The sequence below is a fragment of the Papaver somniferum genome, chromosome 2, assembly GCF_003573695.1.
Source record: "Papaver somniferum cultivar HN1 chromosome 2, ASM357369v1, whole genome shotgun sequence".
In the NCBI taxonomy this organism is placed as follows: Eukaryota; Viridiplantae; Streptophyta; class Magnoliopsida; order Ranunculales; family Papaveraceae; genus Papaver; species Papaver somniferum.
Window position 1 is genome coordinate 165119908 of NC_039359.1, and position 129843 is coordinate 165249750.

The 129843-nt window shown below is 36.3% G+C and overlaps 6 protein-coding genes across 7 annotated transcripts; 4 read left to right on the plus strand and 2 right to left on the minus strand.

Annotated features, from left to right (window-relative positions):
- Window positions 1–29110: 29110 nt before the first annotated feature.
- LOC113354234 (probable xyloglucan endotransglucosylase/hydrolase protein) lies at window positions 29111–30579 on the minus strand. The gene is made up of 4 exons (XM_026597635.1): window positions 30320–30579; window positions 30129–30229; window positions 29843–30036; window positions 29111–29759 (listed from the first exon to the last, which is right to left on the minus strand). The coding sequence occupies exons 1-4, from the start codon at window positions 30504–30506 to the stop codon at window positions 29354–29356; spliced, it is 888 nt and encodes a 295-aa protein (XP_026453420.1). The 5' UTR covers window positions 30507–30579; the 3' UTR covers window positions 29111–29353.
- Window positions 30580–30962: 383 nt separating this feature from the next.
- LOC113354235 (probable small nuclear ribonucleoprotein F) lies at window positions 30963–32430 on the plus strand. The gene is made up of 5 exons (XM_026597636.1): window positions 30963–31080; window positions 31314–31401; window positions 31521–31558; window positions 31674–31738; window positions 32149–32430. Exons 1-5 carry the CDS (start codon window positions 31075–31077, stop codon window positions 32216–32218), a joined length of 267 nt encoding a protein of 88 aa, XP_026453421.1. The 5' UTR covers window positions 30963–31074; the 3' UTR covers window positions 32219–32430.
- Window positions 32431–37820: 5390 nt separating this feature from the next.
- LOC113352384 lies at window positions 37821–55601 on the plus strand. The gene is made up of 4 exons (XM_026596208.1): window positions 37821–38279; window positions 38892–38945; window positions 49946–50001; window positions 55575–55601. The coding sequence occupies exons 1-4, from the start codon at window positions 37970–37972 to the stop codon at window positions 55599–55601; spliced, it is 447 nt and encodes a 148-aa protein (XP_026451993.1). The 5' UTR covers window positions 37821–37969.
- A 3247-nt stretch (window positions 55602–58848) lies between these two features.
- Window positions 58849–65237, plus strand: LOC113349657 (leucine--tRNA ligase, cytoplasmic-like). 2 transcript variants are annotated; one of them, XR_003360305.1, is made up of 4 exons: window positions 58849–59007; window positions 60394–63679; window positions 63807–63854; window positions 64933–65237. XR_003360305.1 is itself a non-coding variant. In XM_026593666.1 (4 exons), coding segments are annotated over exons 2-3 (3273 nt in total). In that variant the 5' UTR covers window positions 58850–59007; window positions 60394–60403; the 3' UTR covers window positions 63808–63854; window positions 64933–65231. The 2 variants fall into 2 exon arrangements, 1 of the variants encoding a protein (XP_026449451.1); XM_026593666.1 differs by having other exon boundaries at window positions 58850–59007; window positions 60394–63675; window positions 64933–65231.
- Window positions 65238–91610: 26373 nt separating this feature from the next.
- LOC113349658 (isoleucine--tRNA ligase, chloroplastic/mitochondrial-like) lies at window positions 91611–100545 on the minus strand. The gene is made up of 22 exons (XM_026593667.1): window positions 100298–100545; window positions 99650–99848; window positions 99351–99505; window positions 99172–99273; window positions 99021–99090; window positions 98388–98500; window positions 98072–98140; window positions 97422–97529; window positions 96782–96917; window positions 96373–96607; window positions 95867–96153; window positions 95634–95770; window positions 95103–95250; window positions 94585–94716; window positions 94249–94377; window positions 93931–94058; window positions 93689–93853; window positions 93471–93596; window positions 93300–93373; window positions 92755–93004; window positions 92383–92562; window positions 91611–92133 (listed from the first exon to the last, which is right to left on the minus strand). The coding sequence occupies exons 1-22, from the start codon at window positions 100322–100324 to the stop codon at window positions 91885–91887; spliced, it is 3219 nt and encodes a 1072-aa protein (XP_026449452.1). The 5' UTR covers window positions 100325–100545; the 3' UTR covers window positions 91611–91884.
- An 8160-nt stretch (window positions 100546–108705) lies between these two features.
- On the plus strand, window positions 108706–119031 carry LOC113349659. The gene is made up of 27 exons (XM_026593668.1): window positions 108706–109100; window positions 109216–109417; window positions 109532–109656; window positions 110411–110527; window positions 110677–110823; window positions 110968–111635; window positions 112292–112413; window positions 112548–112639; window positions 112846–113065; window positions 113209–113275; window positions 113617–113765; window positions 113895–113965; window positions 114057–114230; window positions 114411–114482; window positions 115213–115314; window positions 115408–115497; window positions 115580–115655; window positions 115758–115854; window positions 115961–116030; window positions 116155–116334; window positions 116454–116576; window positions 116659–116742; window positions 116893–117077; window positions 117166–117304; window positions 117405–117464; window positions 117626–117730; window positions 118549–119031. Exons 1-27 carry the CDS (start codon window positions 108993–108995, stop codon window positions 118660–118662), a joined length of 3759 nt encoding a protein of 1252 aa, XP_026449453.1. The 5' UTR covers window positions 108706–108992; the 3' UTR covers window positions 118663–119031.
- Window positions 119032–129843: the final 10812 nt, after the last annotated feature.

Consider the following 129843-nt stretch of genomic DNA (forward strand, 5'->3'; position numbering starts at 1 on the left):
AGTTCGGCCGAGCAATGCTCTAACAAATTGTTTAACTTCATTACTCAAATACCTAAGAACTTCAATAAGTGGTGATATGCAGGATTTGAAATTTCCTTGACTCTAGTCAATTTGATACGACCTTTTTTTCCTTACAATTACTCTTTTCAATATTTCCAGTTCATTCTGTTTAATTCTAACTTCAGATTTTAGCAACTAATAGTTACTTTTTCACGCATGTATAGGAAAGTAGCGAAAAAACTAATGGAGAAAAATGGAAAAAGGAGAAGACATGTTTGGCATACAGGTTGTATTTATCCTTTTCCGTTTAGTAAAACTGAAAAGTGAAATATGGGTTGTTTAACCCAAACGCGAGTTGTATTTAGTCACTGCCTTTTAAAACTTACATTAGAAATCGAAAAAATCAACATGGTGGTTTTAGAAACCAGTTTTGCACCCTGAATTTTCGGGGTACACAAATAAATCTTATGGTACTTACACTGACATATGCTTTTTGTTTGAGTGATTGTAAATTCTTGGGAATTCTATTTGAGTGGTCCATGCAGATCTTAGGTTGTTAATCTAACCGTGCTTCGGGTGAAAATCTATTTAGCTGGAAAAAATGCTTTTGGTAATCCAATAAATAAAATTGATTTACTTTTATTAGTTATAGAAAGATTGCACGGGAGGAAGATTTCTAGTAATACTTTGAATTATAAGTTGCATGAGATCAAATTGTGTAATACTCAGGAAGAAATTACAAAATAACAGTCGAATGATAATATGATTATTTTTTGAGAGAAATATACAAGATATATAATTTTATAAGATAAACTTTCTTGTCTAATCTTAATAAAGCACGTTTATTTTTTATCCCAATAAATAAGTTTCTTAAGGACCCAAGTGACATTATACCAACTGGTATTTGTAATAAGACTTACAAGACCATAGATGATAATCGCAAATATAATGAAAAGTTTGTGGGATAAGGTGATCTCTCATCTCCAGTTAGCTTTTTAGCCTTTAAGGCAAATCTCAGACAACAATGTTGGGCTCATAAAGTTGTAAACTTAATGAAGAAAAAAAGGGTAAATATGGTTTCTTGCGTATCAAAGTTCACATGTTGAAAGCTTTCGACGGAGTCAAATGGGATTCTTTTTTAATTAAAACTCTACAACAATTTGGTTGTATCCCAAACTCTTATCTACCGATGTATTTCAACAACCTCTAAGAGTTGAATGGAAAATTGTTAGAGCACTGCTCGGTTTAACCCAACCAAATGTTGGCATGTCAAGTTTGGTCGTCAAGTTAGTAGCTTGAATTATTTACTAAAGTCTACTTCGTTAGGTTAGACTTAGGACATATAAATATTGAGGCAGTTACTAGTGACTTATCGAAGAGCCGAAGGTGTATTACAACATCATTCAGATTGAGGTCAGTAGCTATTTGTTAGAGCACTACTTGGTCGAACTCGCAAGTTTTGCTATCTCAAGCTTGTTGTCAATGTTAGATGCACAAAACTCTATTTTGATTTCTAGTCTACTAAAGTTAGGTCTCGGACGAGGAATACAGTATGGTATTTTAATATCAGACATCACTTAATAACCCTCGAAGATTGAAGACTGAAGAACAAACAAAGACCTTTAGAGAACTCCATCAAAAAGAGGTATATGAAGACTGAATCGTCATATTTACTCACGACATTTATCATTCTATCTTATGAGACTATGTCGTATGATTTTAGTAGATTTAATATTACAAAAAAGAAATTTCTAGTCAAGCTTGTCTTGATAAATCTCTCAAAATATGATTTAAGCAGTGGATGTTCATAGATCCATGGTTAAGAACAATTTATTGTTCATTAACTATTTTTGTTTCAAGTTAATCATTTGGAAATTGCCCAAGTAATGATATTCAATATTTATGTCGATTGGGAATGTTCCGAATTGCTTAAAGAGAGTTTTCAAAACATACTGAATTATGGCCACAAGGTACGTACGCGTACGCGTACCCTAGTTGTGTAAATTCTTAAAGTAGAATAGATACGTATACCCAGTACGCGTACTTCGTGGTTCTGATTTCGTGAATAAGATGGAAATACACATACCAATACGCGTACCCCTGGGATATAAGTCCATGAATGGCTAAGGGTACGTATACCTGGTACGCGTACCCCAACAGTCTGAGTTCACAGACTGGTCCATAGGTATGTGCACCCCTACACATACCTACTCAGTAAAAAAACTAAGTAGGTGATCATAAACTAATAAACTATTTTCACAAATATGATTGGCATTGATACAACTCTTATAAACACTTCTAAGACAACTTTTTTTCATTATATCACTTTGTGTTTATGAATCATGGTTTAAGTCTTGAATGTTAATGAACACGACTTATGCTTGAAAGTTCAAAAGGCGTATTCGCTGAGTAAATACAAATTATTACTGTACGCAGTCCAGATTCCTGAAATATAATGTATATTCTTTTGTGTAATTTCAAAGTGTACTTCATTTATATTGAGAAAGTGTTAGCTTGGATCTCAAGTTATCTTAGCTTGAATTCAGATAGAGAGACTCATGCAACAAGGTTTCTCAATCCAAAGCACTTCTATGTCCTAGTTGCTTGTTGGAGTCGTCCTCTAAAAACCTAGGTTTCTTCTGAGAAACACAATTAGGTTACAACTTAAAGACTTCAATTAGTGATTCTTGAAGCCTGGTCTGACTATGTTTTTACTTGATAGTTCGTGTATCCAGATCTTGTTCTTATTGATCTTTGAGGTTCTTGTTCTCATATCAGGAACGAGATTGATATAATTCACAAATTTCTCTTCGTCTCGGACTTTGCGATTCCTCAACATAGATATCCAAACTCATATATTATTTTTTTAAATTGTTCTTGAGGGGTGGTTACTAAAGCTTCTCAGGTAACTGAGCGTAAGTGTTCCATATTCGTGAGGTTTGCTGGACTTTGTTTATTGTAAACAATTTTCAAAACCTAGATCAAAAGGGAAATCAAATATGCTTATCTGTTAGAGGTAGATTGGTACTGAAAGTTTTCACTTAGGTTGAAGCAACTCTTAAGCTGTAAATGACGTCAGCTAAGGGAATCATTGTGCAGAGCCTTGCAAGGTTCAAGGGAAATAAGAGCACGACTACAACAAAATTGTTTGGAGGGTTAATTCGGACTCAAATACATTCCAGTCCGAAGTCTGATATTAGGCTACTGTATATAGCGGCTTAATATAGTTTGGTGTTCGAAGTTGTACGAGGTTCCGTGGTTTTTTTGTAAGTGTAGTTTTCATCGTTAAAAAAAATTCTTGTGTCTTGTGTTTTTCCTATTCCTTTTTCGCATTATATGTTTTTATCTTTATAATAGGAATAGCACAAGTAACAACTGATCAATCTAGGTAGTTTAAGTCCTTATTAATTGAGACCAAAATCAAGATTTGCTCTTGTTGAATTTTATCTTGAAAGATAGATCAGAAGTTTCATACTTGTTAGAATTCGGTTCCTCTTGATTTGGATACGACTAGTTTGATCTTGGCTATTGATTTTTGATATCGTCCAAGAACTATTTTACACAATCAGGTTCACGGACTTTGTGTCTACACACACTGATTGTGGAAGAGAAAGAGAAAAAATCTATTTATCTATATATATATATATATATAATATATTCAAGGATCTTTAATTTAAATCTAGTTTCAATTGTATCATGTTTTTTCCATGCAGGTTGTCGAGCGAAAAAGTTGGTGGTGTACTTCTTAGACTCTCATTTTTCACTACTTTATTTAAGTTGTATTCAGTGAAAAATTTACATGTGAAGCGTGTTTACGTAGCTTTAGTAGTTTAGATGACTTTGTAGAGACCCATAAGCTCGTCAACGCCATTTGACTGGTCAAGAGACGATTTAGCCGCTAATGACTTGATTAATTAAATATAAATACTAATTAATAAAAAGTTATCAAACAATAATCTGGTGATGGAACTAGTACCATTGGATTGATGTTGAAAAATTACTCAGAATGAACTACTAGAACGTGTTATTGGGTTACCAGACAAAGAAGAAATCATCTAAATTGTGTGAAGGGTAAAATTGTCATTTTATGGGAAAAGCCAATTAAGGAAACCAAGATGAAAAAGCGGGGGTCTAAAAACCACACCCAATATTTCGCTTAACAATCTGTGTGGAAAAACTCCAATATACTTTATACATAATCAACTAAACAGTCAGACTCAATCTAGATAATAGTACATCAAAGAGTAATATCTCTCTTTCTCGATTCAATTCATACTCAAGCAAATAGAATTATGCGAATCTAATTGAATACAAGATAAAACACGTTAACGGTACCAAAGACCAATGTTCAAGTATCAATCAATTTCAATCAACAACCAAAGGTCGGATTCCCAATTGACTGATTCAAACGCATAACCTGTGATATTTCTATTATATAACAAAATATAATGCGGAAAGGAAATAACACAGACACCATAATTTTGTTAACGAGGAAACCGTAAATGCAGAAAAACCTCGGGACCTAGTCCAAATTGAACACACATTGTTAGAGCATTGCTCGGTTGAACCCACCAAGCGTTGGTATGTCAAGTTTGGTTGTCATATTTTAGTGAATCAAAACTCATGTTAAGAGTCGCTTGATTATGTACTAGAGTCAACTTCGTATAGGTTAGCTTGAAAGTATTAGGATATGATACATTACAAGTATTGCGAAGTATTGAATATGTGAAGAAGCAAGGAGCTACAACGACAACAATCATCCTTCCACTTGAGGTTAGTGATATTTGACTTGACTGTTTCATTCCCTAACGTATCTTTCAAGTCGTGCATATTGAAAACATAACTGCGAAGCATATTTGAACTATAGATCGACATAGTATTAAGGAATACAATACGAGGTTTATTGCTTAACCATTAAACTTTGTAGATAAGACATCGCCATAATCATTTGAATGCTATTGTGATTATGTATGGGTATGAGGTGAGGATTTCATCCTAGGGAACAATGTTTACATGTGTTCTAAGGAAGTAAGTTCATAAACTTGTTTGTGGACCGAAAAGAAAATTGCTAGGTGTTATTGGTTTTTTTATTCATTGCATATCTTATGAACAACCAATATGTGTGATAGAGTATAACCGCTCACAACTTGTGCGTTCTTGGTAGAACTATTCACAAAGGCTTGGCTTATGTATTGGTATAACTTTTATTAGTAAAACCAATATCTTAAGTAATTACCTGTGTTATGATCGGATTTTGTATGTCTGACCATTTAAAAGGAAAGGAGAACTGATCCTTGTAACGGGTGCAGTACATCAAAGGGAACCGATCCTTGTATGGGGTGCAACAAGGTTTATAGGAGAAAGGGGAAAAGATCCTATGGACATGTGCAACACGTTTTTAGGCAAAGGGGAACTGATCCTATGGACATGTACAACACATATAATTTAGATACCATATATATGTGGGGAACCGATCCTAGTACCTAATCAACCGAATTTTCGGAAAGCTAGTGTGACTATGCACAGTACTCACATGGAGGTAGAACCGAAACTTGTTTTCGTAGAACCGTATCCCCATGATTGTGATTGAATGTTTGCTTGATCAATCATATAGTTCTTGAAAGTCAGATGAACCAATTCTAAACTTGTTTGGAAGTGTGGCAAATCGGTTTCAAGGTTGTAAGTGTGAAATAGAACTTACAAAGTTAAGATGTCGACAAACTTTGAACACGTGCTATGAATGTTTATTTCTTTAATTGTTCAAAGATATTCCTTAGCGGCTAAGGGAAGAGAATCCCAGGATCGAAACATAAGTAAGTTAAGAATATTTTAATTAAGGTTATTAATTTAATTTCGTAGGGAAACTACAGAATTAGTAATGTGCATTTACTAATTAGATTTTCCGAGAGATTTTGATCATTATTTTTGGACAGAGCATTTCCAGGAATTATGGAAAGCGAATTTTTTCTTTAATGAGTATCTTGAGAATATTTTCGGTTTTTGAAATTCCTTGGTGTCCAAACTTCCTTGTCTATAAATACTCGAAGTTTGCCTTTCTAGCAAACTAATCCTTTGTAACAACAGATTTACTCTTTTGTTGTTGTTACTGGTGTAGCCGCCTATTCAGAGAGGAGAGTAACCTAATTAGGAGAAATCTCTTACGGCCGCTCAGTTTAAAGTCTTCTTTGGGATTTAGAAGCTCTAGCGCGACCCGTTGGTGGGAAACTAGATAATTGCGGTTTATCTTTTGTTTTCGATTGATTTGATTGACTAACGGTGGTTGCAATCTGATTGCGCCTAGTTTGTTTATTCTTGAGAATCTTCTCTTCTGATATAAGATTCACTGAAACTAGTTCACAGTTTCGACAGGGATCTGTAGATTGTTGTTAGTTCTAAAGACGATCTTGTAATAATCCATTATTAACAGACTCCGTTCTGTGCGTGATTAATCACAAGAGATTCAAGTGATTGTGTGCAGGTTTTTATTGAAGATTTAAGAAGATTTGAAGACAAAGAAGATATTGAAGATCTGACTTGGGTTTTATAATCTTTGGCGTGCACAATACTTGTTTCGGTAAAAGAGGATCCAATTAATAATCCGTTTATCCTTGTGGTAGATTGGATTGATTAATTGAGTAGATTGGCATCAACACGATTCTTCGGATTAAAGGTGTTGTTGGCTTAATCTTAATCGATTACCTTTGGGTGATTTAATATAAGATAGATCTAAGGACCTGACGAAGGAGTTTATATTGAGATAAACGGAAGAGCCTTTGTCCGACTCATATCACTTGGTTGAATATAGTTGATACCAAACAGATTTATTGTTCCTTTACTGTTTGGAATACGAACCAATGGAATTGTTCCAAGTACGTGACTTATTTATAAGTTGGAGGCGTGGGAATACAGAAGGAACGAGGTGAACTATAAGGTTAGTTACTTGGTCTCAACTATATACGAAGTTAGTGTAATTTTGTGTAGCGGCTTAATCATGAGAGTATTCAATTCTGGACTAGAACCCGGGGTTTTTCTGCATTTGCGGTTTCCTCGTTAAAAAAATCTTGTTGTGTCATTTACTTTTAATTTCCGCATTATAATTGTTTTATTATAATTAAAGTAAATTACACAAACGTTAATTCCTATTTACTTGATAAGCAATCCTATTGTGTTTGGTTATGTCCGAGCCTTTGTATAAAGTAAACATACTTCGTTGTTGTGTTGTCTCGATCTCGTATCCATAGACGATCACACGAAGTGTGAACCGATTAGTTGTATTGTCTCGACTCAGTACATAGACAATCACTTTCGGAGAAAGGACTTATATCTAGGAAAAGTTTTAGCTTGAGGTATATTTGGGTACCCTCGCCTTTTCAATTGGTGTCAGAGCAAGAAAACACGAAATGATCTAACAATCTGTGTTTGGTGTGATCCAACCTATAAGAATTAAATCTAATATTCAATTCAGTTAACGTTATGCAAGATTTTGAATGCCCAAAAGTTGAAGATGTTAATACTTCGTTGACTCATGATCTAGGAGTTACGAAAACATTTATGTCCTTTTCTGAAAAAGAAGATGCTGATAAAGAGTTGGTAAAACTCCTAAAGCCTATACAATCTCTTTCTTCTAAAGTGTTTATTTTAAAGACAGAGTCAAATATTCTTAAGCAGGAGATCATAGAAAAAGACATTAAACTGAACTGTCTAGCCAAAGAGAAAATGGATCTCGCTGTCAAACTAGAAGCTCTTGATAAATCTCTTACAGATAAAGAGACACATCTTATGATTCTGACTAATGATGTTATTGTGATTTTTTCTGATGAGGAAACTAAAAGTCCCGGCTCGACTTTTACAGATTGTGATAAAACCGGTTTAATCACATCTGAAACAGATCAAGATGATGGTCGTTTTCCTAACTACATCAAGTTAGAAGAGGATGAGAAACCAGCTTCTAGATCTACTGATGATCAACGAAATCTTGTCCAGAGGAAACTTTGAACCGATTCCGTGGTGATTCTAAGGAATACAATTTTCAGTCACTTGACAGGAAACTTATTCTTCTTCAACATACGGTGGTAAAATTTTTGAAGGAAGTTTCTTGTCTTAAAAAACTGAAAGATCATTCCTTAGTAGAAAGACAGATTATACTACATCCCGATAAGATCAGCTCAAAGTAGTTAGAGGAAAGAGTTGATAATCGCTTCTGGAAAAGGGTTCCTCCGCACCCATATGGAAACATATCTGGTTTTGATAAGGAACGACTTCAGAATGAAGGGAAAGAGGGAATCTCTGCCAAAAGAAACAATCAGGATTTTCCGATAGTTTTTTCAAATGATCACACTAATGTGAATAATAAGGAAGTCCTTAGAATGAGAAAATCTTATGAAAATATCATTGAAAGAATTAAGAGAGATCTAGTTGTCTCCGAGAATTCTCACATTAGTACATTTTCTCCACATGATCATATCTCTAGAGTTAGAAAAGATCATCGTCTTGGGAAAACATATTTTGGGTAGAAGTTCCCTAAAAGAAACATGAACTATGTTTCTGATATTCACTGTAAGATGGAAAAAGATTACTCCGATGCAACTTAGTTGTATCATATGTTGTGCTTTCTCATCCTTTCATGCTCATAATCTTGGATGGGAAAGGCACAATAAAACAGGAGCACAATTGTTTGTGTAGTTGTATATCAAAAATGTTCATGTTAAATTTTCCAAAATTAGGTGTTATTTGGAATTTTTGGATTTTTAACAATCCCTCCAACTTGAGTATTTCGGACTAAGGAAACAAAATATATTCCTTATATTTTCGGTTTTTCCAGAGGTCTTTTGGTCCGAAAGTTGTCTCTTTTAAAGGGAGAAACTTTCTCTTGTCTGTATTCAAAACCCTGAGGAATCCTTTTATATATTTATAACCGAGCATGCCTCCAGTAACTCGCAGTGTCTCAAAGGCCAATAAGGAGGAAGCTCAAAAGGTTGAGGATTGTCAAGGAATCAATACAGAGTGTTAGAGCATTTCTCGGTTGAACCCACCAAGCGTTGGTATGTCAAGTTTGGTTGTCATATTTAATAAATCAAAACTCATGTTAACAGTCACTTGATTATGTACTAGAGTTAAACTTCGTATAGGTTAGCTTGAAAGCATTAGGATATGAGACATTACAAGTATTGCGAAGTCTTGAAGATGTGAAGAAGCAAGGAGCTACAAAGACAACAATCATCCTTCCACTTGAGGTTAGTGATATTTGACTTGAACTGTTTCATTCCCTAATGTATCTTTCAAGTCGTGCATATTGAAAACATAACTGCGAAGCATATATGAACTCTAGATAGACATAGTATTAAGGAATACAACACGAGGTTTATTGCTTAACCATTAAAATTTGTAGATAAGACATCGCCATAATCATTTGAATGCTATTGTGATTATGTATGGGTATGAGGTGAGGATTTCATCCTAGGGAACAATGTTTATATGTGTTCTAAGGAAGTAAATTCATAAACTTGTTTGTGAACCGAAAAGAAAATTTCCAGGAGTTATTGGTTTTGTTATTCATTGCATATCTACAATGAACAACCAATATGTGTTATAGAGTATAACCGCTCATAACTTGTTGTGTTCTTGGTATAACTATCCACAAAGTCCTGACTTTTGTATTGGTATAACTTTTATCAATAAAACCAATCTTAAGTAATCACCTGTGGTATGATCGTATTATGTCTGCCTTGGGGAAAGGGAACCGGTCCTAGTAAGGGAAAGGGAACCGATCCTTGTAAGGGAAATGGAATCGATCCTAGTAAGGGAAAGGGAACCGATCCTTGTAAGGGGTGCAGTACTTCAAGGGGAACCGATCCTTGTATGGGGTGCAGCAAGGTTTATAGCAGAAAGGGGAACCAATCCTATGGACATGTGCAACACATATAAGTTCGATACCATATATATGTGGGGAACCGATCCTAATACCTAGTCAAACGAATCTTTGGGAAGCTAGTGTAACTATGCGTAGTACTCACATGGAGGTAGAACCGAAACTTGTTTTGGTAGAACCGTTAAACCCATGATTGTGATTGAATGTTGGTTTGATCAATCACATAGTTCTTGAAAGTCGGATGAACCAATTCTAAACTTTTTTGGAAGTGTGGCAAATCGGTTTCAAGGTTGTAAGTGTGAAAGAGAACTTACAAAGTAAAGATGTCGACATTATTTGAACACATGTTGTGAGTGTTTATTTCTATAATTGTTCAAAGATATTCCTTAACGGCTAAGGTAAGAGAATCCCAGGATCGAAATATAAGAAAGTTAAAAATCTTTTAATTAAGGTTATTAATTTCAATTTGTAGGGAAATTACAGAATTAGTAATGCGCATTTACTAATTAGATTTTCCGAGAGATTTCGATCGTTATTTTTAGACAGAGCATTTTCAGGAATTATGAAAACTGCATCTGTGCTTTTATGAATATCTTGAGAATATTTTCGGTTTTGGAAATTCCTTGGTGTCTAAAATTCCTTGTCTATAAATACACGAAGTTTGACTTCCTAGCAAACTAATCCTTCGTAACAACATACTTCCTCTTTTGTCTTTGTTACTGGTGTAGCCGCCTATCGGAGAGGAGAGTAATCTAATTAGGTGAAATCTCTTACGACCGCTCGTTTTAAAGTCTTCTTTGGGATTGAGAAGCTCCAGCACGACCCCCTGGTGGGAAACTAGATAATTGCGGTTTATCTTTGTTTTCGATTGATTTTATTAACTAATGGTGGTTGAAATATGATTGCACCTAGTTTGTTTATTCTTGAGAATCTTCTCTTCTGATATAAGATTCACTCAAACTAGTTCAGAGTTTCGACAGGGATCTTTAGACTGTTGTTAGTTCTAAAGACGATCTTGCGATAATCCATTGTTAACAGACTCCGTTCTGTGCGTGATTGATCACAAGAGATTCAACTGATTGTGTGCAGGTTTTTATTGAAGATTTAAGAATATTTGAAGACAAAGAAGATATTGAAGATCTGACTTGGATTTTATAATCTTTGGTGTGCACAGTACTTGTTTGGGTAAAAGAGGATCCAATTAATAATCGGTTTATCCTTGTGGTAGATTGGATTGATTAATTGAGTAGATCGGCATCAACACGGTTCTTCGGATTAAAGGTGTTGTTGGCTTAATCTTAATTGATTACCTTCGGGTGATTAAACATAAGATATATCTAGACCCGACGAAGGAGTTTATGTTGAGATAAACGGAAGAGCCTTTGTCTGACTCATATCACTTGGTTGAATAGAGTTGATACCAAACAGATTTCTTGTTCCTTTACTGTTTGGAATAGGAACCAAAGGGATTGTTCCAAGTACGTGACTTATTCATAAGTTGGAGGCGTGGGAATACAGACGGAACTAGGTGAACTATAGGGTTAGTTACTTGGTCTCAACTATACGAAGTTAGTGTAATTTTGTGTAGCGGCTTAATCATGAGACTATTCAATTATGGACTAGGTCCAGGGGTTTTTCTGCACTTGCAAGTTTCCTCGTTAACAAAATCTTGTTGTGTCATTTACTTTTATTTTCCGCATTATAATTATTTTATTATAACTAAAGTAAATTACAAAAACGTTAATTCATATTTACTTGATTAGCAATCTTATTGTGTTTGTTTAATTCCGAACCTTTATATCAAGTAAACATACTTCGTTGTTGTATTGTCTCGATCTCGTATCCATAGACGATCACACGAAGTGTGAACCGATTAGTTGTATTGTCTCGACTCAGTCCATATACAATCACTTTCGGAGAAATGACTTATAGGTAGGAAAAGTTTTAGCTTGAGGTATATTTGGGTACCCTCGCCTTTTCAATTGGTATCAGAGCAGGCAAACACGAAAAGATCTAACAATCTGTATTTGGTGCGATCCAACCTATAATAATGAATCCAAATGATGATACAGTTAACGTAAGTCAAGATAATGAGTATAAGATCTCAAGGAAAACCAATGGAAATTGGTCTTGAAAGTCTTTTCGAAAATCAAAGAAAAAGTCTATGACTAATAATTTGATTACGAGTCAGATTCCTGATCAAAAAGGGGTGAGTTCGAAACTCAAGAAACATGGTTTGGACTTATCTCCAATTCATGGTGAAAGGTCTTCTGAAAAGGGATTCGATTCACTCGTTAGATCGAGTTCTGAATTTGCTAAAATGATTAAAAGAATTTTCAAACATATTAAAAAAAAATCAGAAAAGGGAAAATCCATTGATAGTCTAGATGATGTCCTGGAACTTATTGTTCAATTGAATGTAAGAATATGTGAAGGAAAACGAGAAAAACTTAGTATTCAAAATAATCTGATAGATTATGAGGAACAAAAATTGGCTTTATGCAATGAAATTCATCAACATACTATAGAGTGTGAAAATCTTACTCATTCGCTGGAACACTCACAGATAAGGAATAAGGCCCTTATTGAGAATCTTCTTACAGTAACATGCCAAGAGGTATATATTAACAAATGTTTAGAAAAACATTTCCAACAAGGAATGAAAACCTTAAGAGGACATATAGAACGTCTTGAACAAGAGACGTTAGCAAACTGTCGACTGGAAGATCTAGATGAAACGGGTTCAAGTTCAAGGAACATACCATCATGGGCGCAAAATGTAATTAAGGCTATTGTATCTCACAGTTCCCTTAACAAAAAGGATGGGTTCAGAACCCACGAAGAAGAACATGATTATGTTCAAAAGGTAGAAATATCTCCTCCTTAAGTGTATGATGAGGATTATCCTCATCCTAGTGCTTAACCGCATTGGAGTGTGCATCCTTACCTTGCCCAATCCTCGAATGTAAGGAAGCACTCATACTTGGGCAGCTGGTATCCAACTAATATCTCTTATTCAACATAGACAGATTACACAATCTACCTTAAAGATATTAATCATCTGTTTGGTAGAAAGGTTGTATTACAACAACTTGTGTAAAAAGGATAAGCTAGTATTTATTGATACCGATTTTTGGAGATAATCTCTTTAAAAAAAAAAGGGGGTATATTGTGTTGATGTAACACATTAGATGCGAAAATCTTTTTCAAATCTTGTCATAATTATTTATTTAAGGCTGATATCTAAGTTAGGAATGTGTTAAAGGTATTCCTTGCATTAGTCCTCAAAGTGTCAGAGAACTTATACAAAAGAATGAACTCTCAAACCAGATCTCAAGCACAACTTCTGAAAGCCTTGAGTGGAATAACTTCTAAGGAAAATTTACATCTTGATAATACCTTCAAGAAATCTGGTTGTGAAAACATCGATAATGAAAAGGATGATGTGTCTCATCTCCTTGTCCAAAACAGTTTGGATGCTAAGGTTGATATTATCAATCTTCGACAAGTCCTCCTCAGTACCATCGAAACTCATCGCAGACAGGAAGCATTACTAAGAACTGTTATCCGTAACCAAAGGAAACTGATTAAACTTGGAATCGGTAATGAGAGTATGCAAGAAATATTAATCGGAAGGTTAATGCTTTAGCCTGTGAACATAACCAAGGTACTGTGTGCAGAATCCGAGATATCAGTCAAGATGCTATTGATGAAGATCCTGAAAAATTTGAGGAAATTGAGGATGACCTTTGAAAAACTCCTGTCAGAAGGTCATTAGAGATTAAGTTATTTTGTTGTATTACTTAATCTAGGATAATAGATATCAATTTTTGATTTCTTTCACTGATTGTATTGGTCTATTATGAATAAAATTATTTGATTAGTAATTTTTCTTTTGATAGTTTTTGGTTTACATAGCCTGTGCTTAATTGCATTTATCTTATTGTTATGTATGTTTATGGGATATTTGATTTCGGTTTTACTACCTTAATATTCGATCTCATATATGGTGAACCCTCATGGTTTGGGTGACTTTTTGATTTAGCGAGATTAAGTTCTAGCCATAGTAGGTAACCTTTATCAAAGGATTATGAGGGGTTCTAACAGAAACAGTATGTGAAAAAGTCATAATATGTTGAATCGATTTTGGTTTAGCATAAAAGCATATGTATTTCGACGATTTTCAACTTTTGCCTGCAATTGTTAAAACCGGTTTTCAACCTTTCTCTGGTAAAGGTTGAGGTGTGTTTTTATTCTTTTGTTTACGCATAAGGATGACAACGTGGTGATATTTCGATATCAATTCTCCCTGGACGAAGATGCTATTATATTGGAGAAGTGGATGCGAAATTTGAGGTAACAATCTTGTTAGTTAATTGTTTTCCTGTTTAAGAAAAGTATGAGTTTATATTATATATATTTATTGCTTTTGCTTAACAAAATTTAGGTTCAATTGATATTTATTCCATGATGTGTGTGTGGATGTGTGTTTCAATTGGTTCCTGTTAAGAAAAACTATTGTTATCTTGTTTCACTGTGTGGTATCAATCGTTTAAGCTTATAAAATTTCGGTACAATTGATGTGTGTGTGATTCAATTGGTTCCGATTAAGAAAAACTATTGTTATCTTACTTTTGTATAGTATCAATGGTTTAGGCTTACAAAATTACGGTGCAATTGCGGTGCTTTTAATGCCTATGATTGTTTCAATTGCTTCTGGTTGAGGTGAATAATTATGCAAGTAGATTTATTTTGGTTTGTAGGAATTATTTATGGCTTAACGAAATAATATGTTTACGGGATAAGTTGTTTAGTCCAATTCGATTCTGGATAAGAAACTAAGTTAATTCTGATCTTAGTTTGTTTTATCAAAGTGAGGTTTCGGTTATTCAAGTATAATCGGATGCCTAAACAAGGATTGCTAATTAACTAACCTAGTACTTGTCTTGTTTAAATTGAAAGGTCTAAGTTAATGGATAATTAGAACATGAGAAAAATGGAGTTTATCTTTATTTTGGTCTTAGTGAATTAAGCGGTTGTTTTTGAACAATCGGTTTAGCAAAGGGACTAATGTGCTTAGTTGTTTTTAGTTTTCTAAACTAGATTGGAAAAATTGTTTCGGACAATTGTTTCATTGGTAACATATCAAAATAAGACTACTTGTAGTTTCGGTTTTGATATTGGTTATCAGAACGTGATGTGTGGAACCCTCTTGCCTAACTCTACAGGTTTGCAAGTCTATTCTGAGATTTGTAAGATTCTTTTCGTGTTGTCCTTTATTTTTTCGTTTCTTTGTCATTTTTGTGACAAAAAGGGGGAGAAATATATGGAGTAAACAGGTGATGCTGGCATTATTTTATATTGATTGGCATCGTTAGGGTAAAGAACATTGGTACTTGAATGTTTTATCTAACGAAAGAGTGAAAGCACAGACTAAGGGGGAGTAACATGTCATATAAATTAGTATAACAAAAACGTGTGGTTTAACAAAGCTAACTCTTTTTTTTTATTATAATGTCAACAACGGTATTTTCAACGATTAAATGTAAGCAGTTTTACTGTGATGTTGAATCGGGAATCAAGCGGATTGTAATGAATTCTTGTAATTTGTTTATCCATATGATGTAAGAGTTTTGTCACTAAAATTGACAAAGAGGGAGATTGTTAGAGCATTTCTCGGTTGAACCCACCAAGTGTTGGCATGTCAAGTTTGGTTGTCATATTTTAGTGAATCAAAACTCATGTTAAGAGTCGCTTGATTATGTACTAGAGTCAACTTCGTATAGGTTAGCTTGAAAGCATTAAAAGGAAAGGGGAATCGATCCTTATAAGGGGTGCAATACATCAAAGGGAACCGATCCTTGTATGGGGTGCAGTAAGGGGAACCGATCCTATGGACATATGCAACACGTTTTTAGGCAAAGGGGAACCGATCCTATGGACATATGCAACATATATAAGTTAGATACCAATAATATATGGGGAACTGATCCTAGTACCTAGTCAACCGAATTTTTGGAAAGCTAGTGTGACTTTGCACAATACTCACATGGAGGTAGAACCGAAACTAGTTTTGATAGAACCGTAAACCCATGATTGTGATTGAATGTTGGTTTGATCAATCACATAGTTCTTGAAAGTCAGATGAACCAATTCTAAACTTGTTTGGAAGTGTGGCAAATCGGTTTCAAGGTTGTAAGTGTGAAAGAGAACTTACAAAGTTAAGATGTCGACAAACTTTGAACACGTGCTGTGAATGTTTATTTCTTTAATTGTTCAAAGATATTCCTTAACGGCAAGGTAAGAGAATCCTAGAATCGAAACATAAGTAAGTTAAGAATCTTTTAATTAAGGTTATTAATTTCATTTTGTAGGGAAATTACAGAATTAGTAATGTGCATTTACTAATTAGATTTTCCGAGAGATTTCGATTATTATTTTTGGACAGAGCATTTACAGGAATTACGGAAACCGAATTTGTGTTTTAATGAGTATCTTGAGAATATTTTCGGTTTTGGAAATTCCTGGGTGTCCAAACTTCCTTGTCTATAAATACTCGAAGTTTGCCTTTCAAGTAAACTAATCCTTAGTAACAACAAATTTACTCTTTTGTTGTTGTTATTTGTGTAGCCACCTATTCGGAGAGGAGAGTAACCTAATTAGGAGAAATATCTTACGGCCGCTCAGTTTAAAGTCTTCTTTGGGATTGAGAAGCTCAAGCGCGACCCATTGGTGGGAAACTAGATAATTGCGGTTTACCTTTTGTTTTCGATTGATTTGATTGACTAACGGTGGTTGAAATCTGATTGCACCTAGTTTATTATTCTTGAGAATCTTCTCTTCTGATATAAGATTCACTCAAACTAGTTCAGAGTTTCGACATGGATCTTTAGACTGTTGTTAGTTCTAAAGACGATCTTGTGATAATCCATTGTTAACAGACTTCGTTCTGTGCGTGATTAATCACAAGAGATTCAAGTGATTGTGTGCGGATTTAAGAAGATTTGAAGACAAAGAAGATATTGAAGATCTGACTTGGGTTTTATAATCTTTGGTGTGCACAATACTTGTTTGGGTAAAAGAGGATCCAATTAATAATCGTTTTATCCTTTTGGTAGATTGGATTGATTAATTGAGTAGATCGGCATCAACACGATTCTTCGGATTAAAGGTGTTGTTGGCTTAATCTTAATCGATTACCTTTGGGTGATTGAATATAAGATAGATCTAAGGACCTGACGAAGGAGTTTATGTTGAGATAAACGGAATAGCCTTTGTCCGACTCATATCACTTAGTTGAATAGAGTTGATACCAAACATATTTCTTGTTCCTTTACTGTTTGGAATACGAACCAAAGGAATTGTTCCAAGTACGTGACTTGTTTATAAGTTGCAGGCGTGGGAATACAGAAGGAACTAGGTGAACTATAGGGTTAGTTACTTGGTCTCAACTATACGAAGTTAGTGTAATTTTGTGTAGCGTCTTAATCATGAGAGTATTCAATTCTGGACTAGGTCCCGGGGTTTTTCGGCATTTGCGGTTTCCTCGTTAACAAAATCTTGCTGTGTCGTTTACTTTTAATTTCCGCATTATAGTTGTTTTATTATAATTAAAGTAAATTACACAAAAGTTAATTCCTATTTACTTGATAAGCAATCCTATTGTGTTTGGTTAAGTCTGAACCTTTGTACCAAGTAAACATACTTCGTTGTTGTATTGTCTCGATCTCGTATCCATAGACGATCACACGAAGTGTGAAACGATTAGTTGTATTGTCTCGACTCAGTCCATAGACAATCACTTTCGGAGAAAGGACTTATAGGTAGGAAAAGTTTTAGCTTGAGGTATATTTAGGTACCCTCGCCTTTTCACACACTGTATTAATCCACTACATACACTAGCCTACTTCAAAATAACTTCGGTCTGGACTTTAGTTGAACCCCAATCAATCTCACACTGATCCAGGGTACAGTTGCGCTCCTTACGTCTCTGATCCCATCAGGATACTACGCACTTGATTCCCTTAGCTGATCTCACCCACAACTAAGAGTTTCTACGACCCAAAGTCGAAGACTTTAATAAACAAATTTGTATCACATAGAAAAGTCTATAGTAATAGATAAATCTGTCTCCCACAGAAATATGTACGAGTTTTGTTCCATCTTTTGATAAATCAAGGTGAACATGAACCAATGGATAAATCAGACTTATATTCCCGAAAAACAGCTTAGTATTATCAATCACCTCACAATAATCTTAATCGACGCGACGAAAGAAGATATTGTGGATCACAAACGATGAGACAAAGATGTTTGTGATTACTTTTATATCTTGCCTATCGGAGATATTAATCTCAATCCAATCTTTGTGATTGTACTCGTACGATAGAATATGCAAGATCAGATCAGACAACTACGATAAAAGTAGTATCGGTCTGGCTTCACAATCCCAATGAAGTCTTTAAGTCGTTAACCTGGTTTAGAAGAAGAAACCAAAGGTTAAATGAGAATCGACTCTAGCTATGCAACTAGTATCACACAGGAGGTGTGGGGATTAGGTTTCCCAGTTGCTAGAGTTCTCCCTTGTATAGTCTTTCAAATCAGGGTTTGCAATCAATGTTAGCTTGGTAACAAAGCATTCAATATTCACTGTTAGATGAAAACCTGATTTAAATTCAAGCTAATATCTTTCAACCGTTAGATCGAAAAACCTAGGTTGTTACACACAAATGAAATGTACGATTTTAGGTTTGTGTAACCGTACCCAAACATGTAAATTTGTTGGTTCAACAGTAGTTAACCAAATGGTTAGCCATATGAGCACTTTCATATCAATCAATCTCTTCTTCACTATAACTAGTTCAAATGACTCAAATGAACTAGTTAGAGAGTTTTTCAATTGCAAGGAAATCTTATGTAACTACACAAGACACAATTGAAGCAAAAACGATTTGATTCACTCAAATCGGTTTATGAACTGTATAGCCACGATTTGCAAACTTGTATTCCTTAGTTTATATAAACATGAGTTCACAAACAATCGTATTTAGATATAACCTAACTCAAGTTCGCGGAATGGGTTCACGGACTTAAGTTCCCGGAAGGAGTTCTCAAACTCTAGCAGATTTTCTCGGCTCGATAACTTCCGCCAGTTCACGGACTGAGTTGACGGTTCCTGTTCCGGTTCTCTTGATCAACAAAGTTCGCAAACTTCGGTTCAAGAAATAAGGACTTATACATATATGTGTTTACACAACAATGCTTATATCCAAAAATGGTTATATAATCTAAACTCTCATTTCAAACATTGAAACATTCTTCTATAAAGTTAAAATAGTCGTTGAACATAAAGAATCGACTATCGTTATCAAAGCCATTTTCAAAGTAATTGAAATATAACACGACTTCCGTCACTAGGTAAAGATAAGTTTGGCCCAAGTGAAAGCTTAGCAACACATATTTCGAGAAATAGATAGGCGAGATAAACTCGGCTCGAAATAGCAAATGTGTATAATCAAATTCTATATAACACAACGAATTTTGTCTCAAGATAGGAGATATAGTAGATAGACTTTTGAGTGATAGATAAGTTCAAGTCTCCACATACCTTTTATTCGATGAAGATACACCAGTTCCTTGAGCAGTCCTTCGTCTTATATGATGATCGACATGGAGTTCTTGAGCTCAACTACACTTTCTATCCTAGTCCGAGACATTAGCTATAGTAGACTAGAAATCAAGACTTATAGTTTTGATCACTAACATTGACAAATATTCTTGAGATAGCAACGCATGCGAGGTTGACCGAGCAATGCTCTAACGATCTCCCCCTTTGTCAATCTTAGTGACAAAACTATTAATACATATGGAATACAAAAATAAATATATAAATTTTTGTAGCTCCTATTCCACATGCCTAATCTTCAACATTACTCGAAATCTTCGTCACTTCCAAGTACTCCAATGATCCCAAAGGTTGTAAATTCAGCATCATCGTTGTTGAAAATCCGTATCTATAACAATGAGAAAACAAAGTTCTTGATCATTGTTATACAGTGTCTTAGTATCATTACATAGTATCAAAGTTCAATTATATCACAACTTTGACAATAATACTATGGTGATATTATCACCCCCCTTATTCAATACTCCTTCTCACATGGAAACCACTCCCCCTTACATAATGATCCGAAAACCATATGTATTTGTAGTGTGAACTACATATTAATTCTCCCCCTTTTTGTCAATAAAATTGGCAAAGGTACAAGAACGGGATCCTAATGAAATTTCCGAAAGAGACATTTCATGACCAAAGGAAACACATATCAACTTGTTTAGATGCAATCATAAAGCCGAAGCTAAATGCTTTCATCAAGGAGTTTATAAAGATACAAGATAACCCCTATAATATTCCATAGTCGCACTCCCCACAAAGATTTGGCAATTAAGAACAAGTTCAAAAGAACTCTCCCCCATTTGATGTCATTCTCGAAAGAAAAACAAGAGAAACCTTAATTTTTTAAGAAAAGAAGGATTTCTTTGGACATAACAAATCACTTACGAATATGAATTTGAATCCAAAAATACTCAATTAAATTAACCAAAAGAGAACCTATGATTAATTTAATCGGAAGTGCTCAACATAAGTGAACTTATGGAGACTCTAAAATGCTCAATTAGATTAATCAAGAGAACTCATAATTAATCTAATCGGAATACACAACCAAATTAACCACAAAAAGTGATGATTTTGATTGGTTATGCTCGACATAAGAGAACTTACGGAGCAACTACTAAATTGACCACACAAGTATGATCAATTCAATTGGTCATGCTCAATCTTTAAGGATTCTCACGGAGCAACAACTAATTTAATCATAAAAATATAATCAACTCAATCGATAGTGCTCAACATAAGAAAACTTATGGAGCCTCACAGTAATACATAAAAGATTATGGATCGGGGAAGACCAATACTGCGGAATACACAAGAATTCATTCTATTTTCCATCACTATTTGCACAATGACATACAATAGACATAATCCTTGTAAACAAAAGATTTTAACCTATCTTCCATCAATAATTGACATAATAGGCTTAACTTTTGTTATTTGTCAAAAGTCCATTCATTCGTTATCAATACGAATATCGACTTACGAAAGACTTTACTTATGACAAAGTATGGGACAATCAAAGTTCACGGACGCAAACACACATATCCCATAACACATTGCAATATATAAAACCATAAAGATTAATACTGCAAAAATCATCTTCCAAACAATTTTTTAGAATTTAAACAAATAAACCTAAAAACATGAAGATGAAAACATCAGACATAGTTATGTGTAGTCACAATAATGGCTATTCCAAACTCTAGTTATTCTTCTTAATAAAAACAAGAAAAGAAAAGTTCTCATCGAAGACCTACTAGTCGTTATAGATCTTTCTCAGAGCATCTACAAAGAATTCTTTCTCATTATTGAAAAACCCGTTGATTATGGGATCGTTCAATTCCTCCAAATCTTCAGAAATATTTGTAACTCACTAAGTTCTCTTTTTAGTTTACACACGGTGTTTGTTGTTTGAGACAACACTTGTTCATAGTGAATTAACTTTTATAAAGACGAAACAATTTGAGATTTTAAATCGTTTCTTTTGTTGATGAATTCTGTCACCAAGTCCCTGAAGTTGTCATCAAGATGATAAAAATCCAAGAACAAATTAGAGGAAGAACCTTCTCCATTATTTGTAGCCTTTAATTTCTTCACCTTTGAGGAAGAAATTCCTTTACACAGATACACGTTAGCTGCTTCGACTGCATCCCTGCTTGTGGTGCCTCTAGTTATAGGAGCCATGAAACTGCATCTTTTTAGGGAAGGAGGAAGTCTACAAACAATTTTATAAAATAGACTTATGAACGTCTAAACCCTAGAAGAACAAGTCTTCTATAGTTTAATGATCCATTATCTATATTGTTAAGAGAATATTTTCTTAACAAAAATAAATACAATACTTGAGCCACAAAGACGCAAAACCCCATTTTCTCAAGTTAAATATGAGGCTGCGAACGTCTCTGGTATTATACAGAGACGTTGTGATCCAAACTCTCCCCTTGTTTACCACATAGTGGTTTACCAGGGTTTGATGTATAAACAGATTTCTTACCTCTTCTGATTCTGGAAGCACTGTTTTTATGGGACCCATGTTGATTATCCAGATTCATCTTTTGCATGTTATTTTTCAGTTTGGTGATTTTCTTATTGCTCATTCTGAATCTCCAGCATGTGCTTTGAACATGATTTGTATTTCCACAGAACGAACAAATGAAGGATCCTTTGTCTTGTTGAAATACCTTCTGTTTATCACAACCATCAACCTTTATTCCATGATCAATAGAAACAACAAGGTTGACAATGCCAGTAGTTTTTCCTTTAAATCCTAAACCATTTGTGTTTCCAAAAGACTTCTGACCAAATAGCATTGGTGAAATTTTGTCAGAGCTTCCAAATAATCTTTTTAAATCATCCTTAAGAGTGTTAATCTCTTTTTCCTTTAGAGCAATGGTTCTGGTGAGTTCATCATTGAGACAATCTATCTCAAGAGTTTTCACCAGGATTAATGATTCTAGTTTCTTCAATGAAGCTTTTAATTGAAGATTTTCCTGAAGAACCTCTCTTTTCAAGAATTCGAAAATTTATATGTCAGACTCGAATTCTGAATCAGAACTTGAGTATGTGGATGTTTCTGCTGCAAGAGCTGAGGGTTCACCACATCCATCAGACATATTCAAACCGTTGACACTTAAAGATTTTTATTTCACAGAATCATCAACAACTTCTGACAAGAGACATTTATCACATCTAATGCTTCTTTTTACAAATTCTTTGATCCTTTCTATTATCAATGGTTTATCAAACCCATCACCATTTGAACAACATTCATCAACCCAAGACAAGTTAGAGGTTTCACTTGCGTCGGAAACATCATTGAATGCAAAAGTTTGAACAGAATTTCGATCAAGATTTGTTACCTTTCCAAAAAGAGTATTTTTGGAGAGAGTGTTGAGGTTGTTTCCTCCATCGATGGTATGCTTCTTAGAAACGTATCTATTATCTTCAAATATAGTTTCTAAGATATCCCAGGTATCTTTAGACTTAGTGCAAATAGACACATAGTGCTGAAGGTCTGGGGTAATGGCCTATCTGATAGCATCTTAGCCGTCAGAATTTTGCTTTGCAGTAAGGATTTCTTCTGGACTATATCTACCAACATCCTTAGGTACAGATACATCGCCTTCTGTATTAACCGGAGGATCACAACCATTAATGACACGTACCCATGTTCGAAAATCACGAGTTTGAAGAAAAGCACGCATAAAAACTTTCCTCCATGGGTAGTTTGAACCATCAAAAGACTGGTGGTACGTTAATAGAGATAACACTTCTTTCCAAAGAGTCAGATCGCTACAAACACAAACTTGTAAGGTCTTAAACGTATTTGCCTGCTATGGTACCAATTGAAAAGGCGGGGGTCTAACAACCACACCCAATATTTCGCTTAGCAATCTGTATGGACAAACTCCAATATACTTTCTAGAGAATCAACTATACTGTCAGACTCAATCTAGATAAAAGTACATCAAAGAGTTATATCTCTCTTTCTTGATTCAATTCTTACTCAATCAAATATAAATATGCGAGTCTAATTGAACACAATAAAAAACACTTGAACGGTACCAAAGACCAATGTTCAAGTATCAATTAATTTCAATCAACAACCAAAGGTCGGATTTCCAATTGACTGATTCAAACGCACAACCTGTGATATTTCTATTATATAACAAAATATAATGCGGAAAGGAAATAACACAAATACCAGAATTTTGTTAACGAGGAAACCTCAAATGCAGAAAAACCCCGGGACCTAGTCCAGATTGAACACACACTGTATTAAACCGCTACTGACACTAGTCTACTTCAAACTAACTTCGGTCTGGACTGTAGTTGAACCCCAATCAATATCACACTGATCCAGGGTACAGTTTTGCTCCTTACATCTCTGATCCCAGCAGGATACTACGCACTTGATTCCTTAGATGATCTCACCCATGACTAAGAGTTGCTACGACCCAAAGTCGAAGATTTTAATAGACAAATTTGTATCACACAGAAAAGTCTATAGTAATAGATAAATCTGTCTCCCACAGAAATACCTACGAGTTTTGTTCCGTCTTTTGATAAATCAAGGTGAACAAGAACCAATTGATAAACCAGACTTATATTCCCGAAAAGCATCTTAGTATTATCAATCACCTCACAATAATCTTAATCGACGCGGCGAAAGAAGATATTGTGGAATCAGAAACGATGAGACGAAGACGTTTGTGATTACTTTTATATCTTGCCTATCGGAGATATTAATCTCAAGCCAATCTTTGCGATTTTAATCGTACGATAGAATATGAAAGATCATATCACACAACTACGAGAAAGTAGTATCGGTCTGGCTTCACAATCCCAATGAAGTATTTAAGTCGTTAACCTGGTTTAGAAGAAGAAACCAAAGGTTAAAGGAGAATCAACTCTACCTATGCAACTAGTATCACACCGAAGGTGTGGGGATTAGGTTTCCCAGTTGATAGAGTTCTCCCTTATATAGTCTTTCAAATCAGGGTTTGTAATTAATGTTAGCTTGGTAATATTCACCGTTAGATGAAAACCTGATTTAGATTCAAGGTAATATCTTTCAACCGTTAGATTGAAAAACCTAGCTTGTTACACACAAATGAAATGTACAATTTCAGGTTTGTGTAACCGTGCCCATACATGTACGTTTGTTGGTTCAACAGTAGTTAACCAAATGGTTATCCATATGAGCACTTTCATATCAACCAATCTCTTCTTCACCATAACTAGTTCAAATGACTCAAATGAACTAGTTAGAGAGTTGTTCAATTGCAAGGAAATCTTATGTAACTACACATGACACAGTTGAAGCAAAAACGATTTGATTCACTCGAATCGGTATATGAACTTTATAGCCATGGTTTGCAAACTTGCATTCCGTAGTTTATATAAACATGAGTTCACAAACAATCGTCTTTAGATATAACCTAAGTCAAGTTCGCAGACTGGGTTCGTGGACTTAAGTTCCTGGAAGGAGTCCTCAAATTCCAGCAGATTTTTTCGGGTCGAGAACTGCCGCCGGTTCGCGGACTGAGTTCACGGCTCTTGTTCCGGTTCTCTTGATCAACAAAGTTCGCAAACTTAGGTTCAAGGAATAAGGACTTATACATATGTGTTTCCACAACAATGCTTATATCCAACAATGGTTATATAATATAAACTCTCATTTCAATCATTGAATCATTCTTCTATAATGTTATAATAGTCGTTAGACATAAAGAATCGACTATCGTCGTTAAAGCCATTTTCAAAATGATTGAAACATAACATGACTTTCGTCACTAGGTAAAGATAAGTTTGGCCAAAGAGAAATCTTACCAACACATATTTCGAGAAATAGATAGGCGAGATAAACTCGACTCGAAATAGCAAATGTGTATAACCAAAGTCTATATAGCACAACGACTTTTGTCTCAAGATAGGAGATAGAGTAGATAGACTTTTGAGTGATAGATAATTTCAAGTCTCCACATACCTTTTAGTCGATGAAGATCCACCAGTTCCTTGAGCAGTCCTTCGTCTTATATGATGATCAGCATGGAGTTCTTGAGCTCAACTACACTTTTTATTCTAGTCCGAGACATTAGCTATAGTAGACTAGAAATCAAGACTTATAGTTTTGATCACTGACATTAACAAACATGCTTGAGATTGCAATGCATGCGAGGTTGAACGAGCAATGCTCTAACACAAGATATATACCTGGGAAACCCTTATCTACTTCTTCTGGCTTCTCATATCTTATTGGTCGGGTGCCACAATAAAGTTGGCTAATAAAAAACCAAAATCGGAAAAGAATCTATTTCATTTTCTTTCTTCTTCTTTTCTTCTTCTTTGCTCTTGACCTGTTAGTGATTTGAGAGGCGAGAAGGGGGTATTGTGATCAAGAGGAGCAGGTAAAGATCGAGAAATAGCTGATGGTGGGGGTCTTGATTCCAGTGGTGAATTCAAGCTCAATAGAAAAGGTAATCAGAGCATTTAATTATGATTTCTTTAAATTAATAAATGATTTATTAAAAATTGATTTAAAAATTGTACAGTTTAAGTGGGTTTGGAGAACATAACATGACCAAGAAGGTTGATGGGTTAACTTGAGGATTTGATTGTGTGATCCGAGAAATTGGAAAAATAAAGGTTTCTGTGATGAAACAAAAGATATTAGGATTCAAGAAAGTAAATAAAGAACTATATAGAGTGATGAATCTGTGATTATTTTGAATAGGTAAAGGGGTATGTGTATTTAATTTTTACAACTAGGGTTCACTGATAATTTGAAATACAAAAAGAAAATTTAGACTGTATTGGCAGTTTAGGTTGTAATCCTAGTAGTTAACCAGGTGATCTAATTGGGGCATCACAGACTTGATAATTCTTATGATCTAAGTGTCAAAGAAAATATATATATTAGTTATTTCTACAAACTTATTATAGAGTTGTGTATTATAGTTTACTATATTTTGTAGTTCCGAACTAATATGACTTGTCATGGATTGGTGCTGAACTTTTGGGGAACTAGATAATTTATCTACTAGTGAATCCGGACTTTGATCTCATGTTAAAAAAGCTTTTACTTTGGCATGAGTTTAAGTTTGTTTGAACAACAAGTAACTTTGAAACGTATGATAGGTTTCAAGATCGACTCCAAACTTGTATGTTCAAAATCTCCAACTTAAACGTATATCTTTAGGATTTCGAAAGACATGGAAGTCTGAATGGGAAAGTTCTGTCTGGAAATATTGAACACGTATTTATAACTCTAATATCTTCATTTTATACTCAAGGCTAAAATCCCACTTATGCCGTGAGAAACATTTTTGAATCTATATTTGGGATCGAAATCGATATGCGTATTTTCCAGAGGATCGCGTATAACTAGTTGTGCTAGATAATATAAGTTGTCATACTAGTAGGATTTATCGTATATGAGTTGGAAATATATTCTAAGATTTCATGACAACATTGTTTGCTTATAATATCTAAAGAATATAAGAATATTATATTTTAATATCCTCTTAATTTTTTAAAATTGGTATTGGAAAGAATATCTTTTGAGTATTTAGAAATTAGGGTTATTGTTTTACAAAATAAGCCTTGATCACTACACTATAAGTATTGGAACTTGTATTCTTGCAAACTCAATCCTAGCCTCATACTCTGTGTGATATTTTTTATTCGATAAATATAGTTGTGAGTAAGTTCGATTGGGTACCAGACGAAAGTCGAGTGCATATTAAGTTTTCTTATTGGAATCAAAGAAGCACTAGAGGTATATACCGTTGCTGGGAAACTAGTTTCGTGATATAGACTCCAGTTGATGTTAATTGTTATTGAACTAACTCGTATAATTATCTTCTAAATAAGTTCTTGTTTATTCTATGGTCCTTCTCTTCTGATATAAGGCCACTCAAGTCTGAAGGATTTTATATTGTAGATTTAAGTGACACTAGACCTGTAGCGATAGAACTATTGAATTTCCAACGTTAACATATCCCGTTCGGTGATACAAATCAGTAGTGGAATCAAGTGCAGGTTATTATCAAGCAGTCACTCCTCTCCTATTTGCACTTAGTGCACTTACCGATCGTAGGCATTCGTATTTGCATAAACATAGAATTTACAAATCCATAAGTACATATCCATTCTTGAATTAAAGAGGATTCATAGATTTCTGCAAGGGAGAACTATGAATCAGTTAAGTGATTAATCAGAGACAACTAATATATGATTGGCAACGAACTTCTAGTATTAAAGATTTATGGCTAGTATGAGTACAATTAATGGTTCAATATTGCTCAGGCAAAAGTCTAGGCATTAATATATAGATGGAGCAAGTTCAAGAAATTTAGCCGTGGAAGTTCTGCCACCTGAGACAAGTCCAATGTTCCTTTATACTAGTGAATATCCATCTAGGAGCACAATATCTATTCAAGAATAAGAGTATGTCCGAATTGTATATTTTGTATAGTCAGAAAACATCTGGGAGAAATTGCAACAAGCACCAGTAGCATTCTGAGGACAACGCTGCTATATATTAGTGGTCAATTAATTCATTTAGGAGATGTCCAATCAACGTAGATTCGAAAAAGAGGTAGGTACTGAGGTATATAGTACATATATTATATGTATACATGGAATATTTAAAGTTTAACCGGGTGACCTCTAATACGTAGGTGGATGTATATATCTAGAGAAAGGCTATAAGATCAGTATAAAGCGCCAACAACTATTAGTAGAATATGTATTCTCAATTTTCTTGCAGAATGTGAGATTGAAATATAAAAACTCTATAATTATGACACATAAATATATATATTATATTTTTACTGCAAGGCAGAGGTGATTTTATGATTTTTGCTTCTGAAATATTAGAACAATCTACAATATTATCTTGCAATAATGGTTTTACAACTATCATCTGATTAAAGTTTGGTTTCGCATTAAAAAAAAAGATTTAGTCGTAATTTTCACAATGAATATGAAAAGTGTGTGGTAGTGAGCTAATTTTGTCCAACACGATCAAAATTATAAGTTAGTTCTAGTCGGTGAGTCGACTTCCAACCTTCAACTCACTGCATCAATTACCCCTCTCTCATAAAAACTGGGTCTTATGGAGTTCCCAACCTCTTCCCAATTCTAAAAATCGTGGCCTGAACCTCTCTTTGCCGTGCACGTTCTCCATTCTGTGGAAATCACTGCGGGAAGAGCTAGCCAACGAACAATGGTTGTCCGTTTTGAAACAGTGAAAAACAGATAATGATTATCTTAATGGAGCCCATAAAGTAAAAAGTGGAATTTTGCTTAAAAATCATATAAATTTTTAGAAAACGGATAATCATTTTCCGTTTTGACTTAAAATCTCTATAAATGGTTTTTCCCAAATCCGGACAACCATTATCCGTTCGCAATATTAATACATAACCACCGTTGAAATTAGGGAACCATTATTCATTCACAATATTAATGCAAAACCACCATTGAAGCTAGGCTCTTCCCTAGCTGACATGAAAAGTGACTTTGGAACAATTTGGGAACAACCACAAGACCTAGTTTCTAACGAAAGTCATACTCTAATTCCGTTTTCAAGAATTGAAGAATAACACTGATGCTAATGGTCAAAGAACAAGGAAGAAAAACCCCCAATAATTTTGGTTATTTTATTGATTTAGCAAGAAAATCACGCATCAAATCTTGCCATAAGAGCACCAACAACTATCTAAGTTTGATTTTGTGGACACTGTCTAGATATCTCTCACATTGCTTCCACATTTCCTTCAAGCTTCCCACTACTATCTAACTTAGATATCTTTGTCTCGTCCACACTCTGGCGGAGGATTGGGAAACCTGGATTTATCAACACAGTAATCGTAGATAGTAAACTTCTTCCTTACCCATTGAAGTTTCCTATACTGTATACCATCGAGATCTTGGAAAGCCTTCTGGTCCCACCACATCCTTCCGCGTGTTGAGCATACTTGTGCTGATTGAGGTGATGCTGCATCACAACCGTCAACGTGGAATTGAGTATACGATGCTATAAAAGGTGCTTTTGACCAATCGGTCTTCTCCAAGCCACCCCTTGTTGCCCAATCATCAGCGTTCCAAAGACTTGAATATATCTTCATGGGTTGATTGAATGGAAATCTTACTCCTAGGTCTTTACTATTCTTGAATATCCTTATTGGTACGTCGTCAACAAAGAACCTGAAAAGGTTTTATCATTAGCTCGGTTATATATATCGAAGAGTAACAACCTGTACCATACTCCAACATTGAATTGAACTTACGCGATTTGATGCATGTTCCAAAGGACGGAGTAGGTGTGGAAATCCTTTGAAGGATCAAACCATAGGTAGATCCTTTGTTCTCTGTCGCCTTTTCCTCCCGTGAAAACGTTGGTCTGTAAAATGTATGGTTGGCCTGTTCTGTTCCCCAAAAACTCAAAATCTATCTCATCATGCTCGGAGTTTTGTGATGAAAGCTGACGAAACAAATAAGCATAAGTTAAAACATTTTAACTACATCAATGTTTTCTCAATGATGAAAGTAGCTTGGGATTGTTTTTTTTCTTACGTAGAAGGCAGTTACAACTCCAGCTGAATCACCTCCAACCATTTTAATTCTCATACTAAAATGCCCGAACAAATAAGAATCCCTTGATTGAAAGCCAGTTCCTACACCCATTTCAGACATAAACATTAGCAAAAGCAAGATATATATGCATATAGTGAACGAAAACGTATTCAGCTTAAAAATGAATATACCTGAGTTCTTATCGAGCACGAGATCTACATTGGCGCCACCATTAAAGTACCTAATATGATGGCTTGACCATGACGGAACGTAGCTCTTGTGAAATGGAACATTAACGGGTCTTCTAGGTAATCCACCAACAACACATTCACATAAAACGCATAAAGCAATAGTAAACACAAATGTTTTAGTCTTCATTTCTTGAATATCCAATAATAATACTCAAAAAAAACAAAGACTAAAACCGAAAACGATGATAGCTAATTTGTAGTATGAGATGTTCTCAACTATTGAGCTATGAAGAAGAAGTGAGAGTTAAGAAGTGGTTTATATAGGAAATGCAGTGTGGTGGTTAGGTAAAACGTGGTGAGAAAAGCTGATTCTAGATTTTGTTTGTTGGTGAGGAATCATGGAACGTTGCACATGATTGCACTGAAAATAAATCTAACAAAAAAAAGTGAGCGAATGTTCGTCCTCCTTCAAGGAGTTTATCATCCTTCATCTTTAGCCGTTGGATAAACATGTATGCTTCTTTCTAGATTCGGTGGACTTGTTGGTCAACGTCAAAGGTCAAGGGATGAATTACTAAATTATTTGTTTCTGCAACCAATCCTTTCCAAATATTATTATATATTATGAAGTGGAACTCTTGGTTTCCTTTCTTTTCTTCTCCTCTCGTTTTCTCTCGGACTTAAACCCTAAAAAATCCCCAAATTTTCTTCAAGAAGGATTCTCAGGAAATCAGTTTGTGCTCATCTCCGAATCAATGGCGGTAAGCCTCTCTCTATCTCTCTCTTTCTGTATTGTGATTTGTAACAATGTGTTGAATACGTATAAATTTAGAGATTAGGGGTTTAAAGGAAATCTCCTAGTTACAATTACCGTATGGTTTTATGCAGATTACCCCCTTTGATGTAGTCTTTACCAAATTTCTAGTGTTTTTTGGAGGAAAAAGTTATATAGTGATGTGATGCTTACTATGTTACGTGTGTTGAGATTTTTCAGAGCGTACCTGTGAATCCGAAACCTTTTTTAAACAATCTTACTGGGAAGACGGTCATGGTCAAGCTCAAATGGGGAATGGAGTACAAGGGTACTTTTTCTTAAGTTTATGTAGTTGGAAGCTTTTCTAACAATGATGTATATCATTTGTTTATCTCTTCGAGGCAATAGTAATTAACACTTGGTTAAAAATTGTGACTGATTTTGCAGGTTTTCTTGTTTCAGTAGATTCATACATGAACTTACAGGTATCACTTTTCATGATCTGTTAATTTGTTGGCATTCGTTGTTTTTCTTTTTTCTTTTTCTAGTTGTTTGGGTTCACATACTAACTATTATCACATCTGCATAACTCAATTGCAGCTTGCCAATACTGAAGAATACATTGATGGACAGTTTACTGGAAATCTTGGAGAGATCCTCATAAGGTAAAAGTCTACACACCCATTGGAAGCAAAATTAGTTCTGTGTAAATACTTGTGTGTGTGTTTAAGTTAGATATTCTCTCTGTGTAAGTTAATAGGCAACCACAACGTTAATCTATTTGGCATATTAGGAGGCTCTTAAATGTTGAACACTGGTAATTTTTGCTTGATAATCATAAACCAGCTAGCTAAAGTAGTAGACGAGGTTCCTAAGTGTGTGTCGTATGCCTGTACAGTGATCTCGTCAGTATCTTGACTCCAGAGTTTTGTTTGATAATTTTGTCACAGTCACACTAACTCTAGCCAGACTGGTGGGCATGAACATCTTTCTTATTACTCATTCTTAGTGGACTTGTTTGATGTTTTTGGCTTGATCTTTATTTCGTTTCATTGTTATGAATGCCAATTTGCAGGTGCAATAATGTTTTGTATCTCCGTGGTGTGTTGGAGGATGAGGAAATTGAAGATGCTGATAAAGATTGAATGGGAATGATGAAGGTGGCTTCTATGTAGCCGCACAACCAGTAGCGGGGGAAGCATCAGCCCATTCTTCTTCTTTTTATCATTGATGACTAAGAAAATTGAACTCCTTAATCTTAAGATACTTGAAAATCTAGACTAGTGTAAGAAGATGAAATATCTATTGACTGGAACATATAAGAGCAATCTAAAATGTTAGTTCTTTTTCATTCCTAGCTCATTCTACCTAAGTTTTGATTCCCGGTTCAGTTTACTATCTAATCCAAATGGTATAAAGAAGCGATGACCCATCTTTACTTTCCCCATATACAAAAATTGTGCAAAGCTCATGTACAGGGGAAACAACTTTTTTTTTTTTTCTTTTCTTAACATGGTTTCGCATCATCCACAACCCTTATTGTACTTGAAGATTGGTTGTGTAAATAATATAATAGGCAATCTCATGAGCACTTGTTGCAAATGAATGCTGAAGACTTTGGCCAGTGTCTTTGGCCATGCTCTCCCGTCGGATCAAATGTGAGTATAGTATAGATAACTTCTAGATTTTTTTGTGTTCCGACAACGATCTAACAACTGAATTTTGACAGATAAATCTGAATTCTCACGAATTGAGCCCTCTGGTTCAATTGAACAAGCCTAAAGAACAAATTCTTGTATGGATTGGTAGTAATTTGCGTAGATGAATAAATACCCGACTCTTACATATTTAAGGCAACGAAACCCCATCCCAAGATAGCCCCTTTTCCCTGCCGGCCTTACATATTTAAGGCAACGAAACCCCATCCTAAGATAACCCCTTTCTCTGCCTGACACTTGGCTACATCCTGCTGACTCACTTGAATTCACTAACTACCATACATAATTACTAATGGCTACCCTGTAGCTTATTCAATGATAAAGGCACCCAGGTACATTACATTACCATAGACATTGGTAGTTTCTGCCATGTTACATTTTCGGATCTTGCATTAGTCCATTGAATAGAAGTTGATCCACTTGCATGTTATATGCCTGATGATGTTCCTAGTGTAAAGAATAGCATCAGGATAGAGAACAAATTGACATGCATTGTCCATCACTGGCAGGTGGGGAGAGGTCATGTGAGCTTGACCAATCTTCTTCTTTAATTGGGAGACATGAAAAACTTGAAGAATTCTGGAGCTAAGAGGTAGCTGAAGCAGCTTGTAAGCCACCGAGCCCACCTTCTGGACCTGAAAAGGTTTTAAATTCTTCCTGAGAGCAATGAAAGGCTTTCTGTGGGGTTAGAGTTTCAGGTACACTGCATCACCCACCTCAAAAGTTCTATCAACTCTCTTCTGATCAACATAAAGTTTCATTGTCTCTTGGGCCTTATGGAGAGTTTCTTTTAAAATATCAAGAGTTGCATCCCTTTGCTTAAAGATCCTTTAACAGGTGCAACAGAAGTAGTGGCGGTGGAGGGAAAAGCGAGGGGAGGAGGTTCATGTCCTTAAATGGACTCATCTTAAGACTATTGTGGAAATCGGTGTTGTACTACCATTCTGCCAAGGGTAACCATTTGAACCAGTTCCTAGACCTGTGACCAGTCATGCATCTGAGTTAGTTTTCCAAAAAAGCATTGACTTTTTAGTTTGCCATTTTTTTGGAGATGATAGGTTGTATTGACATTCAAGCTGGTACTTAGTGCTTTGAAGAGATCTTGCCAAAACAAACTTGTGAAGACTTTGCCTCTGTCAGAGCAATGGAAGTAGAAAGGCCATGGAGTGGAATACCTGGTTAATGAACTCTCTGGATATACTGATGCCAGTGTATGGATGAACAAGAGCAATGCAATGTGCATATGTCAACCACCACCAAAATCACAGTTTTTCTTTCACTTGCAGGTAATCCTTCAATAAAATTCATGGATATGTGATGCCAAGCCTTCTCTGGGATTGGAAGAGGTTGTAGCAAACCGGCAAGATATGTATGTTCCCCCTTGTTCCTTTAGAAAACATCACAAATGGAGACAGAAAGTATAATACATATATATTTTTTCACGTCGGGGCAGAAAGAATAAGTTTTAGCTCTAATATAAGTACCTTAAATGCCAGAATGTCCTGCAACAGCTGATAAATGCACGAAAGATATTATTGTTTGTCTTGTATTAATTAGCACCACTACCCACATATAACCTACTCTTATATCTCAGGATGTCATCAGAATAAGTTCGGTTCTCTATAGTTGTTGGGTTGATCAGCAGTTGATGAAGAAGTAGTTGTACTTTAGGCTCAGCCTCATAACTATAAACAATGTCCTTGGCCCAGAGTGGTGTGGAGGTAGTTAAAAAATTACATTCACCTTGCAGATGTGGTCTTCTAGACAATACATCTGCAACTTTGTCTTATGTGTCCTTTTGATACTTGATGTCATAGTCAAAACCAATCAACTTGAGCACCCAGTTTTGTTGAAAAAATGTAGAAATCTTCCGCTCCAATATATAATTTGTTACTTTGATGATTTGTTTGAATGAAAAAATGATGAAATGATGTCTCTGTAATTAGTGTATCCATCTGGTAAATGCTTGTGTGATAGCAAACATCTCCTTCTCATAAGTTGGTAATGCACTAGCACTTGGTCCCGAGAGCTTACTAAAGAAAGCAATTGGTCTACCTTCTTGCATTAAGACAACACCAACACCATTATCACAAGAATCAACTTATAGGATAAACACCTTAGAAAAATCAGGTAGAGCTAAACTGGTGTGCTAGACATAGCCAATTTGATCCAGCAAAATGCATTTTTCTTGAGTAGATCTGTTAGTGGTCTGCTGATGAGGCCACAATCCTTGACAAATTTCTATTACACCCAATCAATATAATAACTGAGTTTGATGGATAAATCTCAGTTCTCACGAATTGATCCCTCGAGTTCAATTGGACATGGCCTAAAGAACAAATTATTGGATTGATAATAATTTGGAAGGATGAATAACCTGAGTCTTACATATTTAAGGCAACAAAACCATATCCCTATTGCCCTCTCTCTTCTCGACACTTGGATACATCCTACTTGCATTCACTAACTACCTCACATCAATTGCTAACAGCTACCCTATAGCTTATTAAATGATAAAAGCGTCCAAACTGATAAAGGTACCCAGGTACATGACAGGTTTATCCTCTAGTTAGTCGCAAGAGGACATACAAGAAATAAATTGACGATGAATAACCAGGCATAAATCATAACTGACTCGGATATTTATGAATTAAAATTAAGAGCTTGTTCAACGGTGAATGTGGACTTTCATACGTGGCGTCGCTTTTAAGGATGTCTTATAGGTATAAAATCTTACATATTAGGAAAATACTAATATTATCTCCAACCATTAAATTTTCTATTCTTCTTATTGTAGTTATATAACTGGTTAAAATTATTTCCATTTTTGTTTTTAATGATTTTTATAAGTAAAAGCGTGACTAGGATGGGAAGACATCCTTTAGGTGAATGTCTAAAACTAGAGCTTCACCAAGAGGATGTCTAACTTTTTATTGCCTCATCATCCTCACATCAATGGCTTGAAGATAATTATATATAAATATGGTCATGCGCCCTATGTGGATAAAGAAATTTTTCTTTACACGCAGTTCATTGTATACCTCTAAGCACACTGAGAAACCGAGTCCCATGTCAAGCTCAATGTCAAATTGATCCCAAAGAATCAAGCTAGCTCCCAGATAGTGAAACTACCGTCATGCCCCATTTTGCAGTTTTTCTCATGTCAAAACCCACGGCTACATAACTTCAGACGTGTACCCTTTTTTGGTCCATGTTCTCAAAATTTATGATTTATTTTTTTTCTTAATTCCAAAACTAACCTTGTACTATTGTTCTTCGTTTATGTCATATTTATTTTGAGAGGTGATTTTTTCTGAACTCGATGCAAACGAACTTATATATACGATCCAATCGAACAATTTAAGGTAACAACTTGATTTAGGGTTCTATATATTGCATGTTACCCAAGGAAAACTCAAGATCTTACATATATATAGTGTGTTTGTGGTCTCATTTTTCGACTATTCTGGATCGCCGAAGACGTTGGCGTTCTTTTTTCTACCCCATGATAATTAAGTCATATTTGATATTATTTAAATGAGATCGTGCCTTAAAATGACTACCTTTATGATTTATATCATAATGAACATTTTTTTAATCAGATCGTGAAAACTTGATAAGAGTTATTGATAATCGCAGGATTCTAGATCTAATAAAATTGATAATTTTTTTCTTGACGAAATCTTGAAAACGTAAGTATATTTCTATGTTAATGATAATGTGTTACTTATTACATGATCATCAGATATGATTTCTATTTGAATCTGCTAGTTAACGTAACTTAATTACATACTAATCATACATGTCTAGCTTTTCCGATTATGTGATATAGATTTGTATTTCTTCAAATATATAAAACTAATATTTTATTAGGTGTTCACCAAAAAATCATTTATCTGAAGTTTCTACAGATAAAATTCTTTTGTTATTGCATGCTTAATGTTCATTTAAAACTGATAAACGCTTAGATCTTTTAGATCTCGGATGAGCTCATTTAAATTAGATCTAACAGTTGACAACATGTTTTTCGTGATGAATCATTAATTTATAATGTTATAATCGATGCATAAACATTAAGCAAGATTTAATTTCTTTAATAAATATGTTACATCAAATATTTTAGCGGTAACCGCTATAAAATGTAACGTGGTATTTACGCACCATAATTGATCAATGATTTTAATCATGACTTTTTTATTGACATTATTCATAATTATTTACATGTCATTTATGATATTGTGAAGCTTAAATATGCAACAAAGAAGGCTACCACATCGTCCAGGTGTAAATTCTTTACTGACGTAGCCTGTAACACCGATAACACCGAGTTGTCGACCGCCAACAACGTGTTATTACCCAAAGGTACCTATACTAGATATGCCAACATCAACTATGCCAACTTCAGTTAGAGCATCTACTTCAGGACTTGAGCTTGATGAAAGATATGACAAAGATATACCACCCACTATCACTTCTTCATCTGTGATGGCGAATAGTGCACCCTAAGCAATTCTAATCAGGTCAGCCACCATATATGAACAAGTTAGAAGGCTACCAAGACCTCCAACTCTGAGCACCACACTTATGGTACATATATCTGGCAACACGTTTCAAGACTTACTAAGATATACTATCTCTTTAGTTGAGAAGGTCAATCAGCTAACACCATATATACCAGAGTATCATTCAATACCCGCAGTACAACTACATGTAAATCAATCACCTCATCATACACTACCTGAGCAGTCAATCCTTCAACTCAATATTTTCCGAAATCAGTTATCTCTATCAAATCAAGCGCCAAGCCAACCTGAAAAAAATCTGAAGCAAGAGTTCAAAAAATTCATTAGCTAATTAATAATGCAAACACCAAGACGTATAATTTCTGAATCAATACCGGTTATAACAGTTCATCTAGTCCAAGATTCAATATACTCGAGAATAGAGAAGCTCCTCAAGGCGTATGAAAAAAATTCAAGTTCTTGGTCAATAAGACAAAAAATGACCCAACTTACAAGTTTAAGGAGAGTCCACCCTTGAGAGAAGCGAGAGAGTGTCGTCCCTTGAGAAGTTTCACTCACCAACCTAATTTAAAGGCTTCAAAGGTGATTCTGATCCAAATGGGCATATATTTCACTATGAGCATATGATATCACCCTACCTCGAAGTACGTTCATAATGATAAGGTTCTTTACCTCTAGTTTGGAAAAAGATATGCTCACTTGCTTCAGATGCCTCCTGCCAAACTCAGTTTATACATTCGATGATCTAAAAACACTATTCATTCAGAACTATTCTTGTAGCATCATACAAGATGATGTAACTGAAGTCATCTACAAGATAACTCCATGTGAAGAGGAAAGCTTCACTAAACTTCTGAGAAGTTTCAAAGAAGCAGCTGCCTCAGTCGATAAGATACATGAGAAAATATTATGTGTGTTATTTAACAAATGGCTTGATAAAGGGAGAAATCAGAAATTCCTTACTGGTAATGTTCTTTCTTCATTAGATGAAGTCTACAATAAAGATGGAAAGTTCATAAAAACGGAGCAGTACAACCTAGGTTTTCTCTTTGATCACAAATTTTACTCTGCTGGTCAAATATCTGGTGAAAACAAAGCTCATTCCCCAAAATCACCAAGTCAATCTTTCAAAAAGAGAAATTTCAAAGAAGAAATAGAGCTTAAATGAAGAGAAAAGTCCAGAAACATTAGATTTTAGGTATAACAAATGCTGGAAATAAACAATAGATTTCCATTATCCTCTATATACAAATTAAGAAAGAAATCACAGATTTGGTCTCTATTTCAGTTGGTTGATAGGTAAACTTCTTGTTTGTGTTTTATCGGGAGGGCAAAAAGATAAAGAAGAGGTTAGACAAAGTGGTGTAGATGATTAAGAAAGATATAAGAAGGAGGATATAACAGGTTTAGTTGTTATCGATATTAACAATTAATGTATCCATATCTCCGTATAACACTATAACCATTGGTCGCATAGTGGGTCGTATAATGAAGGATAAAAGATAAATAATATTAGTTAATCCGAGACAGTTTTTTTACAATATTCTAATATGTTTTTCGTTTTGTTATTAAATCAGCGACGGTTCTTAACGTTCTGGAGTTAACTACAGTCAATGTGGTCGTTTATATGGGTAATAAAATTTTTATTTTAAGTGATTTTTTTCTTTTTAGAATAAAACCTCATTTTACGTTAATGGTTGTTAGTGAATAGCAATAGTTTTAGGTTAATAATAAGAAGACATGAGTAATGTAGTAATACCAAAACTTAGGCATTTGCTATGCATTAGGACACCCCATATCTCAAAACCTAGACAATATAATCATAGAGGAGGCGAAGCCCTTAAAAGGTTTCCTAAGGCCGGTTTCTATGGGCAAGAAAAACAAACTAGTTTGCGGATTTTGCACCCAGTATGGGTATGAAAAAGTGGTACACATAACTAGCCAGTCGAGGTGTATTTTGAAAATGCGGGGGTACCAAAATACACCACCATTTTTTTCTTAGGCAACCTGTATGGACTAAACTCAAATACAATTTCGAGAGTTAAAACTTAATGAATCTCAATCAGGAATTATATGAATAGTTTATATCTCTTTCTCTTACAATCAATATGTAAACGAAGACAAATACGTGAATCTGATTATACTGTGAGAGTACTTGGACGATTCCAAAAACCAATATCCTAGATCAATCAAGTCATATCCAATAATTACGAAGGACATATCTACTTTAATTGATTTACGTACAACCTATGATATTTCAATTATAAAGATAAACAATATAATGCGGAAAAATGAATGACACATACACCATAAATTTTGTTAACGAGGCAACCGCAAATGCAAAAAAAACTCGGGAACTTGTCCAGATTTGAACACCAAACCGTATTAAGCCGCTACATACTCTAACCTACTATCAAAACTTATGATTGTAATGTAGTTGAGACCGAATTTACTGTCACATAGATTCAATGACAGTCGTGCTTCGTACGCCTCTTGAACCTCGCAAGACTCTGCGCACTTGATTCCCTTAGATGACGTGCTTTACAGCCTAAGAGTTGCTTAAACTTAATTGAAGACTTTAAACCAATCTTCCTCCCACATATAAGCATATATGTGATTTTCGTTTTGATCAAAAGATCAAGGTGAGATAAGAAATCATTTGCAAGAGACAAAGTCTAGCAAACCTCAAAGTTCGGTACTTACGACTCCCGAAGAGAAGCCTAGATTATTGTTCACCTCACACGTAATTCCTACTCCAATTTCAACAAAGAATCGTTATAGAGGAAAATATATGTAGAATCACAAAGTCTGAGACGAAGAAATTTTATGATTTCTATCTATCTCGCATGTTGCATCTAAAGGCTCAATAATCAGTAGTAAGATCAGGATACACGAACTATCAAGATAAAGATAGTTGGACCTGGTTTCAAGAATCCCTAAACGAAGTCTTTTTAGTCGCTAAACCTAAAAAGGTTTAAAGGAGAAGACGATTCTAGTTTACAACTAGGACACGCAAGAATAGTGTTAGGGATTCGAAGATCCCAGTTGCTTGAGGTTCTCTTTGTATAAACTTTCAAGATCAAGGTTGCTTAGATTTGAGCTAAGGTAGCTTTGGAATCAAGCAATCAATATCCACCATCAAATGAATAACTTGACTTGAGATTAACATAACATGATATACAATCTGGTTAGGATGAACCGTAACGGAAGCGTGTACAAAGACTTGTTCATGAAAGGTTAATTGAAACTTCCCAGACGAACTATAAGCTTAACCATTTTCATATAACACTTTAAGGCTTTAACCTTAAGCCACAACCATAGGTTACAATGTGATCAAATATGTCTTAGATGTGTTTTTAGAGAGTTGTTCAAATGTCGGTTATCTCATAGAAATAATTCTGATGCATCTTTAAATATTCGACAAGGTAAGTACGTGTACCTGATTAAATATTTTTCTGGGGTTGTAGTAATGAGGTTCAAACTCTCGGACTTGTGAAGATTAAATTTAAAGGTTTAATAAAATTATATACAAAATCATTAACAATGGGTGCGAGAGGTAACCAAGACACTAGATTCCACTATTATGCAAAATTGAATGATATATATTTCAAAACTCTATTCAATTCTTAAGTCCTCTTTTATATTTAATTCACTATCAATCATACAGATTCTCAAACATTATTTGTAAACCTTAAGCATAGATTATCAAGAGATTAAACCAAGCATAACCTATCAAACTGAATAACAAATAATTAAGACAATCATTCAAATAATTTAAAACTCTGCAAAAGCAGCGATTAGGTGAATTATATAATTAAATGAAATAGTTACCCATTTATGTTGCGTGAATAGCTTCCTCCATTGCATTGGTTACGAGGGAATTAGCTCATCATAGTAAAAATGTTCTTAAAATAATTTATTATGGCTCAAAAATGGTTTACAAATGATGAGAAGAAGAGAAAATGGTGTAAACAGCTAATGTGCGACCCACAGGAAGCGTCACACAAGAACGATACATATGAATTGCTGTAATAAATTACGACCCACACTCCGCTGTCGCTGTCACTGTTGAAGAACGACTGCTCTGGCAGGTCCGTTCTTTGTGTTCTTCATCATCATCATCAGCAACAGCAGAGTTTTGTTAAACTCTGATTTCGTCTTCTCTAGCTCTCCCTAGCTCCCAAAACTCTCGACAACCTTTTCTCTGACCTCCATGGACTCTATTTAAACCCGAAGCATGCATCGAATCTCCTCCATAACTCCACAAATCCACGGCAGTGAAAGAAAATATTTTCGGATATTTTCTTTCTTGTTTTATCTTTTCACGCGTTTTCTCTGGTCCAGCACGCTCCAATTAGATTACACATGCTCCAACAGGTTGCTCGATGCATGAAACACGAGCAGAACACACACAAAATCTTCCAGAAGCCGTAGAGAAACTCTTCTGCATGTGTTTTACCTGTTTTGAGACCGTGAATTGGATAGCCAATTCTGACCAAATTTGAGCTAAGAGAACACTCACAACAGCTTTTCCATGTTAAATCACAACTTCTCACCAATTTTCAGCGATTGAATCGCACTAGAACACCTTCATTTTGTTGATTGAAAATCTGTCAGGAGTGAAAATGGTTTTCCCGCCAAAACACGAATTTGAATGTTGAAGATGATATGCCCCCTATCCTGAACTGGGGTGCGAATAGCATATGCCTTGGGGGTGACTTGGGGGTGCCCCTTAGTAATTAGGTTACCCCTTATCCAAAAGCGAGAGTCCGAATAACACTTGTCCTCCGGGTGCCAAAATCAACTTTTCGAGCCGAAGTTTCCAAAAATGTTTATTTCTTAAAAATACATAAAAACACAATATTAGTACAAAAATAGAGTTCCAACAATACAGACATTGAGGACAAAGTAGACACAAAAATGTGTCTATCAAATACCCCCAAACCTATTATTTGCTAGTCCTCGAGCAAATCTAATCTAAAAAATAAAATGACTACACTTAGCACGTGCAGTAAGCCGTTAAACCACTAGGTGGCCCTAGTGGCGGAGTGTTGTCTCCGGAGGGTTTACCAGAGGTGTACCCACAAAACCTTCATACTCCAAACCCTAGCTATCTATGCCGAACCTTGGAAGGCACTAAAGAATCTCCTTGGTTGGCTTACAATCATTGACTACAGGAGGAAGTACCCTGATACGAAATTCCAATTGTTGTACACGAGTTTGCACTCAAGCATACTAAAATTCATATAAAGTGACAGAGCTCTACTAAGATAGTTGCACTATGGACATCATATTCGGAGTCAAACTAATCATATGGATAGAAAAAGGAGATGGAAATAGAAAAATGTAGATGGTTTTGATGTTAACCAAATGATCGATGTTTCACATATCTGTCTGAAGGCCACTGCCAGAATGAACCTATCCTAATGGACTGAGATACCGGTCTGACAAATATCAACACAACTGGCATATACAAGGGAACCAGTGGTTAATAACTTAAATCTAGATCAACAAACTGGCAACTACAAGGCAACCAACAGTTGACTACACAGAACAATAACCATTTTTTTTTAACTTAACGGCATGAATAGATCTTTTTGATCCAAGCGCATGCTTCTTGTCAGCAGATTACACGATAGTTCCCACGGGTCCTGCATTCCACGCTTGCTTAGGCGACGGAAACATGGAGAACACACGCATATTGCTATCCAAGTGTTAATACTTATTCCGATTGGTCTAACTGGTCTGGTCTTTTTTTTTTTTTTTTTAGTAACTTAGTCACTCTAATTCACCCTAGCAGTGGTAACAACTTGAATCGTGTGCCCCACCTAATCACTTAGAGAAACATAGTTTAAAATGACAAAATAAAATGAAAAAAATAAATGAAAAGGACTCAACGAGATATGGTGCAACTATCATGTTATTTCTAACATCTGAGCTCTGTGCTTTTATGAATAGACTTTATAGATGTTTCCATCTAATCAGATTGGTTCCTCAACTCCTACAACCATGATGTTCCCATCCACTTAGATTGGTTAGTGCAAACCTTAATAGGCATAAATTTCTAGGCTCTGGAGTTTACTAATTGCAACTAAAAAGTTTCTCCCATACCCCCAAACTTAAATCTAACATTGTCCTCAATGTTCTAAAGATAAAACTAAAAGCATGAATAAGGAGAAACTGTTACCATTTGAAGCGAAAGAGTTAAGGAAAGATATTACCGTGTTGCATGAGCATGGGATACCTCCCAAGAAGTGCTAAGTTTAAAGTCTTCAGCCAGACTTAGGAAAGGATTAGTCAACTCGAACCATAAAGTAACAGTCGAAATAACTGTGGGTATTCAAAACTAAATAGAGCTGACCAAAGGAAACTGCAATGAACCAAGAAAGTGGACAAGAATAGCATGCCCTTAGCTAGTTTCCTGAAAACTATCGCTAATTGCGGTTCAGGTTCAGGTTCTATGAAAGGGTCTAAATAGAATATTTTCATTGGATGCGTTTCTTCATAGATGGGATCCGAATCACTAGGTCTTAGAGTCTGTAAAAACTCAAATACGAACTTAGATACACGAAGTAATAACCTAAATAATTGCGGATCCTCTAAGTCAATCAGATATGACTTACATAGTTGACCACAGTGAGAGTAGTGGTCATTCTTAGGAAAATGTGTCGATTCTATTAACCTAAAGTACTTAGGCTTAGTCTCAGAACTTAATATTCGACTCATTTTAAACGTTCCCACAGTTGGAAGAAAACTATTTGGTGGGAAAACAAAGTCAATCTGGGTATCATAGCCTGGGCAAACCACATCAAACAGAGGATGGGTTTCTAATAACTGAACTCCTTCATGGACATCATTAGGCTCGGGAAAACGAGTATGAAGGTAATCTTGTAAAATGGTCGAGGCACAAATATCAAGTCCTAAGCGTGGGGACTTTCTGAGAGTTAAAGGTAAGGCACTAGGGAAGTGATAATCACCCCCAAACTTAGAGTTTTCAGTATCTCTAGATAGACCTCTAATTATTTCTTGAATTTCCGTATATTCAGAGTCCTTAAAATATTCAAGAGATTCTTCTAAGTTATTATCAGGTAGTGCATCTTTACTCATCTCTACGGGTCTATCTTCTTCTTCCAAGACTATTGTTTTTAAGTCGCTAGACTCTAAAACAGTATTTTCGAAATGAACCCGTTCCTCTAAACCACTATCGGCTTCGTAATCAAAAGGAAAATCTACATCGTCTAAAACGGTGGTATCCCTAATCAAATCCTCGTCCTTTTGAATAGGTGAATAATCATAAAAATTATTTAGATTTGAACTAGAAATAATATAATCACTATACAACTCAATTGGATTACTAGACTCCTGATCACTATGCCTACATATTTCAGATTATTCATTACTGCTATCCTGCTCATCATAGTACGAAGATGATTGAACCTTATCTAAATAAGTAGTGTCTTTTATTCTAACCTCGTCCTCTAAATTAGGCAAATATTCACTATTTACATCAAGGGTAAAATTGGAAACACTATTTTGGAATGTAAGATTATTTCGAGCAAGTCTTTCGTTCGTCTCAGCCATCAGGTTGAGGGATTCCTCTATAGAAAGTTCACTCATTATTGTAGTTCTTTCGTCCAAAATTACACTATTCATCTCAGCTAACTTACGCGTCGACTCAGCTAACTCCCTGAGGGACTCTTCTAAAGGAGGAATAGGAACAGAGGGATCATAAAAAGGACTACTTTTCAATAGTTTGATTGTATCTTCTAGAGACGAAGAACTAGTATTATAATCTTCTTGCTCGTAAGACTGATGCATGTGTGGATAGTAATTGGGCTCACCAGGGTATGACCCATATCCTTCCAAATGATGGTGTTCCCAACCACTATTCCCAACATGGTCATAGAAAGGATGATGTCCATATTCAAATTCAGGTCGATATTCATTGTATTGGATTCTATCATACCAGCTCGACATTCTTAAATGCAAGGGAATTCTACACAACCACAAACAAGGCCGACTCGACTCCACCAAAGCAAACCTAAAGATTTCTAGCAAACAAAAACCATGATGGCTCCACTTAGATTGTTTTCTAGGCCAGCTTCTATTCCTTCGAAAAGGAATTCGTTACAATTTGAGCCCACCCCTCTGGAATCAATCCGAGCTAATGTAAGTTGAATCGAGGCGAGGGAAGCTTAGTAGAGCTTTGATACCCAAGGCCTCACCGCATTAGAAGGCGGCGCAATCACGCATTCAACTCACAGAAATCATCATGAACTTTGAAGTGTGCTTAAAGAGGAACCAATATTTTTCGAACGAGTTTCCTATTAAGCTCGTTACCCTATCGGTCTCGTTCTATTCGAAATTTTAAAGATTGGGTTCGCGTTAGGTTTCGTTTTCCTAAGGCGGGCAAGAAGGGAGCGGTGATGAAATCCGAACCCTTATCTTGTATTGGCCAGGCCTTGCCCTTTACTAGGAATTTAAAAACAGTCCAAATTCGTCCTCAATCAATGAATCATCTTAAGGAATACAGTAACTCGCTTACAGGAGATTCACGAGTGTTTCGATGGACTTACCTCCCGTACCAGACGGGGGATGAACCGTTGAAGTCGACTCGGGCCACGACTCTTATGTCATGTACGAACCCGAGGGGCCGAGACGATATAGTAATCGTCGTCCTTCCCTGCACACAGTTTATATAATATTTTTTTTTAATAATACCCTTCCGTAGGGTTAAAAAAAGAATAAAGTCCAATTGTCCAGAATAAAGTCCAAATAAAAAGTCCAAAAATTACAAAAATTATGAAAAATAAAGCCTATTTACAAATCCTAAAAAAAAAAATTATGTCTTTTTTTCTTCTCTTTTAGCTTTTAGCTTTAAGCTTTTTGTTCCCAAGTCCTCAGTATTCCACTTCGAACCTGTAAATCAAAGACACAAAAAGAAACGTAAAAAGGAACAAATAATAGTAAAAAAAAAAAAAAAACCTAAAAATTCTACCTAAGCAAAAATCCCCGGCAGCGACGCCAAAATGATTAAAGATTTTTCTGGGGTTGTAGTAATGAGGTTCAAACTCTCGGACTTGTGAAGATTAAATTTAAAGGTTTAATAAAATTATATACAAAATTATTAACAATTGGTGCGAGAGGTAACCAAGACACTAGATTCCACTATTATGCAAAATTGAATGATAAACATTTCAAAACTCTATTCAATTCTTAAGTCCTCTTTTATATTTAATTCACTATCAATCATACAGATTCTCAGACATTATTTGTAAACCTTAAGCATAGATTATCAAGAGATTAAACCAAGCATAACCTATCAAACTGAATAACAAATAATTAAGACAATCATTCAAATAATTTAAAACTCTGCAAAAGCAGCGATTAGGTGAATTATATAATTAAATGAAATAGTTACCCATTTATGTTGCGTGAATAGATTCCTCCATTGCATTGGTTACGAGGGAATTAGCTCAGCATAGTAAAAATGCTCTCAAAATAATTTATAATGGCTCAAAAATGGTTTACAAATGATGAGAAGAAGAGAAAATGGTGTAAACAGCTAATGTGCGACCCACAGGAAGCGTCACACAAGAACGATACATATGAATTGCTGTAATAAATTACGACCCACACTCCGTTGTCGCTGTCACTGTTGAAGAACGACTGCTCTGGCAGGTCCGTTCTTCGTGTTCTTCATCATCATCATCAGCAGAAGCAGAGTTTTGTTAAACTCTGATTTTGTCTTCTCTAGCTCTCCCTAGATCCCAAAACTCTCGACAACCTTTTCTCTGACCTCCATGGACTCTATTTAAACCCGAAGCATGCATCGAATCTCCTCCATAACTCCACAAATCCTCGGCAGCGAAAGAAAATATTTTCGGATATTTTCTTTCCTGTTTTAGCTTTTCACGCGTTTTCTCTGGTCCAGCACGCTCCAATTCGATTACACATGCTCCAACAGGTTTCTCGATGCATGAAACACGAGCAGAACACACAAAATCTTCCAGAAGCCGTAGAGAAACTCTTATGCATGTGTTTTACCTGTTTTGAGACCGTGAATTGGATAGCCAATTCTATCCAAATTTGAGCTAAGAGAACACTCACAACAGCTTTTCCATGTTAAATCACAACTTCTCACCAGTTTTCAGCAATTGAATCGCACTAGAACACCTTCATTTTGCTGATTGAAAATCTGTCAGGAGTGAAAATGGTTTTCCCGCCAAAACACGAATTTGAATGTTGAAGATGATATGCCCCCTGTCCTGAACTGGGGTGCGAATAGCAGATGCCTTGGGGGTGACCTGGAGGTGCCCCTTAGTAATTAGGTTACCCCTTATCCAAAAGCGAGAGTCCGAATAACACTTGTCCTCCGGGTGCCAAAATCAACTTTTCGAGCCAAATTTTCCAAAAATGTTTATTTCCTAAAAATACATAAAAACACAATATTAGTACAAAAATAGAGTTCCAACAATACAGACATTGAGGACAAAGTAGACACAAAAATGTGTCTATCAGTACCTACATCCAGTTCGTGAGTTATTTTGTCATGGTACGTGTACCGGGTTTATATACCCTTAAGAGAAAACGAGTTCAAGAGTCCATGTAACTTTTTATGTATGCATACTAGGTGTGTGTACCAACATGAGTTCAAGAGCAACAGAACTTTTAGGGTTTGTACACTCGGTATGTGTACCAAAAATCGTTTCCGAACTATAGCTACCCGGTACATGTACTGCGGCTCCAGACCTATAACAGTTTGCGCCAGTATGTAAGCTGGTACGTGTATTGTCATGTATCCAGATTTATAATAGTTTTATATCTATTTAATAATAAATTTGAAACATTCTCGAATAACATCAATGACACAAATCACTGTTCCAGGCTATTTTCAAATAATAATCTTGAATCATGATTTAGGTCATAAATAATAAATTATTCTTAACCAAATTCATCAAGTATCAAAAAATATTCTTAAGTTTAGTCAACATATCTCGAGAATAATTAACAAGATAAACTTGACTCGAAATTTTTCTTATGCAGGTAAAATCCAATTTAGTCATGCGACAGTATCTCATAGATAGAAAGGTGAAAACTTGAGTAATAGGTGGTTCAGTCTTCACTTACCATTTGTCGATGAAGTTCTCCAAAAGCTTTGATCGGTTAATCTTCGCCTTCAAACGGTAGAACACAGTGATGTTTGGTACTCAACTACACACTTCTATCCTAATCCGAGACTTGACTAAATGTAGACTAGAAATCAGGATATAGTTTTGATCAACTAAATTTGAAAACAAACTTGAGATAGAAACACTTATGAGTTTTACCAAGCAATGCTCTAACAGAGTGTTTATCGAGCGGTAAAGTATTGACCGCTCGATGTAGTGCACGTCTCCCAGTGATACTTGATCTTGTTAAAGTAATGCTTGATTGAACCCACAAATTTTGCTTTCTCAAGCTTGTTTTCCAGAGCTTCGGGGCATCAAGGCCATGAGGGAATCAAATTGTGAAATTTATAAGGGGCATTACGTTTAAAGAAATAACAACTGGTCTAAAATGTAACTAAAAATAAAATTTAAGACTACATTCGTAAGAAAATAAAGAGGAAAAATATAAATAAAAAGTTGCTTAGTGGTTCTAGTATAAATATATAATAGAAATTTTTAAAAATTAGAACAAAGTTTAGCTTCAAATCCTCTAGTCTCTAGTTCTAAAACCCTCTTTCTCCCTCTTTTATAATGCCGTAGATTAATTGAGTGGAGAGGTAGTCTATTCCTAACTATTCATTACATAGAAACAAGAATCATAATATGAATTCAATTTATTTTTTTTGAGTTTTCCAAGACAAAATCTCCGATTAATATTTTATGGCAGAAATTTCAAATCTTCAATTTAATGAAACTTAAGTTTTCCATCGTCTTTTGTTTACTGGTTTTGTATTTGTTGAAAAACTACTTCAAGTCTTCAATTTATACAAAATCTTCAGTGTCTAGGAAGGCATATAAATTGTTTGCTCGAATGTCTGCTAAGTGGGGAGGATTATTTTTTCTTTTGCAAACGGAGTGTAGTTTTCTTAATAAGATTGCAGTTCGTCAGCTTGAATCCTTGGGTGTTTTTCATCCTGGTTTGCAGCATTCAAAATTTATCTTCGAGTTTCTGCCGGTTGATACTTCAATTAAGATTCATCATGGGTTTTTTGATTGGAAACATTGGGTTCTTGGCGATCATGTAATTTTGGTTTCTGTGAATCATGTGATTTTGGTTTCTGCCGATCATGGTGTAGATACTCTATTTTTATCCCATTTTAGTATACATCTGCTAGAAAGGTACCTAAACCTTCACAAGTGATTGACCTTCAAGGGAAGGTTGTAAGGATTATTTTGCAGTCTATAAAGAGTAGTTTGCACTTGTTTTACTGTGCTCGATTTCGTCCTTATTGCACCCAAACTGATGGGTTTCTAAAAGTTGGATTTCATCTGATATCCTAATTTGTGTTAGATTTATAAGTGTGGTTTGGCATATCTAATATATAAAGATTATTGTTGTCTCGGTTGTGTACGTGAAATGGATATAGGCATAGATCTTACCGCTGTTCAAGCTAACCTCTCAATCACATTATAATTGGCAGTTTTATTGAAGTGGAAATTTACAGCAAATTATGTCGCTCAGCTCAAGTGTGTACGGGTAGGAATTTCTTCTTTGTTGTTGTCACTGTTAGATGATCAATACTATATCTTGATTTCTAGTATACTAAGTCAAGTCTCAGACTAGGTTGGATTTTTGTAGTTGAGTATCAGACATCACCTTTGAAGACTGAAGATCGATGAAGACTTTTGGAGAACTTCAGTATTATGTATGTGAAGACTGAACCATTTTATTTTACCCACTCTCTTACTGTTCTATCTTTTTGAGATGATGTCGTATGACTTATATTATATATATATTTATAAAAAAGAAGTTTCGAGTCAAGCTTGTCTTGTTAAAAATCTTGAAATATGATTCTAAGACAAGATGTTCAACGATCCTTAAAAATATTAGTCCTAAACAATTTATTGTGTGAATTGATTTGTGGATCAATTGAAAATTGCTTATGCAAATGATTTTATCATGCGGGAATGTTTCATATATCATAAGAAAGAAATATTAAACCTTTTGATATTTCTACTCAGGGTAGGTTGGCGAACCAGTTTGCAAACCATAGATATATGAGTTTCAAAAATACAATAGGGTTGGCGAACTGGTTCGCCAACCGCAAGTTCAGTTGGGGGTTGTTCACGAACCGCTGTGAACTGAAATTTGGAAGTCGGTATTAAAGGCTAGTAATTGACGAACCCGATTCACGAACCGTGGTCAACTGAGTTCGGTAGTCTTGCAGAATTTGACATGGAAAATAGAGTTAGGTTGCCCCCCTTGCGCCATTATCAACACCGCTATTCACTTCGGCTCCATTGGTTGATTCCTCATAAGGCTCGCTAGTAGGCTAGCACGACAACATGTCCAACTAATATGGTACTACATTGTTGGAGCTTAACTTGTTAGGCTTTCAACTAGTTTCTTGTAATAATACTTAAAAAAAGAAAAACAATAACACAAGGGCATTTGAATTTTTGGATACGAGCTTTCCATATTTACTTGGATATATTAATAATATGTCCCTAGTTTTAACACCCTACAAATATATCCTTATACAATAATAAATATATCCCTACCTTTTAATAACCTATCCATATAAAATTAGATTACCTTAATACCCTCACTCGTATAATATTTTTCTTTATTTCAAAATGGAACAAATTTCTTCCCCTACCATTTCACCACCACCACTAGCACAACCACCACCAGCATTTAACTACTATTCCACCACCACCGTTCAACGACCACCACCTACCAACCGCCACCACCACCAATATTCCACCACCACTCTGTCACCACCACCATTATACCACCACCAGTCATCGTCGCCGTCAACGCCGCCGCTGGTTCAGATATTTTTTATCAACAACAGTAGTTGATCCAAATAAAAATAGAATCAATAGTAGAAGTTGATCCAATTTAGGGGATCAACAACAGTAGTTGATCCAAAAAAAATGATCTACAATAGAAGCTTATCCAATTTAGGGGATCAACAACAGTTGTTAATCCCCTAAATTGGATCAACAATGAAAGATGGAGTGAACTTGGCGTGAGTCGAACATGCATCATACGACATGGAGTCAGTTATGCTACCATTGCACCACAAGTTCAACATTTTAAGAAATTTACATGATTTAAACTACAAGCATGATTATACTAATCCAAGAAAATGTTGTCAACAATAGGAGTTGATCATATCAACAACAGTAGTTGATCCCATAAAAAATTGGGTCAACAACAAGAGTTGATATTCATGAAACTGAACATAAAGAGTAATGTAACAAAAGTAATAGTTACCTCAGACTTTTCTCTAAAACCAAACACTGATCTTCTTGTATTTATCATTCCAGCCTCACCACCACCAACAATCACACAAAATATCCACCACCAACAACAATCACACAAAAATTCACCACCACCACCACAAATACCAGTACCACCACTATCTCCATCAACAATTTCAACATTCTAACCTCACCAAATAACCTCAATCATTATCAGTAAACACTTAAAACACAAATCATACATAAACTATCGAAGACTGGAAACTGATATTTCAAAATTGATTGAATCAAAATCCATATTATAAATCATAAGATATATAAACTCGTTTAATTTCAATTGATTGCTTACCTATTTAATCTTCATGGAGATTGTTCAAGACCATAATCACTAATCAACACGATCTTTAACAAAAGTAATCGGAAACCATCATAAGAAGAACCCTAAAACTGTTAGAAGATGACCCTCAAAATTGAAACTCTCAATCTCCCTAAATATAATATGATACCGAAAGAAACAAAAGGAAGAAGAAAATGAACGAGGATCTGTTTCTGAAGTGGTGGCTTTGCTGGAATAGTGGTGACGATGATGAAGATGGTGGTGGTGGCTGTTGTTCGGGGGAGGAGGAGGAAAGCGATAAGATTAAAAAGAAGAAGATTAATTTTTGTTTGATCGAGAACAATTTTAGATCTGTTACACAAGGAGGGTAAAATAGGTGTTAATGATTAATTAGATTCCCTTTATAAAAGGAAAGGACATATTTATTGATGGATGGGGATATTTGTGAAGTCCATGAAAAGTAAGGACAGTAATTCAATTTTCACTATTTACTTCGTAATGACCTAGTAAGAAGTTGAGGAACTGTCCCCTCAAATATTGGATAGTATCAAAAAAAAAAAGTTCTTGAGAAAAAATATAAACAACCTCAAAAAAAAAAGAAAAAAATATATCTTGGTTTGTTTCTTTTGTCTCATGTTTCAAAAAGAAAGGAAAAAAAAACATAAACCAACTCAGCTATATATTAGTCCGAATATGCTTCTCTTTTTTTTTCCCAGAAAAAAGTTGACCTCAGTAGATATAATGAAAAAGCCGAATTAGGAAATCGGAAACCTTATAGAAGTTGTGCAACATCATAAAACAGTTACACAAATTGTAGTATCTCCACCAATTCTTGCCTATCAAATATATCCCTTCAGATCTAAAACAATTTCATAAAACCTTCTCTCTCCAAATGAGATGACCAAACATTTAGGGTCAAACTGATTTTCAAAAGAAAGTCAGTATGGATCAAATCCATCCCAATGTTCATCAGAACATGTTGATAACATGAACTTGAGTTTTTTAATTTTAGATAACCTAATGCAATCAAGGTAACGATGACTCATTTAGTAGTACCAGTATCCAAGAAGTAACCAAAGTGTCTCAAGTAACAGTGGTAATCTGAATCGGTCTTTAGGTGTCTGTAATGGATTGAATCGGCGGGATGACTCGGCGTTGGAGATGTTGTAGCGGTTGTTGTAGTATATGAACTTGAAGATGATCTTGAACGAATTACAGCTGTCTTTGTTTTCATTGGTAAGCCAATAAAAATAATTAGAAAATTAGAAAAAGACTCAAACTAAAAAAACGAACGCTAAAACGTAAACAGATAAGGGTTACCAGAAATAGAAATTGCAACATTAGAACATGAACTACAAGCCCAGTACATGTTTTGCAAGTTTTCTGAAGACTATATCCTTCCCAGGAAGGATCACCGGAATCATTGCCGGCCACAACAGAAGTTACAAAACAACGTATTTCCATGGTTAAAAGAGAATGGCCTTAAGTTTCTTCAACGTCTTGAACCTTCCAGAAAATGTTGTAGTGAAGATTTAGGTAGCTGCACCCCTTTAATAGGTTAACAAAACTTACCCCATACTCTAACCAAGTAGAGAAAGATACATGCAATAAAAGATTAACTGAAAGTGCACTAAAGAATACTGAGAAGACTACACGAATTACGATCAAAAACACAAAATAGAACATTAAATCTAATACAAGGAAAGTTAACAAAAACAAAAACTAAACCGCAAAACAAAGCCAATCTACTTTTGGTTGCCGAAGAAGAAAATTGGTGTTCCGAGAGATTGGCGGAGCTCAATACTGAAAGGAGGTATGTATAAATCTCTTGTATTGATCAGTCCGAGAAATCATACTCGATCTTCTACCAACAAACTTTGAAAATCAGACGCAAAACTCGTCGGAAAACCAAAATAAAGACAATATCTAATTGAAAATCATAGAGATGATAGAGGAGAGGAGATTAAGTTGTGGGTGGTGATTGATCTGCTCAGTTTTGCTCCGATGGAGCCGATATGAGCAGAGAGACGCACACTGCAGTAGAGTTTTCGTCGTACCTATTTAAAGTGAGCATTTAGGGAAGATATGTACGAATATTCTTTACACCTCCTAAAATTTTGCCCCCAAATATTTCTCGCGCGACGTGTCACCACATTTGTGGCCCAATCCAATGCTAATGGACCCCGTGTTTGCTCCAGAGCAAGGGAGGTGATAACACCTAACAGATGGAAAATGGTAGGGGTGTGAGTGGGGGTGAGTAGCAGTGTCGATATTAGTCCAATGAGTAAGGACGGTTCCTACGGGTGGTGCCATGCCAACTGGCCTGGCAAACTGGCCGCACCACTATGGGAGAAAAGATAAGTGGTCGAGTCTCCACCAAACGGTTGAGACTACACCGCTAGCGGTCTAGTTCGATGGATTTGAAACCTCCAACAGCTTTTTCTCCACCTCTATAAAAAGGGCAAAAACCACACAAAAATTACACCAAATTTTTTACACAACAAATTTCTATCTTTATCTATCTTATCTTTCAAAATAGCAAAGTATGAATCCCAACTTGACTTGGCTACCCAACTTGGTTTTTCTAGAGTGGTGCTTGAATCCGCCCTTAATAAGATATGTGAAGGTTATAAAGAAATAGGTAAAAGCAAAAGAAGTCTACAAGTTTTGGATGTTAACCAAATCAAACCTCCAACTAAGAAAAGACAAAGAAAAGTTCAAGGGAAGGAAAATTTGAAGGCAAAGAAGAAGATAAACAAAGGAAACTCCGTTCATAGGCGCGTTGATTTAAAGTTTGGTGAAATGAAGAAGATAAACAAGATGAAGAAAATTGTCCCAAATTTTTACTTTTAAAGTCTTTATTGTAAGTTATGTCATTATCTAGATGAATGAAAGAGGCACTAATGTAAATTAAAATTCTAAACTTTTAATGAAAGATGTTGTAGTTTTATATTAATAATATAAAACTAAAATTTGATACAAATGATAGTTGCATCATACAAATGAAAGATGCATCATATTTGGGCAGTTACTCTAAACTGATCATATTTGGGCAACACCCTCAAGATAAGATAACAACCCTCAAATTGAAATTTTTTTCCAACTTTGTTGCGCCATTCGAGCCGGCACATTTTCTCCACATCAAATGCGTTTTGGCCATTTTGTCGGTTTCGATAGCCTTCAGCAAGTGCAGCATCCCACAACTTCAGTTGCTGATTATTCCGAAGCGATGACACAATCTATCTGCATTTCGATTATTGAGGTTCAATGTTTCTTCTTGAAATCTCTGAAATATGCGACTCCATACAACCTCTTGGTGTTGATGTTGTCCAACATCGGCCACATCTTGCATAACAAAAACATAATGCCTGCAAATGGATTCATCTTCAAATATGCTAAATTTTCGAGGTCGAACTCGAATTGACATATGGATTTATGGAGTGAAAAAATGGAGATTGAAGAAATGGTGTGAGTTGAAATGAAATTTGATATTGTATTTACAGGCTGATGAAATGATGACCGTTGGATGAGATGATACGAGCGGTCTAATTTAGACTGCTGGCGGTTGACACTACACCTACCGGTGTAAAATCGACCGCTCGGTAAAAGCTTGACCTCGCCTGGCAAAGTGGCAAATTTTCACTTAGCTAGGCCTGTTTGACAGTTTGCCAGCTCCATAATGGGTGCATAAGGCCAGTTCCTTTGGGTGTGGCAAACCAAAGAGTTTGCCATTTTTGCACCCACTATGGAGCTGGCAAAGTGGCAAATTTGCCACTTAGCCAAGCCAGGTCAAGGTTCCACCGAGCGGTCGAGTCTAAATCGCGAGGTCTTTACTTCACCGCTAGCGGCTCTTATAAGACCGATTGGTCTAGTTTACACCGCTGAGTAGAATCTGATCCAACGGCCATAAATCTTCCCCCTATAAATACACATTCCTCTACCATTTTAACTCACACCTTCTTCTTATCTTAGATTTTCCAATGGCTCAAAACATGTCTATGGCTCAATTCATAGAAAATCAACATGCGGCCGAAAATCAAAGAGTTGAATTTCGAGCTAGTGTGCAAAATGAATTAAGAAGAGAAAATAGTTGGAGAGTTGCACAGCAGCACAATTTTAGCACGTTAGAAGATGAATGCATCTGCAGGAATTATGTTTTCTACACTAATCATCTAATCATTGATGTCGCATTACGGCTTATTTCGTTTTGGGAACGCGTTTTAATGAAATTTGAAGAAGAAACAACGAACCTCAACAACCGCAATTCGATGATGTTGGGTGCTCGGTTCTCCATAATTACCAAGAATGTTAACAAGTATATTGGTATGATAAGGGAATATGCTCGAAACATGAGAAGTGGTGAAACCTTGCTGGAGATTGATCAAAGATGTCGTGCAGAGTGGCTGCATGACAACGGGGAGAAGTTCCGATATGCAAGTTGTTATGAAATCTTAAAAGTGTTCCCCCAATTTAATCTAGCTTATGAATTCTAAGTTCTTAATTTTGACTTATGTAGAAAACTTTAAATGAAGATTATTATTTATCAAACAAAAGTGCAATTACATTAACGATTTAAACAAACCACGAAATAACAAATAACAAAAACAACTAACAAAACTCTCAAACTAACGGTTACTACCAAATACATAATCCCCTAAGCCTGTTGGATCTTGTGAAAACTCATTATTTGGATTATGAGATGGTGGTTGAGTAGCATCAGGTGAGTCATAACCTTGAAATGGTACCGGAGCCATTAGAGGTGCTTGAAATCGGTGAAATGCTAAACTTGTTGGGGTATAAATTACGGATTGCCTAAATGCATCCAAATTGACGTGTCCACCAGCAGGAGTAAGTACAGGACCTTGGGGAATGAAACCAAGAGGAGACTGGAAATCCGTCTCCAAGTTTGCTGCTGTTGGTGGTATCTGAGTCTCCTCCACCATACTCTCTTCCATCATAGCTGGAGTGCGTTGACGACTTCTACGACCTCCACGACTTCCACTTCCACGACTTCTACCGGGCATTTGAGATCTTGATGCTAACGGAGTCTCGATCAATTCATAACTCATACTCTCCCTCAAAGCTTGCATCTGGTTCAAGTGAAAATTCTGGAATTGATTGATAACAAGATCATAATTGCTACACCGATCCTGAAACTCTTCTGGTGATGCCACCACACCATAGTATGGATATCTTTGCTGCAAACCTTCACTAGTAAGTGGAACTGTAACAACATCTCCACCGGGTGATAAAGTCCTGACTTCCTAAGGTATTGGAGGCATATTTGACGACCCCATTTGCGTACTAGGGTACGTATATGGTTCGCCCGTCGGTGGTGGGGGTTGGGATGGAAGATCTGTAAGTGGCAAATTTTCTATTGCTGGAAAGTCAACACTACCTAAGTTTTGTGGTTGAGTAGCAATATTTAGCTTACATACCTTCTGAAACCAACTGAAATAGTCGTACTCATTTTCTGGTTGTTGGATCAAATCATCAGCTTCTTCCCAAGGTTGTCCATTATTTATCAACTTTATCCAATCATCATGTGAAATTAGTGAAGTTGGAAACGGGTTAATTGCTTTTACCTTTCTTCCTTGTAGCTGAAACATATGTCTTTCTCCGTAATACCAAATACCCTGACCAATAACTGGATTGTAAAATACAAGTCGCTTAAGGCTCAACTGTAGCATGTTTTGTGCCGTTGGTTCATGGAACTCATTAATTACTGAATACGGCATTGGCGTAATGTTGACACTAGTTCTGCACAGTTGTTGTATCCTTTGCATAGCAGCGACATTTTGACCATCATTTTGCGTACAATGGGAGTAATTGTTTCCATCTTCCTTGTGATGTCCACTTTAATTGGTTAAATTGTACTGTGTCACCCTCACTTTTAATTCCAGTCAACATATACAAATCTAAAATGGTCATAAAATTAAAGTTTGTATGTGGTACTAAAATTTGTATAAACCTAAAAAATTGAATCTCTAAAAATTAAAATGAGTGCTTCTGAACTAAAAATTAAACTATTTAATGGAAAAATAAAACTTACCACACTCGAAATCCTTGAAAAAAACGTATTTGAAGTGTTCCACCAACGTTCACAAAGAACTCGCACAATTTGAGTCTGGTGGTTTTTGCCTTTCATGAAATATAAACACTGCCAAGGATATCTTCTCAAGAATTCTTGAACAGGTTGGGGGAGTAACTCAAAAACTTCGGTTAGCTCATACCACCCACCTCTTACTTTGGGTAAAAGAACTCGTTCGGGATGGTTACATAAATACGTAGATGCTACACCAGCTCCAACCAGTTGCCTAACATTAGCGAACTCTTGCTTTTTATCTTGAACCCATACAACATCACTATCTGCAACAAATTTTCCTTTTAATTTCCTGTTTCTTTTCCTTTGTCTATTTGTTTTGGTACTACTCATTTTTAAGAAATCACCCTGGTCTGCTCTCTAGGGAAGAAATAAGAAAAAAAATTGTGAATAAAAAACTGAATGAAATTGTGGTACTTATAACCGGTGGAGCACCGACCGTAAATGGTGGAGACTATACCGCTAACGGTGTAAACAACACCGAGCGGTCGAGACTCGATCGTTTAAGTGGCTCGACCAGTTTGCCAGACCAGCTGGCATGGCAAATAGAGGGTTTAGCCATCCCATAGGAACCGGCCTAAGCAAAGCCCAAACACCAAAGAGCCTCACGAGTCACGAACCCCGTTACATCAGCCAACTTTCCCTGTCAGAAAGTTGCTAGACTTGAAGCTAACACTAAACCCTAAAGTTTGTTTTCTTCTTCTTCTCTTTCATTTTCTTTTTCCACGACTACTTCTACTGGCTTCTGTTATCTACATCTGGTTTAGAAGACTACCTAATCCACATCTCAAGGTTTCAATCAACGCCCTACACAGACTAGTGTCAAATCACAGGTAAATCTTCTACCATTATACCGTCGTTTGATTGAATCTATGCCATTGTTGTTCGTTTGATGTGTGTTTGAGCCGTTTCATGTCAAAATACCAAATTAGGTTTCTAGTGAGAATCGCTCTCTAGAGCGACTTAGGGTGGTACTAATATGGTAGTTTCTGGGGATTTCTAATCTTGGAAGGATCTTTTCTAGTCTATAAGTAAAATTGTGCCACTTGGTATATAGAGGAGAATTCACACCTAGGGTAAACTCATCCTGAAAGGTAAAGTTGTAAAACTCTTTTTCTAATCAAATGGACAACTTCTTATTGAGCATTCTCTACTTCTGTTTCTACTCATCGTTTGTTCTTATACTACTGCTGAGATGACTTTTTTTTATTCCCCCTTGAGTTAATTACTTTATGTAAAATCTGTTAGCCTAGCAGAATAGTAAAAAAATCAAACAAATTCAGATCGTTGTAGATCCTGTCGGATTTGAATAATATTGCCCTGTTAGTACTATGCATATTGAATTCATGTTGCTGTTAAAATTATAAGCCATGAAAAGCTATCTGGCTTCGTATCGTTTCACCAGGTCCATCCCATGGTACTTATGAGACCTTTAGGCTTCTTTATAAGTGAAGATAGTGCCAAATGAAGCTCTATTTGTTCTATTGCGTAGGAGTTGATTAAGATTTGTTTGTTTTGTTATATTTTGTTTTGATTTTCTGCAATTTATAACTTCAGAACACTTCACGTTCATACACTTGTGGGAGCAGGTTCTTAGCCTGCTTTCTTTGCATTGCCTTCCAGTTAAGCTGATTCGTTGCTTATCCTAGAATGCTTTGGATATCGACAAAATGACAGTGGACAAGATTGTTATCTGTTTTATTCATTATATATCCATCTCATACTGCTACAGTGCTACTGTCATATATGAGATTTTCTTTGTTTGGTTTACAGCTTGACCTAGTTGTTTCAAACTTTCTATTCAAGTGCATCAAATTATATACCAATGAACTTGAGTATCAATCATGCAGAAATTATCTATTAGCAATGGTCAGAAAAATCCTAGAGCCTCATATCATTTGATTCAAATTTGATCCAAAATGACACTCACTATTTTGGTTTTTTACTTGATGCCATGTGAAACTCAACCCCTCTGGATGCTGACTTGTTAAGTATTTTAAAGGTCTTGATGTCATCTACTGTAGCAACTGTTATCAAATGAATGATGCTTCCTTGAGGAAGCTGGTACATGCATCTATCTATTTATTTGTGTAAACTGTTCATTATCTCTTGGTTATGTTTTTTGTGGTTATTTTAGCATTGTTCATTTCAACCTATTATTTGTTGATCCTTTTCTTGTTGTTTAGGTGCTGACTATAATCAGTTGTTATTGTGTACAGTTTTTGTCAAATGGCGAATAAAGAGATGGATGGTGCAAAGAGTTATGCTAGAAGAGACAAGTTATTGGGAATTGAGAGAGATGTTCAAACCTGGTGGGATGAGAGTGATGTGTTTCTGGCAGAATCTTGTAAAAATCCTCCAAAACTAGGTGAAAAATTCTTTGGAAATTTCCCTTATCCCTACATGAATGGATTACTTCACCTTGGTCATGCATTTTCATTGTCAAAGCTCGAATTCGCTGCTGCTTATCAAAGATTGAGAGGTGCCAATGTACTTTTGCCTTTTGGTTTCCACTGTACTGGAATGCCCATTAAGGCCTCTGCTGATAAATTGGCCCGGGAGATTGAAAGATTTGGAAATCCACCTGTATTCCCGTCGAAAGAGGACCAGATCATTAACAAAGTACCAGAACCAGAAGTTGATACAAGTGGAAAAACTGAACCTGATAAATTCAAAAGCAAAAAATCCAAGGCTGCGTCAAAATCGGGTGGTGAAAAGTACCAATGGGAGATTATGAAAGAGTATGGACTCGCAGATGCTGAAATCTCTAAGTTCCAAGATCCATCTCACTGGCTCATCTATTTTCCTCCTGTTGCTAAAGAAGACCTTAAAGCATTTGGCTTGGGTTGTGATTGGCGGAGATCCTTCATCACAACAGATATGAATCCTTATTATGATTCATTTGTCAGGTGGCAGATCGGGAAATTGAAGGAGATGGGGAAGATTGTGAAGGATTTGAGGTATGCCATCTACTCTCCGTTAGATGGACAGCCATGTGCTGATCATGATAGGGCATCAGGTGAAGGTGTGCTGCCGCAAGATTATACCTTGATTAAAATGGAAGTGGTTCCACCTTTCCCTGCTAAAATGGGATCTTTGGAAGGAAAGAGAGTGTTCTTGGCTGCTGCCACATTGAGACCCGAGACCATGTATGGGCAAACGAATGCCTGGATTTTGGCTGAAGGCAAATACGGAGCCTATGAAATCAACGACACCGATGTGTTTGTCGTCACTGAGAGGGCTGCCCTTAACCTTGCCTATCAGAACCTTTGTAAGGTTCCAGAGAAGCCGACTTGCTTGGTTGAGCTGATTGGTCAAGATTTGATTGGTTTGCCCCTACAGTCCCCTCTATCTTTTAATGAGATCATATACACACTTCCAATGATGAACGTCCTAACTGATAAGGGTACTGGGATCGTCACTAGTGTTCCAAGTGATTCCCCTGATGATTATATGACTATGCATGATTTGAAAACAAAACCAGCTCTGAGAGCAAAATTCGGTGTGAAGGACGAGTGGATATTGCCCTTTGAGGTTGTACCCATAATCAACATCCCTGAGTTTGGGGACAAATCAGCTGAAAAGGTATGCATGGATTTGAAGATCAAGAGCCAGAATGAGAAGGAGAAGCTTGCTGAAGCAAAGAGGTTGACTTATTTAAAAGGGTTCACAGAAGGAACTATGCTTGTTGGAGAATTCGCAGGTATGAGGGTCCAGGATGCGAAGCCATTGATTAGGACCAAGCTTCTAGAAAATAGCCAGGCGGTTAGTTACAGTGAACCAGAGAAGAAAGTTATGTCCAGATCAGGTGATGAGTGTGTTGTGGCCCTTACAGATCAATGGTACATCACATATGGTGAAGAAGGATGGAGGAAAATGGCTGAGGAATGTTTGTCCAACATGAAACTCTACCATGATGAGACACGCAATGGGTTTGACCACACCTTGAGCTGGTTGAATAAGTGGGGTTGCTCACGCTCTTTTGGCTTGGGGACTCGTATACCTTTTGACGAGCAGTTCCTCGTCGAGTCCTTGTCGGATTCCACACTTTACATGGCATATTACACCATTGCCCATATGTTACAAAATGGGGAAATGTATGGAAGAGATACATCTCTGGTGAAACCGGAGCAGATGACAGACGAGGTTTGGAATTATGTTTTCTGTGAGGGTCCGTACCCTAAATCATCAACCATCTCTCAATCTGTTCTCAACAAGATGAAGCAGGAGTTTTCTTACTGGTACCCATTTGATCTTAGAGTCTCTGGGAAGGATTTGATACAGAACCATCTGACATTTACTATCTACAACCACACAGCGCTTTTACCACAACATCATTGGCCTCGTGGTTTTCGATGCAATGGCCATATTATGCTCAACTCTGAGAAGATGTCCAAGTCGACTGGAAATTTCAAGACACTTCGCCAGGCAATTGAGGATTTTTCTGCGGACGCCACAAGGTTTGCTTTAGCTGATGCTGGTGATGGTATGGATGATGCAAATTTCGTCTTTGACACCTCGACATCTGCGATTATGCGACTCACTAAAGAAATCTCATGGATGGAGGAAATTCTGGAATCTGAGTCTTCACTCAGATCAGGCCCCCCCTCTACTTATGCAGATAAGGTTTTTTCTAATGAGATAAATATTGCTGTCACTGAGACTGAGAAGAACTTCAATGAATATATGTTCCGGGATGCTCTAAAGACAGGGTTTTATGACTTACAAGCTGCTAGGGATGAATATAGATTTTCATGTGGAATCAGTGGGATGAACCGTGACCTATTATGGCGATTTATGGATGTTCAAACACGGTTAGTTACTCCAATTTGTCCCCACTATGCGGAATACGTTTGGAGAAAGCTCTTGAAGAAGGATACCTTTGCTATAAAAGCAGGTTGGCCCGTGGCTGACAAACCTGATCTCACTCTGAGGAGAGCCAACATGTATTTGCAAGAGACAATAGCCACTATGAGAAAGTTGCTCGAGAAACAAATATCAGGGTCGAAAAAACCTAATAAGAAGGCGTCAGCAGCTACTCTTCCAAGTACAGAGAACAAACCCACAATAGGGCTGATATATGTCAACGAGCATTACGATGGATGGAAAGCTGAATGCTTAAATATTCTCCGAGCCAATTTTGACACCGAAGCGCGCCAATTCGCACCTGATTCAGAGATTCAATCAGCTTTGAAGCAGAGTAGTGTTGGGCAACAAGCAAATTTCAAGCAAGTACAGAAGCTTTGCATGCCGTTTATGAAGTTCAAGAAGGATGAGGCACTTTCGGTTGGGATTCAAGCCTTGGATTTGATGCTACCATTTGGTGAGATAGAGGTCCTCAGGGAGAATCTGGAGCTAATCAAAAGACACTTGGGTCTTGAGCAAGTACAAGTGTTGAATGCATTGAATGATGATGATATCAACATAGCTGGACAGCATGCAAACTTGTTACGCCAAACTCCACCTTCACCAGGAAGTCCAACTGCCATTTTTTTGAGCTAGTAGGTACTGTAGATATATATATATATATATATATATATATATATGTGTATATATATTTTTTTTTTCCAGTTCTTACTTTATGATATAGTTATTTAACTCCGAGGCCTTATAGTTTTATATTACTAATCAGGTTGGATTGCACCTTGAGGCTCCCCAAGAACTAATAAATGACATCCAGGTTAGTCTGTCATAACTTATTTTCTAGTTCATCCAATTTCAATTTTATGTTCACTTCTCCTTTATTAATAAGCTAAGAAGTTCTACTTAAAAAGATAAGAAAAACAAAAGAAGCTGTTGTGGGGTCACTCTGCTGATGAGCAGTTGCTCAAGTTAGATAGAATTAATTTTATTTGGTCGGTCTAGTCAACTATGATTGAGGTCAATTAGAATAAACGCATTCATATGATGTTGATGATAAAGGGGTGTATGATCTGCTTTAAGTTTTTCTGAATCTGATGATGTATCAGCCTTGGGTGTATGTGTGGTCATTGTTATGACTTGTGAACATCTAATGTCTGTTGATGTATGTAATAGTTTGAGTTTTTTCATTCACGAATTATTAGGAGTATTTTGTAATTAGTGGTAGATTGTTGAACCAAAACATTAGTGATGTGCTTGTTGATCGTTCCAATCTAGGACGAGAATGCTACTTCTGGTCACCTCAGAGTTCTTAGCTCGATCACCTACTATGTCTACGTGTACGAATTAGTACGGCGCATGTATGTTTTTTCATTCACGAATTATTAGGAGTATTTTGTAATTAGTGGTAGATTGTTGAACCAAAACATTAGTGATGTGTTTGTTGATCGTTCCAATCTAGGACGAGAATGCTACTTCTGGTCACCTCAGAGTTCTTAGCTCGATCACCGACTATGTCTACGTGTACGAATTAGTACGGCGCATGTATGTTTTACATAATAGAACTCTGCCAGGCAGTGTGCGGAAATATAGAACTATTTTTGCATCTCCGTAGGTGGGATATAATTCTCGATTTGTTTCCTTGAAACGTGGCATCAATCACCATATTTCAGAAAATAAATTGGTTTCTCCAGGGTGCTTCATTTTCAGATTATAAATTGGTTTCTCCAGGGTGCTTCATTATTTCAGATTATAAATTGGTTTCTCCGGGGTGCTTCATTTTCCGAAGTCTTCCTTGTTTGTTTTATTTTCTGAGTTGAATTTTCTTTGTTTTATTTTCTAAGTGATCTTTTTAAAAATCAATGATGTCATGATTCTAAATCCTTTTCTTTTGGCAGATGAACTCGACGAGGAAGATTACAAGTGTGCTGGGAAGTTTTGTATTGGACGTTTTGCTTTGCTATTAACTTGTTAATACTATAATTAGATTTTACAAACTCTTTTTCTCATCTTTAAGTTTCCTTCTATTTATTTAGTACTTCGCATCGGATTTCAAGGGATTTTAAAAATATCAGAAATGTCTCCCTGGCTCTTCATCGGTGCAAACTGGAACACCATTTCTCATCTTGGAGAATTGCAGTTTCGGTGTACCATCCTGTTAGTGGAGCAGCTCCATTTAACTTAAACCTCTTTCTGAGAAGACCAAGGTTTCTCCGGCAGTAAGATTCAAGGCGGGGATATTAATTATTCCCGCTACAAAAGAAGTTTTTTTTTCTTTTTACTTGATTGAATCATTGAAAAAGTATTTCGACTCGTCAAAAAGTAATTAACCATGCCCATGTTAGGAAACCACTAGGGATGGCCATTTGCCCCACCCAAACCCATCCCCGTGGGTACCCGTCGTGTCTGGGTAGGGTTTTACCTGAACAAATGGGGATGAGGTTGGGTATGTGTAATACCCGAAATCTAAGCTACGGGGATGGGATGGGGATGGGGTGGGGACGGGATTCAAGGTCCCTGCCCCGTACCTTTCATGATTTAAAGGTTTAGATTTTTATGCAACAATGTGTATAATAGTTATATTTCCACCACTTAGTGGAGCTTTCTTTCATTTATCATATTCTTGATCGTTTTTGTACATTCATAATTTTCGTTTTTTTGTTGCGATTGGACACATTCTCTGAAAGTTAAAATAGAGATAGTGAAGCAGATAATGAAATGGTTAACGTGGACGAAGATAAAATGAGAAAAGAAAAAACAGAAAAATTAATAAGTCATTAACAGAATCTTTTGGTCACTTTAAGATAAATTACTGAATTTAAGATTTTAGAATTCATTGTTCTTACGTTATTATTTTTGTTTGGATCATATTTAAGTATTGATTATAATCACATTTATGTATTTACTCAGTGTTACGGGTAATCCATGAAAACCCCGCCTCATATGGGTATTCTCCATACCCGTCCCGCCCCAATTCATATGGGTAACGGGGAGGGGATGAGTATTTTTTTAACGAACGACGCAGTGACTGGTGGTAAGACTTAAATGAAGCCTACGACTATGTCACTGCAAGTGCACAACATCTGTTGTAGACTAAGCAAATGCAGGTCGATCCCACAGAGATTAGGGCGACGCTGAGTTGAGTCTAAAGTCTTCCTATACTGATTCAGTGAGAAGTGACCAAAAGGGGTTTTGTTTGTATCGATGCGATGCGATGCGATGAGATGTTGGTGAAGATTACAACATGAAGTAAATAGAAGTAAAAGATGCAAATAACACAGGGTGTAAACACTGAGAATGAAGATACTAGGATTGTCAAATCTACCACAAGCCTACACTAGATATTCAACTATTAGTACTACTCTTGTCCTTCTGCAGATAAGGGTGAAGATTCAAATCTGCCACTTACCTAAGGTGTTTCACCAATGGATAATTCAATCACAGCTAAAGTATCAATCCGGAGGAGCGCTAACTGTCTAATTAAGCACTACTAGTCAAGGATTAACAATAGTCTCTAAAGCATGAGCTACAACACAATCGACACAGTTTTATTTTAACTACAATGGATGCCTGACATACACTGTGAGAGCAAAGTATTGAAGCACTAAGATTAAATCTATCCTAAGACAATTTAAGCATTCAAGAGCAATACATATAGCATGAATAACATAGCATGAATAACATAGCATGAAGCTAGGGTTTCATCTAAACCCTAGTAGATGAAATTAGAACATGATGAAGATGATTAAAACACAAATTATATTCTGAAAACTAGCAATTGATCCAACTAAATTCAGATGCTTATACAAATTACAAAGAACCCTATTTACATCCAATTTTCTTCTCAAACATTTAGAATTTGATAATTTAGAGAACCACTCACTCAAAACGTGTTTTCCCGACAAACCCCCTCTGCAATTCAGACCTGCACTCTTGATTTGATGTTTGCTTTTACCATTGAAGATAACCGTAACTATATCTCTCTCAGTCATAGCTTCTAGGGTTACTGTTTTGGAGAAGAAGCTATGATAGAGATAGATAAAGACTAGGGGGAGGGGGTGATTGATTGCATAGGGTGGCTGATAGGTTGGCGTGTTCATAGTTGGTCGGAAATGGAGGGATGATGAACTGATAGTTTTGCAGAGGGTGGAGAAGAAGAAATTACGAAGAGAATGAGTGTTTGGTTCTGCTCGATTTGGGGAAGAAAAGAGAGTGCTCGGTTGTGGGGCGGAAGTAGCGAGATCTGATGTACCGTGTGGAGATGCTCTGGATGATCAACAGCTATGTCAAATCCGATGGCTCAGGATGGAAACAGGTTTGGGCCTTGCGGTCTAGGGTTTTATCACTTGGAAAAATCTTCTTCTAGGCTCAAACCTTTTTCAAAGCTAGTATCTCAAGCCCACTTCTAATTTTGAGACGTGAAAGCAACATTCTTCACTTGCGGATGAGGTGCAAACAATATTCTTCACTGCCTTCTAGCGGGAGCTTTGTTGTCTCTCTTTCATTGCCACAAATTCTCTGCTCTTTTGGCTTCTCTATTCATCCAAGCTTTATTTAGTACCTAAAAATACAAAATTAATTAGTACAAGTTTTTATTCTTGAAAACAATGAAAATACATAATTTGGGATAATATATGATTTTAAAGCACAAAAAATGAGATAATTTCCAATAAAAAGGTGTAGAAATATGCACTATTTGGCACTCATCAACTGGGATTGGCATACTTGCCACATACCCTCCCCATGACCATCCCTAGAAACCAGTTGGACCGCCGTAAGAGTTAGAGGGTCTAGACAAATCTGCCCCTCCTAGTAGTTTGAATATGTGGAGTTAGGGTTAGATTAGAGAGATGGTTTAACTGCACAGTACGATACCCAGATAAAAATGGATGTAAGATGTGTTGTAATTCCACAAAGAAAATTGGCGTTCGATAGTTCCTCAATCAATTCTTAATATCCTTCAGCGTCTCTTCGAGAAAGGTTAGATCTTTTTCTCATTTTTATTTTTTGCATTATGAATCAGGTCTAAAAGGTATATATCATTGTATCGGTTTGTTTCAAATTTTGCAGAAAATTTAGCTTCAAGTTTCTTGTACTACAAAGACTACTTCAAGTGATGATGATAACATAACATATAATTTCCACTCTTCTTCATGTTCTTGAAAATAGGTTATTCTCAAAATTTTAAAAGTGGTTGTGGATTTTTTTGGTTTCGGAGAGTTGAAGCTAAAGACAGTCTTGTGTTTTTGCAATATTGGAGTCTCAAGTTTCTACAGTACAAGCATTGGGCATACATGAAAATTTCAGGGCATACAAATTAGTTTTCCCATCCTAGGTGACCTTGTAAGGGGTATCTGTTGGGTACTTCATTACCTATATACCATTAATTTTTTTAAATTACTAATATACCCTTACCCTTAATACAAAAATCTAAATCAGTTTAATAAAAATATAAGATAGTTTCTATCTAATCTATTCATCTTCCTCCTCTAGCGCCAAACGTGCTCTCCCGAAGAATTTTTTTTTATCGTTGTGATATATCGTCGATTAGTAAAAATTTGATCGTCGATTAAACTCAACTAAACAATGACTCGTACAAAAAAATAACAGGGAATCGTCTTCTACAAACTGAAATGGAAGAAGAAGAACCAATTAAAGATGAAGGTGTAGAAACTGAAATTGAACCACAAATCGAACCAGAAATTTAATCAAGTGAAGAACCAGTTCTTGAAATGAGGATAAGAAAGTAAGTTCTACAAACCCATCTCTTTATTTGTGTTTTTTTTATCGATTAAATAGATTTAACTCCTGAAAAACTAGGGTTTTTGACGGTTATAGTGTCGGGTTCGGCTCAGAATTGAGTTGCGTTTTGAGCTGAACTGTTCTTCATAGTTTCAGTCTAAAAGTGTATATAAACAGTTCGGCTTAAAATTTTAACTGAATTTTACGCCGAACCTAGTCACAAATAGAGGTGCATAAGGGGTTTGGCGTTGTCGATAATACTAATTTTAAGCCGAACATATATAGTTTACATTTTCACAAATGGTATAAGTATAGAAGTTCGGCTTGAAATAATTTTTGAATTATAATCCGAACAACTCACTGTGTTTACGAATCAACTGATTATTGTCGAGTTCGCCTGATATTTGTTTTTCCGGGCTAGGGAACCCCTTGATTTACTTTTAAAATAGTTCTTTGGTAGTTATAGAATTAGGACAATATTTTTATATATTGACATATAATATCTTTGTTTAGTGTTTTGCACTTTCTTTATATTTGACGGTACATAAAATTCCAAAATCACACGAAAAACATTAAGAAAATGCACGACACTAAACAAACACTATTACATTTCAACCGATATCTCTTACAACCCTAGACTAGAGTTAATTCACCATTTTTCTATTTTCTTCAATGTATGAAATTATATTTTCTTCAACGTGTTAATCAAATTTTATACCTGTTTAAGGAATAATGAAGTTAAAAATAGGAAGACAATGAAGGTTACGCCTTATAATTCCAAGACTCTCGATCCTCGAGGAGGAGGTCACAAAAAATTGGGAGCAGGAGGTAGAGGAACTGAGAAAGATGTCGTGTTGGAAATTGATGAACCACTACCAGAGATACAAAGAGAATAATAAGGTAGAGATGTTGATGGTGGTGATGAATAGAAAGCTGATAATAACAAAGAACCTCAACATCAACCAAAACCCGCAAAGAGGAGAAGCTTGCTGAACCACGGGTAACAGGTTTACACATTCATAAGGATAACGTAATCCCAGCTCGAGGTGATGGTTTTCCCCATGGTCTTCCGGAAGATGGAGGAAAGGTGTTGATATGTTACGCTGAATCTTGGGCAAAGAGAATATATGAGACTCCTGATCAGGTTCGGCTGGTTTTGTAATTTTCAGTATGAACCGAACCTTCTAATTTAAAAAATGAAATTTCCTTAATATCTAGTTTTTTTTTAAAGTGATCACTTGGGGAATTTCTATATATAAGATTGGCCCCCTCTAACAAATTTATTACAAAACTTACTGTTGTTACTCCAAACCAAACTTACTGGTACGGTACCATCCTTATACCGAAGTATGTCGTGGCGGTATGGAAGTCACATAGATGTCTTCAATTTAAAAACACACTCTTCCTGCAAGTTAGCGGATTGAAAAGACGAGGGTACCCAATATACCTCAATCTGAAAGTTTTCCACCTATAAGTCCTTTCTCCGAAAGTGATTGTCTATGGATTGAGTCGATACAATACAACTAATCGGTTCACACTTCGTGTGATCGTCTATGGATACGAGATCGAGACAATGCGACAACAAGATAACTTGTGTGATTGACTATGGATTCAAGATCGAGAAAATACAACAACGAAGTATGATTACTTGATAATAGGTTCAAACTTAACCAAACAAAATAGGATTGGTATCAAGTAATTAGGAATTGACGTTTGTGTATTTTACTTCTAATTATAATAAAAAAAACTATAATTGCGGAAATAGAAAAGTAAAAGACACAACAAGATTTTGTTAATGAGGAACCGAAAATGCAGAAAAACCCCGGGACCTTGTCAAGAATTGAATACTCTCAGGATTAAGCCGATATACAAAATCTAAACCAACTTCGTATAGTTGAGACCAAGCAACTAAATCTATAGTTCACCTAGTTCCGTCTGTATCCATGCGCCTCCGACTTGCAATAATTCACGCACTTGGAACAATTCCTTTGGTTCGTATTCCAAACAGTAAAGGAACAACAAATTTGTTCGGTAACAACTCTTTTCAATCAAGTGATATGAGTTTGACAAAAGGCTCTTCCGTTTATCCCAATAAACTCCTTTGTCGAGTTCTTAGATCAATCTTTTAACAACTACCAAAGTAATTGTTTTAGACTATGCAATCAATATTATGAATCACAAAGAAATATACTGATGCTGATCTACTCAACTAATCAATCCAATCTATCAAAAGATAAACCAATTATAGTTGGATCCCCAGCCGATCAAGTTTTGTGCACACCAAAAGTTATGAACTCAAATAAGAAATCTTCTTTGTCTTCAAATCTTCTTAGAGCTTCAATAAACACATGCACACAATTAACTTGAATCTCTTCTGATCAATCACACATAGAATAGAGTCTGTTAACAATGGATTATCACAAGACGTCTTTAGATCTACAAACAGTTCTAAAGATCCCCGTCAAAACTTCGATCTAGTTTGAGTGAATCTCAATCATAAACAAACTAGGTGCAATCAAAGTTCAACAACCGTTAGTCAATCAAATCAATCAAAAACTAATAATAAACTTCAATTATCTAGTTTCCCACCAACGGTACTCGTATAGCTTCCCAATCCCAAAGAAGTCTTTAAAACGAGCGGTCGTAAGAGATTTCGCCTAATTAGGGTACTTTCCTCTCCGAATAGACGACTCCACCAGTAACATCACAACAAGGTAGTTTTGCTGGCTCTAAGGATTGGTTTGCTTGAAATGCAAACTTCAATATTTATAGACCAAGGAAGTTTGGACACCAAGGAATTTCCAAAATGGAATATTCTCAAAGATATGCAATAAAACACCAAATCGGTTTTCATAATTCCTGGAAATGCTTTGTTCAAATATTGACCGAAATCTCAGTAGAAAATATCCAATTAGTAAATGCACATTACCAATTATAATTTTCTAAAGATATGCATTTAATTGCTGGAAATTAAAAGCATATAAAACTAAAAACCTTAATTAAAAGATTCTCAATATATTTTGATATGGGATTCTTCCTTTAGTTATTAAGGAATATATTTGGAAAATAATAGATAAGAATTACTGCACGTGTTCAAAGTATGTCGACATCTTAACTTTGTATATCATCTTTCAGATTTACAATCTTGGAACCGATTTGCCACACTTCCAAACGAGTTTAGAATTGGTTCATCTGTATTCCAAGAACTATGTGATTGATCAAAAACATTCAATCACCAAACATGGGTTTCACGGTTCTACCAAAACAAGTTTCGGTTCTACCTCCAAGTGGAAACTAGGATTGGTCACACTAGTTTCCATAACATGGATAACTAAGTACCAGGATCGGTTACCACTTATTTATGGTACTTACTTGTGATCGGTTGCACAAGTTATAGGATCAGTTACACTAATTACTAAAACTTTTTAACCCACTACAAGGATCGATTACCATCTTGTGATTAGTCCCAACCAAGTTCTAGGATCGGTTACCCAATGACTAGAAATGGTCACACCAATTACAAATATCGATCATACCATCTCATGTGATTACTTAAGAATGGTTTCACTAATAAAAGTTATACCGATACATAAGTCAGGCCTTGTGAATAGTTTTACCAAGAACATAAACAAGTCATGAGCGATTACGCTAAACACACATATTGGTAATCCAAAGATTTGCAATGAATAACAATACCAATAAGCCTAGCGATTTCCTTTTCGATTCACAAAACAAGTTTATGAATGTACTTCCTTTAAACGAATGTAAAACATTATTTCCTAGTATGAAATCTTCACCCATACCCATACACATAATCACAATAACATTCATACGATTATTTTGATGTCTTATATACAAAGTTCAAAATATAAGCATTATACTTCGTATTGTATTCCTCAATAGTACGTCTAACTAGAGTATAATCATTCACATCTTCGCAGTTATGTTTTCAATATAGCACGACTTCAAAGATACGTTAGGAATGAAACAGTTCAAGTCAAAATATTACTAACCTCAATAGGAAGGATGATGTCGTCGTTGTATCTCTTTACTTCTTCACATTCTTTAAGTCTTCGAGTAATACTTGTATGTATGATATCCTAATAACTTTCTAGCTAACCTATACGAAATTGACTCTAGTAAATAATCAAGCGACTCTTTGAATGAGTTTTGGTTTACTAAAATATGACAACCAAACTTGACATACCAACGCTTGGTGGGTTCAATCGAGCTATGCTCTAACGCAGATAATTTCTCAATTAACTCCACTTCTTAATCAATAATTCAAAATATAGATAAGAGACTCTATAAGTTAATCCCCGTAGCCATTTACTATCATAATCTTTGTATTTGAACATAAGGTTATGTTCGAATGCCGCTTTAATTCTCACAACATCACTTTTAAAATATTCATCCATTGCATCAAATACCGTGACAAACATGTCAACGCAACCAAAAAGATTCTTCTTCAACCGATTGACTCTACCATACTTGTAACACAATGTTTCTCCTGCAATGAACGAGCCATATGCTTGTAATGTGGAAACTTGAGACTATAATATTTAAAAAAATACAAGATTTTCTCTAGCTTCAACACCCCGAATGATACATGTGTATCTTTCTCTCTCCGGGAACTAGTGATTCTCAAAACAGAATGAGAATATAATTGTATTTAGGAGAGATTACTGATTTAGGGCAGTATTCCTAAACAAGGAAAATAGATTCCTAAGAGGTTTGGGAAACCAAACCAAAGTAAGAAAGTATACCTAGATAAGAAAATAATTCCTAGAACAATGTAATATTCCTAGAAAGGGAAATATACCTAGAAAAGGTATTATTCCTAGAAGGTTTGGGGAACCGTTAAAGCTATAAATAGAGTTGTTTAGAATATAGTTAAGAAAATCTAGAAAGTGTGGTTTGACACCTAGAAAAAGAGGTTTAACACACATACATAGAGAGAATCTTGTGAGACAATTAATTATTGTAAAAGAAAGCTTAGCAAATAGTTTAAGGTTATTTACCTATAGAGATTGTGAGCGTAACAAAGAGAGAATTGTAATAGTTTTCTTGTTCATAATCTAGAGAAGATATATTTCTTCGGATATGATTTCTAGTGTGTTCTGTTTTCTAGTTTCCGTCTATTATTATTCCAAATTCTGCCTCTATAATAATAGTCACCAAGGTACAGAGATCAATACGTATCAAGTTGGCTGTGCGGAGATGGCGTTGCTGACCTCGGAATGGCGCTGCTCGAAATGGTGGATGGCGCGGCTACCTTGGAATGGTGGATGGAGCTGCTTTGAACGGCCAAGATGGCGCTTCTTTGGCTGGTGGAGATGGCGCTGCTTTGAACAGCTAAGATGGCGCCGTTTGGGCTGTCTAGGTCAGTGGCGCTGCTGGCTATCGAAAGGTGAATGGCGCTGCTTTGGCTGGTGGAGATGGCGTTACTTTGAACGGCCAAGATGGCGTCGCTTGGCTGGCTAGGGCATGATCGATGGCGCCGCTGGTTAGGGCATGGACTTTTGGCGCTGGGAGTAGCCTGTTGGCGCTAGCTAGGATGCGGGTTGTTAGTGCTAGCTTGGCCGCGACCTGTTGGTGCCATGGAGCTTTGACAGCGGGGGTCCGGTTGCATCTTTCCGTGTATAACCCAAAACAAAAAACTTTCCTCCATTTGAACTCTAAAAAGTGTTATGCCTAAAAAGGCGCCACATATCCTCTTTACCTCGTACCATTGGATTTGTTTCCACATCTTGGTGCTAGCGGCAGAGTGGTAGAAATAAAGCAGGCGAGCACATTCCAGGTATGTATCTCCGTGTTTCTTCTTTTGTTTGCTCTTCTGTTGTTGGTGTAAACCCTAGCCGTAGGCATATCTTCCATAAACTCGTATAAATACTTCCATATGAATGATTCTTCTATGGTAGCATTATTGTTGTAATATTAGCCGTTAGTAAGGAAGCCAATTATTATGCAAAGTAGGCGTGCACGGACGGGTGGATGCCATTAATTCTTTTCCACTAGCTCTACGGTTCCTTTTCCTTTTGTGTCCGTGCACACAATTTCCGTGGTGGGACACACTCTTCCTTTGGCCGAGAGCATACTCCCTGCTGCGAGACACGGTTTTGACTAGGGGCACGTTTTCCGCGGCAAAACATGACTTGTTGAAGCGAGTACCAGTCCCCACTCATTTTTCTATGCGTACTCCCTTTGTCTATGCGTGCTATGACTTGCGGCCGAACAAACTTTCCCATAGAAAAATTGTCGTGGATTTTTTTTATCATCGTACTTGATTCTGACAAAACCTTTATGCACGGTTTTCTCCAAAGTAGTAACTTTTCCGTTTTGCTTCGTTGTAGTTAATTCAAAAGCATAAGGAATTTTGTTAAGATGTCACCTGAAAGCAGTTCCGCCGCCGCGTCGAGAAGTGCCAACAACTCCAAGTCGAACACAGATGATGAGTTTTTTATGAAGTATGCTACGATTACAAGGACTCATCCCAAATTCGTGGCAACTCTTCTGACTGATTCAGAGAATGATGGAAAAGTCCAATCAGTTTATACATGGCGTATAATGAGATTTTGCCTTCAAAAGAAAGAGTATCCAGCTTCTCCCATAGACTTCAAAATCTTTCATAGTCCATTGCGCTCTTATGACAAATGGATGAAGTTCATGATGAGCCGAGAACATGTAAGATCTAATATGACTGGGGCGTAAATCGTGAATGCTGTCATGGCTTCTGCAACACTTCAAATCAGAAAAGACATTGCAGGCTTGATTACTTTCATCTCCAGATGGTGTCCGGAAACTCAAACGGCTATATGTAGATGGGGTGATATGACTATTTCTTTAGAAAGCATAGATGTTCTATTGAGTCTTCCAATAATTGGGAAACTTGACGTTGTCTTGTCTGAGGAAGAAGAAGAAATACATGCCGCTTTGGTCACGAAAGCAACATGATATGTTCGAAATAATCATGAGGAAAAGTGCTTCTATAACTGGTGGGTATCTGAGTGGTTCCCTGATGAGCCGGAGTCGGATCAATTGCTGGATGATACACTCCATGTTGCTGCATTTTTAGTTATGTGGCTATCCAAAGACATTTATGATGATGGCTCCGGTAAGAAGGAGATAAGGCAGAAGCTCATCAAATTTGATAACAAACTAGCGAAAGGCGTTGCTCTTCCCATTGGCAGTTTGTTTCTTGGTTATTTGTACACCCATATGGATCACTTAGTAGCGGACATGTACGTCTCTAATGGGTACATGAAAGTAGACTCGTACATCCATGTCACCTTTCTCCAAGCATGGTTGTGGGAGAATTTCAAAAATTACGCTCCCAATCCGAAAACATCATTCCCTGATGCATATGGCGGCTCTAGGATTCTCCGTTGGTTGGAGAGGCTTCCAATACCTAGATCAAAGCTCATTGAGTTTCTTGACAAAGCGCATGTAGTTAAATTTCATCCTTGGTATCCGGTCCATACATCTATAGTTCAACCAGACACTTTTGCTTTTGTACCAAACGTGATATTGCATTCTGCTGGCGGGCATATGAGCATTGGGGAAATTGTGTTCTTGCGAAGCTGCATACATCTTTTTTCAGAGGATCTTGTGGCATAGTCCCTGACAACACTGACATGGCTTCTCGACATATGGGTTTTGATCAGGGAGTCCCATTTCGTCGCCCAGCAACGACTCCATATGTAGGACACATATAGACCAAGTCACCCCCGTTTGAACATGAAGTCAAACCTTATTCTATTTCTAGTATTACTTCTTAAATTATGATTTCCCTATTCTAGAACTTCTAGAACTTATTAAGTTTCCTAGTTTGGTAGGATTTCTTTTTCTAAGTTTTATTACTTTTAGGAAATAGTGAAGCCTATATAAGAAGGCCTAACCTTGTAGAATTTATACATTCAACATTATTATCTTATTTGATTTATCAAAGATATTTTATTTAGTTATTGTTCTCTAGTTTTCTTATAGTTTTTGTGAATATATTGATTTCACACTAGTTTTCACTATCTTTTGGATCCTTGATCCAAATTATTACGCTTCTGCTACGTCAAGTGGTACCAGAGCCTCGATTGAGAGCCCCCACTAACATGGGTGATAAGAAGAGTGAAGAGTTAAGGACTAGTTTGAAGAAAGACCTAGAAGCTGATGTGAAAGCAATGGGAATCAGGATAAAAACGGAATTAACCACTGAATTAACCACAGTGATAGATGAACGTTTTTAAGATTTCAAAGAGTGGTTTTCTACCAAGTTCAGGGGACACGAAGGAAAGAAGGTAATTGGAGAATTACCTAAAACCCAAGATGGAATTGTCCATCCTCATACTTCTACCCTTCCCAACTCCGCCAATCAAAGCCCTCCATTCACTTCCCAACCTTCTTACAGCCATGATACTTCCAGAAATAAGTCATATTACCATCCATTATTCACCACTCCAACTTACTCTTCCTGTCCACATTACTCAACCCCACAATTTGAATCTTTCGAAGATTTCAGCTCTTACTCTGCTCCCCATAACTTAAACAAATCTTTTACAAAGCAGCAAGCAGTTGATGTTGAAGATTATGAGCCATATTATTATCCTCCACCACCACGCCATCAGAGGAACATGGGAAATCCGCAAACCTATCGCCCCAAGTCTGATATAACTCTGTTTGATGGACTTCTACACATTGAAGATTTCTTAGATTGGTTGTGTACAGTTGATCGTTTCCTTGCATATATGCTCATACCTGAAGATCAACAAGTAGAATTTGTTGCTTTCAAACTTACGGGACCAGCCTCCTCATGGTGGGATCATCTTCAACTAGAAAGAGCCAACGAAGGAATGCGACAAGTTCAATCCTGGCCAGCCATGAAGCAACTATTGAAGAAGAGGTTTCTGCCTCCGGATTACATGCAGACCTTATTTATCACCTTACAAAATTGTCGTCAAGGAAACCGTTCAGTACAAGAATATGTGACTGAATTTTCTCGTTTATTGTCTCGGAATCAGCTGAATGAGACGGTTGATCAAATAATTGGATGTTTCATCAATGGACTTGATTGGAATATACAAGAAAGGTTAGCTACTCAACAATATACTTCTCTTCATGCTGTCATTAATAATGCTCTAAAGATAGAATCTTTCATACTTTCTCCACAACCATACCCAAAAACCTCATCCTTTAGCCTAGAAAACCTTTATTTCAAAGTTTTCCTAATAGGAAAAAAACATATCCATACCAATCTCGTATTTCTCCTACTCCCACTACCACTACAACCCAACCATGTTCTTCCCAAACCCCACCTGCCACGAAGGCTCCACCACCTCCACCCCAACCTAATAATGCCCAACCCATTAGGTCAAAACCTCCAAACCCTTATGCCTACCCAACTGAAAACAAGTGTTATAAGTGTAAGCAACCAGGGCACACATCAAATCAATGTAGAAGTGGGCGTACATTAATGACCGAAGAAGAATTTGTTGTGCATGAGGAAGAAAGTGAAGATGTTCATAGAAATATCGAAGATATACAAGCATATGTGGAGGAAGGAGATGAAAGTGATCATGTCTCTTATGTTATTCGAAATCTATTATCCATTCCTCGTGTTGACTATCCAACCCGTAATCGTCTATTCCGCACTCAATGCCGTGTGCAAGACAAGAAATGTGATATGATCATTAACAGTGGAAGTTGTCAAAATATTGTTTCATCCAGATTGGTGGAAAAGCTGCAATTATCTACTCATCCACATCCTAAACCATACTCCATTGGTTAGATTGATGATAACAACAAGAAGAATGTAGATTCTCAATTTTTTGTGTCATTTAAAATTGGAGCATACAACGAGACAGTGGTTTGTGATGTTGTGGACATTACTGCTTGCCACATATTACTTGGATGCCCATGGCTATATGATGTAGATGTCACTTATCGAGGTAACGCTAATACATATTCGTTCATATACAATAATCACATTGCAACCATATTACGGGAAACCTAAGCCAAGTTTACAACAAGAAGAGACTACGATGTTGGTTTCCCCGGACATCTTAGACGATGCACGAGAATCAGGTACGATCTATGTCTTAGTTGTACAACCTTCAACTCCTGACCTTCCTACAACTATTCCTACTCAAGTGCAGTCCTTGCTAGATGAGTTTGCATGTGTTTTACCATCTGATATGCCTGATTCTTTGCCACCTATGAGAATTATTCAACAACAAATAAATCTCATTCCTAGTGCAAGTTTTCCTAATCTTGCACACTACCATATGAGCCCTAAGGAGCACGATATACTTTGAATACAAGTGGATGAATTGCTGTCTAAAGGTTTCATACAACCTAGTTTGAGCCCTTGTGCTGTTCCAGCCCTTCTTGTGCCAAAAAAAGATGGAACTTGGCGTATGTGTATTAATAGTAGAGCTGTTAACAAGATCACGATCCGTTATTATTTCCCAATTCCAAGATTAGATGATATGCTTGACATGCTCTCCGGTTCCATAGTATTTTCGAAGATTGATCTTAAAAGTGGGTATCATTAAATCAGAATTAGGCTTGGAGATAAATGGAAGACTGCGTTTAAGACAAAAGATGGTCTCTTTGAGTGGCTTGTTATTCCATTTGGTTTGTCTAATGCTTCAAGTACATTCATGAGACTTATGAATCAAGTCTTACAGCCTTTCATTGGTAAGTTTGTTGTGGTTTATTTCGATGACATTCTTATCTATTCTAAATCTGAAGAGGAACATCGCTCTCACTTGTGGGCTATTTTCAATGCGCCCAAGGAGAATGAGTTATTTATAAATTTGAAGAAGTGTCAATTTTTCACTTCAAAGGTTCTGTTTTTGGGTTACGTTGTTTCTGCTGATGGTATTCAAGTAGATAATTCCAAAATCATAGCTATTCGTGATTGGCCTACTCCGAAGACAGCATCTGAAGCTCGAAGTTTCATGGTTTAGCTTCCTTTTACCGTCGATTTATAAGGGATTTCGGCTCTATCGCAGCTCCTATTACTGACAGTTGAAAGGATAAAAGGTTCTTATGGACACATGAAGCTGAATCAAGTTTTCAATTACTAAAAGAAAGACTTACCTCTGCTCCTATCCTTGCACTACCTGATTTCAACAAGCTTTTTGAAGTACATTCCTATGCTTCCATATTAGGAGTTGGTGCTGTTTTGTCCCAAGAAGGTAAACCCATTGAATTTCTTAGCGAAAAACTCACCGAAGCTCACCAAAAGTGGTCCACATATGAGTTAGAGTTCTATGTTGTGATTCGTGCACTACGGAAATGGAGACATTACTTAATACACAAGGACTTTGTCTTGTATACTGATCACCAAGCCCTTAAGTATATTCAGAATCAATCACCATCCAATAGAATGCATATTAGTTGGATTTATACCTTATAAGAATATACGTTCTCCATTCAACACAAGTCTGGTTTGAACAACAAAGTTGCTGATGCACTTAGCCGTTTCAATAATCATAGCGCTCGCGAGTTGCTCCTTGTTACCATCCGTGCTGAAGTGATTACTTTTGACTCTCTTAAGGAATTGTATCCTACTGATCCCGAATTTTCATTACTATGGCAGAAATGTTCTTCCAAGCAACAAGGTACGAGCAATTTTGCTTTATATAATGGGTTTCTTTTCAAAAGTAGTCGTTTATGCATTCCCGATGGTTCATTCGGTGAGCACCTTATTAAGGAGTTACATAGTAGTGGTCTTTCTGGCCATTTTGGGCGATATAAGACTATATCTCTAGTCGAAGCTCGTTACTTTTGGAATTCTCTCAAAAAGGATGTCGATGATTTTGTGCGACGTTGTATGGTTTGTCAACGAAGTAAGGGTCATGCACAAAATACAGGATTATACATTCCTCTCCCAGTTCTAGATGCTCCTTGGGAAGATATATCAATGGATTTTGTGCTAGGTTTACCAAGAACCCAAAGAGATCATGATTCAGTTTTTGTGGTTGTTGATCGCTTTTCAAAAATGGCACACTTCATTCCTTGCAAGAAGACTATGGATGATGTAACCACAACAAATCTATTCTTCCGTGAGATAGTACGTTTGCATGGAATTCCCAAGACCATTACTTCTGATCGAGTCACTAAGTTCTTAAGTTGGTTTTGGAAGACATTTTGGACTCGTCTCCAAACCAAACTGCAGTTTAGTAGCACAACTCACCCTCAAACAGATGGTCAAACTGAAGTAGTAAACCGATCATTAGGGAAGCTTATTCGTTGTTTATCTGGAGACAAGCCACGACAGTGGGATTTATCTCTTGCTCAAGCTAAGTTTGCCTACAATTCAGTTCCTAATCGATTCATGAATAAACTCCGGAAAGAAGTATATATAATTTTAATATATGACGTACGTAGGCCGGATATAGTTACCTTTCATATCTATAGAGGGTGATCCTCGGACCTTTTGCCATATGAACCATATCCTCTTCACCATTAGATGGAGTAAATTGCAACGGTTCAATCATCGGTGCTTTTCCTTTAATATCAACCTTGCTAATTGTTTAATACCAACCCCACTAAAAAATCTTCTTGTTGAACCTTCTTATGAGGGAACCTCGGGTCCTTTTACTTTGACTTCGCTACCTCAGCTTAGTCTGCCTTATTCTATTTTTCTTCATTTACGTTTTTTTTGTAGTCGCACCTCTCCTCTTTATATCCTCCTCCTCATATAACCTGTTCAAGCGCTCAAACCCTGGAAGATCTCTTTGATTTGAGGCCACCAATTGTGGACCCTCTTGAACCAATCTCTTCGCTTCTACCCTCTCTTGTTTCATTGTTTTTTTTTTTTGAATGCCTACCCTTTTCCTTCCCCTTGGTTGGTTCAAGAATATCTTTTCCGGTGAAGGGACAGTTGAATTTCCGCAACCCATACAACCAAAGTTGTCTTTGCACCGGTAGTAAAGAATCATATTTATCAAAAAGTTTCTTGTACATGTCGTAAAACACATCCCCGATACCTTGATTGGGTATTAGATTGTTGAATGATAATTGTTTCCAAAATGGATATATATCTTCGATTGGAATCATGTTGATCTGTAACTAGCTATCATATGCCTACATGAGAGACCCAAAGCCGACATATTGGGAAAAATACATATAATTCCCGCGGGAATGAATTTCTTCTTAAAAGCATCCACTTCCTTCGTAATTTTCATAATTGCTCAATGGAAACATAGAAACTAATTCCTTGGAGCCAAGGGCTATCCAAATAAAAAGTAGGATTTTTATATAGGTTAAATTCAAAATTTCCTTTGATTTTATCAAGATCATGCTTAAATTACTCTTTTATAGCTTCAAAAACAACAACAAATCCACCATCGCACCCGTACATATTACTCCTGAACCCATAGTGGGATGATTCCATCGTGCTTGTGGCTTGGTTTTCATAATGTTTGTGTTAGTTTACCTACGTACTAATGAACTTTTCTTTTTTGGGATCCAATGATTTTTTCTTCATTTACACCATAACCTCCAGGTAGGCAGCCCTTTTTCCCAATAAAATACTCCCTTTCAAAGAATATTTCTTCCGTAAGCGACCATGTTAATTGTTCCCACCCAATTGAAATTTCTCCCATTTGACAGTGGCTATTTTTTCGTTTTCAACAAATTTTTATTTATATTCTTGTTGTTTTTCTAAGGTGTTTTGTTAATCCTCTTCATCTCGATTTTACTTGGTGGCCATATCATCCTCGTGCAATTACTTTGTACATTGTTTCATGTGTGGAACGTAAAAATAAGATGATGTGTGTCAGAGAAAAAAGACTTGATATGACCCACATCAATGCTTGCTCTTTATCTGTAATCAACATCTTAGGATTATAACCTTCTTGGTACAATAACTTGACCTTATGTAATTCCCACATGTGACTTTCTTTCGTCTTTCAAGAAACAAGACCCAACAATAAATGTCGACTTGGTAAATGTTTGCTCATCAAAGTTAAATATCACCACGTTGTACTTGTTCAATTTTTATGTGCAATCCATAAAAGGAATTTGAAGCATCTTGCCAATTGTACAAATTCCAGATGAAGCAATGAAAAGATATTTCACTTTTTGTTCCTCATTAGGTCATAAAAATAATAATAATTGTAGTTTTCATTCTCAAACAAAAATAAAAACTGTTGCATAAGTACTCTATCTTGTCGTGTCTCATTTTTCAATTTTTCTCTTGCATTTTATATGGTTGCCAATGTAAATGAGTTTTTGGACTTTAATACCTTCACACTACTAAGGGTGTCAATAGATCTTGTGCGTATGTTTACTATCTCATTTTCTTTGGGACTGAGGCTTTTCGGACAATGATGGTTGATCAAACTCTCCGGAATTGGACGGTTATGAAAACCCGAGACAACTTCACTCATAAACCACACTTGCTTTAGCTTGTTATATCTAAATTGAAGCTTAAAAGTGCATCCCCACTTCTTCGTATTATGAAATCCCTTTTTTCTTTTGGTTTTTGCTTTATGCTAAGAACCCTTTTTCCCAATAACTCTCGTACTTTTCATCACACTCGCAAACCATTTGAAAATTGGTGTCTCTAACTTGTTTATTGTAGACTATGATACACATCTTTTCAACCTTTTTTTCTCGAGCCCATTTCTTTGCATCTTCCTTATCCTTCCAATCAAAGTTGTTTGCATAGTGATTACTTGTGTGCTCACTTAATACTTGAACAATCAGGGGTTGGTCTTTCAAAACTGTAATATTTGGGGGGTTCGGTACAAGCTGCAACTATGAAAATGAAATATAGCAGAGCATTAGTGGAAGAAAAATACTAAAAAAAGCTACATACCGCTAGGTTGACAAGTGGAATACCAGTCGTACCCGCACCTATGGCTAGGACGTATGGTTAAATCCCAACCATAAACGATATTTACGACCGTTATTCCTAAAACGTAGACATTCCTGATTCTTGATAATGGTTGGAAATTTTAATTTACGGCTTGGAAAACCACCCGTAGCTTGCGTAACGGCCTGGAAACCAAGACCAGACGACACCGACAACGTTACTGAGCAATTAACGCTTTTCCCCAGGTGAACTAGCCGGAAAAAAATATTACGGCGGGGTAACCCAACTGCCGCTGACAATATTAAATAAAATTTGATATTCTCATGCAACGTGGGGAAAAATCTGGTCGTAAGTATGTATTTCCGTCCTGGGCGATTTATCGTTCCAGTCGTAAGTCTGAGATTACGACTTGGAGTTTATGATGGTTGAACCGTCACTGTTGATGACGGCTAGGATTTTATGACTTCTCAGATGTAAAACCACCAGACTACTAGAAATCTAGGATATTTTAAAAGAAAAAATCCAAGCTTTTGTAATTAGTTAGAAGCTTATAAATTGAAAATGCAGTTAGATTAGAGATATATCTCATTATTTTTGAGCGTTTGTTTTTTAATTTTCTTTTTTTTTTAGGTTGATGTTCGAAATCATAAAAAGGTTATGATAAGTTTGAGACAAAAAATTTCTTGATTTTCTAAAAACTCAGCAAATAACCAGTAATTGTTGATGGGTATTAATATGTTATCAAATTTTGAAGATAAGAAATCACATACATCATAAATCTTGTTTGAATCACTCATTTTGAGAAAAAAATTCCAAAATTTTCCCTTTGTCGAACATTTTTTTCTTGTTTTTTTTTTTTTTTGGTTTTCCAACACTAACTTAAAAAAATATGCTAAACTAATTGAATCACTAACTATTGATGTTAATCAAGTTCATTAACACTAATTAAATCAGGAGCATATTTACCATTACCATTAGAAAACATAATTGAATAAGGGATTATGAGGATTCATCTTTTAGTCGGCCCCAAAACTCAACCGAACACATCCTTCGTCTTTAAAGGTCGCGAAAACCAAATTGAAAACATCGGTTTCAGATGCTTTTTTTATTTCACTCTCTTCCGAACCAATTTTGCTAATGGTGGGTTTGTTTGAAGAATTCACAATTTTCAGGAATTTATAATCTCACGGGTATGTTTGGTAACTCAATTGAGAATCCTAGGATTCATAAAATTTTATTGTATTAAAAGTCCATGTATTGTTTGGCATTGCCCTAAAAATCTTAAAAATGTATTAATATGAGATTTGGAGTAAAAAAATGGGTCCTTAAATCTCCCGATAAGTTTCCCAACAAATCTTGGGGGGGGTGGGGGGGGCAGACTCCATATGAAGGATTTGCTGGAAAAGTGAATACCATCGGAAACGTAATTCCAGGAATTTGGGCAACCAAACTACCAAGGGAAACGTAATTCCACCAAATTTTCTGGACCCATAAATCTCATCTTTAAAATTCTACATCCAAACCCACCGTAATAGAAATATTCATATATTGCTTGGGAGCTAATCGAAGGAGATGTGGTTTGTACACAACTCAAGTACCAGAATAACTAATTAGAAAATTGGAGTAAAAAGAAAAGATGAATTTGAAGAAAAAGTACTAGAAAAATTTGGCATTCCGTATTCCAACAGTCTCTAACCAGAATTTGGTACCCAGTTATTTGGATATTATATGGTATCTGGATTGCTTCAAAAATATCAGGACTAAATGTTCGACTGTGGAAGATTCTGTTTGAGCTATTCGTTATTTTCTTTTTCAAATAGGTCAAATTGAAAAAGTGAAAGTAACAATTTTCCAGAAACGGAGGAAGTATTATTTTGCTAGATGAAACAAATGTATATATATATTCGTGTTAATTTAATCCAGTCTAATAATTTTGACAACAATGCATAAAAGTTATATAACAATGGAGATGATACATTCACTAAAAAAACATATATTGCAGAAAAGAAAAGAGCTGATATTAGTTCTTATCCAGAGAAAAAGTCAAGCGAAAAATTCACCCGAAATCAACTTAGTCAAACCTCAAATTTTGCTCACCCTATCTTCAAATTCAATCGTTCTTCTTCATCTTCCCCATTGATTGTACCCAATTTGTTGTTTTTTCTTTTAGTTGTTCTTTTTTTAGCCCTTTTTACCCTATCTTGTTCATCTTTATCCATCTGCATTTTTCTGACCTAATTTTTAAATTGTCTCTTTTTTTGACGTAGTCGAATCTTATAGTTAATTGGGTTTTCTCTTCTGTTTTTATTGTTTGATTCTGCTTGATCAGCTGTTGTTATTAATATGGTTTTTGTTTCTTTTTGATTTCTCTTCAGTGTTATGCGGTGTTGAAGACGTGTTGTCTACATTAGTGATTGCAACAATGTCTCTCACCTTCAGTTGGCTCAATTTCAATTGGTTACACGTCTGTTGGCTTATCCTTAATGCAGTGGTGCAACGATTTTATCGTATCATGAGTATTCTGAACATATTTGATACTTGCTGTCACAAGATTGGTGTTGTATACTTTTATTACCTGCATCATAAACCCTACACGGATAATCCGACACCTGGTGATAAATTCAATTACTCACCTTCTCCAATTTCAATACCTTTCAATACTCATCATCGACAAACCTTCATCACAATAACACCTACCTACTGCTTCTGGTTTCAATCTTTATCCTCTACTACTATAAAAGCGTACCAATCTTTCTTTCTTATTTATCTTCACAATTTTCCTTTCTAGATCTTCATTTCAATCCCTTAACCATGTATGATAACATAAACAATATCTCTCAGCATATGGAGGGTATTTCTTTAGGAAATATACCTGCTAGAGCCAGAGTTGTTACTCATTCAACTACAACTCTACTTCAAGGTATCAAAGATTGGAAAATATGCCTGGCTGGTAAAATTTATGCACCTGGTATCATGTTATGGCAGGATGCTGAAAAATCTGCTAAATTTCTTTGGCATCATCTTAAACGCAATAATCTGTGGCAGCTAATAGTAAGATCACTGGAGCCAAATATTTTTGCTAGCAGATTTAGTACAACTGAAGACAAAGATGCAATTTTGTTTGGTGGTGCTTGGAATTTTTATGGACATCTAATTGTTCTTAGAGATTGGCATCGTTTTTTTCCCTTATCAGCATCTTAATTTTGACACTTCACCCTTTTGGATTGAATTCAAATATCTCCTTCCTGAGTTCACTTACCCTGATATTTTAAGACTTTTTGCTGATATTGTTGGAGATACTATTGCTGTTGAACCTAATGGTATTCACCCTACTACATCCACAAAGTTCAGAGCTATAATAATGATGAGAGTTATACTCTTATGGTTAAAGGAATTCATGCTGCTAATGTTGCAGGAGTGTCTCGATGGGTGGGATTCTTTTTTGAAAAAAGCCATACAAGCTATGTCAAGAATGTCGAGTTGTTGATCATGATGGAGACTTATGTAATGATAGGGAGACTCGTCGAATCAATATGGAAAGTACCATTAGAAATTTTGGACCTGTTGTTGAACAAGTTGTTCTGCCAGTTAGAAATCCTCAAGAACTTGCTAATCTTTTCATGCAACATGAATATCAAAGGAGATCGAATCTTTGCGAACCAGTTGCTTCTTAGGCTGGCCCTTTAGATGGTATGCTTCTCTTTTTTTTTACGGCTACGGATTCTCAATCGAACTCTTCCGTTGCTCCTGCTGACAGAGCCATGCCTCATCCTAACTCTAATATGATGCTAGCTAGTAATAACTCTGGTACTCATACATTCATTCGTCGGGAAAGATGTCGTAATTTTACCACTGTAGTTTTATCTGATGATGAATCTGACCAAGCTTCTATTAGTCATCATACATCTACTAGTCAGCCTCAACATACTTATGTTCAGCATGATAATCAAGTTACTGGATCTTCTGAGCCAACTTTGAGAGACATTGTTGATGCAGTTCATTCCCTGGATCGTAATATCTCCGATGCTAGTCAACGGGTACTTTCTATCACTACATTTGTTTTAACCTTTGCTTTAAATTTTGTTTTAAGTTTTGTTTTACTTTGGTTTAACATTTACATTAGCATGAAACTTCTCTCTTGGAACTGTCAGGTTTTTGGTAACCCTTTCACACGTGATTATCTTCAATTTTGCATTACCAAATATAACCCTGATATTTTCTTTTTGTCCGAAACTAAAACTCAAGCTTCTACAATGCACTTCTATTTACAACAGTTCAAGAATCCTAATTACTGGCATGCTCCTTCTGTTGGTTTGTCTAGTGGTATATCTATTGCATGGAAACTAGGAATTGACCTTGAAATAATGCATACAACTAGACATGACATTCATTCCATTTTGAATACTCACTCTCATTATCCTGAAAAATTATTTAGATGTATGTACGATGCTCATGATCATGCTGAAAATCAACAACAATGGCAGTGCTTATTAGATATGCAACCTTAAGTAGATTTACCATGGGTTTTGATTGGTGATCTTAACTTCACAATAAATGACTCTGAAATTCAAAGCTATCACAACTCTTAACATTATCATTCTAGATTAATTAGACTTATTATTCAACAATTATGTTTAATTGATTTTGGATTCACGAGATCTGCTACGACTTGGTCAAATCATAGAACATATAATGCTCATACAGCTGTTAGGCTTGACAGAGCTTTAGTGAACACTTTGTGAATGAACAACTATTATATTGTTTTTCTTCAGCATATTTCTCCTGTTGCTTCATATCATTCTCCAATCATTTTGTCAACTTGTGGTGATGCTAGTCCTAAACAGATACCTTTTCGGATGTATAGATGCTGGTTTTCTCAACATTCATGTTCATATGCCATTAATGATAGTTGGAATCGAAACTTCTTAGGTTCTCCATCCTATCAATTGACTTCTAAACTTAAATATACCAGAAATATTCTTCAACTTTGGAAGAAACAGTCTTTTGGCAACATAGAATCGAACATTCAATCAATACATCATCAAATACAACATTTCACTAGCCTAAATTTTCCTTCTTCTGACCCCCGCCATTTCCAATTTAACCAGTTCTCTTCAACATTGGTTATCAATTCAAAAATATTTTATACATGCAAAAGGCTAGAACTAGTAACAATGATGCAGACAGAAATACTGCGTTATTCCATTGTACTGCCAATTACAATAAAAAAGAAATCAGATAGATGTTATACAAGATTCAACGGGTATCTGGCATGATTCCAAAGAAGAAAATGAAAGTACACTTTTACAACATTTTTCCAGCATCTCAACAACTACAAATCCAGTTACTGATGCAAACATTTTATCTCATTTTGTCTCAGCAGTTTTCCAAATTAAACCTTAGGCTTCACGGGAGCAGATGGATTTCCAGCTGCTTTTTACCAACAATATTGGTCGACGGTCAGTAATAAGGTAACTTCAATGATCCATCATTTCTTTATTCATAAATTCATGCTTCGTGATATCAATCTTACCTTTCAAATCCTTATACCTAAAGCATTACATCCTCAAACACCTAATGAATACAGACCAATTATTTTATGTAATGTAAGCTATAAGATAATCTCCAAAATCATTTCTAATCGATTGAAACCTCTTCTTTCAAAAACCAGATCACCTACTCAATGTGCTTATGTACCCGGCAGACACATTCAAAACAACATCATTATTGCGCATGAACTGATTCACACAATGAAGAAAAAAGGAAAAGTTTCTTATATTGGCCTTACACTGGATATGTCGGGCTTTCGACAGGCTAGAATGGCCATTTATTTTTGACATTCTTCCGCAGCTTGGTATTCATCAAGACCGGATCCAGCTTGTACAACAATATGTTACTACAACAAGCATTACTCTCCTCATCAATGGTAGCTCATTTGCTTCCTTTACTCCTTTGCGTGGGATCCGTCAACGTGATTCGTTGTCACCTTATTTATTTTTCATAATCATGGAAGTTTTTTCAAGAATAATTCAATCTCAAATATTACAAGGTAACTTGAAAGGAATTACTGTTGGGAAACATGGCCCTCAGATGAGTCACTTATTTTTCACCGATGACTGCCTTTTATTTCTTGAAGCTTCTCCAAACTATCTTCGCAATCTTCCACATATCCTTGATCAGTTTAGTAAATCTTACCATTTTCTTCAGCAAAAACGTCTCCCCTTCTCTCAGAAATCAGTTTACTAATACTCTTCACATGAAAATTATTGGTCTAGGCGAAAAATATTTGAGAATACCTCTACTGCTGCAGAGATCAAGAACAAAAAACTGTCAGCCGATTTTGGAGCATATGTCTGCGCGACTACTAGGATGGAGTAGTAAAATTATCAACCAAGCTGGTAAGACTACTCAGCTGAATTCTGTTCTTAGTACAATGAGTTTGTACCATATGCAAGTTTTAAAACAACCTGATACAACTATTCATCAAATGGAACAACTTCAGAGAAACTATTGGTGGAACCGTTCATCAAGTCATTGGAAAAAACACTTCAGATATTGGGAAAAACTGAATTTCCCTAAGAGATTAGGAGGCTTAGGACTCAACAACTTCATCATTATAATTCTGCTATGTTAGCTAAACTAGCAAGGAACATCATTCATAGTCCAGATGATCACTATGTACAATTATTGAAGTCAAAGTACTTTCCTTATCATGATATTAAGCATGAGCCACCACCTACCATCTTCGGTGGGTATCTCAGCTCATTGACTCGGACATAGAACAATGGAATGTCAGCCTCTCACATCAACTATTTACACCCATCTAGGTGCTTTCTATCTTAACTATACCTTTGCATTTACAATCTGAAGATTCCTTACAATGGCCTCTTACTTCAACTGGGAAATTCTCAACATATCAACATCTATGTAAGATTAACTCCCCTGCAGTACCTGATATCTTTGCTACAACTTTTTGGCTAAAATTTTGGCAGTTAAAAATCCCATATAAGTTGCAAATTTTCATGTGGAAACTTATACAGAATGCATTACCAGTTAAATCTAATATGCATTGTATAGCTGATGTTTCTTGTGCTCTCTGCACTACACATCATACAGAAGACATAAATCACTTGTTTTTCTCTTGTCCCTTTGTTACTGCCATTTGGAAAGCTTGTCTACCTCAGCACTTTAATTATCTGCAACAATTTGCTACACTGCATGACTGGATAGCTTCTTGGACAACTAATGCAGATATTAACTTCAATTCAGAATCTCCTTCTCTACATGCAATCATTGCAACTATCTGGTATCTCTGAAAATATAGATGTAAAGTAGTCTTTCAACACGAAACAGTCAATCCTAACTTTATTTTACATCCCCTGTTTAATTACTTAGCTGGTATTGCTCATAATTCTCGTACATTTCATACATCTCATACTAGACATTCTGTAGATCATTCCCATTGGACACCACCACCACCAGATATGTTAAAAATCAATGTGGATGCCTCTTTTTATAAAGCTTATTACTTAGCTGGTATTGCTATGTTAACAAGAGACTCTACAGGATCCTATGTTGCAGGAAAGGGAGTCCTTCGAAGAGTAGCTACGGTTCATCAGGCGGAAAGTTGGTCTCTGTTAGAGGCCATGAAATGGGCTGAGCAACAACAATGGTAATCTTTGAATCTGAATGTAAAAACTTGGTGAGCTCTGTCAATATGGGTATGCATCCTCCTTGGCAATCCTCTCCTTTGTTATATAAGTGTGTGCAGTTATGTAACAAGTATAACAACTGGTCATGTAGATATGTTTCAAGAGTTTGTAATAAGACGGCAGATTGTCTTATTGTAATAAGACGGCAGATTGTCTAGCCAAATCTGTCCACGTCTTGTAGTACTGGAGAGTGGTGGCAGGTTCCACCAGCTACTCTAAATGTAAACTTGGCTAATGATGTATATTTCCTTTGATGTTTAATATAATTACCTTTGTCAAAAAAAGAAGAAGATACATTCACTAATAGAAATTTGACAGGAGAAATAATATAACGCTCGTAATAAATGTAGACCTGCAACTTCAATGGGTAATGTTCATCTTTGTCAATGGAATACATTTTTCCTTTGAAGTGATCAGACAAATAGGACGTACATTCAATAAACTTTATCTAGATATTTACTGGGAGGTATGGAATGAACTCTAGCCATTCATGAGCAGCAATGATAACATCGTAACTAATTGAACAACAAAAAAAGAATGAAAAAAAAACGGTTTAGGGCTTACTACTTGTACCATCAGCTTACAGCTGCAGCAACGGCAGGGAGAGGTTGGGCGCCAACAACATCATAGCAGCGAGGGCATAAAGTTGGGTGTTCAACAAAAGATCCAATTTTAGGGGAGTAGTTCCAGCATCTCTCACACTTTGAACCCTCTGCTCGAGTTGCGCCGATCCAAACTTCGCCTCCTCCTTCTATGAGATATTCTCCGGTACAAGGTATTTCATCAGTTTGTCTTTCATTGTCCAAGGAAGAAACAATCACAACCTGCCATGCGGATAAAGAATAAATCAAGCTAACCTATAATGTTTGTTTCACTTCCATTTTGAGAAATTGGCGCATTCGTCAAAACATGGTTTTGGACAATCACATAAAGTTAGAAGTTTCAGCTTTCGCTGCAAAAATGTAACGGTCACCAACCTTATTAACTTGGGGTTAGACTATTCACAAGTAGGTAAAGTACAGATGGAAAAGGGCTTCGTTCAACCTCGGCATTTGCAAAAAAATCAAAAATACCTGAGATGTTATGAATATGCGATGCAGTGTATCAGCCTCGTTTAGGGCCTCACTCATTCTGTGCAATCTGGAGTTGAAGCCAGCATCAGCAACATAGAGATAGATCTTCGCATCCAAACTGGAACCGATTAACTTCCCAGTACGAGCAGTCTCTAGAACTTTATTCACCTCAGTTCTCAGCTGGACATGGTGATGCAACATAATCAAAATTAAATGATGGTTATAGCTATCAGAAAAATAAACAGAAATGACATAACACAAAAAACAGAAATAGTAATGGCGACTGCAATGGTAACAGTGCAGCAGTTCTTTGGCAGAGCAATCAAGGGCATAGAATTTCAGCTAACAGGGTACAAAACACGAAAACCTTACCTTAAGCATTTTACTCCAAAATTCAACATCTTCAGCCGGCATTGCAAGCCATCGCTCATTCAACTTGGGCCACTTCGATTCAAAAACAAATTTGCTGACAGAACCATCTTCATTTGAATGCTCAAAAGGAAGGTTCTGCCATGCATCCTCAGCTAAATGAGGCAAGATTGGAGCAATTACTTTACTGATCGAGATAAGATGTGCTGCAAGAACTGTTTGACAACTTCTCCTTGTAAAACTTTCCTTACCCCTGAATCATATTGCACATCAGTTAAAGCATTGAACAAGAGAAAAGACTCGGATCTGAGTTTAAAGGTAAAGCATTTGCTAGGTGATGAGAACAAAAAGTGGAATTCTGGGCAATGTAATAAAGCATTGCCCTTTCAGACTCCGGCACAAAAGTCTACATAAAGTCGGCAGCCAGCATATATATTTTCTGCTGTTCACTTATAAACCCTAATGCATGAGAAAGGATATGAAACGTGCATGTGGCTACACGTTGTTAGGACAACCCTTAAAATGGTGATGATGTAAAAGAGAAGTACCCCACGTAAAGCCGATCTTTAGCAACATCAAAATAGAAGCTTGATAGATCTATAATGGCGAAGTTTTGAATAGTCTGAAAGAGAATAAGAGCGAGGTTAGAACAAATCAAACCATTGAAGTCAGAATCCATTCACATGCATGTGGTAAAACACCCAAGATATTCATCATACCTGGTATATCTTAGAGAACTGGTAATTGTCATAGCTATCTTTGATGTTTCTCACGGTATCTTCAAGTTGGAAAAGTGCGTATTGGTCGATCTTGGGAAGATCACTGTATGGAGTGGCATTCTCAGGCTACAATAAAAGGGAATTGAAAAAGGAGCATCAAAAGCAATGAATATTACTCATTCAAAACCAAAAACTGAAGAAGAAACACTTGCACACACCTTCCAGTCATGCAAATTTGCCAAAAGATATCGCAAAGTTCCTCTCAGCTTTCGGTATATGTCAGACATCTGACGGAGTATTTGAGGCCCAATCAGAACATCGGTTGTATAATCGACACTAGACACCCAAAGCCGCAAAACATCAGCTCCGTAACTTGGTTGATCCTGTGAGGTAGTACTAAAATCTCAGCAAACCATAAGAGGAATGTAATGCAGTTACAAAAATCAGTCAGAGTGCCAACCTTAGTGTTTTTCCCTCCTTCAATCACAATATTAGGATCTACAACATTACCCAATGACTTGCTCATTTTCAGACCCTTTTCATCTAGTACAAATCCATGTGTTATAACACGCCTATACGGGGCCTTTCCTGTAACAAGTGTTATAGCACTAAATATTACTTCTGTTCTTCCTCTTTATGAGTAAATGCTGAAGCTATTAACTTCATCAAATATAAAAATACAAGTGATGCTGTATTATTAATATATGAACTGCAAGAAAAGAAATGCCAAACTTAAGTCTTGCATGGAATATGTCAAGTATGTTCAGGTGCTTCCTACCTTTAGTGGCAATACTCGTCAACAAAGAACTCTGAAACCATCCACGATGCTGATCTGAACCCTCGAGATACAGATCTGCTGGGTAACTAAGTTCATCTCTTTTTCCCAAAACAGCAGCCCAAGAAGAGCCTAAACGAACATGAAAGATGTAGAAGAACTGTATCACAACTAAGCAATTTAATGTATGAAGTATAATCATGCAAGTTTAACCTTTGGAAGGACAAAAGAGGCTATAGTAAATTAGATACTTTTACTGAGAGATGTAACCATGTCAATAGAACTTATATCTTACATATAGAAAATTAAGAGCAATACATCCTCATTTTTCAAAAGTACCTGAGTCAAACCAAACATCCATGGTATCAGTTCCCTTTTGATACTCTGGGGCTTTATTGCGATATTTCTCAGGAAGTAGTTCCTCAACCGTCATATACCACCATGCATCACTTCCCTTCTGAGATATAATAGCTGCAGAAGATAACCAATGTTGCATAAATTACTGCAAAAAAAGCTAGTAAAATCATCCAGATAAGCTTGGAAGTTGAAAAATCAAAGCACTGCAATGAGGGATGATGCTATGGAAGAAAACTGTGTAGTAAAGGACATTTAACTGTGTCACCGTTACCTTTTAACTGTTCTGCGTAGAAACATTTGGCTAGATGCCCTAGCTTGAAGTATTAATAAAACAAAACAAAAACTTATTGAACAATACTGATTATGTAATATGAAGGCCAACTCTATTAAAACTTGACCTAGCCATCTAGGTCAACAAAGTATGTCAATCACACCTGAAGAACTCAAACTCGGCAAAATTTAAAAAAAAAAAAAAAAACATTCTATCATAAGTATCTTACACTTGATGTGATCAATAGTCTCTTCATTCATCAATGGCTCCTTTGACACTGCATGATAGAAAACTGGAATTGGGACACCCCAAGTTCTTTGTCTGGATATGCACCAATCTGAGCGGTTCGAAGTCATGGTAGAAATTCTGTTTTCTGCCTGCACCATATTTCATGTTAGCTGAACAACTAAGAAAACTGCTTATAGTGAAATATTCAACTCCAATAACACTAGTAGGGAAAATCAAACATTAATTAGTACAATAGTCATTTTTTGAGTGATTGTTAAATGAATAAACCAGTGTCTGTATCTGATCACTTTTTTTAGGGATCCTTTACTTACTTAACTGTGTTTGCATCCTAAGTAATACAAAACTAACTACATGACGAGATTGCAAAACCAAAATCTATGACAAACATCATCCTCAGGTGGCAATACTGGAAAGAGCTAAACAGGTTAACAATGGACGCAGAAGACTATTATGAGAGAGAGCGGGAAGCCTTAATGTGATATAAGTAATTGTTATGGAGTAAGAACATTACCTTTTCAGGAATCCACTTAACCTTACTAATCGCATCCATTGCAGCTTCGCGGAACCCTTCAACTGAAGCAAACCACTGCTCAGTTGCCCTAAAAATGGTCGGCTTCTTTGTTCTCCAGTCATATGGATATTTATGTTCTGCATAACAGAGTTTCTTATGAACAACATACAAACACACATTTAAACGAGAGAGAAAGATATCTGTGAACAATTCCAGGAAAGATTTTGACTTACTATATGGTTCTTCCATTATAAGTGATAATTGTTCGTCCAAGTATGTCACAACAGCAACATTACCATCACCAAGTACACTTAAACCACTAAAACTTCCAGCCTCTTCAGTGAACTTTCCCTCATCATCTACAGGGGCAATTACAGGCAATTTGTACTTAAGGCCAGTCATGTAATCCTCTTGACCATGACCAGGGGCCGTATGAACTAGTCCAGTTCCTGATTCAGTCGTAATATAGTCTCCTCCTATAACAACAGGGCATTCCCTGTTATCTATTGGATGCATATACCTGATGCCAATGTTGAAACAACGTTTATTAACACTTAATAATACAGAAGTAACTACAAACCTGTCTGATGCCCTGATTTATTTTAACTCTCTATTCATGACCAGATCATTTTCATTTATTCAAAATAACTTTGAGAAAAATAGCACACGTATAGGATAAATCTCTGAATGAAGCCCTAATGGAAATTTTAAGAATACAAATTGCATTATGATATCTAACCTGCAATTTTCAAGATCCAAACCCAAAAGTGTTCTCTTTATTGTGAGCTTCACGCCCCATTTTGCTTCTAGAGCTGGCACAAGATCGGTAGCCACCACAAGGGAAGGATTCCTCTGCTTGCTTATAAAAACATTGCCCAAATATTTTTTCCCTTTACCAGTGGATGCATCTCCACTTTCTAAGATACGGTGTACTTCGACCACCGAATATTGAAGCTTAGCATTCACTGCAACAGCTGCACGGAGGAAGTAGTATGATATCATGACCAATTCTAGATTCCCCATATGCACAGAAAGAAAGGATTTAACAAAATCCAAGGCTCTCTACGTGTATGAATGTTTTTGCGAAGTCACGACTAAATAATCCATCAAAGTTCGAGATAATCCCTAATGAGTTAATATGGAATTACCAGCATTTGCCGGGACTGTCCAAGGAGTTGTGGTCCATATGGCTAGGCACAGATCTGAAAACTCATCTAATAAGCCATTCGAAGTAACTAATTTAAAAATGGCATATATGCTCTTGGAAACGTGCCCCTCGGGATACTGCAAGGATAATTATGGTTAAATGAAACAGAAGAGGAAAGCAGGATCTGGAAAATAAAGTGAAGCTCAGCTTCTTCTAATGTTCCGGATAAGAAAGAAAAAATGGCTGCAAGTCATATGTATGATACTAAGAAATAAAGATAAAGTGGTACAGTAGAATCATAAGACAATAGCATGCCAGTTGCTTTCACAAGGTTCGGGAAAAGGAAAACCAGGGTCTGCACAGACAGCAAGCAGGGTATCCCTTGGATAAAGAACAGGTCTAACCTCCTCACTTAGATAGGTAAGAAAACCCATTTTGCACTTGCCTTACGTTATTCATTACGACCTACTTTACTCAGCAAATCCATAACTTATTGTTTGTTCCATTGAAAAAATGATGAGCATACAAATAAATTCAAGATAACACATGAATCAATATCCCATAACCTAATAAACAGGCATTATACTTCAGTACTTTCAGGTTTTGGAGAAAGATATAATCCCTTGAAAATGTCAACTTACCTCCAACTCAGCCTCTGCAAGAGCAGTACGAGATGATGGACTCCAATGGACGGGCTTTCTCCCTCTATATATATGTTTTTTCATGTACATCTGACCAAACACTTCAACCTAGTAGATCAAGCCACAAAACAAAAGACCGCTTATTAGAGACTGATGCCACTTCAAACAGAAAAAGCAATACTAAGTAACCAAATAGTTCCTTTTGCAGATTACTAAGTCAGAGAATGGCAACTGGAATTCAAATAAAACAGAATGGCCTTCTTCCTTGTAGATATCACATCAACATAGTGTTACGACTCCTATGACATAAACTTAGTCATATTTCCGGTCTTAGTAGACTCTTCTTGTTTTTGCAATTAGAAGAACTTTCTGTAACTAGGAAGATTCTCAGTTTTTTTTCCTCTACACAGATCCTGGGAAATCTTTCCCTTCTTTCATTTGAAGTTCTAGGGATAAAAAAAACAGTTTTTAGATGACGATGGGTCATAAGTCATTAAAAAATAAATATTTCAGCTCGTTCTTGGTTTTCAGCTTTTTCTAGCATATGTAAGCACTTCCGAATTGATAAACTATTTACATATGGCTTATTCCCAAGTGCATTTAGAAGCCAAGCCTCCAAATAGAGATAATAAGGGACGCTTATAACCAACCTGTGCTGCTTCATATTCTGGATGGAGCGTCAAATATGGATGCTCCCAATCGGCCCATACCCCATAGCGCTGCAGTTATTGAAAAAATAAAACAATTCAATTCAAATATTTCCAAAATAGAAATTAGCTTGTAAAAAGATTTACTAAAAACTCTAAACACTTAATAAAGATACCAGTGACGTTGCTAGGAAAAGAGTGCTATTGATTACTAAGTTTTTGTTCATAGGAGTGAAGTATGACAAAATTATCTGAAAGATGACTAAGAGAAATAAAAAACAATTTTATCATAAAGAAGCAAATGATAAGAGTACGCAACCTTAAATGATTTCATCTGAGTATTAACAGTTGCCTTTGCAAATTTAGCTGCTTTAGCTCTCAGTTTTATTGGTGTCAGATCCTTTCTGGCATCTTGATCCATAGACTGCAGAACTGGTAAGTTGAGTGATTGTCAGATTATTCAAAATGTTAATATGAGTTACAAAACCAGCTTAATTAGACAACTTCAATCCCACCATCCTTCCTTTTCCAGAGTTGATAATGTTACACAGTAAGCTTCTGCAACCTTCTGGTCATGTTAAGACTATTTGTCAGTCTCATCCAGTTGCATAAAACTTCTGATGATGAAAGGGAACAGAAATCCTATAAAGGAGAATGAAACTGATATGATTTTCCCAACCCTAGTCCTTGCTACTATAACAACTAAACAGTTCTTTCATTGTAACAAACTAACAATTAATTAACAGTATGTTTGATCATTTAAAAATAGCAGTAAGTCCGGTCCCTGATAAAAATTGAGGTCACAAAAGATGTTTGCAGTTGGAACTGGATCAATAGCCTGAAGAATGTTATTCAAACACATATATACCCTATCTCCATTCCAATGTAAGAGATAATTTATTAGTGTCTAGAACCATTGAAGCACAGAATTGACAAACCTAGAAATACTTGCCTTTCAACTCGATTGGTAAGCCATGACAATCCCAACCAGGCACATATTGAACTTTATGATTTTGAAGCAGCTGCAAAAACGAGCAATACGCATCAAAATCCATGCACATACTCATACAAGATGAACATACAAACAAGAAATAGGTAAATACCTTGTAACGATTAATAATATCCTTCAGGATTTTATTTAAAGCGTGCCCCACATGTAGGTCACCATTCGCATACGGGGGACCATCATGAAGAATGAAGGTTTCCTGCAAGAGTATTCAATGTCAATTTGTAGATTTGTTTAACTCTACTAGCATGACAAGAATTCAGCTAAGACACACACCCCGTTATTCCTTTCAGCTACTTTCTTGAACACCTGATTCTCATCCCATAGTTTCTGAATCTCGGGCTCTCTTACTACAGAGTTTGCTCTCATCCCAAATGTTGTCTTTGGCAGATCAACTGTATGCTTGTACTTTCCATCTTCTTGCTTTAAACCTAAACAAGTTAAATCACGTGCCAAAATCAAAGGCAAAAACAAATCGCTGATCCATGCAACAGGTTACATATTGGAAGAATGTAGATAATACAAAACAAAAACAAGCAAACAAACAAACAAAAATGTAAAGAGAAATGGAATACCTTGTGCAGCTTTCTTTGCTGCCATGACAGGACCTCGAGACCTCCTCTTTGAAACAGAATCAAACTCCTCCGATGAATTGGAAGAATAACGATTTAAAGTAAAGAATGGAAAGATGTTACTCGAAGAGTGGCTACCCAAGTTAAAAAGGCCACCCGCACTAGTTTTCTTGATAGCTGAAGGTGTCCTCTGTGACCAAACCTGAACATGCAAGCAAACCCATATATATCAAAGAGTTTATTGGACAAACATGTACTCACAGATAAGCAAAATGAATTAACCATATAATTCCATGAATCAGATTTAACTATAGTTCAATTGAATTAGCCACATAAATATAAATATACGCAGAAGAATTATACAATCTTCAAATCAAAGGTTATGAAGATAGCTACTAAGTATCGACTAAACCCTATTAGTTACCGCTTTCAATAAATTCAGTATCTAATTTTAGGTTTAACTCGTAATAATTCAACGATTAAGATTAATAATTTCGCATCCGCTAAATTTTCAACTAGAGAATTTCACCCACTTTGCACCAAGTTTCCACTATTAAGTCAAACTCTTTATGGAAATTTTAGAAACGAGTATTATATCCCAACAACTTAAAATTGACTGAGAAACTAGTTATAAAGTGAAGAGAGAGTTACCCGACAAGAAGAGGTTTGCATCGCCATTTTTGTATTTTCTTATGAACTGATGATGATGATGATGATGATGACTGAGAATGAAAAGAAACAAGTCAGGAAAGGGGAATTTATTTACTTGTTAAAGAAGTCCTCCATTTTTATTTCCAGTTTTTAGGAGGGAAATCAATTAAATCTGAAACCCCTCTCTCTCTCTCTCCCTCCCTCTTTGATGGATAACGTTTCTCTCCGTTTTCTTCAACCTATAACTATAATAATCTGTTAAATAAACTCATGAATATGTTGAGGCCCCTTTTTCCTCTCATTCTCTAGCCCCAAATTTTGCTTTAGCCGGTAGGCAATTTTTTATTTTACCTTTTTTATTCCAGTATTGGTTTTACTATTTCCCATTGCATTTTCCCTAAATCCCAACCCAAATGCCCAAATTGATTGTGTAACTTATTGAAAATGGGTGAGCAAAACTTACTCTATAGTTAATCTTAATCCTCATCACCAACGTCGCCAAATTAATTAGATTTGAAAATTAGTTTCAAAATCACCATTTTAATCAGGTTTGAGATCAGATCGCAAAATTTGTTCTTTTTCTCTTATATATGATATGATAGTATGTACAACAAAAATAAACAATCACTCATTGAATCTATGAATATTAATGAAAATTTTGTATTTCCGTGGTACATAATCTTAGTTCATTCGCACTTTGTTCCATGTATCGATACAAAACAAAATTAAGTAGATCAATTATACTTCTCGTTCGTGATGCGGTGGTGCTACATGAGTTGCATGTGTCAGTAGAATTAAATTACTAGATTTATGATTATATAAAGAAGGAGATGGTTTTTGATGAAAAGCGATGAAGGTTGCTCATATAATACAAATTATAATAAAGTTTTGTTCACCTAACTTAGGCAGAGTTATACAACAATTGATATGTGTGATATGGATGGTAGTTAAGGGAAGTAGAGGTAAGAAATGGGTAAAACTTTGTTATTTGGTAGAAGGAACAGAAAAACGAACAGCTAGAAGAACTAGGACGAGAAAAATTTGTCAAATTGGAACAAGCCAGCGCAAACCTAAACTGAATAAAGCACTGGCCTATTTCCAGCTGCGACACATTCCCTAGCGCTAACCTAGTTTAGCACTGGCTTATATTATAAACCATTGCTAACATGTCCCATGACGTTAGCATGGTGTTACCACCGAATAATACTAAGGCGTTGAACAAATGCCAGCAACAACACTTTTTACGGCGTTAACCTAATGATAACGCTAACTAATAACACGGTGCTGGCTTATTGCCAACGGCAAGCAATCCCTACGGCATTATGCTAGCGCCCACTGTCTTCACAACATTTTCTTAATGCCAGCTATACTCTTTAGTACAACCTTGACTAGTTCCTCTTATATTTTGTTCAATGTTACTTCTTTCACTACACTCGTAAGTATTTTGCGTATGAGCCGTCTCTCGCTCTAAGCCACGAGTATTTCATGAAATAACAAAGTAAGGAATTTCACTGGGATTGCTCAGAACACCACTATTGATTATTCATCTCATCACCAATTGTTATCTTGCTCAGATATTCATGGCATCATTAGAGATGAATGTTTTAGACTTAAAAATGCAATCTACTGCTAGACTTATTATTTTCACTAGATGTGACACTGATCAATGTACTTCACCACCTATTGAACTTAGCAAATTATGTCACTAATTTAGCGAGTTATAATGCACTTATACCAACGAGTTCAAAAAAGCGAGCATTGTTTGATATGTTTTTGACAAAAATAATGTTGTAAGTTTATTGTATTATATTGTTTAATTTATATATTATAACCTTTTCATTACAAAAAAAAAATCTTCCTACTAAAATTTATTTATTTTCTAAGAGAAGTTCCTATGGATTCAACAAAGTTGAAGTTTGTCGATTTTGATCCCACTATGGACTCAACAAACAAGAAAAATGGATGTACAAACCAGCAAATTTGTTGGTTTGTTGAGTGAGATGGAACATGTGGCGCGCGCGAGATGTATGATCGGGCGAGCTTGGTACCAACGCTGGCGCGTGAGCCAAAAACACTGGTGGTTGTTTTTCCATCGCCCGTTGTTACTTCAAATGCCAGCGTTTTTGCTAAAGGCGCCGTGTTTTTCATAAAAGCGTCAATGGTTGAATCTGGACGGCTGAAAACTCTTGTGATCTAACGACTATAACTTTTAAGTTATATAAATACTCCTCATTTCAACTCTAAATTCACAAATTCTACAAATTCTTCACTCTCAAATCATCTACAAAAATGCCTCTCGGAGTTCGTGGTGTTAGATTCACTGCCTTTGTTTTTCACACACAAGATGATGTCTTAAGTAATGTAGTCGAATCAACGTTGACTTTCTGGGAGAAAGCTTATAGAATGTTCACCGCTGAAACGGGGAACATTAATGGGCGTGATTCTCACTTATTGTCGCATCGTTTTAGTTCAATTAGTAGTCATGTATCGGAGTTCATTGCTTTGCTAATGGAGAATTGCAAAAATAAGCTCAATAGTGAAGCCGAAAATGAAGTGGAACCCATAACTTAGGCGATGTGGGAAGTATCTCACGGCGGTCGTCGTTTCGACTTCCATACTTGTTTCAACATTCTTAGGGTGCTCAACAAATACAATCCCTACATCGCCCTGGGAATTCCACCACCCGCCGAGAATTGATGCTTATGTAGTAGTTGTTTTAATATAATGTATTTCTTTTATTCTCATGTATGATGTGGTTGTTCAATGCAGTATGTTTTTATTTATGAGATTGATGGTGCAATGTTTAATCCAGGAAAAATTTAAATTACTTATGATATTGATGGTGCAAATGTGAAGACGTCCACATATTTGGTTTTAGATAATCGTAATAACACAAAATAAACAGCAAACTGAATAATATAATATCATATTGAATCGATTTATCCTCCAACTTCAATCACTACACCAAAAACACGAATTTACCACATTTATAAACGCTACTAACAATTTAAGCAACGCTTATGTACGTTGACCATAAGGTGTCACAAATTTTTTGGTAACGTTTATAAACGTTGCTAAATTAATAAAGCAATGTTTCAAACGTTGCTTCATCCGTTGCTTTAATTCGACTTAATGCAACATATAAAATAGTTTAAGAAACACGTATATACGTTGCAAAATATATTATCAGAACAAAAGAATTTTACAAAATCTGTATTAGTATTTACGAAATTCCATTATCACAAATACTATAACACCCTTATCTGATAAGATAGTCGGTCATCCTTACAACTTTTACAACATTATGAGCTTGGTTTGAACTTGCACAATGAAGTTCCATTCTGAACAAGGTATTAGGATTCATTAATAGCAAACCTAGTTCCTTCTCCACACTTGCACAATGGACAGGAAGGTTGTAATGATCCATCTTAAACATTACTAAGCTTCATAAACAACTACGTATTTGAAGCCTTCCTTCTCAAACAGAATCTTACATTAGGATGATGCTTGGAGATTCATAAGACATCCAAGAAGTAGATTGTTCGCTCCTGCCACCTGAAATTTATAGTAATATGCCATCAAAGCAAAATTACAAGCACGAAATGTAAAATGAACTGCAAGATGTGAGAATGCTACATAACATAAGTAACAGTGAATTATCAGTGTGGCATCCACTCGAACAACCTATGAAAAACATATAATTCTTAAGATTATTTGTTGAACAAAATACCGGAAAAACCATCCAACATGGATATATATATATATATATATATATATATATATATATGTTGCCTACTTCACAACAAGGTATATATATATATGTTGCCTACTTCACAACAAGGTACTGGCACATAATCACTGATGTCCGGCAAATACAGCAATTGATTATGTGTGGTTTCTGCAAATGTAAGTATACTAGTATAAGGTAAGAAGTTAACTAGCATATAATCATTTATGCATCAAATAGAAGAACACTACAATAAAGGTTGAAGTAATTGGTGCGGGTAGCGTATTAGGTGAACACGGTGATTCACAGCATGGAGAATTCCCACATAACAACAGGAAAAAAGAAGCACAGTCATAAAAGTTAAAATGAATTTTGATTTCTGATACAACTACCTAAGAATTGTTAATATAAAAAAGAAGTACATTTTCAGTCAAATCCAAGACATTTTGTTTGTCAATGAACTCAATATTGCTCCAGTTAATTTTTTTCCTTGTTGTTCTCTTCCTTCTCCATCTTAAACATGTGTTGAAATGCATGTAATAAAGAAAAAAGGAAACAAAATATGTCAGTTAAGGGGAGTGGATTAGTAATAAATTATAAAAGAGTTTTTAAGGAAAATGAAGAAAAATAAAATATTCGAGCTTTTCCCTCAATTCAGAAAGAATGATAATATTATACTATACAAATAAAGAATGCTCGTGTTATACGTAGAAAGAATTTGCGGTTTGATAAGGTACATGGTAAGGCAGATACGAACCAATGTTATCTAGCCCAGACATTAGAATGCTAATATTATACGGAGAAAGAATTTGGACGGGGTTTCTAAGAACCGTCAAATGACAATCCGGCTAGGATGGGTATGGACGCATGAGTAGGCGTCCCCTCTTCTTTGTGTAATACATTGCATCCTATAACAAATTCTATCTGATTTTCAATTATGGTTTACTAATAGATTCAATACATTAAAATACACTTCCCCAAGCCTATATACGTGCGGCAATATTTCGCCCATGGATGAGAAATGAAATCTTATAATTAGCTTACACACTTTTACAACTTGGGAAGGTTTTAGCTCGGCCCTATACCTGCATTTCATTATGGTTATGGACCTTGTGGTTACTTAAATAAACTCATTATATTGAAAATAACAGTTTTATATCAAAGGAAGTAGAGAGTCTAAGATTTAACCTGGTAAAATAACAAATTCAATATACAGATCAAGGGAAATAGATAGAAAAAAGAGAACCTGGTCAAATTGAGGCTACGCAAGTAGCATGAATCTGACCAATCAAACAAATAAATAATAAACATCCTTTAAAGTAAGACCCAAGGAAAAAGATGTCGTGCTTCCAAGTGCATAACACGAAGTAAGGAAACCATCAATATACAAATAGATGGTAACAATAAAATCCTCGAAGCCAAAAACATTCAAACGCACTGGAAGAACGGTTCACAGTACCACAATTGATATTCTAGCATACTTGTATTTCAACATACAGTATTGGTTATGTAATACGAATTATTTAAGAATTGATAAGTTTAAATTCTATATGCTTAGATGTTCATAATTAACATGAGCAGACATTAACATTCTAACATGAGCAGACATTAACATTCTGTAATCTGGAGATGCAAAGCAAGCAATATTTTGTTAGCACGACATTGGAAGCATGTCCAGGAACTTCCTTGTAATCTTTATCTAGGGATAGCCAAACTTCTTATATGATTTGCTGAGAACAAATTACAGAATAATCTTAACAACCTACAGAGATGCTTCTCTTTGACAGTAAAATAATCCAAAGGAAGTCGCATATTGTACAAACCTTTGACTCCTTCAGCAATCAAACCTTGGTCTAGAACAATATATGTAATTGTACCATCTCAAGTCTTTGCAGCAGATTGTCTCACCAACGTTATAGTAGTACCTATACTTACTTTATCTGCAACCTACAATGGCCTAGAACTGCAAAAGCATGGATACGAGGCATACCTTTAAGCTGTCATTCCATGCATGAACACAACAAACATTTCTTTTAATCTAACTAAGCTTTCAATTTTCCCACTACCAAAAAACACCTAGGACATTCCCAGAAATGCCTTCCATGTGTGTCTTCTTCAGAAGAAGTCCGAAAATACATAAAAGTCTTGCAGCCGTGCTTTGAGCATCCACGGATTCTCTGTGGAAAATGTTTGTATTCGTGATCTCTATATCCACAATGTTTGCAGTGTAATAACTACTTCTTCAATTTGGCTTTAAGTTTGAAGTTTTTGCAGAGTGTTGCAATCTTTTCTTATTCTTCTTCTTTTTTTTTTAATCTTCATAGCATCATCTAGCATATGTGGTTCCTCTGGACAGTTGGATCTTGACATTCCAAATGCCTGAGCTTTTCCGTTTGTGATTCAATCACCATTCTGATGCGTGAAAAACCTTCCCGCTGACACTTTAAATACATCCAAGGGTATTGCATAAGACTGTGGTTATCTATGAAACATAATGGATAAACCTTTTTTGCTTCGACACATAATATTTGCATCGCTTTGCTTTTAGAAAATATGGTGGATGTTGAGAAAGAAATATGTTGGTTTGGTTGAGAATAAAACCTAATGTTGTATTTATAACAAAAGAATAGGCGTTGGTAATTCAAACAGGTTGTTTAAGTAAAGTCGCACGGTTTTACTACAAACGCGAATGACTAAATTTCCAACGACTCGATTTTCTTTCCCGACCTATAAATTTCATTCTCCCCATCTCCAAAATCACATCTTTTTCTTTCTCTTATTCGTTTTTCCCTAAAACTCTCAGTCTCTCTCACTCTGCAGAAATGTCTGCTAGAAATCGTGGTCCCAAGTTTACTGGAGAAGAGGATATAACTATATGCAAAGCATTTTTTTTTCATAGGGTAATCACTAGTATGGCTCTCAAGACGGTTCTTTTTGGAAAAACGTTTTTTCAATGTTCGTCTCACTGACGGGAAACCCAAAAAACCGAGATGCTCGTCGATTGCGTGCTCGTTTTGAATCTATTAGGCTTGCAGTCCAGCCATTTCTTGCTACGGTAATAGAAATCGATCGAGAAAAGTTCATCGGTGTAACTGAAGAAGAAGTGATCACAAAAACTCTTGATAATTGGGAGGAAGCTCACGGTAAACCTTTTCGTTACGAAGCGTGTTTTAGAATTCTAAAATATGGTCCATCTTAAGCACATCTGTACTGCACTCGAATGCCACTCCCGGTCTTTACAATGGAAGAAGATGTTACTCTTTTTCGATCTTGGTTACATCGTATGATGAGACCAATGAACAATGACTATTTTTGGGAAAGAGCATTGGGACATTTTGTAGCATCGCGGGACGAAACCATAAGAAACAGTAAGACCCTAGAACTAAGAATTGCATCCATCACTAAGGAAGTCAAACATTATACGGAAGTTTTGTGAATGGTTCACCGTAGAAATTCTGGATTATCCAACGAAATACTGATGAGTATCTTACCTTTGTCCTCATGGTCTCGACTGCATCATAAATATATGAACTTGTTGTTTATCTGTTTTACAGAAAACCATCACTCATACCAAGTTTACTGAAGAAAGCGGAAGAGAGTTAAAGCATTTTGAATGATATGAACCCTACAGAGAGAATGTCGCTGGATTTGATGTAGTTTGATGTTTTTGTTGTAGTTTATGAAAATGTAGTTTGATGTTATTTGCAAGTTTAAATTGTAATAAATTTCGCTTAATCTGAAGTGGAAAAACTATTTTAAAATCTAAATATTTTCATTCATCGATATTACTGCCAATTCTTTTACAAGATATAAACTTGAACAATAATAAAAAGTACCAAACAACTTCAATAAAAATCAAGTACAAGTTTTGGCATCTTGTTTATCTTCATTTGACTATCTTCTATTCAACGCGCTCTTTGAGAGTTTCGCCTTTGTTTATGAATTTTTTGCTGTTAACTTTCAAAACTGGAGCTCTTCTTTGCCTTTTAGCGGAACATGTTCTTGGAGCAACTTCAAAAACTTGCAATTCCCTTTTCCAATTTTCAATCTTTTTAAAACTCCCACATATCTTAGAAACAACAACTTCAAGTTTTGCATAGCAAAAAAGTGTGATCGCCTTTTCAGCCATTTCACCAACAATAAACTAAAAAATTGAAATAGATTATAGAAGAGAAAATTTAAGAGATGTGAGTGTATTGTTTGAAGATGATGGTAATTTATAGAGGTAAAAAGTGAATTTTGAATTTTAAAAACCCTACTCGTTGGCGTTTTTGCTACAAACACCAACGGTCTATTTTCGAGCGCCGCGTTTATGCTTTTAACGCCGGCGTTTAACTTTCACACACTGGCGTGTGTCCCTAGCCCGGGCGCTTGATGTTCAATCGCTCATTGCTGTTCCATAGTGGAGAAACCTGTTTGGCCATCCACCTGGCTCACCAAAAAAATTGGTTTGTTCATTCCCATAGGAATTGCCCTAATAAACATATCGAATTATAATTGGTACAAAAATTTGGCCGGTGGCCTAGCAAAATAAAATAAAATAATTCAGGACCCAAAGCCGGTCGCGGTGATAATTTGACTCGTGACCGAGTTTATCCGTTCCTGCATTTTCACCCGCCGACTCAGGATTTGAAAGGAGGTTAGGAGAGTGAAAAGATTGAAGAATTGAATGAGAGAGAGAATCCAGAGCTCCAAGATATATTTTGACTTTCACCTCTTTTCAATCCAAAACCCTCAGATTATTTTTCACTTTCTGTCTCTCTCTTAAACAATTCCAGCAGTATAAAAGAGAGATTTTTGATACATTAGAATAATCAAGAACTTACAGTATTATTGTTTTTTAGTTCTCTGATATTTCTTGCCCCAATTCTTCCTTTTCTTTATCGTTTTCTCTTCTCTCTCTCTCTTCTGCAACAAAAATCGGATCGAAAGAGAAGAAGAGAGGGATCCCTAATCCAATCCAAAACCATGGTTGAAACTAGGCGAAGTTCTGCTTCCTCTAAGAGATCTTTACCCGGTACTACAACTACTTCTTCATCTTCTCCTCCTCCTAACCCTCCCAACAAACGCTCAAAGGTTTCATCTTTTTCTAATTGGTTTTTCGAATTTTGCAATTCTACAAAGTTTTCATCTTTTTATCAAGTGGATTAAAGAGTTTCTTTCTGTTTGTGATTTTTGTTTTGTTTTAAAGGCTTCTGAAGGATCATCATCACAAGAAGATGTACCGGCAACTCCACAACTTGCAACCCAAGGTGGTTCTGAATCTCATGATGAAGAATTTCGTCAATCTGATCCCGTTGTTGATCAAGATGCTGCTACAAAGGAATCAACAACTGTAGCAGCAGAACCAGCTGCGGTGGAGAAATCAGATGTTAATGGTGGAGGTGGTGAAGGTGAGGAGCTTTTGCGTTTAATTTGGAGTATTAGATCTTGTTTTTATGATAAAAGGTTCCATCTTTGCATGTTATTCTATTCAATTTTTCTAATTGTTATGATTGTGATTTAAGGACCAACTGATATGGAGGTGGAGAAATCAATTAAGTCGGCTGTGGCAATGAAGAGAATTCCTCAGCGTTCGCAGAAATCAGCTTCTAAGATTCCGTGGGGAAGACTTATATCTCAATGTTCTCAGGTAAGTGGTGCTGGCTTTATGAAAAATGTTTCAACTTTTCATGCTTTTTTTTTTTCTTCTAAAGCTCGAATCAAGTTTTGCATGTCTGTATCCTCCACTTTAGTGTTACTATGTTGCGGAAAATTAGACTCCTTTATGATTTTTAGCTATTGTATAACATTTACCGTAGTGAAATTTTGGCCAAGTACAGTGTATTTAATCTGGAGTCCGAATAGTTTTTTTTTTTTTTAATTTATTGGAACCAGTCATAACAATGTAGTCCACCAACACAAACTTTGAATCCAATCATCAGTAAATAAAAAGGGTATGGTAAGGGAAGGCATTTTTTATACCATGAGTACTTATACAAGCAGTATGCTGCATGTGGTTCAGAAGTTACGAGCTAAACAAGGCTTGACAACAACAACAATGGTGTGTCTCATTTTGTCACAGAGCTGGAGTTTTGATAAAATTATAGATTAAATATACTCACAATCAGGAATTTTGGTCCCAAATAAATTTCGAAGTAAACGGCCCTGCTATGAAAACTAAACCCCCCTAGAATTCATTTTGTTTGTTTCTGTATTTGAGCATCTAATGTTACGAAAGTTCATTTTGGTCTATTGATTGTTTCCCAATTCTCTTAAAACTTTCGACTTGAACTATTTAGGCATATATTTTTTGTGGATGTGAACTGCTCTTATTTAATTGTTGAGTGTTCTCTTTCATCATCTTGATTTGGTGCTGAGCTGACAAGTTTGTTAAAATTTTGCAGAATCCACACCAGCATATTTCTGGTACTCAATTCACGATTGGTCAAAGTCGGAGCTGCAATTTATGGTTGAGAGACCCAGCTGTCAGTCCAGTTTTGTGTAAGCTGAAACATGTAGAGGTATGTTGGATAACAAATGTCTGTTCGTAATTCATCTAACAGCTTTGCCAGTTGGCATGGAGATGAAAGCAACACAAAAGAGTAATTTTTGTGACCCTGTAGTTGTCATGATTGTGGTTTATCTGAATGTTTATTTTAATGGTGCGCAGAGAGGAGGTTCATCTGTTGCCCAGCTAGAAGTCTTAGGGGGAGAAGGTGTTGTCCAAGTAAATGGGAAGATAATTGACAAAAATTCCAATGTGATCCTTAATGCTGGAGATGAAGTGGTGTTCAATTCATCTGGTAAACATGCTTATGTATCCTTTTATCTATAATTTTTGGTGCAATTCACGAGGTAGGTGATGCATTTCCCCCGTTATTATAGATTCGCCTTCCCGTAGTTAAAGAACCAAAAGAATCTATCCCTTGTATGCCATACATTTCCTTAACCTCTTTATCAGATTTTCCAGCAACTCAAGACTGAGAGCATAACTAGCTCAGCTCTGCCCTCTTCACTGGGCTTAGCAGAAGCACATGGTCTGCAGTTTGAAGCAAGGTCCAGAGACCCAGCTGTTGCTGGAGCATCGATATTAGCCTCTCTTTCAAATCTTAGAAAAGATCTATCACTTCTTCCTCCTCCTACCCAAACAGGCGAGGATGCACAGCAAGGTTTAGAAAGGCCTATACTACCTTCTGGCTGTGAAGTGCCAGATGACGTTGAAACCAATTCTCCCGTTCATAAGAGCGGTTCTGAAAACATTGACACAGATGGTGTCTCTGTAAGTGAGAAGGATGCTCTTCTAGCTGCCGACCTTCCTGCTAATGAAAGCCTGAATTTGGATAACCTGCCCATGGGTGCTCGTATTGATATCGAAATTGGAAAGGTGCCTGGTGCAAATTATGATCTAAGGTCTCTACTGCGTATGCTGGCGGCTTCTGAATTTGATTTAAATGAGGGCATTTTCAAAAGTCTTGATGAGCACAGGGGACTTAGAGATCTCTTTAAGGATCCTGACTCAACCACGTTGTCCGCAACTAGATCCCAAGCATTTAAAGATAGTTTACAGCAGGGAATTCTCAGTCCTAATGATATTGAAGTCTCTTTTGATAACTTCCCCTACTATCTGAGGTAAACTACTTTTAATTGTTTGCTAATCTAGTACTTGGTATCTGTCTCTTGATTGCTGCTCTGGATGTTAACGCCTAATAAACATTAAGACGGTGCACCTTATTGTCCTGTGTTAAAGATTGGGCACTTTGTAATTCATTGCCTGTTGCTAATCTTAAAATTTTCAATGCCGTGTTTGAACGTATTATCCAGTTTTACTTGGGTATCTGTAGATCCCAGGAAACAAGAGTACTTGGAAATTTGATACCCTGGTGTGCTCATCTGTCACCCCGTGTGAGGAATCTTGGGTTCATAAATCGCCTTACCTAGCTTTCTCTTAACATGAATTTGTTAAAATTTTCTGACATGTCTTTGAGGAGGTAGGGTGGGACTTGGTTTGGAGGGTTTATGTCCAACATTTTTCTAGGGATTCATAGGAGTCAACACACCCAGTAACAGTAGTGTTCTTCACGGACAAAATACGACTTTGCAACACACTATTGATTTGGCGTATTTTATATCATGAAATTTATGCATTACTCCTTTGATTACTTTCCTTTGCATGCTTAGTGGGATCTTAGGTACATTAAGAAATATTTGCTTGCCTCTCCGTTTATCGACCTTTTGGGCTAAGTATATCTTAAATTTGTATACCTCTGACATCTCAATTGTTGCAGTGAGGCAACGAAGAACGTGTTAGTTGCATCCACATTTATAAATCTTAAGTGTAACGAATTTACAAAATACACTTCAGATCTTCCTACCATAAGCCCACGAATATTGTTATCTGGTCCTCCAGGTAAACTGCCAGTATTCCTTGTATTTCAAGAATTAGTGCTCATTATATGGTTTTCCTCTTGTTTTTCTCGCCTGGGTTCTAACTTAGCTTGTTTTTAAATTTGAATTTTGTGCTCTGGTATTTTCCTCGTGTAGGTTCTGACATATATCAAGAGACCTTGGCGAAGGCTCTGGCTAAACATTTTGGTGCTAGATTGCTTGTGGTCGATTCTCTTTTGTTGCCTGGTGTAAGCTTTACTAGATATATTTACTTCGGCTCTTTTCAGTTTTTGTGTTTACATTGAGAAATGTACAGACTTTATTTTACATCATGTAGTCAGGGAAGCTTCATAAGTCTCTTCACCAGCCTTCTGGAATAGAGAGTTCAAAACGCAGCATATGTTTTATATGAAATCAGCACTAAACATTCGCTGCATGTTTGTATTTGTCTTAGGGACAATCTCCGAAGGATACAGAATCCAGCAAAGAGAGTTCAAGATCAGAGAAATTGGTCGCTGTTAGTAAGCAACGAACCTCACTTGTGGAATTACCCATACCGCTAAAGAGACCAGCTTCAAGTGTTGAGGCTGAAATTACCGGTGCATTTAGTTCTCAAACTCTGCCGAAGCAGGAGACGTCAACTGCATCATCTAAGAGCTATACATTTAAAACAGGCATGCCATTTTTCTTTTTACCTCATCATTATTGTTAGCTTTACATGTGAACGATGATCATGTTGTAGTTTTTGTTTCATGTATAAGTGTTCTTTCATCTATGAGGCTCTTATCTTAGCTGCATCAACATCTGGAAATTTCAGGCGATAGAGTAAGATATATGGGTACTCCACATTCTCCCGGCTATCCTCCTCTTCAGCCTCCTTCAAGGTATATGTACGTTTGTGTGAAGTTCTTCTAGGAATATTCACTTTTGAAGGTGTGTTTAAAATTTAAACGCCCTTCGAGATTGTCAGTTTTCTGTAAAATCGATCTTAAGCACATAAAAGTTATCTCTGCTCTTTATTTCATTATAGTTCACATTTCACATGCTGGGGCCCTGTAACACCTCTATAACTCTTTCGATGCAAGCAAATTCATTCATATTTATTCTTTGTTGGGTCTTTTCAAGGTTACAGCTAGGACATGTCTTTTTGTATAGATGTTCAATTTTCTCAATTATATGGTCAGATGCAAGAGTTGATATACTTCGTGTGTATGTGCGTCGACAGGGGTCCATCTTCTGGTTACCGTGGCAAAGTGGTTCTTGCGTTTGAAGAAAATGGATCTTCAAAGATTGGAGTTAGATTTGATAAATCAATTCCTGATGGTAACGATTTGGGTGGCCTTTGCGAAGAAGATCATGGATTCTTTTGTTCTGGTAATCTCTAAAACTAATCAGCTTTTTACTCGCAATTTTATTTAATATTTTTTTTTCTTTTTCTCGTTAGTTCTTAATTGATGATGTAATATTTTTTTTCTTTTGTTCTAATGCACTATTATTTTGTAGCTGATGCGCTTCGGTTAGACAGTTCAGCAAATGATGATGTTGACAAACTTGCCATCAATGAACTGTTTGAGGTGAACTCTTATCTATCTTCTGAACAAAAATTAAATGAATGTTTTTTATTCTTTAGTTTACATGGTTGTCGGATGGTTCTTGCCATGACAGGTTGCTTCAGCCGAGAGTAAAAGTGGTCCTTTAATATTGTTACTGAAAGACGTAGAAAAGTCTATGGTAGGCATTCCTGAAGCGTATCAATCCATCAAGACCAAACTTGAGAATCTTCCTACAAATGTCGTTATAATTGGTTCACATACACAACTTGACAACCGTAAGGAGAAGGTAATAACATTGTTTTGATCTTATTGTGCTTAAGGAGCTACCTTATGAAATTTCAAGTGATACTGAAAAGTAATCTTTATGGGTTAACTACGTTTGCTGTCTCTCTCTCTCTCTCTCTCTCTCTCTCTCTCTCTCTCTCTCTCTCTGTCTCTCAACTTTTGCAATTTACTGAATTCGCAGTCACATCCTGGTGGTCTTCTGTTTACAAAGTTTGGAAGCAACCAAACAGCTCTACTCGATTTCGCTTTTCCGGTAAGTTCTAATTTTTACTATGTCATTTATATTTTATGATGAAGTTGTGATTGCCTGTATAAAACACGCTGATAATCATTTTTCCTAATGATGGCATTAATCAATATTTCTTGGCTATTATAGCTAAAGAGAGTCCGATGCTTCTGAATTAATGTGGGACTCACACGGTTTCAAAAAACGTTTTAAGCGCGTATATGGGCGCATCAATGTAAAAACTCTTTAAAATGTACGCTTCAATATTAGGTCATATATCAGAGAAAAAAGGGCTTTAAGCCCAAAAATAAGTCTTGACGTTTCCTTTTTTTGTTTGTTTTAAAACTTACTAATAGACAAAAAAAAAAAAGAACTAACAGCCACCTGTCTAGCCAAACATTTCTTCTTCTATTCTATAACTTCTTCTTCCTCTTCTTTGATGATTCAAACATAAACATTCATGGCTAGTGTCTAGTGTTTTTAGATACCTTTAGGGTAGTAGAATATGGCAGTACACTGTACACCATATTTTTAGTTGGCTAGTTAGTTTATTTGTTCCCTTAATCATGGACATGTTAGTTTTGGTTTGTTTTTAGGAAGTTTCACATAGATACGTATAAGTATTTATTTATATATTTTGTGAAGCCCATACATCAGTTTTGAAGCTGTGTTACGCTACACTAGGATAGGGTATCGCTTTACGCTTTCGTTTTTTGAAACCTTGGGGACTCATATTTGGACATCCTGGTCTATGTAGGATAACTTCAGCAGGTTACACGAGAGAGGCAAAGAAATCTCAAAGACCACGAAGCAACTGGTTAGGCTTTTCCCAAACAGAGTCACCATACAATTACCACAGGTATATGTCCTAAATCCAACTCATACAAAAGCTGAATGTTTTATTATATCTTTGTTTTAAGGCGTTATATGTATCTGGTTTATCCTATGACAGGATGAGACCATGCTTCTAGATTGGAAACAGCAGCTGGATCACGATATTGAGACTCTGAAGATAAAGTCAAATGCTGCTAGCATTCGTGCTGTATGTGTTGACCAACTGTATCAGAAAATATTAATGTCGCAAGCTTGCTCATGAATTTAACCTTTCTACTTCGTGTTTTCAGATTCTTACCCGGAATAAGTTGGAGTGCCCTGACCTTGAAACATTATCCATTAAAGATCAGACCCTAACTACTGAGAGTCAGTATCTTTTTAAAGCGATACCCACGTTATTTGAAACACTCAGGATATTGTACTGATGTGCACGTCTTTTGTCTGAATGCTACTTGTTTGATGTTGCAGGCGTGGACAAAATCGTTGGTTGGGCATTAAGTTATCATCTAATGCACAGTACTGATACTAATGTCAAAGATTCAAAACTTGTTATATCCGGCGAAAGGTTTATATGTTCATCTCACCTTCTTTATTGCCTTGTATTAATATTTGAGCCTAGTATTCTGTAAAGTGTCACTCTAACCTTGTTTTTCTGGGTATGAATATTGCAGCATTAAGTATGGACTCGATCTTCTTCAGGGTCTCCAAAACGAAACCAAGAGTACAAAGAAATCACTAAAGGTGAAGTTAATATGCTCTTAATGGTTCTTCGCCAATGCATTATCTATTCCAGTATTCCAGTAACAATGATGTGTGAGCCTTCGTTTTGATATCTTTTGGTTATCGTATACTTGAGGATATTCAGGATGTAGTTACTGAGAACGAATTCGAGAAGAAACTTTTGGCTGATGTTATTCCACCTACCGATATTGGAGTCACTTTCGATGACATTGGAGCCTTGGAACATGTTAAGGACACGCTGAAGGAACTAGTTATGCTTCCTCTACAAAGGCCAGAACTGTTCTGCAAAGGACAACTGACAAAGGTTTGGTTACTTCTGGATTATATTTCATAGTCAATGTCTCACTTGTTGGACAACTGCCAGATCATTTTTAGCTCGTCAATTTAAGTAGCATATTTATACATGTACTCAATGCTTTCCAGCCATGCAAGGGGATATTGCTATTTGGTCCTCCTGGTACTGGGAAAACAATGCTTGCAAAAGCAGTTGCAACTGAGGCTGGGGCTAATTTTATTAACATTTCAATGTCGAGCATTACTTCCAAGGTACTGATAATACTTCAAGTCTCCACAACCCACCTACTTTTCTAGTTTTTTTTTGAATTCTCAATTTGTGGTTTGTTCACAGTGGTTCGGCGAAGGAGAGAAATATGTCAAAGCAGTGTTCTCACTAGCTAGTAAAATAGCTCCAAGTGTCATCTTTGTTGATGAGGTATGTTTTTGAATTTTCTTGTTAGAAGTTCCTGCAGCATTCTTTTTTTAAAAGATATTTTGAGCCAACTTTTCTATGAAAGTGATCCCACAGTTTCTTTTCTCCAGAATTGCTTTTAAGTTGGTCTTGTCTGGGTTCTTCCTTATATAGGTTGACAGCATGTTGGGTAGACGTGAAAATCCAGGGGAGCATGAGGCTATGCGCAAAATGAAAAATGAGTTTATGGTAAACTGGGACGGTTTGCGTACGAAGGACAAAGAACGTGTGCTTGTTCTTGCTGCTACCAATAGGCCATTTGACCTTGACGAAGCTGTTATAAGGAGGCTTCCTCGGAGGTAAACTTGTCTGGACACTTAAAGATTGGAGTGCTGCTTACAAATAATCTTTCATTGGACTGTTCTGATGTGAAAATATTGTGCACAGATTGATGGTGAATTTGCCAGATGCAGCTAATAGAGCAAAAATTCTGAAAGTCATAATGGCCAAAGAAGAGTTGTCCCCTGATGTTGATTTAGAAGCAGTGGCCAATATGACTGATGGTTATTCTGGAAGTGACTTGAAGGTTGCTCTCTTTCACTTTGTTGCAGTCGCCAGTATTAATCGTGTCCATCTATGAAATGATGGTGCTCATAAAATGTCTAATATGTTGCTTCTACTTTCAGAATCTTTGTGTGACTGCGGCTCATTGTCCCATACGAGAACTTTTGGAAAAGGAAAAGAAGGTTAGAACCAAGTTCTTAGAATACAAGATATGGGCTAAACCTTTATCTCTGGACTACTTCAGATGTTTTTATCACCATTTTTCTTATGTGTGTTTCTGTTGTTTGGTATGTCTGTTTTGTTCCACGTATCTGAAACTTAGGCTGCTTTTACTTATTTGCAGGAGAAAAAATTAGCGTTGGCAGAGAACAAGCCATTGCCTGAATTGCATGGCAATGAAGACATCCGTTCCTTAAATATGGAGGATTTTAAATTCGCACATGAGCAGGTATGTTTTTCAGCTATCTTCAAGCCTTTTACTTTGATTGTGTTAAGCCCAGCTCCACCTGTATGATTAGCCTAAGAAAGTGTTAAAACACCTGATTTCAAAAGGTGTTTTGGAAACAACATCTTAGCAGCTTGCAAACAACACCTGATGGTTATGTTTTGGATGGTAAGATACTACGAAGATGATTGCTTGACCATAATCAACATGGTGAAACGACCAGTTCTTTAATGGATATCATTTCATAATTCTGGCTCTACTGAAATGGTTATTAAGAAGATAGTAGGGCTTGTATTTGTTAAATACTGCTGTGTTGTTGATATAGGTCATCGGTTATAATGCTGGTTTTTAGGCATTCCTATGGCTTTGCAAAAGATCAAATTTCCACTGTAATAACAAAAGTATGAGTTGCAGCTTAATAACCTAGTAGATTATGTTTAGTTTTTGAAAGTTCCATCTATTTGGTAAAACTTTGGCTGAAACACCATATTCAACGTTTGTGGTTGGGAGCTTGTGACTGCAATCCTACACACAAGGATGGGGATGCACCACTCTCCTTACTTTTTTTTATGGGTCTAAATAGACTGTTTTAAAAGCGTGAAGAGGAAGGTAAGTATTAAGAGGAAGGTCAACTATGGTAAGCGAGAAGGTCTTGAAGTCTTGGGATGATATTAAGAGGTTGCTCGGATGGCATTGGATTAATTTAATTATTCTGAATTTGAAATAGATCATACATTTTGATTTTAAACGTCATTCCATACTGTTAAACGTGAATTTGTACTTCTGATTTTTAACTTGAAATACAATTTTTTTTAATGTAGGTTTGCGCAAGTGTTTCATCGGAGTCTTCAAATATGAATGAGCTTGTGCAATGGAATGATTTATATGGAGAAGGTGGATCAAGGAAGAAAACATCACTAAGCTACTTCATGTAGAGGAGGAGGTAGGGAAGGTAGAGAGAGAGGAATATAATTCATAAATTTGTAAAGCCCAATTTTTGGTTATTCCTTTTTTTGTGGGCGTCAGTTTCTCTTTGGTTCGGTTGAAAGCCCTCCCCAACTTTCCCCCTTTTTAAGATTAGGGACTTAAGTTATTGATGGGTGAACGGCCTCTAGTGTATCATAGTATAGGATGGTTGATCAACGAATCTCATGTTTATACTTGTTATTATGTTAATTTATTAGTTAGATCTATACATAATCTATAGCTTCTGTAAAACAGAAGCTATTTGCTGCCTGTAAATACAGATAACGAAACAGACTAGCAGAATATTATTTTGGATACCTGCCATGTACTCTATCGTTGCTTGCCTTCCATGTGTTGGACCTTATGCGATTATTTTGTCGCTGCTGTTTTTTTTTTTTTAGATAACTGAATTTTATTTAAATATGAGAGGGCTCAATACACCTCTCTAGAATAGAATCAATACAAAGACCAGAGTTATAAAACTCTTCAATTGACTGTTTGTCACGTCTTGTTTTCTTAGAAATGGAACGATTGCCATCTCTTTTTTAACATGAGCAATAGTCCAGTAATAGTCTACAAAGTAAAAGAAGATAAAATAGATTTAATGTCTCTAATTATTTTCCTATTTTCCAAGCTAACAAAAATCTCTTCCATTGTGATTGATTTCACAATAGACTCCGCATAAGCTACAATATGAATCTTCTGAAAACCCTTCTCCCTAACCCAACTTAGAGTTTCCATGCACTCCCCTGTTTCTGGATCCTTTACTCTAGTTGCATAAGATCCTTTGATGCCAGAGACTGCACCTACAAGATTACAAAGCACCATACCGGTGCCACATTCATCAGTTAAGTAATCAAAGGAAGCATCAACAAAGAGTGTAAGAGCATCAATGTTTCCAGAATTAATACTATGAACACCTGAGTTAGTTCTAGGATTTGCAACTAAGTTATTCAAATTGGGTTGAGTTGAGCTAAGTTGAGACATATGATGATTTATTCTAGGAACAGTATTATTGGGGTTAAGAGATTTATCCTGGAATACGCAATCGCATCTCTCCTTCCAAATAATCCAACAACCAATCATGAGTAATGATATCCAGTGTTGATTCTCTTTAACAGTCGTGTTTCTTACATCCACAAACCATGAAATGATCCACTGTGTAATACTCTGACAGCTGGTGATTACTTGATCAATATTAATGTTGAGAAGTCTCCAGACAACTTTAGAATGATTGCAGGTGAGAAGAAGATGAAAAAAGGATTCCTCTTCAAAATGCAGACACTGTAATGATATTCTTCCAAATAGTTGAACTGAGATAACATTTGTCTTGTTGGAACTGCATTTTTAAGGCACTTCCAGATGAAGAGCTTAATTCTATGTGGTAGCTGCATTTTCCAAAGTGCTTTCCAAACCTGTTTGGGGACTGTACAAACAACAACTTGATGTTGAACCCTTCTTTCCATTAATTTGTTATATGTAGATTTTACGGAAAAAATTCCATCTTTTGCAGGAGACCACCTCAAAATATCTTCATCTGACAATGAGAGTTTCATTCTGGTAATTCTTTCAACATTTTCTGGGGAGAAAAGAATGTTGAGCAATTGTATATCCCACTCATTCAAATTTGTTAAAATCATCTCACTAACAAAAACAAACTGAAAATGAGAAGTATGCAGTGGCTCGACTGTTTGATTCAACCCTATAACCCATTTATCTGTCCATATTTTGGTTGACTTTCCATCGTTAACCTCCATACAACAGTGCTGCTGAATTATTGACAGACCTAATTTTATACCCTTCCATACCCAAGAAGAATTACTCTTTTCACCATGTAGATGTAGAAATTCCTCATTCTTGTGATATTTTGCTTTAAGAAATTGACCAAGCAGTTGATCAGAGTTGTGACATATCCTCCATGCTAATTTAGCAAGTACAACATGATTCAGCATTTCTAAATCTCTAAAAGCTAGTCCTCTCAAGTCTTTAGATAGACACATGTTTTTCCAAGCTATAAGATTGATGCCCTTATTAGTTTTAAATCCCCACCAGAACTTTCTTTGAATTGTATCAAGCTTCTTAAGTAGTTTCTTTGGCATATTGAATGTACTCATTTGATACATGGGAGTGAAGTTAAGAACAACTTTAACCATAGCGGATCTTCCATCTTGGTGCATTGTGGTGCCTTGCCAATTTCCTAGTCTTCTTTCAAATGCCACTTGTATATCTTCAAAAGATTTTACTTTTGATCTGCCAATAATTAAAGGAGAACCCAAATATTTCTCATTTTTACTCATAGGTTGAACACCTAGGATGTTGCTTAGAGTGTCACAAACCCCAGGATCCATGTTGTTGCTGAAATGAATAAAATATTTGTCAAAATTAATGACTTGACCAGACTGTGAACTAAAATCTTGCAATACATGTAAGATATTATTCACGCTGGTTAAATTTGCATGAGTAAAAATAAGACAATCATCTGCAAAGAGCAGATGATTAATAGGTGGTGCTCCTCTAGCTACTGAAATTCCTTGGATGCTTTTTGAATGATGTGCTTCCACCACAGTTCTTGAAAACCACTCCATAGATAAGATGAAGAGATAAGGAGAAAGGGGATCTCCTTGTATTATTCCTCTTGTAGGATTGAATTCTGTACAAGGTGAACCATTTAGAAGAACATATAAAGTTGTGGTACTGATGCATTGTTGAATTAATTGACACCAATCTTCTGAGAAGCCAAAACTCTTGAGAATCTTGATAAGAAAGGGCCATTCAAGTCTGTCAAATGCTTTTGACATATCTAACTTGAGAGCAAGCCATCCACTTTTCCCTTCTTTTTTCTTCATGGAATGAATGATCTCATGTGCAATGATAGTGTTATCATTGATTAATCTACCAGAAACATAAGCTGCTTGGTATGGAGAAATAATTTTCTCCATTATGGGCTTCATTCTGCTGACTAAGATCTTTGAGATAATTTTATAAGAAGTATTACACAGACTTATAGGTCTAAATTCAGCTGGAGAACAAGGCTTATTCTTTTTAGGGATTAAAGAGATATAAGTCTTATTCAATTTCTTGAGCATATGCTTAGAAGAGAAGAACTGTTTAACCATAGCACACACATCACCACCAACAATGGACCATTGTGATTTATAGAAACCTGCCTGAAATCCTTCTGGTCCAGGGGCTGACCAATTTTCCATAGATTTGAGAGTTTTGAATATTTCTTCATCAGATGGAGAAGTAAGTATTCTTATATTATCTTCTTGAGAGACTAAAATGGGAATGTTACTGTAGTGCCTTTCTTCAATGGAAGGAGTAGAAGTAGAGCTGATATTTTTGAAATGATTAGTTAACAAGTTAGCTACATCATCTCTAGTGTGTACCCAATTATCATTAGAATCTTTCAAAGAATCAATGTTATTCCTTGCTCTTTTCCTCTTGTGAAGTGTATGAAAATACTTGGTGTTGTAATCTAGATCCTTGAAAAAATTATCTCTATATTTTTGTTTGTGGAAGTCATGCTGAATATTATGCCATCTTTGAAGTTCTTTGGAAATCTCCACAGCTTTAGAAATGTTATCCTCTGAGTGAGGAAGAGCCTGAATGATAGAGAGTTTTTGCTGCAAATTATCAACCTTTTGATTAATGTCCCCAAAGTGCTCCTTATTCCATTTAGAAAAAGTGATTCTTGTAAATTTTAATCTCTTGACTAGCTTGTAACCTGGTGAACCATTTAATGATTTTTCCCATGCTTTTGCTATTTCAGCTGCACAAGTTCTATCTTGTAACCAAGTGAGAAAAAATTTAAATGGCTTCCACAAGTTTGGCTGAGTATAATCTGTCACAAGAAGTATGGGGCAATGATCACTTCTAAGTTGATTTAGATGAAGAATCTTAGAATCAGGAAAAGAAGAATTCCACTCAGCATTACCCAAAGCCATGTCCAGTTTAGATCTTTTCCTTCCAGTACCCAAGTTATTATTAAACCAAGTATGTTCTCTTCCTATAAAACCCATATCTTCTAAGCCAGCATGTTGAAGTATAGAATGAACCATCCCATCACTAGAAGAAGAAGCTGAAGAAGTATTACCCATTAGATGAATATTAAGATCACCCAGAAGTATCCATGGCTGGTTAATGTTACTTCTTATATCCTTTATGAAATCCCATTGCTCTTTTTTCTTGGAGTAGTTGCAGTATCCATACATATATGAGAGAAGCCATTTAAGTTGGCTAGGATCAATCTGAACTACTGCATGAATCATGTTATTATCACAACTAACAATATCACAAGAAAATCCGTTTTTCCAAAGAAGTACTAAGCCACCAGATAGTCCAACTGGTTGAAGGTATCTTACATTAGGAAATCTAAAAGGAGCAAGCAAGTTTCTCATTTTATCTTCATGCAGTTTGGTTTCATAGAGAAATATTATGTCAGGGTTCTGAGACCTAACTAAGTCTCTAAGGTGATCTCTGGTGGATGTAACATTGAAGCCTTGAACGTTCTAAGACAACACTCTCATTGTGTAAAGATAGCAGGAGATTAAATAGAAGAATATTAATATGTAACTCTTGGGTTGTATCCAGCTACTCTTTTGAGGAAACTTATTGTGCAAGCAGCAGTTAACAACACAAAAGTCAACAGGTGGGTTAAATAATGGTACGTAACTAAATCGATGAGAGAGATATTATTCAGATGCATACTTTTTGAAAATTTAATTCTGCAGAAACCGATGTAATAAATAAGAAATCCTAATGCTAAAATTCTAAAACAATTAGTATTAGACGCAGTTGACAAGGAAAAAACTAATTTTGTAAGAAAAGAGTGTATTGTTGAAAAATTAGGGATGTATACCTGAATCTCCTTTTTTGCGTGAACAGATTGATCCTCTCCGGTTATGACCCTGTGAGTAGTCTGGTTGGGAGTGATGGTATCATGTTGATAATTGCCAGATGAGCTTTCAGCATCATTGAGAGTTTTAGTCGGATTATCCATAATTCTGAGCCTTTTTCCCATCCTAATATCTTCACCTTGTTCTTGATTATTTTTCTTGAGAAGAAAATACATGTTAATATCTTTATCGTCTTTTGGCTAAATAAAAGTAACAATCTTGATGACTTTTTTTGGGCTTTGTTGGCAGACAGGTGCAGAGTTGTTGGATATTGCTGAGATGGTTTTCCTGATGGTATTAGCTTTGCCAAAGAAATATGGATTCTCATGAGCTTAGTTTAGGTAAGTATACACAGCTTTGCAAGCAACTTTACAATGTTTAATAACATAGCATTCAGTGCAGATACTCCTTGGTTTCCTCTCATAGAAGATTTGCTACCATTTTGTAATACCTGCATTAGTGATACACTTAACTCCTCTTCTTAATGGCATTGACAGATCAACATTCACACACACTTTAACAGGAGTGTTACCAATAGGTATAACATCTTTTGGTTCAATTTTAGTAACTTCCCCCATTATCTCTCCTATTTTGTGACAGATTCAACATTCATATGTTCAGGAAGCAGATATTTGAGTTGGATCGAAAATGTTTAGAATCCCCAATGCTTCTATATGTAGACTAATTCTGGGATGTAATCATGGATTACCATAAGATGTTTGTTAATGATCCATGGCCTTTATTTAATTACCTTGTCGAGTAAATCCCAGGTTTTGAACTTGTAAATCATAATATTTGGTTCCATTTCAACAATCTGCACCTCATCAGAAGTCATGAATGGCCAAGTAAAAGTTAACCACTTTTCAATTGTAGCATAAGTCATTCTACCCTCTATGATAACTTTTCAAATAGCACTAGCCTCCCAGTTTGATTTTTCTTCCTCAGAAGTATTATTGTCTTGCTTGAAAACAATTACTTCATTAGTATCTCCCAACTCCAAAGTTGCCTCTTTGAACTTGTTAACAAGATCTCCAACCTGACTTGATGTCTCTTCTTCCAGTTTGAAACTATTGTTAAACTGTATGATAAGGTATTCACCAGTTATGTTTTTATAGCTTAGAAAGTAGGGTTTGGGGTATTGAAGATTAAAGTGGTATAATGAGAGATTTATTTTCAGGCTTGAATTACGGTAACAAATATTTAGAGGATATTTATTGTTATGGGAAGTTTTACAGCTGGCTAACAACTCTAATAGGAAGAATATGAGGCAGACTTTCCATGTTAAGCTGATATTGAAATTTTTGATTTTTTTTGAATTACCTAAAAAGCGGGATAAACTGTTTCTATGACTCGCTAGTGAAACTCGCTGTATTAACTCATCCTTGACAAAAGCTTTGACACCATTGATGCCATTGATACCAGCACAATACAAACCTGTTAGCAAAAGCTTGTAGACATACTCAGCAAAAGCAACAATCATAACAAATACACAAGAAAAAGCCATATGAGAAGAATCAATTTGTAAACACATTATGGAGAAACAAGGAATGTTAGTAACCCATTAAAAGAAAATGAGAGAAATTTTATTGTAAAATTTCAAAAAGATTGTTATAAAGGCTTAATAATGCATCTAAATGGAAGAAAGCAAGATAAAAAAAATGATTTAAGTTTAGATTCAATAAAGAGAGTGTAGATCAAACCGAAAATGGAAGAAAAGTTCACTGAGTTAGCATAATACGTTTACTGATTCACAGAGCAAGAGCTTTTGTGATTTTATGCCATTTAAAGTTTGACAAAGTCAGTTGTGTTAGGCGATTGTCTGATCTAAATGACAACCTTGAAGAGTTTCATTTTGTCATTCCGAATCGCCACCATTGACTTGGTAAACTACTGTTTGTCTATGTCATTGAAATCGGAGGAATGTCATGGGGATAAATTTGATTTTGTCGCTACTGTTAGTGTAGTTTACATGTGTTTAACCTGGATTGATTGGGATATACCCAAATTAATTGGGGTATACCCAATTTTAAGTGGACTCTTTTTAAGGGCTAAGGGGGAGTCCTACTGGGTGAAGTTATAATACTACCCTTGCCCTTTATAATTCTATTACCCTATTCAGTTTTTTATTTTCATTTCATCTTCCTTCTTCTCTTCTTCTTCTCCTCCCCCAACCATACCGACCTCCCCCACCACCATCAAAACTCGACGATTAAATCGAGTGGATCGTCGATTCAAAAGTTTCGATTAATCTTCAAAAATGGAACCGCCACAACCTAGGCCTAGACGTATGAAATAAGCTAATCGAAAACCCAATGGGTATAAGCCTGGAATTGAAAGTTTGGTTCAAAAGAAAGTGAAGAAAAAAACGGTGGAAGAAGAAGAATTCGTAGCTGCTGAAACACGAGAAATGGTGCGATTAAGAAAGTAAGGGCATACTTAAACTCACTCTAGTACTTCAATTTCATGTTTGCATATCAAATTAGGTCAGAAAAATCGAAATTGTGAATTGGCAGTTGCGACGCCGGCAAGGTATTATGTTATCGACCTAACCAACTTTTCATATTTAGGGTCTGGCCGGCAGGCTCTTAGGTTGAAGATCTTGCCGGCTGTTGAATACCTGTAACTGGCACTTGCAGGGTCGGCAAGTTATTCAACCCAGGATCCTGCCGACGACAGTTTTTTTATTTAGCCGCATTGGTTATAAATTTTTACCCTGCCTCCTGATGCATTGAATTATGAAAGTCGGAATGGTATTTGGATAAAACCATGCCGGCTGTTTGTTAGCCGGCAATGTCTGGGTAAAGGAGCTTGACGACTGGTTTGGTGAAAAATCCTTGTATCTACGGTGTTCAAATTTTTTTATAAGCCGACAGGTTATTTGAATAATACCCTGTCGGTTACAGTTTAGCCGGCATGAATTTTTTAGTCGACTTTTCCGACTGTTGTGTAGCCGACAATGTTGTATTTGTCGACCCTGCCGATTTATATTCTTTTTTTCTTAATCATTCTTGTTCAGGTTGCAAAAGGCAAAGAATAAAGATCTGAAAGCTCTTAGTCCTCCTCGTTTTGGTGAGAAACTCTTGACTTCAACACATCGAGGGGCATACGTTGTGCAGGGAACGCTCAAGATCCGTGTACCGAATGATTCTGAACCACCATCGGAACCCAATGATTCAGACGAGACTCCAGATGAAGACTAATCAATTTCATCTGGTAGAAGAGGTGATGATAATGATGTTGATGAAAGCACTCCGGCTGCTGGAGGAGGTAACAATGATGATGATGATGGTGATCAAGACATGCTTAATATTGGAGGAGATGATGATGATGACGATGATGATGACGATAATGGAGATAAATATAAGGATATCGAAGAAGAAATTATTGAAGAGGCAGTGGAAGAAGAAGAAGAAGAAGGCGATGGAGAACAAAGTCAAGCTAATGTTCAACAAACCGAAGCTTCAACTTCAACTGAAACCGGAAAGAAGAAGAGGGTGATCACTAAACCAGTTAATTCCCACATGCATTCCCCTCACTTGATGGTTACACTGGAAAACGGTGAGGCTCCAAGGGGGACCCCAAGAGAGGGTGGAGATGTTCTTTTTGGATACAAAGACTCATGGGCATGTACGATCCATAATACTATCGTAAGTAATCTCAATCCTTCTTTGTTTTTTATTCAAATGTGTATCTATCTTAAATTTGCGTCAAGTGTTTGTTTGTATTTATTTTCATTTTGTTTTGTTGGTATTTAGGATCACAAGCATGTCGTCCGTCTCATGAGGCGCCAAGCTTCATGTTCGGTGACTAAGACTTGGGATCTTGAGGATGAATGTGAGAAGGTGAAAGTGATTGTCAAGAACTCCGGGTTGTGGCATGCGGTGGAGAGTTCGAATATTGAGCATGATAGAGTTACCGTATCTGCATTCTGTGAGAGGTTTTACTGAGAGACTGATACAATGTTATTCTCATTTGGTGAGATGACGATAACTCCCGATGATGCTCATCAAATTCTAGGCCTCGAGGTTGAGGGAAAAGCAGACATTGAGGGCTTCGATGATGATTTTTCTTTCAAGGATATTTACAAATTGATCCTGAAATTTTTCGGTTAAAATCAGATTGAGACGGAATCTATGCTTGAGAAGAAAGAAAGTCGTCTAACCAAGAAGTTTAATCCGAAGCAGTTGAGGGACACATTATCTGGGACCAAGAAAATCTTTGATAAGGAAGGAAGGGTGAACCCGGTGCGAATCAATTCTACCGCGTCAGCTTATTTGCTATATGTCCTGGGCAAATGTATCTTCCCCGACAGTTCCGGAAGCTTGGTCGACGCCAGTTATATGCAACTATTGGATCCCTTAGATAAGATGCGTGAGTATTCTTGGGGTACTACGGTGGTCGCCTTCTTGAACAATTAGTTAACAAAGGGTTCTAAGGCACTCACTAAGCAAGTTAACGGAAATATATGTCTCTTCCAGGTAATTTTATTGTCTAAATCATTTATATTTGCAAAATGCTCATAAGATAAGATTCTTACTGAACTTTGTGTTTGCATAGGTTTGGATATATGAGCACTTCCCTTCTTTGGTGAAAGCCAACTCCTACATCAAAGTGGATGCGAATATTGCGGTTGATAAGCCAAGAGCGCAAAGGTACAATTTTAAGGGTACTCAGGATAAGGAAATGCCACAAAATTTTATCAAAATCCGAATCGCCATCGACAAATTGACTGCGGATGATGTGATATTTGATCCGTATCGAGATGATAGAAATCAAGGTTTAATCCAAAAGAGAGATGAAGTTGCATTATACTATGGACCATTAATGACTGCAGATGGTGGATATTCAATGTACGATCCACATCGGGTAATGCGACAATTGGGTTACGTCCAAGAAGAACCTCATTTCGATGAAGATAAGCCGTTCTGTACTGTATTAAAGGCTAACTGCTCCACGTCCCAAAAAACTATTCACGTCGTTTACGCTCCAGCAACATTGGGACGATAGACGTGGCCGTAAAATCGATGTGAGTCTTTTGGACGAGGTGAACAAAGGTAATGAAGCTAGTGAGAAATATATGACGTGGTACTTGGGTTGGGCTCGTCCTACTGTGATTAGGAAACCGAATGCTCAAGAACTGGCTCGTATCAAGAAGATGGCATCGAAAGACCCAGCAAAAAGTCTTAAGTTCTTTGTAAGTATTTTAGAGTTGTTCTTATTGTTTTAAGATGCCATTATCGAAACATTCTATTAATTGTTTGTTGTTTAATTGAAAATAGAAGGAGTAGTTGAAGACCTTTGTGAAGGTGCTGTGTTGCGCGAAAGACAGAGGAAATCCTTTGTCGATTGAGGAGCAAAGAAAGCACATTGATTATGCTTGCAATATTAACAATGAGGAGACCTATGAATTGTTCAAGCAAGTTGATGCTGAAGTAAATAGGGAAGAAAAATCCAGGAGGGAAGCACAAGCCAAGATGAATGCTGACAAAAAGAGGGCTCGTAGTGGTCGTGGTGCTGAAGGTAGTGGTGGTGGTGTTCCTAAACGGGGTCGTGGTCGTGGTGGTGAATGAATGCAGTCTCTAGTTTATTTCTTTATGTTGTGTTGGACAAATGTTAAGGTTAACGGTTGGACAAATGTTTTCTTTTTAAGGTTTATGGGACATGTTTTCATATTTTGGGCAACAAGTGTTGCATTTCTTGTTGTTGAATGAATGGTTTGTTTAGATACGTAAAGTTTAAATACTTATGCCGACATTCTTTTTTTAAGTTACAGTGCCGACCACACCAGGGCCGACAAGGTTTTGAACTGTCAGACTGCCGGACCTGACACCATAAATTATTTGCATACTAGGGTCGGCAGGGTAATCAGATCAAAACCCAGCCGGCTGCCGGCAGGGTATTATATTATCGACCCTGCCGGCTATGTGTTGCAGCAAATACCTTCTCCTGATGCTAAAATCATCATAAAGTCGGCATGGTTAAAATTATGTTCCATGCCGACCACATCACAACCGACACTCTCGTGACCAAATACCATTCTAACGGTTAAATAGAAAATTGCATGAACTCCTGATGCCTAAAAGTCATAAGGTCGGCATGGTAATAAATTTCATACCCTGCCGACCATACCATAGCCGGCACTCAAGTAACCAAATACCTGTCCGACGGTTATTCAGAAGAAAACCAACTGCTGATGCGTACAAGTCATAAGGTCGACATCGTAACAAATTTCGACCTTGCCGGCCAATTTTA

Coding starts and splice junctions, on each gene's coding strand:
- LOC113349659 (XM_026593668.1), top strand. CDS start 108,993: ATGGTTGAAACTAGGCGAAGTTCTGCTTCCTCTAAGAGATCTTTACCC. Junction 109,657..110,410: donor TTATATCTCAATGTTCTCAG/GTAAGTGGTGCT, acceptor AAAATTTTGCAG/AATCCACACCAGCATATTTC. Junction 116,743..116,892: donor GTGTCATCTTTGTTGATGAG/GTATGTTTTTGA, acceptor TTCCTTATATAG/GTTGACAGCATGTTGGGTAG.
- LOC113352384 (XM_026596208.1), top strand. CDS start 37,970: ATGATAAGGTTCTTTACCTCTAGTTTGGAAAAAGATATGCTCACTTGC. Junction 38,280..38,891: donor AAATCAGAAATTCCTTACTG/GTAATGTTCTTT, acceptor TTATTAAATCAG/CGACGGTTCTTAACGTTCTG. Junction 38,946..49,945: donor CAATGTGGTCGTTTATATGG/GTAATAAAATTT, acceptor TATAATTGGCAG/TTTTATTGAAGTGGAAATTT.
- LOC113349657 (XM_026593666.1), top strand. CDS start 60,404: ATGGCGAATAAAGAGATGGATGGTGCAAAGAGTTATGCTAGAAGAGAC.
- LOC113354234 (XM_026597635.1), bottom strand. CDS start 30,506: ATGAAGACTAAAACATTTGTGTTTACTATTGCTTTATGCGTTTTATGT. Junction 30,037..30,128: donor GAGTTGTAACTGCCTTCTAC/GTAAGAAAAAAA, acceptor TTGTTTCGTCAG/CTTTCATCACAAAACTCCGA. Junction 29,760..29,842: donor TGGAACATGCATCAAATCGC/GTAAGTTCAATT, acceptor AAACCTTTTCAG/GTTCTTTGTTGACGACGTAC.
- LOC113349658 (XM_026593667.1), bottom strand. CDS start 100,324: ATGGCGATGCAAACCTCTTCTTGTCGG. Junction 99,849..100,297: donor TGCAAACCTCTTCTTGTCGG/GTAACTCTCTCT, acceptor TTGCATGTTCAG/GTTTGGTCACAGAGGACACC. Junction 92,134..92,382: donor GCATATTCATAACATCTCAG/GTATTTTTGATT, acceptor TCCGCATGGCAG/GTTGTGATTGTTTCTTCCTT.
- LOC113354235 (XM_026597636.1), top strand. Junction 31,559..31,673: donor ATTCATACATGAACTTACAG/GTATCACTTTTC, acceptor ACTCAATTGCAG/CTTGCCAATACTGAAGAATA. Junction 31,739..32,148: donor CTTGGAGAGATCCTCATAAG/GTAAAAGTCTAC, acceptor GCCAATTTGCAG/GTGCAATAATGTTTTGTATC.